General features: G+C 33.8%; 1 protein-coding gene across 3 annotated transcripts; it reads right to left on the bottom strand.

Annotated features, from left to right (window-relative positions):
- Nucleotides 1-60,961: 60,961 nt before the first annotated feature.
- LOC113506205 (sex peptide receptor-like) lies at nucleotides 60,962-108,924 on the bottom strand. Of its 3 annotated transcripts, none has more exons than XR_003401707.1 (6): nucleotides 108,644-108,923; nucleotides 88,473-89,340; nucleotides 79,057-79,240; nucleotides 73,628-73,794; nucleotides 71,622-71,699; nucleotides 60,962-61,595 (listed from the first exon to the last, which is right to left on the bottom strand). XR_003401707.1 is itself a non-coding variant. In XM_026889059.1 (6 exons), the coding sequence occupies exons 2-6, from the start codon at nucleotides 89,232-89,234 to the stop codon at nucleotides 61,552-61,554; spliced, it is 1,245 nt and encodes a 414-aa protein (XP_026744860.1). In that variant the 5' UTR covers nucleotides 89,235-89,340; nucleotides 108,548-108,924; the 3' UTR covers nucleotides 60,962-61,551. The 3 variants fall into 3 exon arrangements, 2 of the variants coding, with proteins under 2 accessions (XP_026744860.1, XP_026744854.1); XM_026889059.1 differs by having other exon boundaries at nucleotides 73,618-73,794; nucleotides 108,548-108,924; XM_026889053.1 differs by having other exon boundaries at nucleotides 73,618-73,794; nucleotides 108,644-108,924.
- Between the last annotated feature and the right edge of the window lie 35,255 nt (nucleotides 108,925-144,179).

Here is a 144,179-nt window from a genome sequence, read left to right as displayed (position 1 = left end):
TTTGAATCATTTTAGTAAAGAACCTTATTTAAAATAGTATTAAAAACATAACGTAATAATATTAAAAAGAAAAATGTGAGAAACCTTAGGTTCCCTTTAAAAATAAATACCTAATTACCGAGTATGTATGAGTGAGTGAAATAAAAATAGGTCATTTGAGTTTTTATAAATTGAAATCGATTCATCTGTTCGGGAGCTATGATGTCACAGAGACCCTCGACTTATGTATAAAAGATAAGGGTATTTCGTCCGGGTTAAAAAATAAGAGGGATAAATAACGGTTTTTCTCTGAAATGATCTAAAATGAATTCTTTATCAGAATACCTTACTAAATTGTTTTTTTTTACTTATCCATTTACACAATGTCAATAAACAATTAATAAAAAACAGTAGATATGAGGTAGGGTACGACCACACTTTTTCCTTAACAAAGCAATCTTTAAGGAAACGTAAACTTTTTTTATACATGAAAACACTCAGCTGTTTTAATTATGAGGGATCCTTCTCCAATACTTTATTGCTCTACACAGCAATGCTATATGGGCCGCACTGGTAATTAAGTTGTGCAATATGGGCCACTACTCTTAAACCACTGGGCGCTTCATTCTGTGGGTTCGATTCTCCTATGGCAGAAACTGGGGTTCTCAAAATGTCTGGCTAGTATTCTTTGTGTTTGTGTTGAAAGTGTGATAATAGAGGAACTACCCGCGATTTTACAAAGATTAAAATCTTTGTATGAAGCGCGTTATATTTGTAAATAAACTGCATTATGTAACTAGTCAATTAGGTAACTTCCTATGTACTTTAAAGATAATGAAATTGTTATACCATGACGTAATCTATAATGACACCGTTACCGTTAAAGAACAACTGTATATAATTCAATTTAACTTCAACATTTTATTTATAAAAATGTACTTAGATACTCGTATGTACTTACTGATAACAGAGGTCTGATAAGCGGTTACCTACTTGTAAACAATGTTCGGTAGTTATTTGATTGCGGTCTGATACGTTTGCGGAACGGTTATTTTGTGGAGGATACTAAACTGGGTTACGTAAACCGTTCGAACGAGTTTATGTACTTCTGTTTTGCTTTAATAAGCCTAGGTAAACTTTGTTGGGAACTTCCGCATTGTTCGTTTTAAATTAAATATCTTGTTTTGGTTTCTCAACATTTTTCTAAACTACCTATAATTCGGTAGGAAGTTACGGACCATATAAATGTTTAAACAAGCTAGAACAAAAATCGAAATATATAAAAAAAAATCAGAAAATATGACTTTTGATTTAAATAACTAACTAGAATGCTATGTACTGAAATCGGTGTAAGTACAGAAGAGCGTAATGTGGGCACTCAAGGACCGATTGAGTTCGGAAGGCTTACCGCCAGCAATTAATGTTAAATTTTTGTAATTGCGGAAGTGAGACACCGTACCTACTACATGGCATGATGGCAAAAAGCAGTAGGTATCTCTTTTCACAATTGCAATGATATTTCTTCAAAATGTGCGAGTTCTCTAGATTGAGATGTATATAACCCAGGTATTGGTGTTGTGTACTTAGGTAATAATTAACAAGACAGTAACATAGATTAATTATGATAAACTGATGGTTGAATGTTGATATTGGTTTACCAAATTCGCTATTATCTGTGGCAATAATTGGTAAATTAATTGCGCTATAATGAGATATAATTAAATGCAATGTTATTACATTTCATATTGCATATCAATAACTTTAGTAACCTACTTATAGATATGGTTAGTATCTACCTACTTAATCTATGATAGCGATATAAAGAATATACGAGGAATATATACTTAGGTTCTTTCGACAACCTACCGCTTCTGTAAAGTCTCATGCGGGTGGCAGGGAGAGCACCCTATCACTCGATCAGCTGACAGGTCAAGGAGACGGTGCATCGTCCTGCAAATCAGGTCTCATGAGGAGTGAAGGATGGGTTCCTTACATCCATCTTTCGAGTAGGAGTCCAAAGGATTAGAGCCAGCCAGAGTCGCGCAGAGCTGAAAACAAAAAAAGCAAATCGGTACCTTCGACAGCAAGCATTACCCGTTAAAACTTTAAAGTTAAGTAGGTACCTAATAGTTGTATAAAGCACAGGATGTCATGATAACGAGTTGAAATTTTACCTTTCTACACAAATATTGACCAGACTTACCTACTTCGTAAATAATATTGAGTAGAGTCGAGACAATACTTAAATCCCATCATTAAAACTTCGGTAAGGATTTTAAGGATCTGAATTTGTTTAAAGGTTTACCGCTCATTCTACGGACTCAAAAGGGCCTGAAGTTGTAAAAAGGAGCTTTACGAGATTAAAGTACACCTGCCAACTTGAATCTTGTAAAGGTTTTATGTACCTTTGGTTATCTATCACAATTTTCTAAAGAAATTGGAGTACCCGTTCCGAGTATTGATGGTTCTTATTAATGGATGATTGCTTCGGATAAGGACGTTTCGTAAGAAATACTCCGCGAATTTGCTTGATTACTATATCAGTATTGAAAAAGCTATAGATATATTAGCCGATTCATTCTTCATTAAAAAGGTAAGTAGAAAGACATTTATTGGTAAGTAAACAAAAATGGCCTTTGCTCTCCAGGGACAAATTAAGTCAGGTCAAGCTTCCTACATAGCTACTAACTCACATAATTTCTCTTATAATATTAGTATACCACCATCTCAAAGGGTTCTGGGTGTTTACGCGACGGTTTGTCGGTAGCTTGACCGTTATGGGTGTGTCTGAAAGCGGTTCTATGTGTGATAACAAGTTTACTGCTGATGGATCTAAGCCTAGTTCAATTAAAAGCGGTTCAACCATTTACGACATATGAAAGTCTAGATAAACACCTGAATATTTGGTCCTTGGTATTTGAAGGTTTATTTTTGCCAATCGACCACAGAAACATTTTGCGGTCATATGCCATTCTCTTTGAACTTTAAGAATTCTGCATTTTCAACCGCTGATTGATGACCTGTATGGTATGAAAGCTATGAATTGAAATCCATTTTCTAAAAATCCCGCCTCAACGTCAGATGTCGTCGGCTGTACAAGATGGATTCTGCTTGCCAACACGCTCCATTGTGTGTAACTATTCAATTTTCAGTCTTAAAAATACTAAAGTGATTTGTTAGTGAGTATTACTATGTCAATATCTAACTGTGATGATAATGTAATAAGTATTCATGTTTGATAACGGTAGACAAGATTTTCCGCCATTTGGTGTTTAGTATTTGTGAGTGGTACCTACACGTACTTGTAGGTGAGCACTTACTTGCCTGAGTAAATAACATTCCGTATCGGTATGTATGAAATATATATACAAAAACAGTACAATGCCAACAACGTGCTTGACAGCGTTATGAGACTCATATTTCTCCGCGTGACAATATAAGATTCTTTCAGCCGCCTTTTAGAACATGTATTACCTACAGGAAGTCATAAATAAGTCCTATTTTATATGAAGCTAGTTGATAAGGATAAAACAAACCTTAAATCACAGACTAGAAACAAAAGGTAAACGGAGCGTACACAAATAAAAAGTTTCATTATGTAGGCACACAAAGCGAAATTCGTTAAAACAATATACCAAATTCTTACGTGTGTATTATTTCTTTTATTTGAAAATGGAATGGTAGCTTGGTTGAATTTTGGCGCGTGGAGACCCGTAGCCTATAACTATATCACCTACTTTCTACTTTTAAATAAAAAAAACATAAACCTGTAAATGTGATTTGTCAATGGCACCTGCAAAATGGTTCTTCAATAACCCCTTTGATTACAAAGCCCTTTCACGAAACCAAAATTTTTGCTTACATTAATTGAGCAGTCTCTCAGTTTATTCTTCGTAAGATAATGAGTATTTTAAAGTGAACAAGAGTGCTAATTAGCTGAGTCAATACCTCAACATTTAGCTTAGATCTTTGTAGAGTTGGAAACATTTAATTTAGGTTAAATTCAAATGAATTCGACATTGTCTAAAGTGAAGAAAGTTAAAAGACAACTTTTCGCTCTCTCATGACTGTATGTATGATCATGTGTGAGTTAATATGTAATATTTAAATATATTTAATCTATACAATTGCTACGACTTAATATAAGACTTTAATATGTAGTTAGATGGTACCTTTTTCTAGGCCAGGCAATAAATCTGTTTTACCAAATTTCCTAGAAAATTTCTGCAATGATCGAACGTGGCAATTGAACAGACAGGCATTTTCTTATCTCTTCCAGAATAAAAACTTAAGGAATCGTGGATTGACATTAGCGACAACGGTGACATCTGGTGTTAGATAAGGAGATTACGCTAACTCGCTGCTGCTGTAGTAAAGCCAATGGAAACGAGACGCCACACTACGTCGTGCAGTGTTTTATCTCGCTTCCACAACAGCAAGAATCTTATCTCGAGAGGCGGAGGAACTTTGTAGTACCTAAGCAAATTATAATTAATACTGTAGGTATATTTTGTAACTAAGCTAACACGAACATGCGTTGATAGTTTAAGGTTTATATAGTTCGTTGCTACTTTGTTTGACTATGTAACGTAAACATTAATTAAGTAGAAGAGGGTGCGGTTCACGGCCAAAGGTTCCGCAGTCATTGAATAAAGAATCCGAAGCGATGTTGATCTTCGCAACGAGATCGTAAAACGTATTAAGGAAGACGTTTTAGAATAATTTATTTTTTCTTATGGGATTGGTTGTTGAACTCGTAAATAAGTGGAGATTAATGTCTTTTTTCTTTCTGTTTGTGAATTATTCTGAAGTGATGGCTGGATTTCAATTTGGCAAATTCCCTTTAAGGCAGCTTAGTGGTAAGACCGTTGGAATGCCGCAAAGGTCTTGAGTTCGCAACCAAAGCTCGCACCGACTTATGCTGTGTGTTGTATAAATAATATAATTATAACAGGTAACAAGAATTATTAGTCGAAGATATTAATTATGTCATAAAACAATGGCGTTAATAAACACATGAATATTTTTAGAACTTCAGTTATGAAAATCGTCAAGAAAATTTAGTGACAATAATGAAAAGCGATTAACCTAGCCCCTATATTCCAACTCGCAGTGTTTTAATCAAATTCAAAGTAGCTGCTTAATTTAACTTCAGGTTACTATGCTGAGTCATCAATGGCACTTAACTGGAAAACAAGAAGAAAAATATTTGGATGTGAAAACATTATCATTACACAGTATCGTAAAAGGCGGCATCTAGAGGATTAACCTGGAAAAAGAAAAGAAGGATATCGATGTAAACGTTATAAGAAACATTATTTTTTAACACTGTATTTACGAGTACTAAGTCTCATTGCTGTTATTTTATGGTGGTCAATAAAGAATAGTCTAATCTTATCTAAAGAACAGCATTAGGCAAACAGGGATGCTCATTCTTGGGATCTGATCTAGCCATAAATCAAATAAATGTTCTATCAATTATCTAAGGGTCTAGGTCTAGGGCCTTGACTAAAATACACGTGCTAATTGAAAGGCGTGAGGATGGTCAGGTACGATATGATAGTCTGTGTTATCGGGTTTCTTAATGTTGTCATAATTACATCTTTTACAACCCGCCATAAATATCTACTCCACGATAACGATTTATTAATATTACACGATAAAAGGTCATTTCCCAATTTTACAGAGGGCACTAGAGTTTTATTGTTCTTATTTGAACACCTTAACTTGCATTGTATGAATTAAGCTTTGAATAGGTGACTAGATAGGTACAGTAGCCATCGGTTAGGTATTGTGCAGAGCTTGGACTTTCAGTGAAACAATTTTGCGGTTGAAATGCAGAGCATAGGCAAGGCTTCGCACCTAAAATAGACTGGTATGAAATCTGCCAGATCGTGTGGTTTTAATTATCAACCGAGATTGCATTCCTCAAAGCAATAACTGGAGTTCAACTCAAACTTGTATGTCAGAGAAACAGAGGTTTAATGGCATAGTATCTACACTGCATCAGTGGATCTCGTTTTCATATGTAATATGGTAGAGACCTGTCATACTCAAATAAGCTGATGGCAATTAATAGAGGACAACATTAAATAAAATGTTAAATTGCTTTTTTTATTTTTATTCATTCACCTGCACATACGGTCTTCGAAGAAACACGTATTTTAATTAAATTTTAGCCCTTTCTGTATTAGCAGTATAAAACTATTGGATCCTTAAGCCTCGGAGCTCGCACTTACGGGAGCCGGGCCGGGAGTCATCACGTGTCTTCTGACGGATTGAGCAGCTCCTACACACTGGTGCTACTATTTTTAAAAATATGCTTTCGCTATTAAATAATGTGAATCGTTCGCAATTTAAATTGTATTAAATAACTCTATGATAGATCTAGAGATCACATTACCTATCGGTATTTACCTTCCTCATAGCTGAACTATAAATAAAACTCATTGAAGTAGAACTTTAAGGAAGATATTATTATAATGTTACACTAACAGGTTCAGTTCCTACCGGTTACACTATCAATACATTTGTTGATCTATTGTAAAAATAAAACATTTAACTAAATGAAACTTGCTGAAGGCCTATCCTTGTTTTGAGGCAAATTTTCCACCTGATTAAATGTAACGCCGTTTCTCATGGCCATTTCTCTAGCTATACATTTATAAAATATTCCCGAATTAAAAATTCCGTTGGACCATTTGTGTTTATTTGTTTTTCCTTGTTTCAGTTCCGCTTATCGTACTTCCATGATTATGTTTTTTACTCGGAAACAATATCTAGTGAACAAATATTTGTCTCATGCAGTTGAAGTTGCGACGACGCGGCGACGTGACGCCATTGCAAGTCCTAGTCACTAGATAAATAGAACCACTCTCTTGTCATGCTGGCTTTGAATAATAAATAAGTAGGTAATGGGTGCTTCAAATTGATAACCCACAATTGATTCAGTGTCAGAACTTCCTTTGGCAAAAATAGTTGTCGAAACAGTGTTTACGTACAAAAAAAACAACAGGTACAGCAGATTTACATTACTGAACATTTTTGACAAAGCAAACTGACAACAATTATCTCAAATGCAGTCATATAGCTCAGTCAATTCAGCATATTGGGGTCCATGTTGGACATAACTCTCCCCCAAGTTGCGCCATAACACCCAGCCCTCCATAAAGGTAAGAAACGTAGCTGAGTCGGACTAGATCTCATGTAGCTAATTAGATACAAATATGGATGATCAATTTGAACGACAAATAAAAAACGAATGTAAGTATACTATGTAGGTATTTATTATGCAAACACATTTCTTTTTGAGCAAATTGTGTTATCTGCTTCACACGTCACTGAGCACTTGTTAGCGTTCTTGTCTTTCTTATTTTCCTGGTGTTGATGGAAACACGGAATCTATACCTACCTAAATACTATGCCTATCATCGACCCGGTAGGTTTTGCACTTGTGGAAGCGAGATAGAGAGCTGAGTGGTATAGCGTCCTCTCTTTTCCACAGCTTAGATAGGATCCTTGATAACTTGTTTCTTAATTATTTGATGTTGGTATGGGATGAAGAATACTGTTCAAAGTTTCTAATATTTGTAATAATGAATAGTCGATAGTTTTATAAAACTTCGTCTTGTTATAATTAATGGAGAAAACTTCTCACTTTCAGTAGAGAAAACTTACTTTCTAAGGTTGAAACTTAAGTAACAAAGGATAACAGTTTCTGGTTTAATTTTAATGGCTCCCTTATATAAATACTAGTATTCTTGGTAGGTAATTTTGGAATCATAGCAATAATTAAAAACACGGTTACAGTTTTAATAAATATAGTCATTGACACTTGTGGTGATATAATGATTCTTGAACTTCTACGTACCCAGACACGTTAAGCCTTAAATCGGTTTAGGCGTTCAGTAGTTATGAAGTGATGCACTTGGTTTCAGTCTGTTCACTTTAGTGTGAGCTAAGAGGATGCACTTAAGTAGTAAGTTCTTGCATATTATGCTGACAAAGACATATGCCAGTCAAGCGTCAACTGAAGATTTCCTACAAAATGTTGAAATAAAAACACTTTTTTTTTGTTGTGAAATAATAGACCTATCTCTTTGACAAAAACTTTATTATTAAAAAACGTTAAGAAAATTCAATTTTATTTTTAAAACAGCTTCAGAAATATATCATCTGTGAAAATTTAGTAGTTTTAGAATGGTTGGTGTCAGACGGATGTACAGGTACCGGATATTTAGTAATATGGCTCCCTAAAAACGATGTTCTATGATTAGATCCTCATTTGTGTGAATAACATAAACATTCGATTTTTTATCAGTATTTTAAAGGGAAAAGGGTTGTCGCAAAGAAAACAAAAGACAGCCATTCTATATTCGAACGATATCACAGAATTGTCTTGATGTTTTTCTTTCCTTATTTTAACGGAATTCAATTTGAAGCAAATGGTTTTTCTGTGTAAGTTTATTTTATAGTTTTGGGAATAGAGGCTGTATAAGTTTATGTCGCGAGGTCGTTCCAGGCTTCTAGATTTTGTAGGTCCTATATGTTTATAAGTTAAGTATATTATGCTTATCAATTTTGACAAATAACGTTAATAAATATAATGACCTACCCAGTTGTTTGTTTATGAAACAAGATACCAAAAAAACCGAGACATTTTCACATCATGTTGGTTATTTACCCAAAGTTTTATTAATATTTTATCCTTATTATGACGCAATTAGCAGAAGTACTCCCACAAGAGATGTGTTTTGACAATATTGTCAAAACATCTCAGTACATGTACAGATAGCAAAAAATTTAAATAAACACATTTAGATTTTTAATGCAAAAGAGTTGTTGTTAAATGAAAAACCAAAACAGACTTATCACATACAGTTAAGACAATATTTGTAAAACTATTTTTTTCTATAATATTCACTGAAATTGATACCAAATCTACCTGTATTCACTTTCCTTGCTGACCATACAAGACAGACGCCATGTTGACATGAGCGAACGGTAACCCTTCGCGTTATAGTACAGCGACCCAACTAAACCTACCTACGAAGTATGGTGTATGTAGGTATGTTGTGATGACCTCTCAGACAAATTGACACTTACCAGCCACCAGGGACATCGCTCCCTCAATCATTCTCTCATTGACTATCAAGTCGATCAGGAATTTAAATTTCCCCTGTGTTGTATGTGTTTGAATTTAGAAACTTGTTATGTAAATCCATTCATCTAGTACCTTTGAGATTTTCCGTATTTATTTTGTTTGCATTAAACCTCTTTGAATTAATTAAAAGTCTTTTTTCTAAGGAGGTTCCAGTCTGATTTTAAGTTTATCTATCTGGGTATTTGTTCTGAGTTTTAATTCGATGGTATGACGGTGTTTATCATTTTAGCAATTGAAAAGAACTTGTTTTACCGATTATTCCAAAGCAATGATTATACGTGCCTATACCTTTGTCGACAGTCTGCTGTTTTGGCTTCTTTTCTGTCTTTCTTTCTTTCTATAACATAAATTAAGTATTTTTTAATTTTCCTTTGTGAGTTCTGTAACGACGGCTTGACTTCTCAATGCAATGAGTTTCGTTTAGTCATGGCCCATTTGTTTTTTTTTTAATATCAACACTCCAACACAAAACAACCGTTGATAAAAGTTGGTACTTTCAAAGTTATGTTGAAGTCCAAACTGTGATTATCTACAGATGGCAAATTACGAATTCAGAGTCGTTATTATATGCGAGGGCTACGCATATGTGTTAAAATCTGCTTCCGAAACATGCCTTTACACATTCAACACAATGCGTCTCCTGAGCCGCCTTAGCAGGCATTAAATATGGAGTTACAAGTCACGGTCACGACCAGCGGTCGGTATGCTGCTTAAATCCCCATCTTTATGAGGAATTTACGTAGAGTGTATGGTGGCATACATTTCGTAGAGTATATGAAAGAACACATAATGTTTTTTGGACGTTAATATTTTTAGACGGAACCGAAAACTGCTTGTTTGAAAACAGAATATCAACACTTTTACGATCACTTTTTGTGTAAGGGAACTCCCCTTCCAGAATTTCGAATCATTTACTTTAATTAGAAAAAAAGAACACCATGCTTGTGCCTTGCATTTTAATTATTTTCGTTAAAATGAACTCTACTTTTCATAAAATTTACTCAATTTTTCAGGTTAATTACATTACTTTATTGAATTTTTAGTGTAAAATATGCGTTTAAAACGAGAGAAGGATTTATGATGCCAACTTTGTCAGGCGGCTTGTCTGTAGCGACGTACAAATTAATGACTTTGTAACAAAATTACTTTCATATAAATGTAAATATAGGTAGTTCCCCACTGTTGACAGTGCGTCAACAGTTTGCTGCAATTAATAGAAGTAAAAAAGACACACATGGATTCTTTATTCAGAAAATATCGAGATGACGTGAAGAAAGATACACGAACAAAATGTTTATTTATTTAATTATCACACTAATCTACCATTACAGGTTACTTAACCTAGTGCGGTTGCTAGGACTAAACAAAGGTTTATGTGAACAGGGGTTTCAAAGATTGAATTATTATGCACATAGTTGCAGGTCTAAATTCCAGCAACTGTTTTAATATTTAATTTTCTGATAATTCTGATATGCATAGGCAATAAGTTAGCCTGATACACATGCCCATCAATGCTCCTCCTGGAATTGCTTGTTGCTTCCTCCACTTTTCTCCTAGATATGAAATCCTTACTATTTACGATTCCCATATTTCAAATTTCTGTCATTCCGCGATTTTTTAGAGTTCTCTGAATAAATTGGTTTCCAAGACTTTCAAAATCTTTGATTGATTTGTATCTTCTATAACTTTAAGTCCATTGAATTAGATGCATTTTGTACTTTTATTTTTATTATTTATTTCACATTATTTGGTTTTGTTTATGTTGATCAAATAAGTACGCTTTTTACTACTTATTTGGTCAATATTTTTTGAGCAAAAGTGCTCTTAAAAAGAAAAATAAACGTAAACGTAATATATAAAGATATCAAAAAAACAATAGCCTTAATTACCTATCTGCAGCCTATAAGATTATTGTATTCTCATTATACGTACTTAGTGTGACGTTGTACCAGTGTGACCGTCTAGTTAGAGGTGGATGATCCAACACATATAGCAAGATGCAATCTTCTCTCTTAACACGTGTGGCAGCGGCTTTGCATGTCGTTTGTGGCGTGTTGCATTTGCGGGGGAACCGCACCGGGTCAACGTATCTAAACCTTACATTACAACAACATATTGTTTTAATAATAATCCGACGTCAAAAGCACTGGGATAAACTTGACGAAATTTTTATAGGACTAAGAAAGCATTTTGAAGTTAAATTAAAAAAGGATCAACCAAATCAGTCGAGTTTCTGAAATAAAAAAAATACAGACGAATTGAGAACCTACTCCTTTCAGGAGTCAGTTAAAAATGCGCTGCTTTGAACAATTTTCTTTTGCATTAATGCATTCTGCTTACAGTCATGATAAATCTGTACTATCTAAACAAAACTGAGGGTAAGTTTCCATTGGAGCTGTGTTTGCGATCCGCCCACAATCTACATGGATAGCGTTGACCTTGGAATGTAGCGAAATAACTACCCAAGCTACATCGCTAAATCCAAATACCGGGTTTTGCATCGCAAGCGAAGTAAAGCTAACGTTAGTCGAACCGTCTGATATCAAACTTAGGGCTGACTCGCCATAAATCTAGCCTTTTTGTTTGACTTTCTACCGAAATGTTTTCGGAGAGGCGTGAATACAAAACGTGAGAGTTGAATGGCACGCTTATACGTTTTTAGCTAACTAAACCTTTACAATTATTTATAGACGTCATTCATCTAATTTTCGTTTATTTTTGTTTAATAATTCTCATATTACTTGAATGATGACGTCAGTGTAACGTAGGTGTAGACTTTATTAATTAGTTAATGCATAACTGTCATGTTAAGCTCATAATAATGTTCCGAACTGAAATACAAATACGAGGGAAACTTTGCAATCATACGGCGCTGACAGTTTTTATTTAAGTAACGGTTAGTCATCTGATTAAAAGCTAGGATGACTACTACACCGAACGAATTTTAATTAGTATTTAAATTACAAATTAAAATGCATATCGATTGTAGTCTTGTTTTTATAAGAAAATCACTCTGATTTTATATTACTATTATAATTCTCTATAGCTTTGACTAAGGTCCATAGCAGCAATAGAGGAAATTCTATTTTTTTTTTATTCTAAATAATTATTGGTCATATAGCCAAATGGTTGAGGTCACAACGCCAAACCAACTGAGTGGGAAGTGTTGCGGGTTCGATACAAGCGTAGGACAAGTATTGTGTAATTCGTAATTCACGAATGCTTGTTCTGAGCCTGGCTGTCTTTGTGCATGTGACTTGAATGTTTCTGAAAACCCTCACGACAGGGAATGCCTTAGTGCAGGATTCGTTGTAAAAAAAATCTCTCAAAATCTAAATATATTTCATAATGGAATCCCAATGGTTTAAGAAGTAACAACTGCAACTTCGAACAGTTTAATCACGATAAAGCCGTATAAACTCATAATAAGTTTCACAGAAACAAACGTCGTTTTAGACCAAAGTCTTCAGGTATTGGAGATTTACCTTTGCATCGTGCACGTAATGCCTAAGTCCCGAACAATCTTACATAATCCTTTATTGTTCGCTAACTCTTTTTGAAACACGCTTGACAGTTCATAATCCTGATTTTAACTTAGCTCGCATCGCACAGCTAATTGAAATTATATTATTGTGATAATGAAATTTGTTTGCGAACCAACTTCAGGAAACTTTCACTTTGATGTCGGTTAATTTGTTTTCAAAAGGTACTTCTTTTGAATAACTTTGGCATGTAAAATTTATTTTGTGAGGCACAAAATTGATTTAAAATATGTTTTATGTTTTTTTGAGACAAATCCAGATCAGTAATTTCATTACCTTTATATTCATGTAATTTATTACAACATACAATAGTATGGTCAGTAATCGGAGGCCAACAAGCAGCTTAAACTCTGGGACCAGATTTTTCATCAACAGCGCGATGCTGTTTGAACCAAGGAAAATTGTTGATTCGCGGATTTCCTTTAAATTTAACTATATAACGAGTATGTGCTGGTGTAATAATTTCCTCCATTTATCATTACAGTGATTTACTGCCAACTTTTGAGCTAGCGCGTTGCACGTTTCTAATAGAATTACTAGAAATAAATATGAATAAAAGAATAACAATATTTTAATGTTTTTTCCCTTTTTTTTAAATATGTTTAAATTAGATTTAAAATTCAATATTGGTTAAAGTTATTTAACTAAGTTTATTAATACGAATTATACTACATATTGTTATGTCTAAGTTTATTACAAAATAATTATCTAAGAAAATACAGAAATGATTTTCTCAAATAATGTAATTACAAAGATAAATGAACATTTAGATTTGTAAGTTTTTAATCTTCAATACTAATTTATTACGTCTTGTTAAAATTAATGGAATTCTAATTTAGAATATCGATAAAGCTCTCTTGGTTTGTGAAGTTTAATGCTATCTGTGGCAGTAATTTAGAGAGGCAATCTAACTTGCCTATACAAATTCAAGACCTACTTTATTCGGCGGCTTACAAAGTATCCTGTTGCCTCACTGATCATCGATCTTTGTGGCTTTTCTCTTATGACTATGATTATTGAGACTGTATTTAATCTTCCGATTAACATATTCACAATAAAGTAACTTGTTTCATATAAAAAATAGTATGGAACGCGTTACCTATTAGATGAATGACAATTTATTCCTTATACACGCAGAATAATCAATATTTAGTTAAGGAAGTTAACAATATAATACCAAATTTCGTATACAATGTCATTTTTGGTTGAAAATTATAAATTATTTGAGTAGAGATGTAAATTGTATAGCTGAAAGTCGAATCAACAGTTAACTTTTTAATCAACTTTCTAAGATTGTTTTATAATCAAGTCACTTTATAAAGTAGTCGCTAAATCGATCGGTGAATTTACGAAATAAATCATCGGGAAATTGGTTCTCGATTACGATCTGACACCTTTCGCCTTTGAAGCCCACGCTTTCATCCTGTTAAAATTACTTTATGCCAAGAAAAATGACACATCATTGTATAATGAGCCATCAAGGTTTGATAATAACTCAATCATCTCGTAAGATTCTGCATTTAGAGTACTGCAGTGTTAAAGTTTTGTAGTAACTATCGTGAGACTGATTCATTATTAAATTATGTAGAACTCGACTCGACGTGTAAGGATTTCGGTTGGGTCCGAAACTAGTCGGGCACACCCGATAAATACGCATGAGTAAACCGTTCCATTATTTAATAAGGGTTACATTTTTTCAGTAATAATTAAAAACTACGTTTCTATCGCACTAGTATCAGTTGAATGACGATCGAGCCTCGATTTATTAGTATTGTTTGAGAGATGTAATCATTGGCATGTAGGAAAAGTCATTTAGGTACCAATAAATAAGCCATTTTACCGAAACGGTCTATCAGAATTAAATGAAGGATATAAACGGGTAAAATCCTGCTCGTAATTTTTAACCCTCAATTGAGTATCGGAGCCTCGAAACGAGCTATTTAGAGGCAGAAATAAATCCGAGCACATGAGGCCTACTACCGGCTATTAAAGAAGTTGACATTTTGTTTCGATAAGTCACATGACTTTGACCTTTCATCCGCATATATTCAAGTTGTTTTTTGTTTACGTTAACGATTGCAGAATTGTCACCTGAATGAAGGGGCTGATTTATAGGGTAAGTTTCATTCTCAAATGGTCTTTTATGAAAATAAATGTCAGATTGCTCAATTGATGGTATAATTTTACTGAAAAAAATATGCCATTGAAATTTTTTGGCAATCCTGCAATTCAGCTATTGCACGATATCCAAAATATCCCTTCAAATATCATATTGCCATTCAGAAAAAGTTTCAATAAAAACAGATTTACACTTTTGAAGTTTTTAGATTTGGACACATGAAGAAATAAAAGAGCAGATAAATTCAAACCAGTTGCAACAAAGCTAGCAGTCAAATAGCTTGCATCTGTTGCCACTTCAGAGTAGCAATCTCCAAACCGTTGGAGAACAAAAGCCATAGAAGTGAAAATATCTTTTTTTATTTCCTATTTATCATCATTGAAATTGAAAAGTAAATAAATTATTGTTTTACAAATATATACAAGTTGTGTATTTAACTTCATATAAATAAAATTAAACAATATAAATAATATGCAGAGCTTCAAAAAAAATATCTTCCTCCCCGCCAAAGTCGAGAAACGTGCTTAGAAGACTGGCTGCTTTACCACGTCTAATGGAAATGCTCATTTTTTTAACAAAAATCGCACAAGCCTTCTGATCATAGCTAGAGTCGACCAAAAGCTTAAATAGTTCTTTAAAAATAACTCGTGCACCTGGTCGTGAAAAAACAATAAAGAAATTATTAACTAATTAATTAAGTTGAATATTGAAATTAAATTGAACTAAACAATTTTTTGCCAGCGAAATGTAACCAGTCCTGATCCAGTAAAATCATTTTTCCAATGTATCGTTAATATTAGAACCACGCTAAAGATAACGAATAGAATTGAATAAAAAAATAAATTTAATTGACAAAATAAATAACGTGATTTAAATAAAATAAATACTGTCCTCCTTACATCTGAGGACACTGAATTAGTATTCAAAACACTTGTTTTACTTTTTCAGTTTTTACTTCTAATAATCTTTTATTAGCACTCATCTGAATTGCTGAATAAAATATTCCTGTCTTTACACTTCAGTGTTTGTTCACTTTGCAAAGACAAAATGGCTGAAAAGTTTTGAACTCGGACAACCAAGAACTCCGATTATTTAAAATGTTTTCCTTCATAACGGCGTGTTGGTTTAGTAAAGAACAACGATCGAGTGAACAGTCGAAAGCAAACAAAATACTTTTCCTTCATTTCTTTTCTCATAACTTGATGAGTTTCATAATGTTGGTATACATTCTTTCGAAGAAAATACTTAAATGTAATACACGGTGATATTTTAGTCGTCTTACAAAAGTAGCCTAGTTCATGTATCCGACGTAAAATACCCCTAGGCGCGATTAATATTTTTTTATCATCATATAAGATAATAAGTATGAAGAAAAATTAAACAAGAGAAATCTGAAATATACTCTTTAAAATGATAAAAACGCCGCCGCCCGCGACCTTCACCATTGTTACAAGGCTCGGACCGCGAACAGAGCTGTGTTTCTAAAAAACGACGAATTGCATCATAATATTGAATTAAATTACATTTTAAATTTATTCAAATATCATAAAAACCTATTTTTTTATCATGAACGTGTTCTAGTCATTGGTTGCATGAACTGGGCTGCTTTTGTAAGACGACTAAAACATCACGGTGTATAGATACTTCAAAAGAACTTGAGTGTGAGGTGTTTATATATTTCAGCATGAAATCTGCCTAAGGCCAAAACGTGAAGTGTAGCGTCAATATCAAGTTGGTACGAGGGCTGTCGACTTAAGATCCCTCTTCCAAAATTTCAACTTGTACCGTGAGATGCGGCACGTTTCTTTCTCGGTTCGTATTTCGTTATTTATTACTTTTTCATAACTCCACCGAGACTCTCGACGTTCCTGTCAACAGATTGTTATGTCGAAGGGTACGTCGCCGCTGATGGCTCTCGAACTGTGAACGGTTCAATGAAACTGCGTTCACAGCTACTGTGAAAGCCACGATGCTTCAGACCTTTTTAAGTGCCTTTTTAGTAGTCGTTTTTTTAATGTCACCATCTTTTGTATCGTTCCACGTTTCGAAAGTCCTGTAGTGTGCATGCGAATTTGAGCACCTGTTGTTATTGTCACGGAATTGGCCTTTTACTGGAAATTGAAAATTCGCACTTATTGGAGAAATGATAAAGAATGTATTCAAGAGCTGTCCCTACTCTTTTCGAGAGGTATAACATCGAATCCATTTATCGAAAAGTGTGCGCATAATCCTTATTCATTCAATACATTTTTTAGCACTTAACCCAACATCAATATGATATGTGTTCCAACAATGATTCCTACTACATACCATCACACTAAACCCAGATTTTATTTCAGCTTCGGGAATAAAAATGTATGAAGAGAATTTCCTTCTGAGGGAATTTATTGAGTTCAACTCGTAAAGGTCCAAGCTCCGGTACTTCATGCCATTATGACGGATAGTAGTGACGCTGTTCAACTGTTACACGTTATGTTCATTCCATTGAATGCAATGGGGAAGAATGGAATTAATTTAAACGTTAACATAGATACAGACGCAAGTACTTAAACGAGAATGAGTAGAGACTGAAAATTGTGCTCATGAACGATATTTGAAGACGAACGTGAATGTGAATGACATGACATTTATGCAGCTTTTTAGCAAGACTTAATTACATGTTAATGAAATTAACATCGATACACATACCAGTTTCGTTTTTATATGCATTGTTCTTTGGGGTCATATTGGCGATAGCATAAATTTGCATTTCAAAAACAACAAAGAGCTATTGGCAGTAGATAGTAACTTATTGTTTTACATTAAAATGAAAAAGCTCGGGTAGGGGGAGGGACATTCTTTAAAATAAACATTATGAGCATAGATCAGATATATTAGCATTCCCGAAGGTGTTAAAATCCTGTCACCTTATCTCGTTAGAGGGGCGAAATATTAAAGATGATATAAGTTCATGCTTGGCATACTGCGTGATTACGGAGTCGACGGCAATATAAGTTGCAAGCGAGAATCTAACCGAGATAGCAGAATGTAGCTCTCAGGCTATAAATTATTATAAATATATGGCACGTGAATCTTGCTGCGTTGAGAATTTATGTATAATATGGAGATTTCAGATTTTAGAAACACCTTACGATTACGACCTCATTACGATGGACTAAGGTCTATTTTGGAATTGAATTCGTTTTTCTATTATGTTATCACTTAGGGATATGAAAAATAGATAGAGTCGAATCTCAGACCTAGTGAATATGCGTATAATTCCATAAAAGCTGGTCAAGCCGTTTTGAAGGAGTATGGTAACTAACACTGTGCCACGAGACTAATATGTCCCTAACCTTTTCTTGTTGAACACACTTTTTGACACAGAAATTAATTATTGTCTTGGTTCCTGCTTGTTTTTGTTTTGGTGTCTCTTCATTCTATTACAGACACAATAAATAATGAATTATTAACCGCTGTTACAATATTGGGCTTATAATCCAATACCGGCAACCTCTCCCGGGAGCCAAATATAAACAAGGCTAACTTTCAAGTTGCTCCCAAAGTTACAGTATCAAGCATCTTTCGTTATTCTATTACAGATCCGGTATTTTAGAGGGTTTTGTTTTCCGTTAAATTACAATACACAAGCAAGGTTCAATAAGAAGCTGGTCCGAAAGACCAAAAACATTTGGCGATAGACTTACTAGAGCTAGAAACGCATGCTTGTACGTATACTTATATTTTAGAACATCTTGTTTTGGGTTTTATTAATTAAGTTAGTTAATTGCTAAACCAATTATTTAATGAATAATAGTAATAGGTTTTGTTTCTTCTTTCCCTTGAAATAAACGTTATAATTTTTTTTTTTAATATTTTTTTTTTGTTTCTGCAAAAAAATAATAAGGACTAATTATATTATTTACGTACACAGTAGAAGGGTCCTCATTATTAGATACTTGAAAACCTAACAAGCGATTATGTACTCTATTTGCAGGGTTCTTGGGCATAATTATAATTATATTGTAGGTAATATTAAAACTTAAGGCTAAGATATAAGAAGCAAGACTCTAAGCGTGGTTTTCCCTCTGACCTCAATTTACCCCCGTGTGACCGAAAATACCTACCAGACAGTTTGACAATATTAAGTATTCTCGTGCAGCCTACGTACCTAAGCCCGCAACCCTAAAATAAAGCCAGACCTGAGATAGGATTAAATAACGGTAAACAATTGAAAGTATAAATTTTTTTACTTAGGTTGACTTTGGAAGCACTTGTGCAATAATAAAAAAAATACTGAAAGACAAAAAAAAGAGTGATTGAGTTTTTGGGTGAATTACTGGATATAATTTTGGTATTGATTAATTTCTAATTAAAAATTAAACCAAAAATAAAATTCGGCCTATCGCCGTCGATTGGTGACTTGTTCAAAGTTATGTGTAATTTCTTAAATATTCTAAGAAACCACTGACAAATGATGATGGAAAACATCATGGGGAAACCTGGATTTCATGTATTGGAATCTGAAATCACAAACCTGCAGTGAGCTAGCGTAGCGATCCATCCCTTTACGGAAGAGAAGAAGAGACGGATCTTCTTTTGGGAAGAAGCCTGTACTTAGCACTGGGATGTAAATAGGCTAGGCTATAAAATACAGGCCAGCGGACAGCAATCAAGCTGTCAAAGCTAGCAGAACACAGTCCTTCCGTATTTCAATAAATTATTTTCCTTTACCCAATTATAATGAAAGGAAATAATATAATACCCTTATTTACTTTTAAGACTCCTGTTTAAAAGTTCGCGCCCCACTCCGTAATGTTTTTGAGGCTTCTTTAAACGTGTTACCAAGTTCTTATACCAACTTCATTTTGGTTTTAGAAGTGGAAACTTGGTTTTATCGAATTATATAGCGCTCTGGTAAAGATTTGAATCCTAACAAGTTTTGGGACACAAGAAACCCAATTTTATACGCATTAATGTTATTCTTCTATGTCGTTTTGACTAAAATAATCTAAGTAGTCTGTCAGACACGTTTCCCAAAAATAATTTTATTTTTATTTGACCACATCACTAAAAAGTTAGGAAGATTAAAAGTATTTAAGATGACGAAATGTATGGTAGTGGGGGCTAGTGGGATTAGTAACATCACTTGCTATTAAAAAACATATTGTTAAGTGTCGTCAGGCGAGATTTAATTTAACAGTATCCCCTTCTTTTTTAGTCAAATACCCGATTTAAAACATTAAAAAACCTCAGTCTCACCTCGGCTACCTGATCAGTAAGTTGCAATTTATGATAAAAAAGGGGACAAAATAATTACCTACATAATATATTACACCCATACTTTCTTCATAATATCGTAAAAACCCAGAGATAAGCCAAGCACGATTTGGTAATTGTTGCTAACTTACTTATTAATCAGCGGTACCACGAAATCATTACATAGATATTGTGTGGCTAGAGATCAATACATTGCTAACTCGATACTAAATACAGATATTCATTCAAGCGAGTCGAGTCAAGTGGAGGCTATTACAACTTGTGTGAACTCTCAAGCATTCTGTATCTCCACTGAATGTTGGTATCGGAAAACCAGTGTACTACAAACTACAAATTCTATTTCCGAGGCACTGAATTTACAATACTACCAACACAGGAAAGGCGGGGTTTTAATTAAACGATCTAATTGCTAAATTGAACAACGAACATTATTAAATATTAACTAAGCATAGATAGCAAGACTAGATTTAGTGAAGTCTGTTCTATTGGCTAGTGATCAATTATTTATGAACCAATCAATGCGCTAACTGTGAGGTCTTGAAGTAGGACTGTTATTGTGAAAGCGAGATGTCACTATACGCAATGTATATTGCCGTCTTGCTTCAACAACGGTATCAGTCCCGCTGTATTAGAGCTCCCGGTACGGCCACAGGTATCGTACTTCGTTGTCTTTTTAATGTTCATTCAATTATGAACTTTGGACGTCTAACACTAATGAACTTGGTGTTTTACTTTCGTGGAGAATCTAGTTCATAGAATTAGTTTCAGAATAGAAGACTAATTGGTAAGTCTCCAAAGTTTTCTTATAAAATGGTTACGTAAAATACAACTTTATAAATGTTTAATATATTTTTATCTTGTGTAGTACTTTGGGCTGAATGACAAAAAAACCTGGTAAGTCCGTCTGACAGATTTCTAAAAAATACGCATGGTTTTCTTTTATCTCGTAAACAAAAAATGAAGGTTTTATAGTGATTTAAAATCTCGTGTGACGTCACTTACCAGTGCGTAAACACTAAGATTGGGAAATAGACATAGGATGCAAGTGTATTACGTGAATGTGTCGTAAGATGGCGATTGAAGCTGGAGACGTTCATTAAGTGATATAGGAGATGAAAGCACGTTGTGGTCACGTGCAGTCACATACCTCTGGGACGTTGAGCATCATCCAATTGGTTCGCAAACGTTTTACTCATGTGAATAACTTGCGGGTCATTTTGCTAGTTTTGAATCCTATGGCAAAATTAATTCATGTCTAAAACAAATAGCTTTAAAGGGTTAAAAAGTCGGCAATGCGTACTTGTGTACCTATTACAGCAAATAAATTGTAAAAAAATGAACATTTTGTTACTTTCTGAAACAACATATTATTTTTAATTATTGTGAGAAAGTATATACATATTTATTCATTACTTGTAAGATATTACTTCGAACACAAACAGTTTCTGAAATAAAATAATCTTTTTAGGAATTAACAGGAGACAGAATAAACTTCATTTAAAAATTCACCCAAGACCGTTTTTTCCTTGTAGATTAATTAAACTTGAACTAAATTATCTTTAGAAAAATTTATAAATTATTAATAAAAAAAGATAGAGCTGTAGTACCTATTACAAAAGTAATAGATTTCTTTGTTAATTGTCGCAGACGGAGGTATCCCATTTTCCGGGGATCGAATACTAATTGATTTCAGTCCAGTCTGTCAGTTTAGTTTTTCATTTTGTTTCAGTTTCGCTATGTCGCCTGACCTCCTTTTCAATATATTGGCAAAGCGCTAACTATTCCTATGGAAGTGTGTTTATTCATAAGAGAAATAGCAGTTTTCCTAGAACTGAAGTTTTATAAGTTTATTGAATTTTGTTAGAATTGATCACGTGTTTGTCATCATAATTGGTGTAATTATCAACACCGAGATAAAAGTCTTTTTAATCTAGTATTTAAACGATATTTTTTTGGAAACGTATTCGGAGCACGGGGCACCGGTTTGCCCTAAGGGACTAAAGAAAAATTATGCATCAGAGAAAAATAATCTTAATTCTATATTTTTTCTTGGATTCATTAAATGGAGAATAATAATTTATAAGCTACCCACTGAGTTATTTTATTTGATCTACTTCCACTTCAATTATTATGCGATATCTGTACGTATCGATTACAAGATTTGAAAAATAATTAAAAAAAATAACAGACTAGAGAATATTTTGATAATTATTTCGTTTTTATCCCATTATATTTTTTGCTACAAATAAAAACATAGGTTTTAAAAAAGATCTGTATTACAAAGGCAGTAGAATATTAATCCCTCTCACAGTAGATGAGGAAACTTCAAACGAATATAGACATACATTGGGTGCTAAACAAAAGTGCCGTCATTCTTTGAGCTAATACCTATTTGCAATTACGAGATCGTACAGTTATCAATTGAAGGCGAGTAATGCACCTTTGATTATATTATCTTCTATGTTCAAACATCTACCTCCTTAGGAAACGTTTCACAGGTGAGACGCCGTGAAATGTTATGACGCTACCAAAACTACAATAATATTTCTTAGTGATGAAGCGGTAAGTACCCAGATATTTTAATCATAAGCAGATTTATTTCACCTAATGGCTTAGGGAAAGCATTTGTGGTCGCGACAGATGACAGACAAAAGAAAAAGGACCTTTTATGACTTAATTATAAAAGAGTTTTTAGTTAGGCAGAACTTTATGTTAGGACTAAAAAGTTGAGCCTTAGCTCTTGGGTGAAGTTTTTACTTCTTTTTTATTTACTTTTTATTATGTACTTAGTTTAGACCAATTTCGCAAGATTTTAATTTAGGAGCTAGTTTTTATTTTTCTTTTAAATATTCTCTCAAGTTTTGTTTGATTTGTAGACTCAGTATGTACGTATATTTATGTAGACCAAGCGGGTTTCCAAGGTTGATTTCATGGAGGCTCACAAAAGAGTACGCCGCAAGCCTCGACAGTTTCTTTGAACCCTTTTCAATGAATTCCGCTACCCGGAAGGCATATATTAATATTATCATTTAGGAACATATTCTATCTAGGGTTGGGCAAGTATTGATAAAATGACGACGGATATTTAGCCTACATATCACTGTTTTTTTTCGGTCAAATTTATAACGTCCCTACCTAAAAGCATTCATGATCTTGAAATGGCTGGACCGAACTTGACAAAACATATCTAAGAACTATCGGTAGAAAACCCTCTTTCCAATAAAACAGATGCATCTAAATCGGTTTACCTATTTAAGTGTTACGGTATCATTGACAGATACAAACAAAGCGGCCAAACTTTTGTCACCATAAGTGAAGCTAGATCATGATTAAGAATTAAAGGTTATCTCACCGATGGCACATCGGTGTAGGATGGTATCTCTACTTAAAAAGGAAGGCACTTGGTTCAGTACTAGAGACTTACCTTAAACTACTTTTAATTAAAATTTAATAAATAGGTTTCAAATACACAAATACATAGCTTTGATGGAGTTCGTGCTAAAGCTTCTGTTTGCTCGCAGTTTTTGTGGATTATACCTGTTCTCGTTTCATTGAGATCATTATTATTCTATTTTTGCTTAAATAAATAGGTGTTTCTGGTTTCAAAATAAATATTGAGATGTATTTCGTTGGTCGATGTATTTATACTCTTTAACAAATAAAGCTACTTAGCTTATTTCAATAGTGCACACTATGCTCGTTCTAGCTTTAGAAATCACACCTAATCGATAATTTAGAACTAAATAAATTACTATTAGCCGTAAAAAATAAAAAGGAATATAAGTACTTACACTACTTCTTTAATGAAAAAAACTATTAATCAAATTTAATAAACTATAACAAAATATATATTTAGAGTGTAAATACTTCACACAAATCCTAAAAACAAAAGCGTGACGAAATTAAGTTTATTCTCCTCCTAACTCCTGATAAAATTAAATAACTTTGTTGAAGTACTGTAAACACATCCCATCTCACGGCAGCTAAGTAACTGAGGATTTTAGACTCACGAAATTTCTGTAAACTTTACGATATCATATCTTGTTTAGTCATACCGGCGTAAATTGTTTCTCGGATTGGATTAAACAAGGCAGACTACTGCTGTAATACAATTACTACTGGCAATAGCGACTGCCTCTTGCTTCCTATGTGTTTCATTTTCTCTGACATTTGTGTCTTTTCGATCGTTGTCCTGGTAAAACTGCCTGTAACATTATTGTCTCCTTTAGTTTTTGTTTGTGACATATATGTAGAAGAATACCTTTGTTAAACCTAAGATCTGTGCTAATAAAGTTAGTATAATTAAGCTCGCATGCTTGTGCTAGCTCTAAATGTTTTTGTTTATAGCTAGCTTTTTTTTGTTTATACTAAGCTAAACTTAGTTTAGCTAGCGGTGCCGGTGGACAATTTACTATTTTGTCTCATACTCACGAATGACTATAAACCATTGAATTTTTCTAAAAGGAGCATAGAACATATTTTCATTGTTCAAATCAACCATAAATAGGAATCACGTATGTCGCAATCGCGTTCAACTTGTGCAGTGATTTAACGAAGCCCAGTTTAAAAATAGGAGCGATAAAAATGGTATGGAGAAAATGCAGGCTTGAATTATTGATTGTTCCGGGTGGATAGCGTCGGTTGGTAAGTTACTGCCACTTAATAAGCCGGGCCCGAGAGTCCACAGATAGATGACCTGTCTTTGTAGCCGTTAAAAGATACCTTTTTATATTGGTTGAGAGCGGCCGCGGAGGTACGACGCAAATATACGTATTGCTGTTGTAGTACGTAGGTACCTGCAAAAAAGGACAAAAGATATTAATTAACAAGGAATTTCTTGTTAAATTGAGTTTATTTTCTTAATTCTATAAAAGAGCTGGTTTTGTTAAATGTTGAGATGAAATTTGTCTTTTCAACGAAAAACCTTCTTTGGGGCTCCGTGCCCTAAGGATAAGAACATAATCCTGTTACTAAGGCCCCACTGTCTGTCCGTTGGTGCGTCCGTCTGTCACCTGGATGTACCATTATGAACAGTGATAGATAGATATATGACATTTTTACAGATGGTAAATTTAAATAGCTGCTAAAACAACACAAACCAGAAATAAAAATCATGGTCGAAAACGGTTAGGACAGTCTTAAATGTTAAGTGGCCATTTTTTCCAAATTTGCTCTCTGTGACGCTTTACATGACTCGCACTTGACCAGTTCTTTGTTCCTCTTTGTATATAAATGTAATTTAAATTTAAAAATATAATTTTAAATACGTGCCTACTGCCTCCAGGAGAATAGCTCTTTTTGGTACGAGTATAACAAAAGACTTTTGAAACAAATGACTACACGCTCACATATTTTGTTTTGTATGTCTGGGTCGTGTTGGATGTTTTTTTTATAAATGTCACTGAGGGCCATTAGTCAACGTTATGAAGACAAGTATAATATAGACCAGACTTCAGCTTAATTCAAGTTTGAAATGGATGTACTTTTTCTGTGCTTTTTTAAATGTTTCTTGCCTTTCATTTAGAAATTGCGTCTCTGCGTTCAGATTTTCAAAGTTAAAAGACCAGTAAATTGATAGACGCCCTTGCGTTCAATATCTCACAAAGTTGGACCTTTAAACTTTTTGCTTCACCGACAAGTTATGGTGAGGGAGAAAGGCGATAAAACCCGAGCTTAATGGTTAAAAATTGCCAACACGCTGTAAGCGAGCGGTGATTAATCCTGCTTTTCAATGGGACAGGCGCGAGTTAGTTTCATATTTCGTGTTTGCGTGTCAAATTAAGCTGGCTTTGTTAGGCCTTTTGAATATTCGCCGTATTACTGGTGGAGTCAAAAAGTGGCTCGAAATACGCGATAAAGGCTTTCGTTCAATTTCAGGCGCTTTTGCGTGCTCAGAATCGTTGTAGTTTGAGGTTTTCGTTAAGCTCGGATACTGAGTGCAGAATTTTTCGAGTTTTTAGTACTCTTGGTTATGCAAGAGTTGCTTCCCAATTAGTTCGTGCCACAGTTCTTGATATAAAAAGTGACTTTTATTTCACTTTTCAGTTGACTTTTATGGAATAATGTCGCCTGGTCTTTAAATATTATATAATGATCGTCCATTGTTTTCGTTTGTCGTGCACGAACATGTATGAAAAAGTGTTTCAACTATGCAAGCATAAAACTAAACTAATGTAGTTAAACTGGGCTGTGGGCGATCCGCTTTACCTTAGCGTCTATCTAGTTTTATCGGTGTGACCGTTGTTGCTAAGTAAACATCAATTTATTCCGCAATTTTCTAACCTGGGTCTAGACTAGCTACATTTTGCCGATCTCTCTAGTTTTTTAATTGCGAATTGAAGTGACTAGTCAAAGTCATTTTTGAATGTTTTTTGAAATCTATTTCTTTTCTATTCTAATGCGATGAAGCATTGACTAGGTTATTTGAATGAGAACAGAAAAGCTAACCTACAATTTTCACTTTTACAATAGAGACGAAAATAGGCGTTGAATCAGGTGTAGGTACCTATTCGCTTGTTCCATTTAATAGTTCTGCTGTTGGCATCAAATTGCTCCTCATTCATGCATACTGCCCGTACTGCTCTCGTATTGTGACGTATTGATTTCAGATCAAATAAGGTAAGGAGCTCGACAAAGCTAATATTTTTTGTATACCAGGTAGTTTTTAAACTTTGCTTTAAACAAATAGAACGAAAAACTGAATGGCTTTGTCCAGATGTTGAAGCATGTTGAGAAAGTCCTCAATTACGTTTTATTAAAATACTTCCATAACCATGTTCGCCATACATTTCGTCATAATTGACATAGAAAAAACAATCAATGTTATTGCAAACAAAAATCCTATGTTTAGTAAAACACTTCGAAAGTAACTTACAATGTAACTTTGTAAAGCACTTAAGGTTCACGATAATGGTGTAGGTACTTACATTGTTAAAGCCATTATGACATATACCCTGTTATACCGTTTATACAACTTTGTTCGCTAAACTTCTACTCGGGACAGGCGTCTTCCTAATCCTGTTTTCAAAAGAACGAATCGAATGTAATGTTACCTTAATAACGGTCTGGTCTTAATGAGATTTGACGTAGTGTTATTCTAGATACTAAAGGAATGAGAAAAAATCGGTCAAGTGCGAGTTGGACTGGATTTCGTACAAATATTTGAACGGAACCCCGTTCTGCCAGAAAAAACAATTTTCAAGAGTAAAAACACACAAAACAGAATTATATGATCTGTAAAATATTCAATTGTCTAACTGAAATGGTTCGTGAGATACAGGTGGTGAAAGATGGACTAACAGATCGCCAGCCAGCCATCCTAGCTCCTCATTTTTACTTAAAACTACCTATGTACATTGTATGACAATAACTGAAATTGAATTCTAAAAAAATAAAGCCTTTAAGTCTTAAAGATTTATTAGAAATCAAAAAATAAACCTTTGTCTATTTTTTGGCCTTATTAGAATAATAAATCTATTTAAAAAAACTGTGACATTTAAATCATTTGATAAACATGACCTACTTATCTCCAAACCCTTATCCCAATCTATTTGGTATCAAAGGAACAGCTTAAAGAATAGTCTAAAGGTTAAGTTATCCTTAACTGGATACATAAACTCAAAAACACATCGAAATGAAATATTCATTGAATATACGCCCCCTTAAATGTGCCGTCTTAAAAGCCTTATAATACAAGCCAATTTACGTCCTACGGCTGGCCTCTGCTCGTACAGGGAAGGTTTTAAGAATGTATCACCTTACTCTAAAGGGCCCTATTATTCCATAATACAAATCATAACTTGTGCCTATGAACTTAGTTATGGGAGTCTGACCCAACTGGCTGGTTTGATCTTTTTTTTCTGATTTATATTTTAAAAAAGTCCGTTGTTGTTTTAGAGTCATCTAATATTTGTTATGAGCTTTCTAAAATATCAGGCCTTAATGAGATTCAGCCTAGCAACAGGGGGACAGAGGAATACGATCCAGGTTTACCCTTCGCGTATGGAACCCCAAAGACATTATTAAAGGCCGAAAAAAGTTCACTGAAGTAACATGCCTCATTCTATAAACGGTAAAGTTTTTACCTTAAATTTTTAAAGAATAAAGTCTTTACGAAGGTCTTTTATCTGTCCCGTGAAAATTAATTTAAAAATTTTGGAAGTTTTTCTTTCCTTTCAAACTGTTTTAAAGACAAGTTTTGTTCAATGTTTTATTGGACTCTATGTCATAAGTTAAGTAAGTATCACATATTCTTTTATTACATATTTTCTATATTGTAGTAATTTATTGCAAAAAAATATCAAAACAAAACGTCTACTTTTTTAGGACATTATTCATCTGAATTGTAAATTGTCCTTATTACAAAAACAAAAGAATTATCTGGTCTTCCAGTACACTAACTCTTAAACAAAAACTTCGCTTACATCTCCACATTTTCCATGGCCGTTATTTCTTGAGTAACGTAATAATGTATAGCACGTGACAGAAGGTTACCTATCAAGTATTAACAAGGATGCTAGCTTCCTCGTTACGTGTGCCAATATCAGCCCAACTTGTATTCAAACGTGATTGCTTCAACCCTCACCGAACAATTACTATTTAGAATACTATCAAACAAACCACTATGTTCAGACTCAAGTTATTAATGTTTGACTAGGTCTTGAGTAATCCATGTGATAAAATACAAGATGATTCCAAGATGTCAATATGGAGAAGAACTGACAAGAAAGCTCTAAAATTACTGTTTAAAAACAAATACTACATATTAGTATTCCATAATTTGAAAAGATCGAATCTAAAAGTATTTTATCACAAATTGTAAAATAAACAGCAATATACAACATTCAGTTATAAATTACGAGGTATCCTGCCTAAGTATTAAAGTGTTTCCTGAATGACTGCAGCAGAAACTCCAGTTATAAATGTATGAATAGACATTGTTAATGAAACCTCGCCTCTAGAAACGTGTTCAATTTGAAACTTTTTTGCATACGTCAGTACTCTCAATAGCACTCCGTCCTAATTTTTTAAACCGCAGTATGTAAACATTGATGGTCGACATGTCTCGTAAAAAGTCCATTCCATGACTCTCTTTTATTCGGGTCAATACCTTAAAAGTGTCCAAATTCGGGATACTTACGGATTAAGGCATACTTAAAGTATATGCTTATGGCGGTGTGACGACTATGTGAATAGACGGAGAAATTCTTACTCCTTGGATTACTACCTCCTTGCCCACATATATGATAATGTGGATATCTATGTGTGCGTAGCCTAATATCGCGGTTTTAATCTCCATATTGTGGAGACAAATATGAATATTTGCAAGCAGCTGCGTGTTTCCGCGTCGCAAGGATTTATAAGCCAGATTATTGTAACAATAGGGCTTTGGGAAGTTACAGATTAAAGACGATAAATTAACACAGAATGTTAACAGGTACATTAACAATTATTTAAATTTAATTATACCTATATCTTGTTAAAATTGTTCATTTATTTATATTATGATATTGTAAGGGTTGCCTGTCGCAAGACAATCGCAAACTTAACAGATTTTTCTTTTAGATCACGCTTGTTTTGAAGGGGAAGAATGTGTTTTAGGTTTATATTGAGATCGTTAGAGAGGTGAGGTTCACAGGAAACGCGTAAGTCAGATCTTTAAAGTCTACGGCGTAAATAATTGAAATAAAGGACATGAGAGCTTAAGTACAATATAAATATAGACGTGCCTGAATATCATAATATATTCCAGTATCCAATATGAACATCAAGGGTTTACAATAACGATAACATAATAGGACGGGTGGGTTTTTCATCAATAACTTATTTTGTATAGAGGCCTCAATACCTTTTCCTAATAATAATTGAAAGGGTCATTAGAGATACAAAACAGAATATCATTGATCCTTATTTCGTTCATGCCTACCACACGGTGATAACCAATTTCTCAACGACCGTAATTCACTTAACGAGTTGTCTAGTCGTCAGCAGTTAAACTTCAAGTAAACATTAATTAATTAAAAGGAGAGAAAACAAATGTCAATTGAACCAATTTGCTAGGTACTCACAAAATGCAAACACCTTTGTCCCTAAGGTGCACAGACAGACGGATAACACATGTTTTATTTACCTTAAGACAGACCGCTCGTTTACAAAATGTTCTGGGAAGTCTCCTACTCCAATATTGTCTCCAACTAAATATTTGTCTTCATTAACGAAGACGTCATTTATATAAATGTCCGCTAGAATTGCTACGATGTAACACGAAGCTCAGACCTTTAAATTTTAACTTATCTTTGTCTTTAACAGAGCCTTCCGTTGAGTTTTAGAATATTCATGAAAGGGGAAAAATGCCAATGTTGCGGAAAGAAGCGCTTTCTCGAAAATTTTAATTCTAAGTACCTACGCGTTGAGATCATTTCAACTACTTTTAAGTGCAAATAGTTGCAGACCATGATTAAAAAGTTTGGTTAGGTTTTCATTTGTTAAGTGCCTGTGTTTAGTCAGGGTGGCTGAATAATGTTTGGTTAGAATTAAAGTGATATAATTCTTCATGTATCACAAATTATAAGTAGTTTATACAAAACTGTAAGGCCTCGGTTACCGACTCGCCTTGCTTCCGTAATAAAAAAATCTATTTCATTTTCTTATAAATGTTTTTTTTTTTGGTATTTTTCATGTCAAAGGGCAGAATATGAATACACAAAGCTCCGAACTTCAAAGGCGTATTTAAATTAGTTTTGTTGTTTTGTTCATTATGTCCCCTAGTCACAATGTTATTTTGATAACATTACCTGGGCAGCACGAAATTAATATGTCCTCGGTAATGTTATGCATTGCTAAAATTATTACTGAATTGTTTCGAATGTCACGTAATCCAATAACCCGCTATTAAGTTAATTCTGATTTAAGTAATGAACTTAGCATCAATCAGTTTTGATTATTTGATATATTATTGTTAACTATTTTTTTCTTAATATCGCTTTCAGGGTGCTTTCCTGAATCGAATGAAATAGGTAAATATTTTTTTTAAGTCCGCAGAAAAGATATTCGAGATTTTCTTTGCTCTAATCGACTTATGTAGCACGATATATAATTTTTACGCTTAGTGCCCTAGGTACCAGCTGAAGCTATATTTTCATTCAGCGACTACGTGACTTCGTAAAAAGTTAGATTTCAGTGTCTCGGACTGTAAAAGGTACACTTGGTTTCTTTCAACAAATATTTTTAGATTTAGAACTTCGTGGGGTTTTACTGTGGGTACTAAAGATATATTAAGTGAGAGCAATATTTTAAATGTCTTTTCTGTTCTTGCTTTAGTCTCGGAGGAAATCTATGTTCACCTAACCTCGTTTGCGTGATAGAGAGCCACACTATGGGGAGTGGCGCGTCTCGGCTGTGCAGTCCCCACACTATTATATCGCGCCTGACAATTTTATAGATTATTTTTATAATTGTAGACAATATATTCTAGGAAAAAACTAAGGGTTCCGTACAGAAAGGGTCAAATGAATCCCCATTACTTAAGCTCTAGATCCATGTTAGCAAGGCAGCTGAAATTTGCACAGATGATGAATTTATGTTGCCGGTATAATAAATAATGAAGTATTAATAGAGGTTGCATATAAGTTTCTATGGTCATATTGTACGGGGTTCCATATCGCAGATCAGACTCAAACTAAAAATATTTTTTATTTTATATCGCACTAGTGTTTTAGTGTGAAATGTGTCTTAGATTTATATCAAGTTCGTTAGAGAGGTGTGGTATCACAGAAAACGAGTTAAAGCATGCGGCGTAAATAGTTGAAACAAAGCAAATAAAACTAGCAATGCCAATTATAGAACAAGAAATAAAAATTTCAGAAAAATAAATAACATATAATTAAAAATACAAAGAAGATAATAAAGACAATATTAAAGTTGAAAAACACTTTTTCCTTAATGAGCGTTCTATTCTTAATTAAAATACTATGTAACTGGCTTGAAGCATAAAAATCAATGTTAATTAAGGATTCATAATTACTTCGTTGAGGGAAAAAGAAAGGTTATCCATCTGGCAGCCGATTATTTCATTACCTTCCTAATAGCCAGTGTACCTAAGGTTAATTAAATTTGCTTTCATCATGAACTTCTGTCCGTTTATTTTGTGGTGGAAGGATCTTTTCATGTATTTTTAATAAATTTCCTCACAGCGCATTCGAAAGCGAGTTGCCGTTATTATTAAAGCCCTGTGAATAATTAAAGGTATTTCATGTTTCACCCAAATCTTGCTGTCTTTTGTTGTTTTGTTTATTGAATTGCATACGATTCTTCGACTTAATGGTTGCACAATAAAAGAAAGTGGACAGTCCTTAAAAGCAAACTTCGATATCCTACTAAACGCGAATGTTTGTATGTATGGATCCATGGATGTGTGGATGATTGTTCTTCTTTCACGCAAAAACCACAGGATTATCACAGGATGGATTTTTTTTGTCTTGATTTTGTATTCTTGTGGGATCATTTGAGACTTGAAATGGGCGGGCAGGGTAACAGCTAGTAAAGGTTATAACTTAAAAGTCTGCAGAAGACACTAAACTCTGGGACGTTGGTATATCAAGTATGAGAATGTCATGCAGCTCTATAATATTGTTGTGCAGTGAAGCATACCCGTGTAAGTGTATGCTATAGGATTTGCATTTTTGAAATAGAAAATTAAATACGTGCCTGATGTAACTGAAACACCCTGCATGAATCAAGTAGGTAGCGTTATTGAAAAAGGAACCTTAAGTTCAAAAAAATAAATCTGAAGCACTCGACTACAATCATAAACAATGTAATTTTTAAACTTTTCAAAGGGATTTATTCAGCGGCTGCTTTCTTTTGATTTCAGTTTATTTTTCAATTAGATCATCCAAACATTTTCAACGGTTAGGATAAACACAAACACTCAGTATAAAATTTCAAGGTACATTACCGAAAATTCTTTAAAAAGCGTGCAAAACCTTTCAAGGAAAATTGGGCCGGCGGACGTCTTAGACGGGCTTTTTTCTCGTCCCCTCTTTAATATGGAACATTATGATCCGCTGAGGACCGAATATTGATTTCGTGACCCACAACGGCTCGCAAATTTGAATGAGAAGCCAGTTAATAAATATTACGTCGTAATAGTGAATCGCATAAAGTTTTAACACGCGAACATGTTATCGCGTTGTCATTTATCAACCTTTTTCATGTAACCTATTCGGTTACGGTTCTTTAAGGCTTTTCATCGTTAATCTCCGATACGCGAGTACTTTATCCTCTGTGGACATGTGCTTGTATGTATAGCTCTATGAATTTGAGTGGCGGTAATCGTTTGGAGCAAAGACTTCTTTTCAGGGAATACTTAGTATTTTTTTCAAATTTATGTAAGTTTGAGAAATAAAGAAACATCCAGGCGTAGAGTTAGTTCAGAAGTTTACATAATACTTATTTGTTATATGGTAGGAACATGTTTTGGATTTTAGCTTTAATAACGGCTACTAACATGAGACGAATAAAACAAATAAACTTTGGATACACGTAAACTCCTAAACTTTTATGCCTATCAGAGAACTAAAACTTCATAAAAGAACTTCGAGTCTTACCTATATAAGACTTTTTACGCAGAACTTCATAATTGTCACGAACTTGAACTCCCTTAAACCATGTGTCGAGTTATAAAGCACAAAAAAACTACGGGAGAAAGTAATCGCGCGGCAATCTCGATAACTTTCCACCGAGTCAGATATTACTCTGCTAACTTGTTACTACAGAGAAAAATTACCAGATGGATTTATTGCCTGGCAGGAAAAATTGCTGCTATATTTACTCGATTCTTCCTCTATTTTCTTAAGCACGAAACAATTTCGACTCGATTTCATTTTAGCCTTTCTTACGTCTCGCAGGAATTCATTACTTAGGAATAATGTTGTAGACTGTCTTAAGTACATAAATTATAACCACATACAATTTAGTTCATCGATTATGTTCAATAACTCTCGTCGTTTTTCTTAGGTAATTAGATTAATGTCTAGTGTAATGAAGGAGAAAGCAGTGTATGTGTAGGGTTTAGTACTTCTTAACTTCGAACTTCCAGGACCAATTTCAATTACATCTTGTCCTGCCGAACAGGGCCGGATCTAGGGGCCTAGGGGCCCCGAGGCAACAAAGGAGTGGGGGCCCCCTTGGTTCAAGTTCTACCGTGGTTTCATTTTTTTTATTTCATCCGGAGTGCTGGGCCCCTAGTCATTGTGGTGGGCCCCTGGTCTTAGTGGGCCCCTAGGCACTGGCTTAAAGTGCCTTATGGATAATACGGCACTGCTGCCGAAACTTGACACCGATGATTAGCGGATAGATTAAATTTGCAGTTATAACTAACATAACCGTGGGCGAAGTCTCGGGTATAAACTAGTTAACATGAGGGAATTTCCCCGAAGGGGATTTATCCCAGCTGATTGTACCAATCCATTTTACTGTAATTCAGTCATATCTCTGTAACGTAGGTTGACAATAAAGACGAGATAACGTCACAATTTAATATGATGACATAAATTCGGAATAATTCAAACATAACTCAAACATTGCATTTATTTTTAATTGTTAATTTATTTGTAACTTTGCAAGGTTCACAAGTTTCTCTGTGTTTGACAAGTTTAAGTCTTTATACAAGAAGAAATGGTGATTAACTACTTTACTAAGTCGACTTAAGATTATAATTCTAGGTGTATGTATATATATTATAGTATATAGAATAGTATGTAGTATATATTTCATATCTGCTGAAGCTAGGCTATGGACAAGGGTAGTTTTGTTTGATGGTTTAACGCATCTGTTGCTGATCATCTTGTCGAGAGTTCAACGAATTAACAAGCTTGTCACAATCAAAACGGGATAAACAAAGACTTTAACTGGATGCCTTAAGTTTGTAGTGACCAGTCTCTGGTCAACAACCTTGATTAATTTGAACAACTATTTTCAGTGCTCTGAATACAAGATTAGAACGAAATGTAGGCAAACAAAAGGACTTTCTCAGGGTACAGTTGTATTTTTTACACTTTTTAATTTATGTATAATTTTGTATATATACATAAAATGAGTATCTACAAGTAATGGGCAATCATCGACGTAATTGACTCATTCCACGGCAAAGGAGGCTTTTGCTGAGTGAATTATGTCGATATTCATTATCAGTACTATAATTGTATACTATTCTATATTGCTTGATTCAAAATTTCATATGAATTGCCTATTAAGTAGACAGCACAAACCAATTACTGTGCGAACAGTATGTTTAGCGAGTCATCTAAAGCGTAACAATTGTCATTACGTATTCGGATAGACCCTGTTCGTTTGTCAAACATGCTTTTCGAGGGACAAAGAGGTCTCTGTTTACGGAGGGCTTGTTGATCAAACGTTCTCAAGTCAGCCCTTATTAATTCAGCATGATACAAAGACTATATAAGCACATAGGATTGAATATAAAAGTGCTATAATAACAAACACAAAACGGATAAAAGAAAATTTATTCTAATAATAAGCAGGATAAACGAGATAACGAGAGCGAAATGTTTGTAAATATTGTTATAAAAAGAATAGTAACAGATTTGTTTGATAATCCTGTTGGTTGTTTTATTTTTTTGGATGGGTAAACATCGGTGAAACATCGCGAATCGTGGTTGACAGCACAAAAACTTGCCGGCCTATGTAATAGGCCTATAAGTGACTTTGAACTTTTTTCTTTTTCTTTGTTTTTTTGGGTCCTCGTAAAAGAGGGACGGATTGTGCGGTATAAAAACTAAAAGAAAAGAAACCGGTTTTGCGGAAACCATTTATTTCTTAGCGGGAACTTAAATAAGTAGCTTTGTTTGCCTATTTATATTCTGAATCTATGATTATATTACAAAAGGAATCAAGTATGAATATTACTTTCTTAGATTAATTTTCTTGACGTTTATTTAAATTAGCAGACGTAATTTGAAAAATTGCTTCTTGAAATAAGGCTTACTCTGTTATTAAAATACGAAATCCTGCAAAAAACATTTAAGTACGTTTGTGACCGCTTTATCTAAATGGAATTGCTTTTTCTTAAAAGGTTACAAGAACACTTACTTATCTAATAACTATATTACAAAAAAGGTCGGAATACGCGCGTGGAGTTGTTATAACGACGGTTTCCATTATAACGTTATAATGGTTTGTTCTGCACTCTCATTATTTATCTGACAAAGATATTCGGAGGCAAAAATACACTAGCTGGCAGGAATTGATATACATAATACATGATTCTAGTATATTATAATCCCTATCTTCTTAATATGACGAGTATATGTATTATTATTATCCTTTGTATCCGTATGAGTCATAAGACTATAAGGTAAAAGAGGATCTTATAAAAAAAATATACATTTTGCACACAGGTCGGTGACAACGTTGTTTTTTCTTCTTTTTCTCGGCTTATATGCACTTTTAAAGATTGAGACAGTTGAAATTGAGACAAGGCAAAATACAACACTTCTCAAAGCATGTTTCTCAACGCTTGTTTCTCTATTTCCAGCTTTAGGCATTTCTTATCTATTTATCGTAAAAAAATCAAGTTTATAACAAAGATTGTAACGAGTGATTGTGTAGCATAAAGATGTCTCAAGTAAATAAGGAAAATAATTAGTGTCTCTTAAAAGAAATGTCTCGTGATTTTTTCTTCGTATTTAATTTGAATAAATGCGTCTAATATCTCGTCCTTAATTAAGAGTCGTTTAAATATAATGAGTCAGGGATTACTTTCAATTCGTATTATTAGAGCTTTGATTTTGAATAGATTGAACCTTTTGAATTGATGGAATAAATTATGTAGATGCTGAAGTACCACCACATATCTAAGAGAATATATTGCACGCGTGGTAGCGCATTAGGCTGCGATTCTACCAGAGCTGTGCGAGGTTGCGTAGCGAGGGATGTGTTTGTAAATAACCAATAGAATTTTAGGAGTACTTCATTTACCTCGCCGCGTTCGGCAAAGTTCTGGTGGAAACGGCGTAACGGACATCCTCGCTAGATACATTTCCATCGCACATCTTTGGTGTAAACACAGCCTTACACTTTGTGGAGCGGGTTTTCTTTCAGATCTGGAAAAATATGACTACTTATAGTATAGTAATACTATTATTACTTTGAGGGATGTTAACCTACCTGTTGACGTCATTTAATGTCTATAAGACGAACCTTCACTCATTCTGTAGGTATAAGCCATAAAAATGCAGATTGTTTTCGTATGATAAGGGTTTATCTGTCCTGGCAACGATATGACGCAGCGTTTTCGGTAAAGATTTCCCCGTAATCGGTATGGCGAGCACATCCTGCTGGTTTCGAAATAATACGCTATTTATAATGGAAAGTAAGACTTCGTCGACTGCTGCAGAAAAAGTATTAAAATGAAAATTAGTTGCTCGATACTCAACTACATTCATAATTTACTACTACGCTTACATACAAATGAATTTAAATCCAGACAGTCCTCCTGCCATATATGGAAGGTTTAAACACTAATCGGTATCTCACTATCTCTCTGCGGGTAGGCGATTGTGAATTTCAATAATTGGAATCTCGATTCCCACACAGTGTTTAGCCAAGTACATTTATTAGATAAACTTATCGACGGGTAATTGAACATAACAAATCAGCAAATTTCCTGATTTAGACGAAACTTGGGACACAGATCGTTTATAACCTGGATTCTATGTGTTAACATAAAATAGTTTTTACCTGCGGGATCGTTTTAGATTTGTAGTGGGTGGGCAACAGCTGGTACATCTATGCAGGGCAATTGACCTAGAGACATGAAAAAATTGCTATAATATGACCTTTAAACCATAATAACGTGTGAAATAACATCCTTACATGTAATTATAATAAAAACATCCTTTTAAGAAAACTCAAGATGTTTATGTAACCAAATATGATGTATGGAGCTCACATGTGTTAGATCTGATTAGGTTATGAAATTCCAAGAATTGTATCTACAAAAAACGTGCGAAATTATTTTTTACGTATTACGTGATCATTTGTACTGACAAAAGTTATTTAAATATGAGGAGGAATTCCTAATGGTGTTCATTTCGTTTTAAACAATAGACATGTATAATGTTTATGAATATAGAAACCGTACACTGGAGCGTTGAATCTGAAGTCGTAGGTTCGAATCCTGTGCGAGGTTTGAAATTCTTTTTTTTAACTGCAAATTGTTTGACTGACATATTTAACTTTAAAATATAGAACATTTTAGTTATAAAACATGTTTTTTAGAGTTCGGACTCCAAAATTGAGCAAACGAATTTCTAACAAAATAACTATTTTTCAGTTTTTATCTTTCAATTCTCAAGATTAATGTTCACAAAATTTGCGAATAACGTCGTATCTATTATTTAATAAACAGTGGACTTGAGTGTACTAGGAAATAATATATAAGGGCTTATTGTAGAACTTTGTGAATAGACAGCATCAGTGATTGAACCGGAATTGCAACCGCACAGACATTTAAGTACCGAGGACGTGATCGGGGGAGTTGCGTTGACCTACTTCAGCCTAGTTGTCGCCATTTAGTAGTGGCCTATTAATAACCAGACAACGCTTTTGGTAATAGATGTATCACTTGTTTATAATTTTTGTATGATCTTAGAATGCGTTTCCTGAGTCTTGCTAGACATTAAATTTACAAAGGCAACTTGTGAATTTAATGTTTGTGAAACTCCCCTCGACACGAGAATCAAATTCCTTAATGCGGGAATTCTTAAATTTACTGTTTTAAGCTTATTATCTGAGCGGAACAAGTTCTCTAAATTGCCTTTGGATTTAGCATAAGGAAGCTTTACAGCATCCATTACAGCACCCAACAAAAATATTTTTTGCAATATTGACATCGTGCGTCGAGCCTTAAAGGGGAAATAAAATTGTCACTCATCTCTTTTTTTTTCGTTTTAAAGTAAAATTTTTCGTCGAACTTCTTTGTTCCCGAACAATTCTGGACTTGGATGCAAAAATCTGTTGAGAATGTTGAGAATGCGAACAAGCGGAGATTTTGCTCTTGCGATGTCTTGACATGATCGTCTTCAATAACGACAGCGCATAGCTAAATGCAAATAACTATTTTTCCGATCGGTTTTTAGCTGAAAATTGCAAGGAATTTAATATGTCATAATCTAAATGAATGTAACAATGTGGAAGTTTACAAGCATTATGAGAATTAATGTTACATAATTATTTATTTTATATTATAAGATACCATCATATTTTCAGATACCTATAGTAAATGTATGTTAACTATTGAGGAAGATTCTAGATAGAACAAGTTTAAACCTCAGTGGCTTTTGGTTGCAATTCTTAATTAATATTGATTTTAATGAAAAAAGGAAAACAATAAAGATTAAAGACAAGACATTCGTGCTGCTGTAATATAGAATAGTCTAGAAAAACGTGACTTAACTTGTAGTTTATCCAGTAATGTTGGTAACACCACCTAAGTCTGTCGTGATGATATTAACACTATGCAAGCTTGCAGCTTAGCTTCCAGCAAGATGCGACTTTTGAAACTAAAACCTTATTATCATAAGCGATTTTAAATTTCGAAAGTGTTAAAAGAGGTTCAAGTTTGAAATTGTCAGTTTATCGCTTGATGCAAGAACTAAGAAGCAAGTTTTAACTGAAAGAATTTAAGTTAAAAAACCTATATTTATAAAGTATTTTCCTTTATAGAAAAAAATCCGTATTCAAATGAAGGTAGCCGTTTCCTACATTTTCAAGTTAGATCCAAATTTTATGTAATTATTTTTTTATATTGGCTCAAACAGTGATTGGTGGCGATACTTACAGGGTACTTCTATTAATGGACTTTTTGGCGTTCAAAAATCTCTGTAGTCTGACTTTTAGGAATTTCATCCAAATTCATTATCACATACCGTAGTATGGGAAGCAGTAAAAATGCGTGGCTGAGCTATGTAATAATTTTCTTTCAATTGGTTTCATGTCTAAAATAATAAAAACTCAATATTTTATGTCGCATCGGAGTTCAGTCATAATGTTGTAAAAAGCTTGTTCTTTACGGTTTCCGTAAAAATTGTTTTCAATCAGCAGAAACAGCAGATTATGCTAGTCTTAAGGAGCTTTGCAGATTTAATTTTATAGCCCGATGAAACAGTCAAAGCTTGCAGTTAGACCAACTGGGTTCTAGGATATATTTCTAAATATATACATAACAAATACAAAATTGCAGCCTGACATGAAACAAATGATCTTGTTCATCACATAAACATTGTCCTGGATGGGTATCGTACCCATGACCACTGATTTTGCAGTCAGGGCATCTTACCACTACACCAACAGGCCAGTATACAGAACAAGATTAGTTTACGACTTACGAACGAATTGTACATAAATAAATAAAAAGAAAAAGCTATTTTTTTTATAAAATCGACTTCTATATCATCGTATCCATAGATTAGGCGGAAAAAAATAATAATTTTGATATTATAATATGATCTAATGCTAATAGTTGGGGTCTACTTAATTAGTAATCTAGTGCCAGGGCCTTCATCCACATTGGTACTACATAAATTGTCTGTAACAGACGCGATGGCAAATTATGATGATAAATGTATTCAGTTTTCCCAGCCAAGTGCACAGTATCCATAAATTAAAAGCAGTTCATACTTACTGTCATTGGTAGAAGGTGCAAGTAAAAAACATTGTTAGCAGCTCTGCGTGCTAAACCGAAGTTATGGTAGGGTCATCTTACAACACTCTTGTGAGTTTTGAAAAATAAATTATATTATAATAAAATGGTTTGATGCGAGCAAGACTGGCGACACTGCGAGTTCTGTACAAATAGACTATACTAGATTTTATTTTTATTGTAGTTGCAACAGAACAACATCATTACTTAAAATCTTGGAAGAAACGGTCGAACAGACTGATAAACGGCCATAGTCATACCGCAATGAAGTACAAATCAAACCCTATTATTAAATTTCAGTCTCAATGAAAATGGAAAAGGCAATGCAAGTAAAAATAAATTGCTTTAAAAAGCTTTTATGGACATTAAACTTTTAAGTCTTGCTAATTACTTGCTAAATGTGACACTATAATTTTTATTTTTATTTAAGTTAGTGTTAGCTTAATACACTTATGTATGTCAAAATGCTTTTAACCAAATAAGGCTTCTTTCACGGCAATGCGACACACTTTATTGGATGTGAACCACTTAAAGCATGCACTTAAAAATTTATAATGTCGCTACTTTGCTATACTGCAAGCGTAAAGCCTTTATAACTGTATCACTTAAGTTTTTAGGTAGTAAAATGTTTTTTTTAACTTGTATACTATGTACATTAAATATGTTTAATCAGTGGCCTAAGCTTACTTTTAAATAGGCACCAGTATGGGCACTTCAATGTTGTGTATTCTTATACCTGGAAAAAAATAACTCGTCATTAATACATTCTCTATCTAAGTATAAAAAACGAATATTTGAACAGGTATTTTAACAATAATATTAAAGTATTGTATACACTGTGATTTTTTAGTCGTCTTACAAAAGCAGCCCAGTTCATGTATCCAATGACTAGAACGTTCATGATAAAAAATTGGTATTTATGAGATTTGATTAAATTTAAAATGAAATTTTTATTCAATATTATGATGCAATTCGTAGTTTTTTTGAAACACAGCTCTGTTGCGAGCGTCCGAACCTTGTAACAATGGTGAGGGGCGCGGGCGTATATTTCAGATTTCTCTTGTTTAATTTTTCTTCGTACTTATTATCTTAGTTGATGATAAAAAAAAAAAAATCGCGCCTAGGGGTATTTTACGTCGGATACATGAACTGGGCTGCTTTTGTATATCGCAATACAGAACAACTAACTTTACCACAGCAACCGCGTTGGAACGCTGAAATTTAGAACCGTTGTTGCCACTGTTCGAACTAAACCTCATGCATTTTATGGCATATAAGCTCATGTAGGTCACCGCTAATGTTCATTGATTAGCCATTTTGTGGATTATCAACATTTAATCGTACTAATACCGTAGAATTATGGTACAATATATGTATGCACTTATGATAAGCAAACGAAAATTGAATATAATTTTCATAATGATGGACCAAATGTTAGTATATTTTTTTCGAGAAAATATGGAGAAAAGATCCATTCTCCACTGCAACTTATACATTACATTTGTGTAGGTACTTAAAAATTAAACAATCTTACTGTGTCTTTGAAAGAGGAAAGGAAGAATGTAGAGAATACATTGACATTCTTCCTTTAAGTTCTTTCAAACATTAACCGTCAGATCATATTGCACAGTCATAGGGTTAACGTATTTCAAGGTGCTTCCTTTAAGTTTAAATTAGACTCCTGTCAAAATAACTCAACTGATCTTAATGCACATAGATTTGAGATTCCTGAGGAACATGCTGATCTAAGGTGAGGTAAACGAGAATGCTGCATTTGAATAGCGAGTAAATTTAGTAAGCGCATAGTTAATCTCGCTTGCTCCGCGGTAACAAGGATGGATTGTATAAGTGAACTGCAGAATAGCAGGCAAATTGGACAGTAATGGAATTTTGGATACCTTTACCGGTTACATAATAATGAAATTCGAAGTTAAGGATAATCCTTGGTTATAACTATGTTGAAACAGTGTGGTAATTTTAGGAATTTTAGGAGAGGTATGCAAAAGTTTAATACTAACATTTGTGCGTAACTTAGAGGTTAAGTTGTTTTTTTTTAATCAGAATTTAGAATTTTAGTTCAAAGAAACAAAAAAACAAACTCTTCATAACGCTTTACGAAGGAAGAGGATTACTTGTATGTAAGATTCCAGGAAAATCACAATAACTAAAACTTTGAAAGGATTAACTTTTTTAGAAAAACTTGTCGTGGTACAAAACTCACCAGGAATGATCCAGTATAGCGTTTGTAACTGATCTGATGATCTAGAAAAAGAAACATCTCAATAGAATAAAAAAAATAGGTCTTCAGGAACGACATTCTTTCATCACATGATTTTGACGTTACAATTCAATATAGTTAGTCGATTTCTCAGCATCAATGCTCAAATACATGTTACTTGTCTACAGGCTGCTCTTGAACAAAGGCTTTCAATTTGAGTGACGTAGTCAAAATATTTCTGAGTCAATGGCAGAAGTTGCTAAATCTTGATTTACGTAGTAAAAGAAATTTTCGCATCAGAAAATTGGATTTGGCAGATGTCAGCGAATAAAGCTAATTTACAATTTAAATCCATCGTGTTTCCGATTGCCGAGCGCGAAGAGAAAATGCTTAAATGTCAACTTAATAAACATTTACTGAAGACAATTTGTGAACTGACAATAATTTATAAAGAAAATGATTTTTTTTGTTGATATTCGCAAGTAATTAAAAAATATGTGAAAACCTGTCAGTGATAATTTATCAGCTATTGTCAAAGGGTTTACCTATATTCTTTAAAAATAATTAAATATGGCGGGGTTGATTAGGAAGTTAATACTAGTATCCTTGTCTTATCTTCTACCCTTCGTAAAGAATTATAGAAGATACAACCACTCTCTTAGAAGTTACTTAGGTAAAGGCGCTTAACACTATCGCACCTTTAAAGATAGGCACCAAAATTATTTAAATTTTTCACGTTTCGTAGTATAGGGTCGGTTATATCACGTTTCCAAGAGAACTCTCCAAAAATCCGGGATAAAAACTATCCTATGTTCTTTCTTAAGGTCAACTCTATCTCTGTACCAAATTTCATTAAAATCAGTTCAGTGGTTTAGACGTGAAAGCGTAACAGACAGACAGACAGATAGACAGCCAGACAGAGTTACTTTCGCATTTATAATATTAGTAGGTATTATTATCATAATTAAAACTGAAAGAAAATACAGATGATATTAAATAATTAATACAATATATACTCGTAATTCAGTAGCAAACTTGCAGCAATGACAACGGCACCAGACAGCAAAACACCCAGACACAGACACCCACAACGCTTGCCAGTACGTTTTAATTAAACCTTTTTGTTCAATGTTGTGGGTATACATAACATTATTATCGTGTCTATATGTACTGAATGTGCTTATATATTGACAGTCCACCGTTATTGCCCCAAAATGAAGACTTTATTAGCTCTCAGTGAAATGGATAGACCAGACGCGTAAATATTTTGTGACTACGTTTCATTTTCCCGAAACCAATATAAAAAACTGTTTCCAACTGGCCGAACCACGCTGCCGGTGGTTAGGGCTCCAGAGAGAGGAACCTCCTTACGATTCACACTTATCATCAGAATAGTAACCTCATATTTAAGGGTTTCAATTAGGGATCAAAACCATACATACTTTTTCTCGACTGTATTTGACAATATTTACTGGAAAGAGTTGGCAAGAACGAAATAATAAACTTATACAATACTACTTCAGCATAAGCGCCTCTACCTAGACCAAAGAGAATTTGTCGATGTGGGAGCGAGAGAACGTATATCACTGCGACAGTGCCATCTCGCTTCTACGATTTCACTAGTCGTGCTTCACGTTTATTTTGCTCTATTTGAACACTAGTGCTGAAATGGAATTGCATCATTTATAACAAATATTGTAGAAAACACAGATGTTACAATAATATTATTTTACATATTTGGCTGTTACCCAGTTTGCAAGAATATATGGAATTGGCGGGTTTCTAAGTAACGTGGCTCTTCTTGCCATGTAGGTACGAAATGTTGTACAGAAAAGATAAACGAAACAGGCGCAATAAAATAGGTTTAGTTACATGATTTAAGGGTTTATTATTGTTCGGTTTAGGTATTGCCAGAATAACTTTACGAAAGTTTAAGAAAGCTAGGTGGAAGACAGAAAAGATTTTTATTACTCAGTAAATAATCAAACTCAAAACGGCTTCTAGAGTCATTAAAAGCAAGGCTACTGGATATAAGTTACATACTTGCTTACTTAATATATCTAATTTTCTTATGAAATTACGTCAAATATGCCTAGTTATTTCAATAAGGCAACGATTATAACAGCACTCCCCTAACCAATTTAAACCCTTACCTAACCTTGTCCGGGGCTAAGCTATTCCACAACCTAAAAAGGTTATCATTCAAACATTTTAAGGTCATCAGTCCTTGATGATAAAAAGTTCCCATAACGCCTTATTAGCAGTGAACAAATTAAGAACGGAACTTACTCCAATGTAAATGTTTGCATTCATTTGTTCTGACTTCTGCTGTAACTAAACTTTTCCAGTGATTAATAACTGTTAGTACAAGTTGTCAGGTGGATAAAGCTATCTTAAATGAAATTGTGTGAACATAAGCTTGCAGCGGATTAAGCGGCTGACACATTGATGCGTCGCGGCGTGCCGTGACGTGTCGTGACGCGCTAGTCAGCCACCACGCGTTAAAGCAAGATTATTGTAGTAATTGAAGAGATGCACTGGATTAAGGCTTGTAGTTTACTGTCAGGTTTCCAAAGCTGTATAAATAATATTCCTCAAGCACAATTATTTCTAACTCAACAAAAACATACACTGTACATATATATGACTAGAAATAGAAACTGCTAAGCCAAACTTGATTACATAAATTATATAGGACCAAATGACAGTTATTTCACAATGAATTATAAAATATCTGCAAAAGGTTCATTCAGTTCTAAGGTAACAAACAAAAATAAACGAATTGAGAACATTTTCCTTTTTAAGTCGCTTGACAAGAGACGGCAATAGACCCAAACGCCAAACGTAGCGCGCTATTTGATGGCCGCAAGACGATGCAATCCACAAATGTGATTCAAACCATGTCAAATGTATAAAAATATATTTCCTCTCGCAGCACGACACAGCAGTATGTCTCCGGCATTACAACTTGCGCTCCATGGCTCAGCTCACACGATTAACGACTAATTAGTAAAGAGATTATGTTTTGTAGCGTGTTAACCGATATAAGTATAGTAAGTTTGAGTTGTTAGGTATATTTATCCCCTCCCATCCCACTAATAAGCACAAAATGATAAATTACAATTTTAAAATTGAATGGTGCTTTGTCTTCATCAAGCCATTGACTCTAATTGATTAAGTAATTTTTGCCAACACAATGTCTTTTACCTAAGAAGAAAAATTGCGATCGAAAATCCTGGTCCTTATTAATGGTATCTAATTATATTTTTAAGTGGACGGAAACTTATAATTATGAGATCAAGTTTTTTGATCCCTGTTAAGTACACTAGACAACATAAAACAAAAATAACATATGAGGTCACTATCAGCTGTGCTAAAAATACACCAACATTTATAAAAAAGAACAAACAAAGACTATTCCAATTAGTATTTGTCGGATTCGACAGTTCAGCTTTCATTACTTAGTTGTCGGACTGCATCACACGCATGGCCTCACCGCGTAATGACGATGTTCACAACACCCCCGAATAGATCTATTACATACTTACATAGTACCTACCGTATATCAAAATTCCTTTTCCCACCCACTCCCTGTAGCACCTACCTACCATAGAGTTTTTAGTCATTTTCCTCTCAGCCTTAATAATTTTCCCGTATAGTTACGTTGGAGTACTTTTTTACTTGGGAAATGAACGTAGGTTTTTAATTATTTCATTTGAGTTCGCAGGCAGCCTGCTTAGGTATGTATGTGGGCTATAGCACTAGTCTTTTTGTAAGTATTCACTACAAAGACGTTTGCTTTTGCGTTTCTAAGAAAACCCCAAAGTCAACATTTAGTAAGTATAAGATAAAAAATAATGAAGTTATTCATTTTATTGTTTTTTTATACTTATGGTGACTTCTTAGATTTAAATTGATATCGAATTTGCCACCTCAAATAAATTAAAAAAACGTAACTTTTAACTTTTTTATACGTTTTCCGCACTAAGTCATTGAATTCTTGTTTACCAAACGTTCAAGTCACATGCACAAACCACCCAGACACAGGAAAAGCCTTTGAGGACCGAGCTTAGACATGCCGCGTAGTGGGTTTTACGTGGTGACCTCAACGTAAAACCCACCGAATCCGTGCACTCAAAGTGCTTAAAATTTTATAATTAAATGAGTGATCATCCTAGTGAGCATCGTAGTGCATCCAGAAACGCTGCCGTAAACATGATTAAATTGAGTTAAACTAAACGTAATCATGAACTTAATGACATAGGAGTTTCTGCTCCCGAATCGAATTCAAGTAAATTCCAAAATACAGGGAGAATTTATCTGGTTGAAACGATATATAGCAATCTAGCGACACTCTTAATATTTCAAAGTCTAAGTTAAAAAGAACTCGATTACCGTAGACAGCCATTAATAAAATATACCTAGTCTCAAAAGAAATTAAAGAAAAAACTTTGTAATTACAGTTAGACTACTGGAAAAAGTAAAATTCCTACTGAAACGTTGTCAAACGTAAATGGAGTAAGTACATTAAGGTCTGACAATATTTCGGTACGAATTTGTTTTTGTTATCCTTGAAAAATGAAATTGTTTGACAAATGAAATAGTCCTTTTCTTGACAGAACAATTTTGTTTAGTTATTATGTTGTTTAGGAACTAAGCTAAAAAGAAAATTAATTCAATAATATAGAACGTTTTTTTTCGGTTTAACCGTTAGGCGGGTAGTTTATCAAAGAAATGATAACTTGTCATGGAACTATAACTAAGGTTGCCTGTTTATACATATTATCCAATCTATACTAATATATAAAGCTGAAGAGTTTGTTTACCATAGACCATTAATCGAGGAAGGTTTTAGGCTATATAACGTCACGCTGCAACTAATAAGAGCGAAGATACAATTGAAAATGTGGCACTTGGACTAATTTGAATATTGCCGATGATCGCTTTCTCCAATTATTAATTGAAAATTCATTGTATTGACAGTGAGTGTGCCCGGAACTGAATTTCCAATAATAGTGTTTACAAAATGCTTAGGAGACTACGAATAGTGTCTGATTTAGTTCAATTTCCATTCATTCATCGACTATTGTAAATAGTGGAATTGGAGCCCTGTACATTCACTAATGCAACATTGTATACACGGTTTTGAGAGATGCCATAACATTATTAAATGATGTAACGGTTTACTCACGCGTATTTATCGGGGTAGCCCGACTAGTTTCGGACCCAACCGGAGTCCTTAATCATGAGCAGACGCGGCGGGATCGCGAGTCGAACTCACGGTTCGACTCGCGGTTCGACTCGCGATCCCGCCGCGTCTGCTCATGATTAAGGACTCCGGTTGGGTCCGAAACTAGTCGGGCTACCCCGATAAATACGCGTGAGTAAACCGTTACATCATTTAATAATGAATCAGTCTCACGATAGTTATTATAAAAATGCCATAACATGTGGTTTGCACTGAAAATTTGAAACTACGTGGAGGCAGAAGGCACGCGGATAATTGAAAAGCTTGTCTGCTTCGGTCACACAATGCATATTGTGTTCTGAATATATCTCACGAGACATTTTTACCATTTTCTCTTTTCTAAAGCGTGCTTCGGGCGTTGTGCCCTTTTTGTTACAGTTCAGCAAAATGTACACGTTTCGTTGATTTTTAATTTTTTATTCTACTTGGTTGACTTGATTTCATAATAAAATTGCTTGCTTAAAAAATACTATGTAAAAAAGTAATAATAATAATCTTAAATATAAAGTAAAGAGGTTTGTATTAGAGGTAGTTGCCTATAGAAAAGCACATATGTCGAAACCTTAGCTATACATAAGTTCTCTTCATTCATTATGCAATGAGGAAATAAACAAAGGAGTTAATCACGTCTGAAGCTTATAAAGTACGTACCATATGTGTTATGTTGAAACTTTTTGGTTCTGAATAATTTGCTTATTATTACAAATGATACATCATTTGTATACAAAAAATTCCGATTACCCTTTTATGTTGTTACAGATGGAGTCGACGTTCGCAAAATATTTGATGTTTCTTCAAGAACACGTGTGTTCTTTGTCGAGTTAATTCAAGGTTCTTATCGACAAATGCTTTTGTTTACGACGTATTTTTGGATTTAATTTAAATGATGTTTAAGAAGCAATTACGTGCGGGAGATCGATGATAACCTTTTTGTGGAGAAATTTCAGACTGAGTGCATTATGAACATAATTCATGTGCCTATGTAGTTAAAATTGAAGGGTCTGTTTGTAATATTGAAGTAACCGTTTTTCACAACATAAACATGTGATGTAATATCCTGGTGTAATAAGGCTTACGCTACTTCTATTTTAGAAAAAAAAATTGAATAAACTAAGTAATGGTGAGAAATGAAAAAAAACGAAATATATTAATTATTTTTTTTGTCACTGTGGACAATATTATTTTAATATAAGTATATTTTATTGTTTGAATAATGTTTTCATAGCATTTGTTACATTTCACTGGGGTTTCGAACTCTTGAAGCGAGACAGTAACCATCACAAAAGGGAGATAACGCTATACATTGCTTTGAACCGTCTTGCTTTCACAATAGAAACACTGAATTCATTAATTGGAGGTAAGCCCCTGATTTTAAAGTTAACTGGTTCTCCTATGACCGTTGAAATTAAAGGTTGAAACTGGGAAAACAATTACTCCGCGGTATAATTTATATTTTATTAATTCAGTGTACGTGGCCCACATTTATATAATATTAACTAGGCTGGAACACGATTACGTAACTTTAGCTTTGTGAAAATTATTTAAATACTAGCTGTAGCCCGCGACTTCGTCCCCGTGGGTAGAAGATATAAGTTATGATTTATACCTGCCCTGTGTTTTTCACATTTTCCATTGTATCTTCGCTCCTATTAGTCGCAGCGTGATGGTTTATAGCCTAAAGCCTTCCTCGATGATTAATGAATGGTCTATTCAACACAAAAATATTTTTTCAATTTGGACTAGTAGTTCCTGAGATTAGCGCGTTCAAACAAACAAACACTTCAGCTTTATATATTAGTATAAGTATATATGAATTTAAATTCTAAAATTATTTACTTAAGAACGTTTTGTGTTTCATTTAAAAAGTAAAAATGATCTAAAATTTTTATATTCAAGAGAAAAGATTTTGTTATTTACTTCACAAATTTCATAAATATGTAAGAGCTGCATTTGATGCCAGAGAAAATTTAAACAATAAAGTTCTTCACTAAGACTGAACTTGGTCTTTGCTAAATTTCGCGACTCCAAATACTCACATATTTTTCCGTACCTACAAATACGTATGGAAATTCTCGAACATCATACCTAGTATAATGGAATTTTCTTATAAGTTTCTAGAACTTTCTAACTTTAGAACGTGATGCTGAGCAAAAGTTAACAAACTTCTTAATGCATGAAAATAGTGTTTTCGTGTAGATTATTAAAGATTTTTGGATCCTTTCGAACGTTTTCCCGCTACTTTTACCGGTACTTACATTCTTGACTAAAATTCATCATTAGATCACTGATTCATTTCTACGAATAAATTCAATATTATATATCTTACATTTGCTTAAATCCAAAATACAAATTTTCAGTCATTTATTTCTCTAAATATACCTACTCACATTTAGTTAAACACACATGTATTTACACACAGTTAAAGTCAACATTAAGGTAAATTAAGTTACAGTAAAGTTTATTCATGTTTAATGGCGAGATTCTTAGGTAGAAAGATTTTATCAGCTTTTACTGAGGGCGATGTGACTAATCTGACACACGGACAGACAACATGCTGTAATCACAACAGAAATAGCTCTCATTTAGTGCTAAATGTCCTGAAATTTAACTCATGTAGTTATGTCATAATATTTAAGCCTAAATTTAATATTTTATCGCAAGCTCAAGCTTTTATCAAAGCTATGTAGGTAATTTTTTTGTGAATAATTAAGAAGCCATGTTTTAAAGTATCAAAAACATGCTGATTAAAAATGTATGTCTACGTGTGTACAAAAAACAATAAATTTTCATCAGTTTTTAAATTGCTGGAAAGCCTTTATATTTTATTTTGCTTTTGGAAGCAAAAATTCAATTGTTTTCAATTATTAATTTTGTTTCGTGGAGGTAGCTAAAAATATATGTTTTTTTCGTGATTGGAAAGTAATTTGGATTCGGCATTTCATAAACAATAAAAATAGTCATTTTTACGGCGAAATATATTTTATTTTATTAAAATTTTCTGAAAAGCAATGAAGAACAAAAAATTCTGCTAATAATACCTACATCGAACCATTTTTTAATCTAAAATAACAAAGCAATGATTTAAAATAAATTTCCGAGACAAATCACAAGTTTCTTGTTTTGAGATAGTCGATAAAAACGAAGAACATGAACTTGATAACAAAACCACAATATTTCCTCAGGCTAACACATTGATCTGTTAAAAAGTTAACCCAAAAATGCTTTAGACACGCAATCAAATTTTATATTTCTAGAATATAACGACATTGTTTTAAAAAAGTTTCATTTTGCTATGCCAGCGAATGTTGCTCCCAGCAAACAGATCCCATTCCGTGTTATCGCTGTACCAACTATTTTGCCGCTAAAAGTCTTGTGTAACAGCTACCGATATTATCTAGCTCTCGGGGAATTTTACACTACTTCTCATCCGTTTTGGACTATTCCTTTGACAATTCTGTGGTAAAAACTGAAAGATTTTGTCAAACGTCCTCTTGAATCTTTTACTAAAAAACGACGAAACGACAGAAGTTTGCTTGAGTTGTATAAAGTATAAATTTCTTTTGCCAAATTTAGCTCAATTAATTTGGGCAAAAATTTAACTCTTCAGCAAAAAATCGCTTTAGATTATGAATATTGGCATTTTCTTGAACATTACATAAAACACTCTTTAATACTCCGCGATCTAACAAACAAATGGTTACAAATAAATAAAACATTTTTCATTCATTGTTACGATGTGAAACAGGACAAATAGTCATAAATAATACTGCTCTTTCTCAAGACTACATTTTACAATCAATGAGGCAAAAGCGCTGGTAATACAATATGTAACAATTTGTATCATTCATCAGTACACTGCTATAAGCCTGGCTGCCTCTACTAAGAAACAGTATGTACCTAGTAATGTTTCTTAACCGAGAATCCCCAAAAGGATTGTGAAAAACTAATAAAAGCCTACATCGACGAGCATCGAGAAAAACCAGTATAATTCAAGTTACGATAACTTTTTAATAAATAAACATTAGTGAAAATTATGACGAAACAGTGTTGAATTAAAAAGGTAATAGTTCCTATTGGTATATAAAAAAAAAATTATCTATGGTAGGAAAAAAGTTTTAATATAATATAATGTAATGCCTGAATTGAATGTTATTGTTTCAATAACTTTTGATTTATCCTGAAGAAAATCGACGGCTATAATTGTATGCTCAAAACGTGAATTGATTATATGAATTCAAATCAATATAATCATGTTATGTTATATTTTTCTACGAAAACAGTGGATTTTGAGTGATGTCAAAGACGTGTTATACGCATTTACAAAAAGATTGAAACTGTTCATTCTTGGTATGGAAATCCATATCCATATCTTTTCTTAAAATATGTATTTGTCACTTTTGAAGTGTTACTTCCATAATTTAATGTGAACGCATTTTTAAATACAATTTCTCTTCAAATTTTCTTTTAAATAATTTTAATGGCCGACGTCCCGTGTTGTCACGGCCGCATTACCAAGATCGGTCTCCGCCAGTACCGGAGCGGACTAAGTACGAAACGAGCCGGAAATTGTCGTTGCATGATAATAGCCGGGGACCACTTACTGTTGACCTTTTATGCTGTATAAATGGGCCTGAATTTTGTCGACTGTTTTTTTTGCAAAGGCAGATTAATGTCCTCATCTCGCCCGCAATGCAGATGACTGTATTTCGTATAATACTTAACAATTTTAGCAGACAATCTGGAGGAAGGCCAGGTAACTGCTGAAGTAAAAGAATATGTTAAACAAAAAACTTTGCTTCCCAAAGGGATCCAACCAAGCACTTTAGCAATCTCATGAAAATTATGATTTTCATTTTTTGTTCCCAGAGTATAGTTGTTTTCCAGTCTAGCTATTTTAAGGATATTTTTTATCAAATGTAGCATATCATTTATCCTAAAAAAGACATCGTTTACAAGAAACTCAGAAAAGCATCTGGTATTTCCCAGAACCCAGATTCCATTCGTCTATTCAGAGAATTTCTTCTGAAATTGGAAATGAAAAGGTAAGTTTAAGAATGAACTACTTACTTGGGACATCATTACTAGTGATGTACCGATGTACAGTCGATGGTATTATTGGTTCTTGTAAACAAGATTAAGGGGAATGTTGGGTGTCAAACGCGATATATACTAGCTTATAGATGTCATAAGCGGATATATCCTTATTGAAATGTACGTGATAAGCGTTATACTAAAGGACGTAGGTGGGGTGGATGGAAATTCATGAAATGTTGCAGAGCTGTCGTCGCTTTGTACATGTTCATACGTGCCTTTCATAAGCCCCTTTCTCAGGGTAGGTAGGTACTTAGTCTCAACTGAAATGTTCCGAATGTAGGTTTTTTTTTGTCCTTAAAGGAATGAAGATCTTTGTATTATACAATATTTGTTTGAAGGTATGTGAGTCAGTACTGTTTTAATCATCAAAAGATAACATTAAATATGTAGGCTTCTAGCTGAAATAGATCCATTAAAATGGTCTACAAGTGAAAATTTAAGTCACGTCTAGCATTTTCTCTGATAGGAACATCATAATATCCTTTTGTATAATTATAATTTCTCTAATCCCACAGTTATTCGAAGTTTAACACGTGACGGTTTAATACATGTGCTCGTATAATAATAAATCCTTTACGGAGGCTTATATTGTACGTATTTAATGTGTTAAACGTGATCAGATGTGGTTGCTTTGATATATTTTACGGAGGTACGTCAACTGCCTTAAATTAATATCAACAATATCCAAGATGGCTAAAGCAAATTACGCAATTCAGGTGTTCGCTTTACTGTATTAATTAACTGAAACTGGAACACTTATGTCCGATTTAGCTTTTGCTCTTAAAATTATATGTTACTAACATGTAGGTTTTAATTTACGATCTTAGTATCGAAGTTGAACTAAGACCTACATACTTTGTGGATAATTTTTGCACAGGTACCGTTACTAATCTTCCCCTTCTGACCTGTTTATCTGATTATGATAAACATCATTTATATATTGCAAGTGTATTACCAGAGGCAAAAAAAAAATAAGGTACTTGATGACTTGTCTTGATAGATTGATATACTTACCTAGATTTACGTAGGTGAACACTCAAAAAAGTTGAAATAGCCAGTATTGACATTAAGTTTCTGTTAATCGATGTCTATCGTTTTCAGGCGTCTACTGCCATACAAAACTCAAGAAGTTCGTCTACTGGCAATTAGATAATGTTTGAAGAATGAATACCGGGATGAGAGATCTAAAACTTTATATTTTTGTTACGAAATCGATGTTCAATTGGTTGAAGTTCTATTAAATATAGTAAGTAGGATGGTAAATGCTTACTGATATCTGGCATAAATATAATTATTATTTGAGGACTGGCGTATTTTGTTTTGATCGTGAGTGGGCATTCATAGTAATATTTTTAAACATGAAACAATGAAAAAAGTACTCTATCTCCAGGTGATTAAGATTAATTTTCCAACAAATGATTTGGTCATACTTAATTGAGTTCTTATAAAGATATTTGTTCCGGTACACATGTCTTACCACATACCCATTATGTGTATAATATTTTATTTATTCATGAAAGCGTAATGTGATCTAAGAATAACAATTCAAGATAGGTAATATGATTAGTTGTGTTTGTTCTAATGTATGTAAGTTTAAGTATAATGAAAACCAAAAAAACCTAGTCTATTTAGATTTAATATCATACGTGACTCGCTTTTTAATTATCTGTACAAAATTTGACTCGTTTACACGGTGCGTAGCGGTAAAAACGTAGCAAAACCCGTTTGCTACTGTAATACTACAATGCTACAGTTTACAATTATGTCTAAAAAATTGTATTTAATTACAATATACCAAGTAACACATAATTAAGGCAACAAAGATAATAACATTATTATTCTATATAAGAATTTATCAAGGCGCCTAGATGAAAACAAATTAAACCTGAAGGGTAGCAGATAAAACAACGAATTAAGAACGTAATAATCCTTGATAAAAACCAGAATGGCGCTTGGGAAATGTTGGGTAAATCGTCCTCCAGATTAGACTTTTGTATAACAAAAATAAAGATATCGGAAAAAGTGCTTCTAGACCGTACAGTATAAAATATGTTCCCTGTGTGATATTTTCAGTTAAATGATTTCTAGAATATGCAGAGTAGTACCTTTTTATGGTCATTCAATATGACAGACTTACTGTTACAAATCTTTTTTAATATCTTGAGCCATTCTTCTCGCATTACGGTTCATTATTTTTGTACATATGAATATCACCGCCGCCTTATAGAAAGCACATATAATTTCCTTTTCGTTAAAAAAATCATAACACCCAATACTTTAGCCGAAATCGTATTAATAATGCTTGTGATTATACTCGGTTTGATCTCTTCCGAAGGCATATAGTTTTAGAACGTCATTGCTTGCACTAGCAAGCAATGACTTACTGCACGGCTAGTTGAGTGGCTGACCTCTCACCACGCCAAACCTTCTGAGTGCGACGTGCCGCGGTTTCGATCCCCGCGATTCGAAGCATTAGTGTCACGAATGCTTGTCCTGTGTCTGGGTGTTTTGTGCATGCGACTTGAATGTTTGTGAATCCTCCCAAAAAATATTAAAATTAATTATGCATGAGCCGTTTTTTCATGAAAGAAAAGAGTCGCTACAAATTTAAAGAAAATAGTTGAATGTTTTATTCTATTTCCTATCTAACAAAAAAAACTATTATCTATGAAGCTTCAATTCCACGTACAGTATACGAGTCTTGTAAACCAAATAGTTCGACCCTGCATGTCAGAATAATTTACTTCCAGTACCGTCTAGGTTCGTAATCCTGAAAACTACGAATTTTGTAGCATGCTGACGTGAAACTATAAACAGTCTTATTAAAGTTGAACGTATATTGAACTTGCATGCATGGAATGTAGAGCTATTGCACTATTTAATCTTGTACATAGTTTTAACATACTGCTTTTATGCACGGCATTCCTATGATGTCGTTGAGTTAGTTTCGTTTTTATTGCTGGAAAGCATTTCATTGTGCTGTAGGATTAAGTGCTACTTTCTTTTGCTCAATGTTTTAATATTGTGTCTTTCGCTGTCTTAAGAGTAGGTCTTCACCAAATTAATGTAGGTATATAATTTCACTTTGTGTACACATACCGCACTGCATGAAGGAATCCTCTTTTTTCCTCCATGTCATAAATTTACAAATAAAATTACTTCAGTGCGACTCTTAATTATTTTGATTTACTCAAAAGCTTTTTCTTTGTGTAATAAACATTTTACAATTTTTATGTTGACTGACGGAGTTCCTTTTGTTGACAGACAAATGATTTAAATAGAATGAATTCCATTTTATCTAAATTTATTATTTGCGTGCCGATCGGACTTTGTTTTACAACCGAAAAAACAATTGAGTGCGAAATAATAGGCACGAATATTTTGTTGAACATTTATCCTTTCTTAGAAATTATTATTTTTCTGTTGACAAAATGTTTTTTTACAATAAAGAAAAAGCAAGGTTAAACAAATAAGAGGATATTTAATTAACATAAGTATTATTTGCGTATTTTTATAACATTTTTTATTTGTATCTTCAAATCGGTAATTTTATATCTATATTTGAAAGTCTGTTGAACGAAAATAGCAAACAACATTAGATTTTCATGCAAATAGTTTTATTTGATTGCATGAATCTCAGAAATCATTATATCGAAATGTAGAGCTAACAAAATCACTGGTCCAGATATCGGAGGCGATGTAGAGCATCTTACGTGGTAAACACATTAGCTGTAGTGGAGGTACTTGTGTGCCTACTTGTAGGTCTCCGTGTCGTTAACAAGAGCTTCTAGAGATGCCTTGCGGGGACCTATTACATTGATATAGAATGTCTTTGAAGCGTGCTAAAACGCTGTTCACTTCTGCTCACTTGCATGTTCCTAAATAGAGGTTTATTTATTTATTTATAGGCCTATAACAAGGGCTGTGCACATGCTATACTTAAAATTACGAGCATAACAAAATGCCGAAACAAGTTACTGATTTAAAGACAGTAAAAGGACCCATGTAAATATCAACATGTATACTTATAATTGTGAAACCAGTGAACCGTAGTGCATTTCCCAAATCTAGTTTTAAAGACAACTAATGAATTAATTACCTACATTTTTTGGGCACTGTGAACTCAGATATATAAATGTCTATTATCGTTTGATAAAACCATTGTTTCTCTATTCTGGAGCTAGTCTTTAACACAAAGAGTGATAAAAAATAGAGGAAAAGGGAAACACGATAGAAAGTATCGCTTAATTCATTTATTCTTACCGTAGTTGTGACATTATAGAAAATTTTACTTTTTACATGCTTCGTCTAGTCACTTCGTTCTACATATTCAACATATCTATTCAGAAAACTAGAAAAAAAATAAAGTATATACTTCCAGCTGAGTGGAGGTTTTGCTGAAGCTTAACCGGATGTAATGAGAGGGGTCAGACGCGATAAAGGGGAATTTAAAAGTAGCTGCTTTTTAGAAAAAGTTGGGAGACTTGAGAGCAAAATGCGAATAAGACGTCCTTTTGATATTATATAAGTTCGGTTAAGCTAGCGCTCAGTTTAAATGCACAATCACGTACAAAACATCCTTTTGTCTACAGCGTATGTATGTAAATGAATAATACGGTAGCCTTAAAAATCGTTTAATTAACATGTCTGTTTTATTTATGTCTAAATTGAACAAAGGAATAGGGATAAGGGTCGTCCATTTCGCAAACAGCCCTTTTTTATAAACTGGCCCAATAATTCAAAATTGATTTGGAATTCCGCCTGCTAAATCTGTCACAATTGTAAACCTCATTTTGGGTTTTTGATTTCTTATTTTCCGTGGTATTTATTATCAGTCGTATTATTTAAATTGATGCCTTGAAACGAAATTTTTAACGATATCTTAAAATTTTCGAGCTTTTTTTTATTTTCTTCCTTAATGCATATTAAACAAAACCTTGTGATTAAATAACTGCACTAATAAGTACAATTTAAGTGATAGATTGAACTCATAAATGTCCTATTAACATAACCAATACATTGGCTTAATATAATACACTATACGCACATGAGCAAATGACATCCAGTCATGCGTGAATTCTCCGAAGCTATAATTTCCCACGATCCGGACAGAAATATGTCCAGGGTATTATTGTCACAGAGTATATTAGGTTGTGGCGAATATTATATTTGTATACTAGCTGTGGCCCAGCTTCGTCCGTGTCTACTTGGCTTTAATACTCATAAAAATACATACTGGATGTTTTTATTTGCCTTATTTTATGTCCATTCAGAATTTAAAATGAAAACTGTTAAAGTAACGGAAGTTTGGCAAGTCACATTATATATGCTTACAAAAAAGACAAGCTTAAATATAAAAAGTCATTTTTGTTTTACAAATTTATAGTTGTAATTTATAGAAAAGCAGCTTCTCGACTTGGCACACTCATAGCGGTAAACAAAACTTCTTATTATTTATCATATTCAGGACGACAGCTTAATTCGATAACGGAATATGAGATAATCTGATAAATACGAATCCCCGATGGAAAAAAAACTTAACACGTCGTTGGACCCCGTTTTGGGACTGACAGAACAATTATCGCCGACATTGGAGCGAAACTGTGATCAAAGTGAATCGAATCCCTCAATCGCTTTCACAGTTCTATTGATGAATTACAGACAACACTATGGTGGTTACATATTCCTTTGTCAAAGAGCCTCAGAAACAAATGAACTAATGGATTAGATTGGCCACTGCTTAAAATTGATTGTGGAGTCTATAAGTCCTATGTTTCGATAGGAAGGCTTGTTAATCATGTTGCTTGCTAATCATTAATGTGTTATTACTTATTTACATTTAAAGAGTACTTTCACGTCAAATATATAAAATAACATTACTAGTTTTATAAACTAATGCAGAAAAATAAGTCTTAATGTCAAAAGCATTGCTGTAAAGATACTTACCTTTTCCGACGACCATTTTACACGAAGCACATCCGTTTGGCATTTGAGGCCAAAATAACATTATTTTGAGTATCTTTAAATTACGTTTTCAACCACATGGAGTAACGACGCTGTTAAAACCGCATTCCTTGATGATATACCTGACGAGGTTCCCTTTACTCACCTTTTTTTCGTTTACTCACCTGGGTACGGTTTTGTGTTTTCGTGTAATGATTTTCCTATATAACCACCTAATAGATTCATATGAGTATAAATGCATTTGCACTGTACAATGCAGTACTCAGATAGATTCCTTTAATACGACAGTAATGTGAAATATAACCTAGAAATCCTATTGCACTTGCACTCCTCACGCTACCCGTGCCCTCCTCAAAACTTGGTGAACTCGAACAAGATCAACAGTCTATTTGATCTATTATATCTGATTTCCTATATGAGGAATTGAATTCTACAATCCTTTATGTCCGTGTTAACGCTGTTCTATAAAATGGTATTTTTTTTGAACTGTCTTTAACACCTGTTCTCTTTGTCTCCCATCGAATCTAAATAGTTTTTCACGATACTCACATTACCATCATTATCATCATTTCTGGAGTTTCTTGCCGGTTCTTCTCCATTAGAGTGATCAACACTTTGGAACCGCGCAACTACAGCCATCACCTCAACGTTTTGAAAGTGCCTGGAAAACGGAATACTTGAAATAAAAACTTTTGATTTGACATCCTGTCCTCAATGCGAGACACACAATTTCAGGGGGGGGGGGTAATTATTTAAATACCTACCTGTAGATTGTAGAAAGCAGTACCTACTATAAATGTGTGTATGTATAGTTAATTTATTTTGACAGGTGACTGACAATGACATTAACTTGTCTTAGAATTGTGTTAATTTCCATTTCAAAGTTTCACTTTGTTTTACAAAGTTTGCTTGGTAAAAGTTTTTCCGTTTGAAAGTTCATTTCACTCACTGCGTAAAGTTCTGGCGTCGATTGTGAGATATCTCTGTCTTGTTCATATTCGAAATCATTTGATAACGTATCTTCGTTAATTAATTTCATTGGAATATTAATAATATTTATTTTGATAATAATGACACAATGGTTACGAAATTTTCCCATTTACCCATATCTGAGTATTTAACTAACATTAATATTATGTGAAACGTTTGGGATTGTTGAGGTAGATATGTGATTGCGCCCGACATAACCATTCTATGCTGTCTGTCTATCTGTCTGTCAGACTACTATTCTGTTATATGTGAACCGTAATTGCTAGGCTGAAATTAAGCTGAAATTTTCATGGATGGCGTAATCTGTAGCCGCTACAACAAAAAAACTAAATCAACGTAAATATTAAACAACGGTAGGATTGGATGAGTGATCGTATTTTTTTTTTAATGTGTAGGTATTTTTTACCTATTTGGACCTGTTTTTACTTACCTTTCAGACATACAAACCTCTTCTTAGTAGATACAGTGGAAATCCTTATTTATGATTAGGTATCTCGAGTCTCATTCTCCTTCCATGTGTCCTTCTTTACAAGATTAGGGAAAGATTTTCGGCCAGTTTTTGAGCCACACATTTTACGCCGAGTCTGTAAACCATTCTGTGTGATATCTTTTCTTTGTTTAAAGTTAATGAGGGAGATTAAAGTTATGAATAAAACATCAAGACGCAATTATAAATAATTCTGTTTTTAATGTGACGATAATAGTGCAAACAATGAACACGTAGGTATTATCATACACGTATTTATAACTTTGGTACACGATTTAGTGCCTAAGCAATTACTTCGACATATCCTAATACAGTATATCAACGTACAGCAAGAAATTATTATCTTAAGATAAGTATAAAATTATATAAAATGCATTTTGACAATGATATAAATTCGTTTACAATATTTTCACTAAGTCTAGTAAGAGAAATCTTATGTAAATGCAAAAGTTCACAAATTAATTAAATATTTACATTTAACAATAATAATTATTTTATTATTGGACCCTAAGTAAATCTACATTATTAACTTACTCCTAAAATTATAAGACTATACTAGAAGATATATTTACATTTTAAAAGACAATTATAGTTGATAGTTTTTGCGTCACGGCTCATAAGACGCAAAAACTACAAAAACAAATATTGTGCATTAATATTAAAACCTTATTTTAAACTTTGGCTTACAGTAATTACATAGCTAATAACGGTTGACTAATTACGACTCTAGAATATTAACTACACTATATTTTACAACGACAGCTATTTATTTGTGAACTATAGTTTCGAAGTTATAGAGAGCGTTGATACCTGGAAAAGAAAAAGAATAATTAATGTGGGTTATAAATATATTTTTTCCTTTTTTATAAAAAAAAGGGCACACGAGATAAACTTCTTGCGGTTTGTTGCGGTTTGGCAAGGAGTGAAGTAGATTTTAATCAATTGTCTTTATTTACTAGTAGTTTTTTAATGCTAGGTATAAGCCACCATTTTTAGATTTAAATGGACAAAGGAGTAGGATTTTCATTAAGTAAAAAACCAAGTACAATTTACACGTCCCTAATACTATAAAAGAAGTTTCAGATAAAAATAAATGAAATTTTGATAAAGCTTTCGTAAGGCAGATTCATAATTATGTACCTATCGATTCACGATAAAGTCAGGTTATCCCGATAAATATGCGTTAGTAAGCCGTTGTATTTTTTTGGCACACCTAAAATGTTACATTCCTATGTATAGATTTGTAGCATTATCTCAAAATAATAAGTAATTATATACTACGCTTGTTGGTTACTGACCTGTGTATCGTTAAATTAAAAACCAGGTTCTTATTTAAGTAAAAAAATCCTTTGTTACTCTGTTTTGTGAAATGGCTGAAGTTTCATTTTGCATTTTCGCTCACCATTCGTAAATCGTCCACGTATTACTCTACGCTATTTTAATTGGTTTACACAAATTAACGTTCACGATTCTCTTGTGTATTTTCAATTTCATGTCGTAAAAACTGTGTAGCTTATCCCTTTGAATAAAAACACAGATTTTATTTTCCCTACACGAAAAGCTCTCCATTCGGGCTCGTAAACGTTCATTGTCAGGATAACAAGCAAAATACTTATAATTTTTAGGTTATGTTTTATACTTGTATGAAGTTTGTTAGTAAAAAACCTCATTTTGGAACAAACCTCTTTACTTCACATCAGTCGCTTGTTTGAACTATGAAAAGCGTTTGCAACTGTTTATTTTTCTGCAGCTTAATGTGTCAAAGAAATTCAAAAAGGGACTTTAATTTCGTTTTAATTTGGGGAATTTCCTAGTCGTAGCTTTTGTAATACCAAATACTGATGTGAATTATATATACGTATAAATAAGCCCAACTCGCGCTCGAGTACATTATTCTCTTCAGAGGCTTTGTTAACTCAACCCTATATCCAATAATACGGGAAGGACATTCAGTCGTGTGCCCATCGCTGGGATAATAGCGAGCTATGAAAAAGTCCCCTCGTACCACTAATAAGTATTGTAATTGTATTATCAAGATTGAATTATACGGTAGAGGTAGATCTGATAAGTACTGCCGACCTACATAGGTAAATAGTTAGCCAGTTTTTGGAATAAGTAGTATATATTTTATTAAGACTGGTATTAGGCTACAGTAGGTATTTATAATGACAGTGCACAATAATAAACTGCAAAATTTATTTGTATCTTGGAGTCACCAATATAAAGACTCAATCATCCAGGATAAAGCCTAAAACTCGTGAAATCTAAAAGTTCGAGATTTCAAATTTATTAATGTTCATAATTCAATTACATATCCGTCAATATCACGACGAAATATCGAAGATAAATATGGATTTAACACAAACAAAACACCATTCATCTTTGTCACCAAAATTTATATTATACGCAAAGATATAAGAGTGGATTTTTTTTATCTTAACAAATCCGCTGATCGAGTGGCACCTATATAGCACTTCAGGGTATTTTTTTATTCTAAATGTATATTTTTTGTTGTTATAAGTCGCGTTGTCCCTTGGGTGTCAGTCGGCTTCGCTTGTGTTATTATGACTTATATTTATTTTCAAAATGGCGGACATTATTGTTCTACACCTTACTTTTACACAAATTCTATATGCAGAGTTTTAATTTAATTAATTTAACTTTGTTAACATTAATGTTTATAAAAGTTCGCTTATAAATAAGTAACATTTTGTTGGTTATAAAATGTAAATGGAACTAACTCGAACACGTCATGTCAGCTAGTGTCCAACTAATACCGTAATTCACGTCCTCTGTGGCTAATCAACGCACGTATTCGCTAAAACTAATTGCGATGGAATTACACCCTCTAGAGTTATTATTCGTTTACATAAGTTTATTGTTGAAACATAAAGAGAAAACTTTATTAACAAACTCCTTTGTCACGTAATTCTGTTGAGACCAGTTATTCGTCTTTATTAATGTGTAAAAACTTAGAATACAAAATAAAAGGACTAATGGCTAGCAGAGAAAATAATAGAAAATACTATGATCATGATGATAGTGTTTTGTTTTATTCATTTTCCGTTGTCAAAAAGGGAATTTCATCACTTCCAAATATAGCGATTTAAGGCTTAAAACTTTAAAGATACCATCTTCACTCGCCCAACCGTTGTAAGCAAGCGTAATGATCAATGCTAAACTTAGCCAAGGGAAGAGTTAACTATGGGTATTTTACCGGGTGATATTACTGAAAGCAGGGACTATACTACGTTATGATATTCTTCCATTCAATAACAGTGAAGATCTTTTCAACGACAACAGACAGTAAATCTGGTTTTCGATTTAAACTTCGCTTTAATTTCTATCAAACATTATGCGCAATAAAATAGAAAATATATTTACGAGTTCGTGTTGTGAGTTCAACTTGTTTATATCATGTTTGCAGGCATTGAAGTTCGAAGTGCAATATTTTACGATACTGTAAGTTTATATTGCAGTACACGCAAGTTCACTTTATACTAGTGTACTGGGTTAGAAGTTTCAGGATGTATTGCAGCATAAAGCGCGATTACTGTTTTTCAGTTGGAGGACGCAGAACCGGATTCGAAAGCCGTAAATCTTAACAATGTCTACCTAAATAAAGAGTTTCGATTTACGGCTTTTTGGATAGGATGTTTTAAACGTCATAAATTATGTGTATCTATAATCTAAACGAGAGTATTCTTATGTGTGTATGATACAAAAGTAAGTGAATCTTAAAAATTAATTCAAAAAAGCAAACAGCTTTATTTGATGATAGAAAACTCACAGAGTATTGAAAGCATGTAGATAGATATTTGAATTTTCACATTATTTTTATATTTGGAAAATCTATTGATTCGTGGAAAGTCATACTTGGACTATGTCGCTTTCTCCTTAAATTTGATTCATACCGCATATTTCCGGCCTATTATCAGCTTAAGCAACCGGGAAGTTTGAAACAACAGAAGTTTTATCGAACAAGTGTATATAATTCAATCATTGACCCTCTGTTAATTTCGAACTATAAATTCCAGTTATGGATATTAGTTTCCCGAACTGAATGGCGAAATAGCTTTGGACGGCCTTCGTTTAGGGTTACAAACGAGGTTAGGCTTCCAATCATGGAATGGAACTTTCAGTTTTATATACTTTTAGCTGACTATTATAGTAATGGATATTAATGTTCCAAAGAAAACCGATTTCTAGAACGATCTCTGATCTTTTATAGGTATTTAATATCTTAAACACAGTCTAATAGACCTATATTTATGTAAGTTCTTCGTATTGTTTTTGTTCGGATTTTTAAAATAATTGCAAATCAAAATTTAAAAAATGATAACAGGTCTTAACATTTCAATGAAAATTTTTCATAAAAATATTTCTTTGGAACGTTAAATGACTCTACTAAAGTATTAAAATGGCATTCCAATGAACGGCAAAAAATGTGGATTCATTTTAAGTACTTTCAAAAGTAAAGAGCTGAATAAAATACACTGTAATCTGTATGTCTAGATTTTGTAGACTTTACTCTAAAATTATATGATCCTGTTTAGTATATTTCAACCCCAATAAAGATATAATCAGCTAGAGTCACGCCTGTCACGTACATCGGAATTACGTTGCAAATCTCCTAGACGACAGCAGACAGTTTTTATGATGAGACAGTATTTTATACATATCTTTCGAATATTCTACGCTTTTAGGCAGCTGTCTTGAAATTCTCATGTAGGTGTAGTCAGCAAGCTCGAAATATAATATAATAGTATGAGTTAATTTTCCACAACTATTACACGCTGTTTAGTCTATTAACAACCTTATACATATACAGAACTTAAAATACTTTTGTACAATGGTGACATTAATGATGTCATCATTGTAGCGCCACGTGTATTTCTAAATATATGATGAATTACTCCCAGACGCAGTGCAGTAAACTTTTCTCATGAAAAAAAAATATTTGTTGCATAGGTAAGAATCGAACCCACGACCTATGGTATAGCAGTTAGGGCCACTAACCACCAGACTACCAAGAAACTTAATACCATTAATAAACTGAAATAAGTGGTTTTGATTAGAAATTCTCGAAATATTGATATGCAAGTTTACTTTGAGATCGCAAAGCTTTAAATTTATTGAACTGACAAGTCAAAGTAACGCCACCTAATAGAAAAGTCTTGAAGATTTCCATTCGCTTCTGGAATATCAACTATTCGTAGCTATCCAACGATTCAAAAGTGAATGACGTTTCTTCAAATAGTTTTCGCTATGAAATCTAAATAAATATAACGTGATCCGAGAGTATAATCTTAAAAAGATTTTTTTTAATAACAATTTTGTATTTTGACAAATTGTTTTCTTTGCCTTGGTTTTCAATACCTATTATTAAGCGGTTATTCACCATCTTGAAATTGGTTTGTTAACGAGATAACGCTGGATGGATCTCGTTACATGACCCTTATCTCTAATGACACCTAAAGCCGAGACCTTCGCTGGACTAATCTCCGACTGTCCTACCAAACAGATTCCAAATTAGGACTCTTCAGCCAAGGTTTAATTTTGGCAGTTATCAAGATCAGATTGTTTTTACTTTGTTTACCTTTTAAATATGGCCCTTTTTGGCACGCGTAAACTTAAAGCAAAACATATATTGTGTAAATACACCGTGATTTTTTAGTCGTCTTACAAAAGCAGCCCAGTTCATGTATCCAATGACTAGAACACGTTCATGATAAAAAAATACCTATTTATGAGATTTGAATACATATAAAATGCAATTTTAATTCAATATTATGGTGCAATTCGTAGTTTTTTAGAAACACAGCTCTGTTGCGAGCGCGGTCCGAGCCTTGTAACAATGGTGAGGGGCGCGGGCGGCGGTGTTTTTATCATTTTTAAGACAATATTTCAGATTTCTCTTGTTAATTTTTCTTCGTACTTATAATCTTAGTTGATGATAAAATAAAAAAATCGCGCCTAGGGGTATTTTACGTCGGATACATGAACTGGGCTGCTTTTGTAAGACGACTAAAAAATCACCGTGTATTTAACCTACACAGGAATAAGAAAAGAAGGAAATTTGAGAACTAGGTACCTATTTCTCACGTACACGTACATATATGTATCGAAGTAGAGTTCGATTCGTAAACCCGCCGCGTCAGCTCAGGATTAAGGACTCCGGTTGGGTCCGAAACTAGTCGTTTGCAAATGATGCAAAACGTTGCATCATTTAATAATAGAACTAACTACTTAGTTTTCCTCGATTTTATTAATCGATAAACTAGATGTTGTCTATCTCAGTATGTCACTGAACTCCTCCTAAACGGCTAAACCGATTATAATAACAAATCAGCCAAGCAAAACAAATTTCACCAGATCGTCTAGTATTTTATAAACAACAGGGCTATTTTATTTGTTTGTTTCCCGAATAAAATTTGACTTTTTTAACAAACTTCTACATATTACCACCCTAGACTATTAGCATCTGCAAAGAAACTCTTATCAAACTCACAAACCTTTTCATTTTGACAAAGTATTGCCAGCGATACCTAATTTATGTTTCCTATCGAGCTATATCTCACTTTTGCAAAGGATTGCAAGCTATTGCCACACATGTCACGTAACCCGGAATCATGTTTGATGTCCTATGTATAAAGTATAGACCCGTTGTCAAAGTGAAGCAGTGTTTTTTATGTTTTCACGTAGATGCGTCATTTGATGGGAACATTTCCTGCATAATTTTGGGGTAAAGCCTTCATACTTTGAAGGGGGTAAGTTACTGCCTTGTGTTATCGGAAGGTATATTATTGCGGTTCCGTGCCGAAAGAGTAAAAAAAAAAAAAAATGTTCTTTAGCCTAGCCATTTGTACGGAATCCTTAGAGCTGCATGACCGATTCGAACCTGACCAGTTTCTTGGGTATTAGACGGTGGTGTTATAAGGTGTGTTATTCGGTTACCAATGTGTTCAGTCGAATGAAAAGATTTATAATGTAATGAGTACCTAGCATAACCATAAAACATTCAACTTAATGAAGAAGGTTATAAAATCTCATCTTTATAAAATCCCAACGCTTTTTATCGTGCCAAAGTAAAGCTTTCAACCATTAATAAGTTTCTACAAACGAATAGATGAACGTTTCAGTCAATTTCTAAATCAATTAAACTTTTAATCAGTTTGTCCGAATCAGTCGAGGAACCACTTGATATTGATGGATATGCTTTAAACTAGACCAATCAAACGAAACAGGGGTATTCAACCTTTTTAATTCCACATAATATTCCAATGGTCGTATCGTCGTAGGCTGCGTGCAATGCAAATGACAAGCATTTACATCTCTTTTGTTTTCTAGACATTAACAGTTCATTAAAATGAATAATAAAACCCATTGACCCAGTTTTGTTAAATTAATAAACTGATGGTCTACAACTGGAAAATCATCAGGGTTTGGCGAACATCCAAGCGTCATTAGTCTAGTCAATATAAGATGTCCAGACAATAGAGCTTGGATCGCAGCCATCAAGAGCATCTCGTTTGACCTCATTTTTTAGACACTACCAAATAACCATTAATAACATTTAATCCTAAAATTCTCAGGAACCGCTCAAGGATTAAGCCGGGGATCTATTTAAGCATCCTTTCAGCTAAATTCCATAGCCCCTAATATAATCGAGAAGGGAAAGACGAAAATAGATCGACCTTTTATTATTACTTATAGCAAGTATTCATAACTTGTATAACGCCTACCTTTGCAAAAACTATACAAAACAACCTAAAACGATGTACTAAAATGAGTCAAGCCTGAAACCACAACGCCGGGTAAACTGCCACTGAAAGTAGAGAATAATAAAACAAAAAGTCAACATGTGCTTAGTTTTAAAACTCGACCTTTGAAACTTTAAGTAAAGCTATTATTTAGATTACATTAAATAGGGAACTGACTCCACAGTTTAACCTCACAAATAGATCAAAACAAATAAAAGCTTTTTGAATAAAAGTTTGCATTTTCCTTGAAATTTTACAATGCGAGGCCTACAAAGTTAGCCTTGTCCCATTTAAATATGTCCCGAAGCTAATAAGTCTTCCTCATGGGGTCAGGATTCATTAAAATAAATTGATTAAATACGGCCGGTCCATACGCAGCAAATTGATGAAGACATTACGATAGCTAACAAATGTCTTACGATTAAACCTATTTCTCTTATAAATCGGGGGGTATTTGCTTGACAGGCTTGTTTAGTATTCAGGTAATTTTCCTTAAGAGGGGTCTCTTAAGCCTTATTCGATCGGGCTTTAGGTTGAGTAATCGTATTTATAAACAATTCTTAAACAATAAACAATTGTATTCTTACCCAGGACCCACCACTGCCCCTTAAAGGAGGATTGATCATCGTGGAAGGAAGACGCAGCTATGCATGTAGAGCGTCGTCTCGTTTCTGCCACGATAGTTGACCTTCTTTAAGAAGTGGAGGAAAGTTCCCAGTGCCTGTTGCTCGTGACAATGGGGAAACTGCAGCTGCGTAATTTTAATCCCAGTCTAAGAGGCTCTTTGTCTCCGGCAGTACATTAACGTCCACTTAACTAGTAATGCCCAGTAAACCAATCAGAGCCTCCAGGTCAATTAAAAACGTTTTAAGACCATCATTTGTGTGTGGAATACGCCTGATAAGGGTAATTATAACCTAATAGGCGTTGATTTAAATTTAAGTTTTTTCAGGGTCTATTTGAACTTTTAATGTTATAACATCGACCCTTACTGTAATTGTACCAGATATTTCCAAATTTGAATTTATATCATCAGTATGAAACAAAATTGCAATTTTAGGTAGGTAGAATTTTCCAAAATCCCCTTGAAGTTGTATGAGCACATTAAAAACAATATTCTAGTTGCCAACTATTTTCATTTAACGAAGTCCGCCATATTTATTCAGGGGCTTTTAGAAACACATACTATGTTCCAGTTGTTGCTAACCTCGTTTAAAACAGCGACGGATGTTCTAGGAGCCGAACCCCTTAATTATGATTTAGTCCGGTCGCGCCCCAAATTACTTTCGGTTTTCCGTAAATAACACATGTGAGTGATATTCCGCATTCAACGCGTCGTTTTAAGTTTCCTCATTGGAATCTTATGAATCATTGATTTGAGTAATTAGTTTAGAATTATCACGACAAACTACTGTGTCGTTAAGATTTAAATTAGCTTGAAGGCTCATTCTGTCTCTTTTTATGGTGTTGAGAATAACAGAGATAACCGCCTAAAAGATTCCGTACAAAAAACAACTTACGAACGAATCAAACATCATGCATTTGCACTGATATATTACGGCAACCAGATTGACGCCCATCGTATGTCACGGGTATTGCAACGTGACCTTGAGCCAACCAATCAAATTTAACTTGTTGCTCCCATGCTTCCCGAAACCTCAAAACTTGCTACAAAATTTTTGAAATCCGTAATCTACAAAGGTTTATCTAAGTAGCATAGGATTGGGACGTTTTAAAATTAATTGCGTTTCAGCATTCTTGATATTCAAGTGTTTCCCACGTGATTCTGCATTAAATATCAAACTTATGAGTACCAGTCAGTAACAGATGGCGACTGAATAGCGATGTTGTAAGCAATCTGCGTCACTCAATCACGCTGTTGTTGCAATAAAGCAATCCCTGTAATACTTCGTAAAACTTATTCACATATGTGAAGGTGACGTTAATCATATAACGATATCGTTCATAATAATGTTGGCGTCGACGCGGGTTCTTCACACAATGTTATATGCGAATATTTTTATTCTTTTGAAATTGCGTGCGTTTTGCCTTTGCTTTGTACGGCAATGGAAAGAGGTGAAGCTTTATTAATACTTTGAAAAAACAGCATTCAAGATTTCCCTGTTTTCCTAGTACTCGGTATTGACATCTAAATCTACATATATATGCACATAACCAAGCCTTGTATATATATCTGTTTCAACAGGAAGCGGTTCCGTCAACAAACAGCCACGCAACGCCTACTTACAAACAATAACAGTACGGCAACGAAAACTTAATTATCACAAACAGTTCAGATAGCATATCTCTGAATAACAATATGTTACTCGTAACTGTTGCTTACAAACATTTCCACCACAATCCGGATACACGGCACTTGTTAATTAATACTTTTAATCTGTGTGTCATCCATCAATCAGACTTATTGGCACTTCAACTTTTCAACTCCGCATTTCCAATTATAACGCGCCACCTTTAGCTATAGGTATGGATTAATAATAAATCCATTTTTTTAATATGCGATTTAGATATCCGGATTTACAGTATGTGCAGCGTGCCTATCTGCTGATTTGGGGAAGATAAATTCGTGTAAAGTATGCTAATCAAGCCCAGACTTGTGACATTTAACATAACGGTTATCAATCATTCGATCAATTCAGCCTACTTATCTAAGTCTTCTGTTAGACATAGGCTTCCTAAAACTTGCGCCACATAACGTTTTGACCGGTCAAATTAATGTAAATTCCAAGTCAAAGAAAGTGCCGTGACTTTGACTTGTCTCTTCAATACTTTTGTCGAAAGCGATCAACGTTGGTGTTTGAGAAAATGTCACTGCATTATACGGGCGGCTGTAAGTTATTTTTTTTTTAAACTAAGAAAATTCGGTATCATCGACGACAGTTTAAACTTCTGCAGATAAAATTTTGACGAAAGTTTCAAGTCTTTCGAAGTTCCGTTTTCTTTATCTTGGATAACTGCTGCAAAGCTTTTCCAACAACAAACTGTAGTACGAAAAACGACAACTTCAGCTCCGAGCTTTGTTAGGTAAAAAAAATAATGATGCTATGCTTACCTGTATAGTTATTTATATAATACTCTCTTCGACCACCCTGATGAGGGCGGGGATTTGGCGCTATAGCGGCCCGGTGACCTGCGAACCAACCGATCATTCAATTAACACACACTTCAAATGTTACTGGCTATCCTGACTGTCATACACTAATCCCAAAGATGGATGCCACTAATTGTCAAGTCTATCATGTAGAGAATAATGGATTAGATGAGGACTACTGATACGGAATCTATCTTCGGTGGACTAGTGAATGTTGAACTATTCAAGCGTGTGTATCCACGTCAATTAAACAAATGATGGTATAACAATGTGCGTACTGTGTGTATAGATACAATATTTAAATTAATCAAAGTGAGTGTGGTTCTTTGTGTGTATATTCCTTGGTATTTACATCGAATGAAGAGGCAATTTTTCAGATGAGGTTTAAGTAATTAATCAGACATTTTTGATAAGGTAAGATTGGATACCGGTTGTAAAAGCCACTAATGAATAAAATATTTCCGGGAATTTTCCTTTTCTGTAGGTTAAAGAGTCTTTAGTGCTATAGACTGTATAATATAATAATAGTTATTTTCTTTATAAGAGCCATGATTTTCTTTGAGACGCATGCATTGTTTTTCAGCCTTGGCTAGTTCGAGGCAAACCATACTACATAGTTAAGAATATTTACGATGCACCTGCTGCAAGATTTATCTATCCTCTCATCAAACACTCACTTCTAAAGAGAGCTAATCTTGATATTTTATGATGATAACAGATATTTTTCATCTTTTATTACTTTCCTTATAAAATATCTTCAAAAGTTTATAATTTGTTTTTAACATAAATGTTTGTGTAGCTATTGAAGATTTGGATCCGCTTCTGGTAACTTGTTTAATGTTTTATTACAAACACAATAGAAATTTGCGAAAAAATGTTTTGTTCATTCACCGTGACTGGCCTTTGTAATGAACATTAATAATTCTTAAAAAGTTATGAATTGAAAAAGTTTCAGCTTTGAGTAATTATCAATAGAAATAAAAATACGGACTTATTTCACTTGAGACATTTATTTTTATAAGATGAAAATAACTTGTTTTTGAGTGGGTGTTTTGATTTGCCCGTTTTAATGTGTTTTATTATGAAGATAAATAGATAATAATAATCTAACATACCATTTAATGCAAAGCTATGGATACATATTATAGATAATGATACTGACTAAGTCTAAAACGATTATAACATATGCATGTATATTTACCGGCTACAATAACATCGTATTTCATAATGCTCATATACTTAAATATATCAATCGCGAAGCCTAAGGCTGCAATGTTCAAAGGCTCTTGCTTATCGCAAGATACGAAACGATTTCCTTATTGAAAAAGTTTTTGCCACAATCATCTTTGATAGTCAACAAAAATTATTGTAGGACATTTTTCCGCTTTATTTCCTTATTTTTAAACGTAAAAACTTTCGTTCTAAGTTTCGTTGACTCAAATATTCGCCATTCTGGGAAGGGATTCAAAGCGTGTTTTTCAAAGCAAAATCTAAATTTATAGTTTGTGAAATCCATGTCTCTTTATATAAAGGACGGCGCTATACACGTGGCTTAGTCTAGAAGATGTATATTTTTATATAGTGTGTGGTGTTATTGTGTGAGAAAATATTTGAGCTATCAATCACCTTAGTTGTGGACAGGCTATTTCAGTAAACAGATTTTTGGTGCTTCACTTTTCCTATTAAATGGTACAGAAGTTGAATGTTGTAGTTCGTATCTATATTTTAACTTAAAATGTTTAAAAACATCCATAATAGTGATGTGCAAGAAGTTTGCTGTTAAAGTTACTTGTTGCCAGGCTCAATACCAAGTGGTTGTAATGAGGAAATTTGCTAATCTCAAGGTGTTCATCCTAAAACCAACTATAGGTACTAACTTATCCGCTGTTCCCTTATCAAAAAGAGATATTAAGATTACAAGAGTAGGTATATTTTTTAGAAGATAAAATTCCCTAACTTTGTGATACCTGCGTAGTCGGTTCTAATTTATTGGCGAACTTGGCTGGTTCCTCCGGTGCGGAGAGCATCCGTCGTGCCAGCCTGGCGAAGGTGCATCGGAACTGACGGCTCATGCTGCAGTAGAGCACGAAGTTCACCGATGAAGTGAACAGTGCCAGCACATCCATCAGGTCACCTGAGGAAAAAGAAAGCTTGTCAAATCGTTACCGTACCAAATCTGCCAAATTCTCATCAAACGAGAGACGACGCTATATAACTATAAGTAATTTATTTTAACAGTTAAGTTCATTGTAGTTAGGAATCTCCTCTAGATTCATAACTATAATCAACTTTTTTTCATAGATTACATACAACATTTATTATCATTGCCTATGTTTTGATTCTAATTAATATCTAAAGCTAAGCATATAGTAGTACTACAGTTAAGTTCAAGAGCTCATATGTAATGCCTATGTCAGTCTGTTGGCACAAATAAAGCCGCTGCTGGACCGGTCGTAAAAGTGTTTTTGAACAAACAGCTCTCCGTACGGTCATTTTCTGTCGACCGTAATCAATAACGAAAATAAACTGCTTTGAAATAATAAAGCTGTCATTCTGATTTATTTACGAAGGCTGGTAAATTGTAAATCTCTCCGAATTTTGTCACATCTTTAATAGGAAATAAAATTTCCGCTGTTTGTATTACCTATTTATTTACCAATAATATTTACTGAAGAGTTAGACATTATGATAATTATAAGCCATTTGTCACTCACTGCAAGTCAAAGGCCTCTATTTCCTCCTTCAATTGTCTTGTTGTATAGCTAACAATGCTTGGATTTGCGTAAAGGAATCAAGCTCGTCCCTTCATCTCTTTTTCGGCCTACCACGGGATTACTTTCTGTTATTTGCCATCCAATGTGTTTTGGCCTTAGCCCAAAAGTCAGTTGATACCCGGCAGATGTGACCAGCCCAATTCATTGATTGGGATGTAATATTTTATAATGGTTCAATTATATACCGCATAATAAAAGAATATATTTCACTAATGCTCAATTATCTTTCTAAACACAGCTGCCATCTGACATGTTATGAGAAGATCTTCAAACATCGAGCTAATTGTGAATTAACAGGTGTTGTTTTTTATTCGGCTGTGTATATTTCCATTCCGAACCCAATCATAAATCCAAGGTTGACATATCATATGTCTTAAAACGAAGCAGCAGGTGTCTTGGTTTAAATTCTCCCACGATGAATGATGATAGACATTATATCATTTACGAAATACGGTTCAGTGTTTCGCCTATAAATGTGAGCACAAGGTGAAGAAAACACTGTGATTTTCCACACTCGTATTCACTGTTAGTGCGTAACGTGACGCAATCATTAAGTTGAAGGACATACCTTCTCCAATGGAGTCACATCATTAAAAAAGCCGGATTATGACGTTTCGAGACATTGTATAACATTTCTCGCTCCACGTGCCCGACAATAACTTTATTGACTTCTCGACATCGACAAAGCTCTCGGAAATGTTATGTAAGTAATTCTTAATTAACTCGGAAAAGTTCTAATTGACCCAGATTCGAGATACTTTGTTCAAAATTGAAAGTACTTGACGATAACTGCATTTTAATACGTCCTTTGATGTATGTACTTTCAGCCAACCGAGTTTAATTGAAGAGAATTCTAGGGAATTCATGTTTTTCTTACATACTTACCTAGGTATACTGGAATAATTTAATTGAATGTAACTTGGAATAATTGTCTGGTGTTTTAATACACAAGGACCATAATATGGGTTGTTACATATTAAGATTAATATTCATAGTCTCTTGGTTAACTATAATTTCCCTTTGTAGAAATGCTCTGTGTAAATAATAAAGCCTTCTGAGTTACAGGACGAAAGCGGCCATGTTTTGAGCACAAAGTTCTTTGTTATGTCTTTGAGTAAAGTCTGCTTTGTAAGAAGATTTTCAGTATTATGGCTAAGATAAATAGTGGACTTTGTTTTTTACGGCGCTATATAAGCTACGCTTGATAATTCGGTACGTAGATGGGTAAATATTGAATATGCATCTAGTAATAAGTTCCTCCGTGTTTCGGTAGGCATCTTAAATTGTGAAATTTAAAGACGGGAGTTTCTAGATATTTTTAATTTATTATATTTTTTAAGTTAACTTGGTTATCCTTTTAAACCTTTTACTTCTAGTAAAATAAATAGTTTCTAATGCCTACTCAATATTATTGATTGAGTCAAACCCGAAATATACTCAAATACACAATAGCGGGATTGCTTACTAAATATTATGATATTAGTTCGTTAATCAGCGTGGGATGATAATAATAATTGATTGTGATTAAATCCTCGTAAAACAAGTAGATTTGAAATACACCTATGAAAATGATTTTGCAACGTGCCTCACGTGTGTTTGTTAGCTCAGTATTCAGTCTAGATTACCAGTATTGCTTTTGCAGACGGCTTCGCTCGCTTCGCGTGGATAGCCGATATCGCGGACAGAATTACTTTTTAGGGTTCTTAACCAAAGGTTAAAAACAGGATCCTATTATAGTGGTTCTGTTATCTGTCTATATGTCCATCATTCTAACTAATTAGGTGTTTTTTTACAGATATTGTACTTCTGTTGCCGCTATAACATCGAAAATAAACATCGAGGTCGTTGTTTTTTTAGCATAGAACCTATAGCCTATTATAACCTATAGCCTATTTGTATAGAACTCTCAGTGAAGTGAGTCTGACTCGTACTTGACCAGAGGTTTACATTTATTACATCAGTATATCCAATTATTATAAACATTACAGGTATTTTCATTGTTCTTGGTCAATTTCATAGTTAATTCAGACGCAAGTTGCATGCAGCGTCGAACACCATGATCCTTTCTTTATCACGGGTGTCACGAAGCACCTCTTTATTCAAGCTGGTGTCGTATAAATTTAAATACAAATTCTAGTTTAGGGGCCTTCAGCTTCAAGAAAGACTTGCATTTGTGGAAGCGTGACAGCGCACCACACTTTATAGAGCGTCCTCTCTTTCGCACAATTGCAATAGTGTTACTGTTGAATAGATCGGTATTCGATGGCTCAGAAAGCAATTTATTGTTATTGGCTCATGTCAAAATAACATGTAGAAAAGAAAACACTTAGAATTCGATACACGATCACGATAGAGATCCCATGGGCGTTATGTTCTAACCCATCTTGATGTCGAAATAAGCATCACGTATTCTCCCAATTTCCATTATGATGTTAATGTTAATATTACTGTAGTATTAAGATATTAAACCCCAATAAAAGTAAGCTTAATCGTAAATTAAAAAGAAAACCAAATTGTAAAAAACTCTGAGCATTGATCACCGCGTTAGCTTACTGCGGATAGGCGATTGTAGATTCAAATAAATAAATCATTCGGCAGTTGGGCAGTCACTTAACAAAAGGTTGAAAAAAAATTGTCAAGTTTATGATGTTTATTAAAACTGCTTTATTTATATGTTCAACACATTTTAATTCATTTAACCCAGCATTCTGTATTGATTCTCATTAGTGTCAGAGCAAAACAAACATTATTGTGTCTGTCAAATAATTTTATCTACTTTAATTAAAACAACTACGAACTACTTTGAAGTGATATTCAGTCAGTACTGTTATTCTGATAAACAATACGAAGGCTATGATACTAGTGTAAATATTCATTTATCGGTCTTTGTTCGGCTTCGAGCCCTTTGATTGCCAACAACATATGGAAATTAGTGTGCTATCAGCATACCAAAGAGTAAACAGCGTTATTCGTTTAATTAAACTGCCTTTTGGAACTTGCGAAACGCCGCAGGTGACTATCAAAATACTTTCTTGCAGGACTTCAGAATTGACTGAAAAAGTGATTGCAATATTAAGGCTGATGTTATTGATTGGAAACATCCAGAAGAGACCAGATATTACCTTAAATAATTGATATAAAAGTCAGTACAGATGAGCTACCCATTGAAGTCTAAGTCTAAATTTGAGTTCATTATCATAACACTAGGTTCACTATTCTATAGATTGATTGTATTGATCATATGTTAAACACACAATAATTAAGTTGTTAAACTCGAGTAATGTTACATTTCTGCGAAATTAAGAGTTACGATCTCATGCTTTCCAATTATTATTATATCTATAAATTACAGAAACCGAGGCTTATTACATAAATCTCGTGGGTAATCATTTAAGGTGGTGGATTATTTTTCCTCCCAATATTTTATATTTGAGAACGATATTTTGTAGTTATTTGTACAGAAATAATGAAGGAAACTATGCTTAGGTACGGCAGGTTTTAAATAAGAGTAACTAGGTAATAAACTTGTTTACTGGAAATATATTTTTATTTGTGGCTTGTAATATTAACGAGTCTTTTTTTATTTTTATATATGGCCTTCTCGCTCACATCCAACTATTTGATCAGAAAAATATTGTGGCACACACATCGGAACTAAAACAACGTGTGTCAGTTACTATTTAAACTCTGCTAAACCCTGCATTTTTACATTTGTTAGCGACTGTAGAAATCGCTCAAATGTATAGACATGACAAGTCTTAGCCATGTGATTAAAAGGAAATGTCATTTCCCTGCGTTTTCTAATACCGCTAAAGATTGTGCAAATATATAAAGCATTTCTCTCCCTTCTCACTTAAGCATTAGAAAAATAAATGAATAATTCACACTTGAGTAGGTTTTGGGTATATTATTTTTACCTAATCTAATCTTGGCCCTCATTTGTTTCTCGGTCAAGTAATGTCACGTCTCTATTACGAGTAAGAGATATGAAGTCGCTTCGTTAATTTTGTATTGGCCCTAATTTCATTTAGGATGCTTAATTAATGACGTTCAAATGGCGGGATTACTTTGACAAGCTTTTATCATTATCTTCCTAAGTGTTTAGGTTCACATTATTTTGCATACATTTATTTTGTAAGGTTATTTGTTTACAATTAAAGTATCCTTTTGGAATCATTTCTAAAGCTATTTGTTATGATTCTTATTGTTTAATATTTTTCATTCTGTCTACTCAAATTACACGGTATATTTAATGTTACTCCGCGAACCCTAAACCCAATGAACCACAAAATTGGTTTTAAGACTATCTATTTATGATAATGCCTGCTAGCTGACAACAAAATGGTTTCAGGAGAGATTAGGTCAGGAAAAAACGGTAATGTACTTAAAAGTATAACAAACTTGAGATGGTCCTTATAAAAGATTTTTATTATAAGAGATCAATGATGTTCATTCTCAGATTGGTAAAGTATACTAGAGCTTACTTAAAGGTTATGCTAAGCCATTTACCATCATCATCCTTGTGATGTAAACTGATGCTAATAAATACTGATCCCTCGTTCAGGTGGAAAAAATCATGTACTGATTTCCTTAAGCTCAAATAATGTAAAGGTTCTACTTACCAAACATACTATAGCAGCTTTTGAAGAAGTTGGGGGCAAGGGCGCTGGCTAGGCCCAGCAGCCCCTGCGGCACCTCCGTGGACAAGAACAGCCCCAGCACGGCGAGGAGCATGCGCGTCGTGCGATCCGTGCGACTGGACCGACGAGCGAACGCCTCCTCTGTAGCTAGGCACTGCTTTTCGGGCTAGAAAGAGAGGAAATGTTTGTAATTAACATAGAAAGTAGTAAGATATGAGTGGATGGAGCTGGATGATTGTAATTACCAAGTCTAAATCACAATGTGCTCTAAGGACAAGCTTTTGTGCGATCCACGAATGCTTGTGCAAGGGTATGTGGCTTGAATGTTTGTTAAACCTCCTACAAGACATAGGCTAAGGGCAGGAGTAGTTATTAAAAAATGAAACAGATTTATGTTATGCCATTTGCCAAAAACGCAGCACGGCGTATTGCTCATCAATATACAATATTAAACGATTTAATTAATATTATATTCATCCTAAATCTGACAAAATGCATCATGAAAATATTTATAGTTTTAAATTTCTACTACGAAAACAATTACTTAAATTTCTTAATCACCAACAAGCCAAAGTTTGGAATTCCACTTCTGAGCACTTCGTTTTCAAACAGTTTTCAAGAACTATTGCAAATGAACAAGTTTTCAGATCTACTTTGAATTCGGAACTTTTCTAGTTTAAACTAAAGAAGAAAACTCCAGGTAAATTGTCCTGAAGTAATGATGCCATTTGTTACTTAGTTCTTTGTTTGTGTTCGTCTAAAACTCAAGATGTCTCAGATCGTTTAATATAGGAGTTGTAAGCTAAGGTAAACTTTAAATATTTCAGAAACCCCAACTAATATTTTCTGACTACATTTTTCGTACTGGCATGGAATAGTTATTTTGAAGATTCCATAACCAAATGGTAAAAATGGAACCCCAATACTCTAGCTCCGCTGTCCGTCTGTGCTTCTGTCTGCCAACAGGCTGCATCTCATGAAACATTATAGCTAGCAGAATGATGTATTTTGTTGCTGCTATGCCAACAAATAATAAAATCAAAATTTCGGTTAAACTGCGGTTGGTACAGTATTTGTATTTTTTTTTTTTCATTTGCTTTGTGTGAGGAATAACACATTTACAATATTTCCGTAAAAGTTCTCGAAAAGATATAAATCAGCATTTGAAATAGAGCCACTCTGCTTTTCAGTCGCAGTGCCATGTAGAACAAAAGAAAAAAACCTTCGAGCCCTGCCACTAGTCAAGTAGGTACCTACGTACGTCGGTACGTACGATCTAACCCTCAGCTCACCACAATACGCCCTGAGGAATATTGCTGTTAAAAAGACCTTGTATGTGTTTTTTCCTCACGAGGGTTAGCAACGCTTGTAATTATGCCCTCCGGTAGAAAGGACTTTATACGATTTATTATTATATTTCCTCAGTTGTCCCTCGAGCTCTTATTAATTTAATTTTCATCGTAGACCGGTTACTTATTAAATTAAATATTACTAGTATAGTGAAAAAAAAAAGAAAATTGTTTTTTTTCCACTTAGGGACTAGGTTTACTTCTTATTAACATAACTACATCTTTACTTGTTTAATATTTGAGCAATTTACTCTATCTAACGGAGCTTATCTGACTTATGTAATACATATTACACTATAATCTGGGATTTTCAAAGTTTAATAAAGCTATTAGCAGCAGTTCCTAGCGGCTCAATGTATTAATGTTTGCGTACTTAATGCAGACTTATGTAGTACATGTATAATCCCGTGTAATCGTAAAACTATTGGTTCGACCGATTAGACGGCGATCTCACTAATGGTTCGTCCATGGGTCGTGATGGAAATATGCGTTGCCATTAGCCCAGAAAGTTAGTGGGATTAGAAGCTATTTGGTAGAGGCGCACGAGTGAACATTGAATTAGAAGGGACGTGTAATTTGGTCAGTTTTATTGTCCGAAAATCATTTTACTAGATGCATGTAATACTGTATGTAAAAAAGTAGTCACTCTAGTAACTCTATTCTCGTATGACGTTAATATAAACCCATTTGTAACCATTTGAATTTCAAATTACTTTATTGTATAAGTACTAAATGTAAAATATCTAGGTACCCGTTCGGTAGACGTCCCAATATTTTGTACACTTTCATTGCGAGCTACGAGAACTTCTACCTGCCTATTTGACCCAATATTTTGACAATTTGTTTAGTAAACTTGTTCCAGGCGACTTCATTTATTTCTTATTCTATAGACCCCACTCATTTAGTTTTTTTTTATGAATACAACAGGAACTTTCTTTGGTGTAATTTTGTGAAGTTGAATTTGTGGTGCAAGACCTCTTGTTCTAGTGGTTAGTAAAACTGACTGCTATACCGGAGGTGGAGTTCGATTGCCACTCAGTGAAACAGCGTTTGTGTGACGAGCACGATTTTATCAGTTTTGCACAAGTACGATGTGTATTTAGAAATACCTGTGTTTATAAGTTGTCTAGTGAAATTAAATGAAATGAAATCATTTATTGTGAACGCTGGAGTCAACATTTCCTATCTGACTACCCTGTGAAGAAATGTCGAAACATACTCACGGGTAGTACCTAATACCTACAAGCATTGTTAGATTTTAGCTGGTGTTGTGAAAAAGTTGTACTGCTAATATAAGATTAGATTATAAGATTATTTGTGACGACATGTTGATTACTTTATTTGGGCAATATTGTTCAGCTTGATTATTCATTAAGAGTTAGTTTCAATTTATATTAACGCGCTATTTCTATTTAGGTTTATAGACAAACAAATTTATTTGTTGTGATGAACTTGTCTGGCTTTCGTTCAATGGCCAGTGTCAAAGCGTATAGATATCTTCTATAGTATCTGTTGTTAGAAAACAATAACATTATTACTTGTAGACTATATTGTCTTTTTACCTGTAGGCGGTGCTATACCTAGGTATCTATGTGTACGTTTTTTGACAGTAATTGAGACCTACTAATGTAATGTTTGATATACTGACATTTAATATCATTTTTTATACCAAGCCAAGATAATTTACAAAATAATATATTTATACCTGTATCCAGCTTCGATACAAGAACAACCATCTAATACATTAGACACATAGTAACGAAATGTGAAAATAAAATATCGGATTTACCCGCCTAATATCAGTTATCTGTTGTGTATTCAGCAAAACCAAGCGATGATCTCATCGCTAGAAGCTAACCATATTCAAACTTATGGAATACATTTAAACATGAAAAAAACATGAACATTTATAATTGAAATTCAAAGAACCATTTTCTACTATATATTGCTTTCGTTTTTTATGCAGTCTGCTTTGTACATAGTAAGTTTTTTTTAATAAAAAGCGACGTAGTTTGTTATTAATCTATTAGATACTTCTATACTAATATATAAAGCTGAAGAGTTTGTTTGTTGGTTTGAACGAGCTAATCTCAGGAACTACTGGTGCAAATTGTGTGCTGAATAGACCATTAATCGAGGAAGGCTTTAGGCTATAAACCATCATGCTGCGACTAACAGGAGCGAAGATACAATGGAAAATGTGGAAAAAACAGGGCAGTTTTAAATCATAACTTATATCTTCTAACCACGCGGACGAAGTCGCGGAGAGCAGCTAGTTTAGGATAAACCCGAAGCGACGCTTATGCAAATCGTTTCTTTTCCCTCTAGCCAGGATCTATATCGATAACTAGCGAATACCACTGAGATACTAAAGCACGGCGTGTCCCAGATGCGGGTTCGATATCACGCAGCTATTGATTTAATTAGAACTAGAATATGGCATGAATATGAAAATTCATTTTGCTTCCCTTGCAGTGGACGAAGGGGACAATCCACGTGGGTATTTAATAAGACTTCATTATGCAGATTGAGTAAATACCTACTCAATAAGTTTTCTTCAAGTAAAAAGACGCATTATGTTCTGTGTTTTTTCCTTCATTAATTCGGGGTTTTTATCAACGGACAAGATAGTAGGTAATATTTATAGTTTTTTTTGCATATCATTTTTATATCATAAAGCAATGATTTAAAATTATTATAGGTGCACAGCATTCACAATTTCAGGTAGTTACCTTGTAGTTATATATTTATTTTAGATTTTTATCCCTTGCCGACGTATGTACCTTTATAATTTGTATTGTTCTAGCTCCTGTAATAAATGTGAGCAAATAACCGGATCGTTCGATCTGGAATGATTCAGGAACAAATTTTCATCCGTCAGTCAATTCCTAATTTCCGAAAAATCAACACAGCAATGCATGTTAACCAACACTACTGATTAAATGCTTTACCACTTAAATAAATAGAAATTAATGATCATAACTTAATTTGTTTGTATTCAGTTAATTTCTGATTTACACACTTCCTGGATCAGGCAAATGGAAAAGCCGGATACGTTGGTTAACCATATTTTCAAAATGAAATAAAGCGTGTTTTTGTTAAATTTGAATACTTATATGTTTGTACACATCACTGCTAAATTAACCAACCATTTAAAAAAAATGCCGAGTGAATTCAGACAATACCTAGTATCATTTTACATTAGAATGAACGGCTTACGCAAATTCAAAAAGTATTTTTATCACATATTGTCCTCTTTTCATCTACCTATTGCCTAAACTCATTGAAGCGCTTTATTATGCCAAAGTTTTAGATTAGGTGATAAAGTAGATAAATGCTTCAAACGTTACACCGAAACCACGCCAAGCCCGCCCTAAGCCCGGGATCTAACGTCACGTTACTGTATTACGTCACGTCACGTCATCTCATTATCCAATTACCGAACTGCGCTGCAACTCATATTAAATACAGAATTTTGATGAGTGTACGTTATATAACTGTTTTATTTAGGAGATTTAAAAAGTTTTCTATGGAGATCAGCTTTTACACAGTACATTAAAATGTAGAGCAACAATTCTCAGACTCACAAAGTTGTCACTATCCAGCACTCAAGATTGAAATGGTCTTTTTGCGGATGATAGCGTGAGAGCCATCGCTGTGAGCTTGTATAAACATTTCCGAGGCGCAGCAAAAACGGGGACCTCTCAAGCCGCCAGTGTAATGTATAAAGGAGCTGACACAAATGTATTTGGTTACCAAGAATCTAACGCAATAAGAAGTTTCTAGCTGAATTTGTAGGTTTTATTGTAAAACTTGCTTGAACAGAACCCAAAGATATAGATAGTATTTTGCGTGACAATAAACTTCTGCTATCAAACGACTTCTTAAAGGAGGTTTTAACTGTGGCTGTACTGTGCTGTTTTTTTTGGCATTACTTAATTCTAAAACAAATTTCTGTCAGCCCTTCAAAATCTTGTGTAGAAACCATCTTTTTTAGGTACCTATGTCTTTTTTCCTTGGAACAAACCTTTTCCACTACTGTTGGAACCATACATGTCATTATACCTATTCCACATTGACGACGACCCATACGATAGTCGCCTTTGTGCAGTTATTCTGGTTTGGCAGGCGGTGGCTAGCGTAGCGTTAAATACCCTTTGAATGGGGGTGATACTGTCCTCGCGTCGTTGAGTATGTGCCTCTGACAGCGTCGTTTCGTTATATTACAGCAGTTGATGATAGCATTAGAGATAAAGTGCTATTTAAAAAAGTTACCACGGAATTATTTTTACTTTTAGCGTTTCAGAAAAATGAATCAAAGGTTTATTTTGACTGGGCATCTATTCAATCTATTTAAAAAATATATATATAACGTAGATTCATGCTGCAGTGAATTCAAATAAAGTAATTTATTCATTTACTCATGTAACTCCAACATTGAAGTGTCAACGAACTCTTTTATATTCTGATGGCAATAAATTGGTTCCGTTTATTAAAATCCAAATGATGTCTGGGTCTACAAGTGTACATTGATTCAACATCATACTCGTACACAAACTGTACATAGGTTATTTGAATGATTATTTTTTCTAATAAATTGAGTATTTCTGTAATTATTTTCAATTATATTAAAACTGAAATTTAAATCCAAATTAGTGTACATTTGTATTAATGAAGAACATTCTGTCTACAGAGTTCAGAAATAATTAAATATCAGTATAAACTTGAAATCAAACACAATAATATTAAAATATGTTCTTTTCATGCTTTTATAATTCATAGATATCAGAGGTTTTATTTTCTGCTACGATACTCTTGGTTTAATGATAATATTCTTTTCATTTATTAATTAATACGGGACTGAATTTTATACGGGTTTTTTGACGAAATTCCGCCAACAAAAGAGAAATCCATCTATGTCCATCCTCTCCTCCATTTGGATTATAACACTCCAGTACAGAATACGCGCTACTAGGGAAATATGCCCAAAACAAGAGTATGAATTAAGTCGAGTTCATTCGAATTCGGGTTTTGAGGTAAATTCAAAATGAACATGGGTAGTCATGTGAGTGCACCAGCATTAACGGGCACTCGTTTACTAGCGCACCTATTTCCTACGTATTAGGCTGGTTTCCGCTGAAATTGCCCGCTGCGACCGAAATTTGGTTAGGTTATGAACCTAACCGAGATTGACAGGGCAAAGTTGTGACGCTGACACAATAGCTACCATAAAGGTCTTTGTGATCCGTTTTCATATACTTTCTACTTGTCTTTAGAATTGTCAAAAGCTTTTGGGAAACAATTATTCAGTGTTCATGCATGACGGCTAAATCTTAAATCCAATATTAGTTTATTACGTTTATGTTGTTGAGCTATAAAAACGACTCCCGCTTTCCTAAGGAAAATCAGCACTCACGGACTATTCACAAACACCCACACTCAGGACCAGTATTCGTGGTTCAGCAACACGTCGCGCACTATTTCTAGCACGCGTTTTTAACGGATTTTCTATCAAAATAAAGGTCAACAGGGAATTGTGGAAAATGACGCGCTTTTTAAACAAAAGGAATAACGTGGGAACAACCAAGACCTCGTTATCCCTTGATGAGGAAGTACGTCCGTAATTTAAAAGGATAAACGACTTTATTTTAGTTATGATCATAAGGATAAGTAAATGATTACCACCAGCTGATACCAACTGTAAAATGAGACGACGTAGGAGATAAATACTTTTCAATTTAAACTCACTTTAAATCCTTTGACCCATTACCATTAAGGCTCGGTGAACAAAGGGTAACTTAATTACTTTAATTCGATTTTATGACATTTAATATTGACTTCGTAAATGCAAAGGAACCGTTTGTACCCTAATTTATAGGCTAATTGAATTTGCGCCTTCGCCGCGTCCCGAGCACCGGTAATAATCAGAAGTACTATTGTAAAATGAGAAGAAAATTAGAAACTTCCGTGCTTTCAATGAGGAATTCTCTGAATAGATCTCTTTATAGAATAACTCGAAATTCTTTGGCCGTGTTAAAAAAAACTTTAAAGTACTTTTAGGGAATAAAAGCACCTAAGTTTGGTGAATACATAATATGATTGTTTCTGAAAGAGAGTTAAAACAAGATACATAATACAAGTTTTCACATCTGTTTCATTCGTTCGTATAAGTAGCCTCCATTGACCGAAGTCGATGATCGCCCGTGACCAAAGTGGAAAAGGCAAAATAAATCTGAATCAGATTTATGTTTAGCAGCTCAGTCAGAACTCTTGACTTTCAGATGTGCTATTTACATTTATAACAAATTGATCGATGTATTCAATTGCAAAAGTTTACGACGCAAAAACGTTTTATATTTTTTGGCATGAGCTCAATCTGACTAATCACGCGCCATTGTATTTAATTTTATCAAAAATTCTGATTTTCATTTGAGAGCAGAAAATCATTCACAAAATTTGTTTGATGCTTTCCTTTTTTGATAAAAATGTCAGTAATGAACTAGCAGCCTTTATTTAATGTTTACTTTGTTTTGTCGTTTGTTCATTTACTATCTACGTCAGCGAAACACTGTGTTAAACGTTTTTAGTTGTTTTTATATAAGTTTTTGGCTTAAGCTATGTTCATTTTAAATAAATATTTATTTATTTGTGAGTAGTTTAACTGAAGTATTTGAGTTTTATTTAGTAGTAAATCTACTGGCAGCAGATTCGTTTTGTTTGTATTTTGTAGAATCGATCTCTTCTCATCATGCTTGTCAACACACTATCAATCATTTTTCTTTTGGATATCGCATTTTTTTTCATTCTCGTTAGATAAAGTGTTTGTTTGTATGGCACATTGAGACTTCCGTTCCAAAACTATTAATAATCTAACGTTCAAAAGCTACCGAATTTAAAAGATTATAATTATTATTTAGTTGTTGTGCTTTACAAAAACCATTTTTTCTAGAAATTGTTTACGAAACAATTATTCCTAAAGATTTTCGAGGACTCTTAAGACATTTATTTTTGCGCAATGAGAAAGATTCAAGACAGTTGCACAAATAGAATAAAGGGCAGGTGTGAAACATTTTCGAAAGAGAAACGTAAACTTCGACAAAGTTAGAGTTGTGAGAGTAACAAATCACCAAATACGGTATCAAATAAGGGTGAATCTATTGCGATCAATCGCTGTCGAGATGAAACTGTGAACAGTGTTGGTTTATAATACAAAATGTATGTATCGCCTAGAGATGTTTGTTTTTGTCTAGATCTTAACTCTCAAGCTTCAAATTTACCGTACCAACACCCGAAGCGAGTGACTAGAATGAAGAGAATTTTAATAAAAACAATACCTTGATTTTTAAGCTTTCGTACCCAAAGTTACCGAGCTATATCTCATAATCTGAGATAGCTAGATAATTGTCATTTTTTAGGGTGTAGTTCTGTTTCAGAAAGTATTTTTCGATATGTAATAAACTAAAAAGTGTGGCGTTTACATATTACACCAAAATACCCAAATTCCAGTTTATTTGTTAACCAACCGTTTTGTATTCTTTAGCCTTTTCGTAAGAAAACCCTCAGTGTCGCAAGTCTGACTCGCAATTGGCTAGTTATTGACATACTTATCAACTTCAAAAGTAATTGTTTACTCTAGAAAATGTTAGTGAACATTGATATTTACTGTTTCAATGATAACTTTCGAAGTAGTCCCTATAGGATGTTAACGAAACACTCCCGCCCTATAACGAGTCTCCGAGCGAAAATAAAGTAAAACAACGAGGTCAAGTGTCGTCGCTAAAGTATTCTAGTGTTTTCGAGAACCACTCCTTATTACTGACATTCATTATAATATGTTAACAAAGCGCTTCTCTCTACCTACTAGAGTTTGCTGTGAAAAGACTTGCTTGTTCAGCAGTTGCCTTGATGGCTCTTGGAGTTTTTTAAACAAACAGAACATTACAAGTACCTTCTTGCCAATCAAGGTTATACGAGGAACTAGTAAACCAACATCAAACAAAAGCCAAGCCATACAATTTCAATACGTTCTCCATTCTCATTAGAACTTACCTCATTCGGGCCGATTGTTGAACGCTTCAGAAGTTTCTGCCTCTTTCTCTCCGTCGTTGTTAACTTTGATATCAAACAAGTACTTAATATTGACAACGCTATACTCGGTACAAGTTTTAATATAACACTGTAAATCCACATTATTGCTGTAACTAATTGTACGTTTTTTGACATTTCTAAAACATAAACGGTCCGATTGTCCGGCAGAGAGAGATCCTCTGCAAACTCTGAATTGTTTAAAGCAGTCACTTCACTGGGCACTATATTCATTGCAAAATAAATCGGAAGACACAAAAACGGGCATATCACATACGCACTAACTATAGCAAGAGTCGTATTCTTTTTATTGCACCATGTACTGTTTCTCTGTGGAAACGCGATGGCAACGTATCTCCACACGGCCAAAGTGACCGCTAACCATATGGAAATCGTATGAAACGTCTGGCTGAATATTGAATGGAAATAAACAAAGACGGTCCATGCGTAGGTATTCTTGTTAACTTGAGGTCCTATCTTGATGTTCATGTGTAAGGCGTAGGGTATGTATTCCAGCATGACTAGGAGATCTGCGACGGCGAGGCCGGTGAGGATAGAGTTGGTGGAGCTGGTCATCTCGCGGCGGCTGAGCACCGCGATGTTGATGGAGTTGGTGGCCGAGCCGACGATGCATATCACCAGCGCGATGTAGCCGTGCAGGCGGCTGTACGCCTTGTTGAAGTTGGTGGCGCCGGGCACGCAGTACGCGTCGGTCGCGTTTAACATGCTCGCGTTCCACTCGCGACCTGCCACACCTTGTCATCGGCACTGCAGTCACGAGACACGCCACGAACAACTTCAACTACCGCGTTGTATGATGCGATGTCATAACCTGAAACAAATGAACGAACTGTTAAACATTTTGTATTCGTTGAGTATTTTAAAATCGGTCGTTTTCGTCATGCTCAAACTGTATAATTTAAATAATGTTTTCGTTTATAAGTATCAACAAATACGAGTGTCTGATATCGTGCGTAAAAGCATTTTAAGGGCTACGTATTGAGTTTATATAAAATAGGTGTCGTAAAATAAAATTTTCGCGGTGTCGATATATAGTTTACAAGGTTCCAGGGTCATGGATCATGCTGAAGCCGAATTTATGCGAATAGTTTAGTAGGCAATCTTATGTAGTCACACGTATAAGAAAATTGATCACGTTTTGGCATTTTACTTTTTATTGAAAAATGTCTAAAACTGCCTGTGTGTTTATTTTAATACTCATTATGTATTTTCACTTGCCAGTTTATTTAGAAATTCTGATACCATTCCGTATTATGTAGTTCGCAGTTTACAGATTTTATCTAATATAACGTTGCACTGTCACCAATTTAATGCCTGCCTTACTAACTTTAATTTAATTTGGTTAAATTGAAATTTGGTAAATGGAATTCAAATTTACATACCAATACCATAAACAAAATAAATATACCTCAATATTTAACAATATGCTGTTATGAGCAAAAAGTTTCGAACCACTCATAGTAATGCAAACGAAATGGACAAAATTTAAAAGTAAAACCTTTTTGACGAACCTTGAAACTTTTCGGTATTGTCCCTTAATGCGTAAAATATTTTAACAATGTTTGTCACTTAGTAGTCCATCATCATCAAATTGCTACTCGTCAAATATTGTGACACTCTCACTGGCTGTTAAAATAAATAAATATAGCCTTTACGGTCCATAAGAGTAAATGAGTAGAATATACACATATAGAAAACACAGAAGATATAAGGTTAAAACTCTTTATTATATTTATGACACGTAGGTATTTCGCTTTTACATTTTTGTTTTTTAATTACAAGCTGTGTCTAATAGGACTTTCTATACATGAATCAATCATTGCTCTATGTACCTAAATCTAAGTTCATTAGGGGTAGCTTAAGGCTGATACACACAAACCTGTTACGGCGACATAACGTGATAAGTCCCGGCAATGGATGTAGAAATCCTACTCCTATATGATGTAATAGATTTTCATATCACGCTGAAATGACGCGTGACGTTATATGTAACGTATTCATGTGTAACAGGCCTTAGTTGGGAACATGAACTAAATGTTACTGCTGTTAAAATTCTGCGCTGCACAGAATTATTGCAGTGATTTTGTAATTTATCTTATGTAAGTTGCGGACAGTTCGGTCGTTTTTGATTACTAATATGCAACATTTATTTGTATGGTACGCAATGCGTACTATTGAGTCGTTAAACGTCATCAGTCAGCTTACGATTTTTTTTGTAATCTAAAACAATAACCAAATACAATTATTTGTTTTGCATTTGCAGGAATATGTAGTAGAGTAGGTTATAGAAAAAAAACGTAAGAAAATAATATTGCGACTATAAATTGAGATGTTCTTTGAAGTTGAATCAACCTGCACGCGGTGTGCAGGTTGATTCGATTCGATTTAAATCGATTTAATCGCGGACAAACAACGTCACACTTTATTATTAAAAATAATTTGATTTAATGCTTCAAGAATTACGAAAAAAAAACTTTAAAATTGAACATTTCGTACTTCCGAAACTCGTTATTTGTACTCGTTATGCGTGTTCTAAAATTAATTATACTATAACTAATGTATTACACGGTTATACAACGAGACACGTGAGAGAACAATATGTTTTCAGTCATTCTAAATATATTTTCTTCATAAAAACAGTTCTGTCTTTCGTAGATATATTAAATATATTACTTTTTGTTTCCGTTGCTATGGTTGAACTAAATCACTCAGTCGACATCATGTTTAAATAACATTCAAATAAACGTCTGCCAAGTGCGAATCAGACCCTTTTACGAATGATTAGCTAATTTACATAAAAAAAAAACATTTTTTTCTTAAAGTGGCACCTGAAATACTGTATCTGTAAAGGTTAAATAATCTAATTATCTATTACGGTTCTTGAGATACAACCTGGTGGCAGACATACAGCGTAGTCATACTGAAAGTAGGGAATCCTGATAATTATCCGTTATTACCCTAATATTACTATAGTTAGTTGTGAGCAGAATGCCGTCTGTGTAAAGCTAGATAAACGATTTTGATGCACATAGTTTGGGCGTTAGCTAACGACCTTCAGTCAAACTTTGTGACGTATGGACGGACCGGAATGTTTTATTTGTATGGTATTTTTGGTTTAGCTTGTTATTGTAACTCGATTTTTCGGGCCAGTTTACTTTGGAAACGTGTAAATGTAGAAAGGCTTGACGCACAGTGAAAGGTAAACATAGGTTATGTTGCAGGCAGAGTTCAGCATCAGTGTTCTTTGTGAATTCTTTTAAAACTTTAACAAAACGAAGCCGCAGTGAAGTGTCCAGAATACAAACTTAGTCATAAGAGACCCATAAAAACGGGGACGAAAATAAATGGTCCACTCTCCAAGCATTTCATCATAACCAAGATGGCTCTCTAATATGGGCAGTGCACTGTATAAGTTGCTACTGAAACCCGCATAATACAAAAGAGGCAGCCATACTGCTCGTGAACTAGTTTTTAGCTGTAACCTGACCTGACTCCATTAGCTTTAAAACGTGTTACGAAGTAAAAGTAACATTGCGGGTAGGAGCTTCCGTCAAAATTAAAATCATGTCAAGTCCAAGTCGGATACAAAAAATAAATAGGTTTGAAAAATCCCTATTTAAACGAAACCTTAAAATTCTATAATTATTGTAGGTGGCTGGATGTTTATTTCAGTTCTGACTGTTTTTTTTTTATTAAAACGGCAAAAGCGTAAGACATCTTTGACGAAATTAGTATAGATAAAAAAAAAACACACGAATAGGTGTCATCAAGCTTACATTACTTTATGGTGGCAATATTTGATTTAGGAAGCACCTTTTACAATCACGTTTTTTTTCACCGTCAGCCTGTGGACAAAGGTTTCACAACTTAATAGAGACTAACCTTTTTGTCTACCTTGGACATTTAACAAAGAATAGCACCCACACACTTTTCTAAGATATCGTTAATACAGGCGACTAATGGAAATATTACCTTAATGACAACCTGAAAGGTGAAATAAAATATATCGTCAATGTTTTGTTCCATGTCGCTGTATCGTTAGTTTTATCAAACTTGTTGCTAGGTAATTTATCAAATACATTTTGCAAGTTTCAGTAATAATATTTTTTAACAACCAGGCTTAAATTACAAATAGGGGAAGGTGGGGTAAGACGGGGACCTTAAGGTATTTCATAAATAAAACCCATCTTTTTTAATTGCACAACGTAGGAACTTTTATTAATTAAATAATCAGTCTTTCTTCTTTTAATAACAATCAGTCAAAACAAAAAAAAATAAGTTCTTCTCATAAAAATATAAACTTTTAAAAAATAACTGAATCACCCCATCTTACCCCACCCATAGGGTAAGATGGGGTATACCCCTGGGGTAAGATGGGGTATAGACTATTTAAGCGCCGTCATCTTCACAAACCGGGCAGATATGTTCAGCTTCGTCATCGCTGTCTTCCACTCCTGCACAGACACAATGCGCTCACTTGCCTCAAGTACGATAAGTGATACAAGTATGATAATCGGAATACAAGCCGCGACAGTATAGACATTCTGTATCTTCTTCTTCTGTGCCTTTTCGCTTTTTCGGTTTTTCAAGTTCTCTTTATTGTTATTTTTGTCATTTACTTTTTGTTTGTTACATGTGGTTTTAGTTTCTACCTATTTTAGTTTTCCTCTCATTCTTTTTTATATAGAAAAGCAGTAATAATAGCTGCTTTTCCCCTTCTTCGAACTTGTCTTGGTCTTTTTTCGGCGAATCGCGAATAAGGCATTAACTTTTTCGGGCTAACCAGATGGAATGCATCATTATCTATATAATCATTTACTGTTGCCTGCTTGAGACATGAGGTTGAAGCAGTTGGTGGAGGTGGAGAGTTTGCTAAATGATTTACGGCGGTGTAGCCATTTAAGCATCAGGAAATGACAACATTACTGTTTTTGGAACTGTACTATAAAAAAATAGTTAATGTTGAATGCAATCTCAATACAAACTGAATAACAACTCAGCGGATAAGATCGGGTACCTACCCCGTCTTGCCCCACATAAGTGTCCCATCTTTCCCAAACTGGACTTAAAAGTTGTATTGAATTTTTAGAGGTTATAAATCAAAAGAAACCGGCATGAATTAATGAGTTTACAATAGTAAAATAAATACAAATTAACAAAAAAAATATGTCACACATTATGTTTATCATACATTATAACAGTCATGCACTTTATATGCTTCAATAATTAGATAAAACCACTTCAAATTTTAAAAATGTACTTACCATGAAGAATCGTGCGCTCCTTCGAACAAACTTTTTGCGACTCTAACAAGTACTGATAAATACGACTAGATGGCGTCAAAATAACTTTTCAATTAATACTGTATTATATATTTTTGGAGGGTCCCCATCTTACCTCGCTACCCCGTCTTACCCCACCTTCCCATACTTGTTTATAATTTTTCAGTTTCATAAACACTGCGTGTATTCAAAATATTTTCATCAGATTTACTCGAATTAATTTTACTTAACTGATAATCTCTTTCATTTAAATATTACAACGCGTGCCGCTTTTCAGTTAAAACTAATTATATCTCTTTAATGAGAAACTTGAGCAGTTAGATCAACTTGACAGAAACAATTGAATTCGTTTAATGATTTCACTTCGCGCTCAACACATTACATCTACTTGATCTGTGTGACGGCTTGTTTTTCTTTTCTCATTCTGATGAATGAGACCCATTGTCTTATTTTCTCATTAAGATACTCAGATGCTACAATGATAGCGTAAAGGTCAACCCCTCTACTCAGATGAAGTTAAAACAAATACTGAGGGACTTGGTAGTTGGGATCTAATACGTCTACAGGCACGTACAACATTGTGAAAAAAATGTGTACTGAAAATAATTATTTATTTGAAATAATTTTATGACATAACTTTGTGGGAGTTGGATCGTTAGTTGTATATTTTGCATGTTCTAATGCTACAACAGCTGCAAAATAAGATTTACCGACTTTCGCACTATACAAGTATTATCCACGTAAATGTATGCAGGGACGCACAATTTTATTATTTGTATTTCCCGAATTCAGTTTCAAACAGTACACCGCTTAATGTTATGCGTAATAAGCTATCTTCCACGCCAAAGGCGCTTTCGTTTCAACGTCTTACTCTTATCAATTTATTTTCGAATGAAAACGACTTTATCATTATATAACGTGATGAACCGTATAAGAGATTGGGACGAAATGCTAAGAATGAGAAAACCAAGTGGATCGATCACTGAATTACCTTTTGAGATAAATTGGTTTGACAGATCTTCCGGATGGGTAGGCTTATTTAGATATTCCTACGTACCAAGAACATTTTTTATCTTTATTTTTCAGTCAAGGGAATTTGGAACCGTGCTCTCCTTAAGACTGAGGACTCCGGTCAAATTCACGAAGCCATTTCATTTGTTTCGCAGATACGCCTAATTTGTAAAGATGTAAAGGTAATATTTTAGATGCTGTATATTAAATTATGTCTTTATTTGTGTATGGAAGTTGGTGAACGCTGCCCAGTTTACTTCTAGTTATACTAAAAGTACAAGTTAAAAACTTTGAAGAATATTCACAGTAGAGTTGAAAACTTACATCACAACACAAATACGACAACATTTTAAAGTGTTTTCATGTTAACAAGTCAAGTGCCAGGAAATAAAACAAGTTGAAAATAAACTTTTTAATTGCGTTCCTTGAGTAGTGTCCTGTGTAATTGATGCTTTCAGTGAAACGGACCCTTAAGTGAAAACTTCAAAGTTTCCCTTAATAGTATCGCACTAAATACTAACAATGAGTAACCCAATACCGTGTAAACCTTTCGGCGTCAACAGTATCGACTTGTATCCACAAGGTACTTATATAAAATGATCCGATGATCCCTAGATCAGGTTAAATTTGAATTATTAAATGATGTAACGGTTTATTCACGCGTATTTATGGGCACTCCCCACTGATATTACTTTTCGACCAGTTATTTCAATGCATCTGAGAATGTTAATTTAGATTAGCTCTCGGAGATAATATTGCGCTTCTACAAATCAAGAACAAAAAATCATCAAAAGAGTAAGACCTGTGTAAGACACTGAGCTATTTTTAGGGATTTCAAAACAGTGTGATCGAACTTTATACGTTAAATTAACATATTAAGAGACTGCGCAATATTGCAGAAATATACTCAGTTGCAGTATCCTGCTTTTATTCAAACTTAAATCTTTTCATCGTTGAATTTAAATCATTTAAACTTGTAATTATCCTTCCGAAGTTTAAATGTGCATATTTTACGTCTCTTGGGATGTGTAATCAGCACAATTTACTTACAGCCCGCATTGCGAAGTTTTTGCTCTAGGGATGCAATTTCGAAGTTAATTTCCTGTAGCACTCAACAATTTGAATGTGTACGTGAGAGGGGCGATCAAAGTGCTAAAGAACTTAATCAGTGCTGCGCTTCTACGTTTATCGCGACGCTAAAACTTGCTAAAATAGGGAGAATTACTCCGTAGTTTGGTTAAACTGTTCGCATCAGTAGTATCTAACTCTTACACGCTTTCTGAATACCTGATTAATGTAATCTGTAGTCAAATATAGCTACTAAACACAATTTTGATAAGTTGAGGCAAACTATAACCCATCTAACAACTAAAGAGAGACATTGGTAGCGCTTTTATTTTCTATTTATATATTTGAATTCGGATAAATAATAAATGCAATTTTAAATTACTTTTCCGCTGGCTTTCATTGTCGCGGTTACCATTTGTCAACATTGGCGGAAGGAAATCGTTTTCACGAGCAAATAAATGGTTAACAACAAGTTTATCTCTCGTTTTTTATTTGCTTGCTTGAGAAATGAAAAATATCAGCCGTCCCACACTCATGACGTGATTGGAGCGGCAATACAAAGAACATTTCGCAGTACCGTCGTAACCGAACAATAAATCATCCACGGTTAAAATCGTATCAATCATGACGATAGTTCGTGCTCTGTTTGTTATTCAAGCCATTAGCTTCAATAGATGTCGTTTACTGTACAAATAGAAAATTATAGCTATTCATCTATCGACTTTGGTGACATTCGCCGCCATTTTATTTGCCTGAAGTATTGACCGCGGACGGTGACACTTCGTTTTGGATTACACACGATAAGTGGATTATATTTGATCAAACTTAACGCGGCGAACCTTTTTTCTATGTAATCCCGTCTAGGTTTTATGATAAATATTTTCGTAACAGTCATATTTTTCGGATACGTTTATTGGAGCGTAAAACGAATTGCGTGTTGATTTACTCTAGTTGATTTATAAAGGTACCTGAAAAGGTTTTTAAAAAATCGTATTTTTAATAAACTTGATCGTAAAACATAATGAGGGATACCTATTGGGCATTTACCTGGAATGTCTGTAAATTCCTCTTTAGATATTCATAAAATTATGGCCCATTTTGGTCCGGAAAACCGCGGCGGCCTGTTATGCATTTATTACTTTAGTAGCGCTGGCGGTAAAGTGTACAAATAAATTACTTTTAGTGCATATTTTTATTAATGTTGCCGTAATAATTATAGGACTTCATGTTGTATACTTGCGTGCATTTAAGCAATGTGTCGTGAAATTTATTGCAGGTGACGTTGAGAACGGAAATTAGATTTGCATACATTGGCTTGACATTATAACATATTGTACTACTAAACTATGTCTCCTAGATCTGATAGAGCCGTTATTAGATGCCCTGCTATTATGTGTGTTAGTATTTACTGGCTTCTGCTTCTCAGTTATTTCAGTTTTTCTGTGGAGTCTTAGGAAAAGAAGGGAGTGAACTAAGTTGTTACACTGTAATGAAGATTGATATGCCCCAAGTTCTATGACGAACAAGCGTAAGTTTGGACAAAGAGAGTGCCATGTTAGCACGGTACCTAATATAACAACGTAATTCGCCGCTAACTAACTTCATTAATGTCAAAGCAAAAATAGTTTGAAGCATGTAACTTCACTAAATGTAGGCATTGCGGACGCACGGAGTTGTATGGACCAGGTTTCAGGTTCGATCCAAAAGCAGGCAAGGAACAATGTGATTTTTTTTTTATAATTATATGCAATGTTGAGATATTTGTGCCCAACGGTGAGATATTTTTAGTCTGGTATAACTCTTATAAAATAGGTAAAGTTAAAACACTTATGAGGCGATGAATGAAGACTTTATTTCTTTTGTAACTCCAATAAATCTTTTTGATATTGAGTTTTATTTTATGAAACATGCGATATGATGAAATCAATTCCTAATTAATTTTAAGTGGAAATATGTAAATTATTTTTGTTGTTAAATTCCTTTTTATTTACTTTGATAAAATGTCTTCTGCCTTTTACGATTCGTTTTAAATAATAGTAATTCTTTTTCAGACAATTATTTGCTGGTGATTTACTGCTCCTATGTCGGCAAAGTCTTATGACATAGATCTGTACTACCAAACATGATTCAATTCAACAGGAAACTTGGAATTAAAGCCCGTATCTACAACGCGACACTTCAATATAAGTGCGTTTACTATGATCCGGAATGTTACTGTTTTAGGAGCGAGAGACCGCTATACTAAGTACCTATAGTATTCAGTCTCGCTCAAACGGTCATCGTTTTACTTAAGCCACAGTAAAGACACAGGTATGTATAACGTTTCTCCGATAGTTTCTAAGCCATCTAGCTCAATGGTCTAATGACTCTAATGAGACATGGTTGTTGGTCGCTACGATACTACGATAGGTACGAAACTTGAATACTGCACGCTGCACGTGATGAGAACAGCACATTAATCGTAATCTATTTCTTGATTCTAACGTAGGAGTTAATATCCGATTTTTTCAGTAAAATGGCGACAATTGGTGGACTTATTTCAATCAGCTATTCATTTCAATATAAAACTAATTAACTTTAGAAGATTTTAGAGTTTAAGAAACAAAAAACATCAGTTATACTCGTATGTAATAGAAAATAACAAGCTGTGTCACACCAAAATTTCAACTCAGGCCTTAATTTACTGAACAAAATTACTACTCAGCACCATTTCCCCTAAGGATTGGCAATCTGTTGCGCATATTTATAAAAAAGAAACCATTCTGAAAATTGTAAACCACTTAGCGTAATTCATAAATAATAACGCTTTCTAGTTTGTATCGTATTGTAAAAATAAATGCCATTAACAGGTTGACTTGCAAAATACGTTGCTTCAACAATCAGACCCTCATTCCTACAAAAAGGTTAAAGAAAGGAGTCTTGTCACGTCACAAACAAATTATGTACTTTGAGTTACGTAAAAAAGTAGGAAATTAATGTGAATAGAAGTTAGTAGAGTAATTGTTTCATATATTCTTGAAACGGAATCTAAACAGAATAGAAAAGAGAGAGAAATTACATGACGCCGAATAGCTGTGTCTCACATAACCACATCAATGAGTAGAGAGCCCGTAGCTCAAAATGAAAAACAATTCTGTTTACACATAAGACCCTCGTTAGTCGAGACACACGATCTTCTTCAAGTAATTCTCCAATGCCTTACAAGTTTACACCCAAATGCACTTCTTGATAACAAACAAATTATTCATCGATACCCTTTACATTGGCTGTATTTCATCTTGTTTTTGTGTTTCAATACCAATAACCGCTTCGTCTTATTCAGATCGCATTCGTGCGTCATTTGTTTTTAATATTTATTTTAGTCAGTTTTTAGATTGATTTAAATGTCAGTCAGATGCATCGCGTCGTGGATGTTAAGTACCCCTTTGTTTATGTATATTGCATGTCAGTGCATGTACATGAATAACGTAGTTTGGCGGACTTCATGCCCAAGGCATCGTCTACCAGTGTTTCATAGGATAATACAGAGATAACGAGGAGGGATAAAAATACGTACCTATGTGTATACACCTAATGCGTATCTACAGAGCTACAGTTTTTCGTAATATATGACATAATAGCCTTTGTTGAGTGCGGCAAACAGTAGTAACAGAAATCTCTTAGTATATAAAAAGCTAAAGGCTAACCTGCCTTTGATACAATCAGGTTCATATTCTATACTTCTTTACACTTTAATGTTTACCACACACAATACTGGAAGTATAATAAGTGCTTGGTGAAATTTAATACATCTTGCGCTGAAAAATATGTAGGTATAGACAGATATTATCACGTCACAGATAAGCGAGAGTCTCCTTGATATTAGCATGTATGAGCGCTTTTTACTATTGAATATCATAACCGAATACGTGCTTACCTGTCATTGTGTGTTCGTAGAGGTTAAACAAAATATTGAATACGTTTCAGGCATAATTTAGTAGTCTTATAAGGTCAAAATAAAGTAACTAGTAGGTAGGTAAAGGTTTTCATTATAAATGTATTGAAAAAAATACTTTTTTACTAATTTAATTATGGGTCCTGTCGATTATATTTTGGTGCTTAAAAACAAATATATAGTAGCACAATTTGAACTAGCTTTATTTTCCTCATTAAAAGTTCACTTTTCAAGCAAACCAAGTGTTTAGCGTTATCCGTTCAGAATCTTACATCATTCGATATTATGTGTCTTAATTGGACAACTGAAATTACTCGTATTTTTAAAAAGAACCTCCCACTTTCATTTCCTACATCAAGATTTTCCTTAACTTTAGCAGGCGTTTAGAAAACCATGATTACCATGAACCACAAAATACATTTTACTTTATTTGAATATTGTGTTTTTATTTTCATACTCTGAAGTTCTATGTGGGATTTTGTAGGTCAACAAGATTTGAGGCTCAAGTGCGGATTTTGTTAAGTGTATTTTTTCTTTGTTCTTTATGCCCGGCCATATTACAACTTTCAAAGGTACTAGGGCAGATTGTGTAGACCCTCGGATTCGGCCTTTTGATGAAAATTGTAAATTACGATATCAATATTTCAGATCCTTACCGATTTACTAAAAATGCTAATGGGAAGGTATATAATGTATAGTCGAAGACAATGTCATACAATATCTTAAATGCGGTAAGTTTTTTTTAATAATCTCTGTTTTGTATACCTATATCAAAACAAAAAATAAAAATATAGAAGCTACTTTTTGAACGGTATAAAATTGACGGGAAAACATTTATTTTCCGGCTTATTTGACTTTAACTTATTTGTACGTTTTTGTATAACCTATTGTAGTCACTAGAAAGAGGCAATTCGACTGTCTTATATTTTATGATAATTTAGCAATGATTCTGATTTTAAGATACCTCGTACCTTTAACCTGGCATCTCGCCAATTGTAAAATCAAAGTAGAATTACTTCTAAAATAACAAAGAACACTTTGTTTAATTTTTTAAGGCCCTGGAAGCAATAAAAGTTCTGCATTGTTATTCCTTAAAGAATGTAGATATTAAATTTTAATTTACAAAATTGGACATGCATGCAAAACAAAGTAGCACTGTACTTGTAATAGCCTTCGATCCTTCACAACCTGCACTTAAAATCCATTAATTAAAACCTGCTAACAAAATCACAATATTTTGGGAGTCGGGCTCTTTTAAGTTCAAGTAATTTAATAACGTTAATGTACACTGATCACATATTTGTTAGGACTTTTAGCTTCCAGCTCTCAACTTTTAACGAAATTGCTTTGAAACTAAATCAATTAATTTTGTCGACGCATAAATTAAAACTTATAGTGATGGCATGCGGGTTTAGTGATGGTATAGGGTTTTTGTGTCAGGGGCTGACCTTGAATTACAAAATACTTTTGAACTATATTTGATCCCTCAGTCGCTTAATAAGTTTTACAGTTTAATCAATTGAGTATTCGTTGCTGGACTTATTGTTGACGATTTTAAGCCTTTTCTCGCTCCATTAATATAACTTTGTTATCATGTGTTTTTTTCACTATTTGTAAATCATTAGAAGTGTTTATTTAAGAAAACATTATAGACTGCTTTTCTCATTTTGTTTTAAGAATAACAGAAAGGCAAACGAAAGTGACAAATTCACGTATGTTGTAACCTACACGAATGAACTTGCCTTTACTGAAATAATTAAATACAATCCAAAATCAGACGGATATTGGTCATGTTTAATTTTAATTGGCAATGATCATTCGAATATTAATGGCCAATAATTATTTATTAATCAATCCATATCGGTATTCAGAAATCTGAGATTAAAATCCTGAATATAAAAAGGAATTTGCTTTTCCAATCATCCGACTTGTTTTAAATAAAAATTCCATTATCAAATTTTAACGTCGAAAAGGTTTTTTCGGATAACTTTCCTGTAATATAGGTTTCTAATAAAAATATTGAAAATACAAATCCCTTGTTAACAAAACCGACGAATAGCGAAACATTAGTAAGGTACCTAAGGAATTTGTTTGAAGTTTATAATTACACAGCATTGAAGTAATTAAAAAGGCTAATTAAATTAAGATCGCTTCGACGGTTTTGCAGGAAAATGTGACGTGGGATTAAGAGTGCGACTGGCATGCTGGTAAAACATAATAGGTTATTGAAATGCAAGTAAAATTACCAAAGAGGTTTAGTTTTTTTATTCGATTTTTGACAATTATTGTCCTGCATGGAACATTTAAAGACCTCGTAACCACTTTATAGGGAAGATATTATATGAGAGGTATTTCATTTATTATTTATGATATCATTCATGTTTCGTGCACATTTTTTATCAGCTTAACAATTGTATTTCAAGTATTGTATAGCGACTCGATGCACGGAGTTCATGTTCCCGCCGACATACGTAAATAAAATAAAAAACATTAAACTGACAATGTAACTTGAAATGGGTGGAAGAATGATTAAAATTTGTTTACTGCTCTAAACGCGAATGTGTGACAAACAAACAATCAAACTCACATGATCATTTATAACCCACGTTAAGACGACGAAGGTCCAATAACGTGTTATTTTAATTACAGAATAATTTTGAAATTTGTAACGATTTAGAAGAAGAAACTACTTTTGGTGATTTTGGTATACAATTAAAATGACACATACTATTAGTATATTTGAACAAGTTCGACATAGACATTGTTAATTCTAGTCAACATATTTCCTTTATATATTACACTAGCTCATAACGCAACCAACTCATCCATATATCCTATCAATCTCGTATATACGTATTACACTATAGTACAGTAGATAGTGGCTACAGTGTGCTTTAGACTATCCCAAACTGTCCTAATCCCGGTAATATTCGAACTTCCAGTTGTATACGATGTTTCACAAACATAACCTACGTAGCTTTACGACGATTACTCTAAGCTGAGGGCTGGGCATGTCAATCACGAGTTTAAGGGACTTTAAGGGACGAACTCATTGTATGAAGAACCCTACAAAGCTTTAAGGCACTTAAGGCGAAGTAATCCTGCAGACATCTAGAGAACAATAGCGGCGAAATATGGATTTGTGTTTAAATTGAACTGTTTTTAAGGTTTCGAACAAAAAGGGATCCTTGTTATTGAGCCTCACTGTCTGTCTGTCTATCACCAGGCCAACTCTTGTGGACCTTGGTAGATTAGTTGACGGAAAAAGCTGAACCGATTTGCAATATTAGACGGAAAAATGTACCGTATGTACAGAAAAGTAGACTGTTACTATGAAACTGTTTAAGTGAGTTTTATGTCATGGTTTTCTATGTTCCGTATGTTAGGTAATATTTCGATTTTAGTTTCCGACGTCATGCGTCACGTTAGGATTAAAGTTGTGTCCCATAGTACCCCTAACTAACCATGATTATCTAAAAATAGTAAAAATTCACCTAAAATCTCCCGGTGACAAGTTTAATTTAGTCGCTAGGGACGTGTTCACACTGTTTTGTTTGTTGAAGTAACCTTGTATTAAGATTTCTCTACATCGAGTTTACGATTTTTTTTTATTACTGTTACCATTTAATGATATCAGAGATGGGTTTTCAAGTATAACGAGGTTTAGTTTGACTAAGTATGTAGGGTAAAACTGAGATGGCTGTAGTTTTGCAAATGAATCGCATGTAATTTCAATTATCATTAATTAGTTTGATCATGACAAATTCTCTGTGTGAAGGAAAAAATCGATCATAGTTTTTAGACGATAGTTGTTCCATTTAAAGCGAGGGGATATATCTTATATGACATCAATCAACGAATTGACGCTAAAATAGTTAAGTCAATAAAAATATTTTTCTTTTTTTATAAAATGCATTTTACTTTTCTACCACGAGATATGGAGTGACTTAAAAGAGTGTAGAAACTATACTTTTTAGGAAAAATATGTGTGAATGTTTACTGTATTTTTAACAATAAACTTATGAATCTGTGAGCCCAATGACGGTTATGACATGTGGTACATGAACGACACCAGCGTCGGTTAATTACAGTTGTTACGAATAAATTAGGGTTTATTAAAGAGTACCTCAAAATCAGTAATATTTTACTGGCCTAATAATTAAGTTAAAACAAGTAATAATAAACTGTTTTTATTCGTGTAATAAATAATCTTGTAGATAATTTTGTGGTTAATTAGTTTTACTCAATTAAAACAAAAAATAGTGTTCTTTTTCATGTAGGTACATTTTCTGAACATTATTAAAGGTTCAAATTGTTAGGTACATAATTAATAGCTTAAAAGATTTTTTTTTTTATCACATTCAATAAATATTGAGAATATGATTAAATATCTATTTTATCACGTTTTAAATGCTAGAAGAAAATCTGAATGTAACATAAGTGTTTTCAATAGTTTCACACAATCGTATTTCATTTTACCACAACCATAAGCCTACATAAACGAGTCTAACAGGGTGACCGTCTCGCTTAGAGCGACCTCTATAACATTTTTTTACATCCGGTTCTTATTCCCGACATAAAGTATGGGGTCAAGACGATCAAATAGCATATGAAATATCAATATTAGTCTGGCCTGTTTTCCTGATTTGTTTCAGCCGACATTGCCACAATTCAATAATACATTGGGTAAATGAAGCATAAACAATGGGATTATGAAGGTATGTAGAAACTTTTGTTTTACCCCCCCCCTCCCCCCAGGGGGGGGGCAGACTGGAAACAAAACTAATCCGATATAATAAAGAATAAATGTAAAGTATTGTACACTTGTGGCTTTAAGCTATAATGCGGTTGTATTAAAGCTGTTTAGGTTTTACTGTACCCACACAGTGTTGTCCTGCCTTCTATCCTGAATATTTTTTCATGTTAGATGCAGTCTGATTTTAAAACAGAAAAATTGATAGCTCATAGGTCGAACCACTTTAGAGAGGCCAATGTCCAGCACAGGACTCAGAAGGGCTCAACTCTAAATAGAAAGATAGAAACACGATAAGTATATCTCCATCCATCCTACCTAAATCTTGTTAACGGTATTATTTTCATAAATTTCAACGTTGACAGTTAACAAATGTCATTCACTATTTATATATAGCCTATAATCTGCTTACAGAGCATATAAAGAGTCAACAAACAAAAACTTATAAATCTACTTTCTTTATAATTGGCTCTACAATTTATAGAGAAAATATTTACGTCAAAAACAGACTCGACTTGGTCTAACGAACTTTATAACTACATACATACTCGTGAATGTGTGTTGAAGAAGTCGACAAGCTACATACAATTTATATAAGTAAGTATACAATCTCTATTGTATTCACCAATCGCAATATTTTCCACGTTCTTTTAATGTTTAGTGGAGTCGAAACGAAGCCGAGTGTTGACAAAGCAAATGAACCAGATGTTTAAAAATGCGTGCATAAAACAAGATTTCAGGTTAACAGACATAATGTGTTTTAGTTACTTTGTGATATTTATGCGCATTCTGATGTAAGACAGGGAAACAGTAAAGGAATTTTGTTTATGGAAAGTGTTTAAATCACCGATGTGGATTTAGACGATTACTGACTGGTAATGACTCTCATTTGTTTTAAACAGTTTTTTTTTCAAATATGTTGCTGAAGAAAACAGGACCCATAGTCATTGTTTTTTGATTCCGAACGTAATAAGAAAAAAGAAACCCTATATCGATGTTCCCACTGTCTATCCGTCTGACTATCACTAAGCTGTATCTTATAAGCTCATAATAGGTCGGCTCGTATATCGTATATGTATATGTACTTGCTGTTGCCCGCAACTTCGTCTGCGTGGTTAGAAGATAAAAGGTATGACTTTTTCTTCGCTCCCATTAGTCGCCGGGTGATGGTATGTAGCCCAAAATCTTCCTCGATTAATGGTCTATTCAACACAAAAATAATTTATAATTTTCAATTTGATCGAGTAGTTCCTGAGATTAGCGCGTTCAAACAAACAAACAAACTCTTCAGCTTTATATATTATATAGATTAGTATAGATAATGCAACTAAATATTACGATATACGAATACCACTGCCGTCTACCTGTACCACATTATGATAGCTCCCTGCTCCCAATAATTGTAGGTAGGTACATCGAATAGATGGCCTAAATATTCAAATTCTACGTTAAGCAAACACTATCTATAAAATAGGTTTAACGTGACTTCATTTTACTGTCGCCGTATTGTCAGTATTTTATTAGGCGACAGGTGCCTTTAACGAGATCGTAAGTACCATTTTGTAAGTACTGCCACCTACTTTATTGCACTTAACCTGTAAATAAGCACTCCCAAGAGTGGTATATTAAGTTAGCAATTAATGAGGTTAATTCCTTCAACATACCTATCGGTGTTTCAATTGAATTTCGTATGAGAATAATAAAATTGTGAATATAGTGTGCACACGTTTGTGTAAAGGAAGTAGAGACAGATTCATGATCAGGTAATCATAGGGAAGGTCATGATCGTAATTGTGTAGGCACAATATTTTAATTTTACAAAGATTGACTGTTTTATGTTTTTGTTTTTATGGTTTTAGTGACTCTTGTTCAGTTGTGAACTTCAACCATGGAGGGTTGGATGCATTGAAGCAACTTTTTATCCCATAATTTTGTTGACGTTGTTATTAACATATTTCATCCCAATATTCAAGCATTTAATCATAACCTAGATGATCTCAAAAGCTTCTATAACAAAATTGGCCAAACCGGTGATGCTGTTTTCGTGTTTTTGTGAGACTATTGCAATTCATATTTACGAACAGAAGAAAAATGTTATTTTATATTTCTTTGTCTACTAGAATTGTTTTACATTTATACATCGTAACGCATATTATACTAAGTAAACCAATTTGCACGTTTCCATATTAATTACTTTTTCATTAACTCCACGTTGTCATATGTTTTGATTAATACGAACGGAACCAAACACAACAATGGCGTGTGATTATGTTGAACTACATTGCGTCATCAAGGCCGTACCTGCGTGAAATTTCGTGTTGGAAAACTAGACTAAAATAAATTATGTTATCCACATTTTTAGTTGTAGAAATGTTGTTCATAAATGATTATGAATGCTTCGCACAATTTCCGTTATTGTTGAGTGAATTAATTAAAAAGTACAAAACTCGTTGTTAATCAACCATTTCCATGTAAATACTCATTATTAAAGTAGTTTAGAGCCGTCTGCAAATTTTGTGCGTTTTAACCAAAGATGGTATATGCTCTGTTATGTGGGTGATCCTGAAAAACCACAAAATCAATAGAAACCAGTAATATTTATAAGTTTTAGATCACTTAACATGCTAAAGAATTAATAAAATACTACCAGACTATAACCTTTTTCAGGGCTGAAAAGCTAATTACTTCAACCTACGCCGAGGGCACTACGTGGGGATATGTTGGACTCTCGCCGACTAAAAACACCCCTGGTCTCTACATTTGTCCACACCAGAGTCACAGGATTTCCCACGCATGCTCTGCGCGACTTTGGCAAGCAGACTATAATACCACCCACAGCTGGGCACTTCCCATTTTCGCAAATTTTGAGTCCAGGTTTCTCACAATGTTTTGCTTCGGAGAGGATTGAGAATTTAACACCTCTTAAAGTGTAAAGTACATTTTAGTTTTGTACATACCGACAGTTCGATATCTAAATTACGTTTCGATACGCATGTTTTTTTAACTCTACAAAATATTTGGACAGCAATGTTTGTTTCTATACGATTCATTAAATGTAAATTTATTTTGGAATGTTTTATCAAAAATATAAATTACCAATTCATAACAACATTTGTGACCAGATAGTGCGTAGCTGTTTATAGAAATATTTATTCCTTCTATTTTAATAGTCACAAATATTGTCATTTATTTATTTTAATAGTTTATTTATATACACATATGCAGCTCCTACCGAATAAACACGTGAATTTCGGACCGAGTATTTTGCTTCGTAATATTTGTCGACCAGATTAATGTTATCTTAATATATCCAGCCATTTGACCGTATTAGCTACAATAGGACTAGTAACGTTACCTAAATCATACCCATAGATATATTTCCTCTGCTATCTTCCTTCATTGACAGCTCTTAGTAAATGTAACCCAATATAACATCTGTGGACTCTACCGTGAAAGACGATTCTTTTACGACAAATAAAAGGAAAAATTGTGGCAATCTACGTGACCATTTTTACCGGAGTTCTTTAGAAAATAAGTCTATATTCAAGCTAACAATTATTCATTTATCTGTGGTTAAAAAAACCCCATCAATGAAGGTTTATATAAACACAGTTTATTAATTTCATTAATGTAAGCAGTCATTCGTTCGGTCCCCAAACGGTCAATTACTTACGTCGTTTCAATCAATTATCTTAATTGGTTTACTACTTACATACGATTAAAAAGTTAACGTAAACAGCCTATAATTAAACCGTATTTAATCATACACATTATAGTGACGTATCAATGCATTCACGCTATTGTGAGAAAAATGTTACTGCATTAATTACATGCTTTACCAGAGTAGGTACAGACATTTATGTAATAATTAAATACTTATAAAATGACAAGAAAATCAACTTAACTAACTTAACCACTATAAAAAATCCCATAAAAAATTAAAAGCGTATATTTAAAACGAATTACTTACAAAATAAGTCGACAATATCCAATAACTCAGTTGAAGCACGAATAAAAACAAACCAAATCTTCACGCTCAACAAGTTAGTTAAAATAAACGACTTACCGAGTGATGTACTCGATAATACACATTAACATGGTTCGTAGTAATCGTAGTTCATACAGTTTTTGTCTTGGTTTTGGTGGGTAAGCGTTAAACCGTCGCGATCCGTGGAACGTGGAACGTGGGACTGTGTTACGCGCGGGGCGTCAGACGACAACGGCTACAGAAATCGCACTGCTGTGTGGATCGCCGTCTGCCGTCCGCGTGGGTGTGCGACCTATCCTTCCAACACTTAACTCAAGAAAATCCCATTAAACACCTCCCGGTATTGCTCTTGAAAACTATTTTACATACTGAGACACAACACAAACAGATGACAAACTAAATGCAGGCTGTAGAATAAGATACGTCGATGTGTAGATTTCGAACTTGAAGAGTTAACATGTTTTCCAAATTTTCTTTTTGAACATTGTTATCTGCTGTTCGTTTATTATATTGATATGACCTATTAAGTTGAATGGTAAACGCGGAACATTAAGAGATATGCGCATAAAAATGACAGTTAATGAAATACGTAATGTGTGACCTTGTATCTTGAATTAATTGAATCAAATCCACATCAAAATGAATGTTTATGTTGAATCTAATTCAAATTTATATACTTTAAAAAGATGATGATGAGGAGCATAGATACTTTAAAAAATATATACCGATTGTTATTTTTTAATTTACTTTTTACCAATATTATTATTGGAAATACCAGCTTAAAACTTCGGTTCACTTATGAAAAAAAAGTATCGCTTGCAAAAATTATAAGGTTGAAAATAGTTTATCACATTCGACCTTCGAAAAATTAAAATACACAGAATACCTGAACAAATAGCAACCACGGTTAATTGACGACAATTGTTATCTCTCGAGGCAAAGCAAATATATAAAGAGATGACAGATCTCTTAAAATGTGGCAACACGTGTATAGCAGCATCTATATCTAAACTAGATCGGTGATATGGCCTTTTTCGATAGAAGATTTACTGAATTGATCTAATACCGAAAAAATAATAATTACAATGTTGAGCGTATAAAAAATTTGAAAGTAAACACATATCTGAAGCACGAGCTTAACACATGGCTTTTATAAAAAAGAACCACATAAAACTGCACTTAGTGACATCAATGATAATAAGGGAGAAAAAATTATCCACAGTACTTAAGTTATTCAAAAATCGAAATGACTCTTGTAATCACGCATCGATCATGCTCGCAACTAAAAACTCGATTTGACATCGATTAATCTAATCAGGGATAATGCAAATTTTATGCCTCTAATACTCAATAGTTAAATATAACGTAATCCATTTTATACTATATCGACACGATACATCGATCAATATCCATATCAATTTTGAAATAAAGATGATTTTAATACAAGCAAATAAATTACGATAATTACGAGGTTCGGTCACGAAATCATTCTAAATACAAAATTAGAATTATTATTACCTAACTAAATGAAAGCTGAAATAAACAATTGCACATCTGAAAATGTGAGCGAACAGTGGTATTTGTGATTTGTTTTGAAATTGCTACAAGCGGCAGCCGCTAATCGCCTCCTATCAATCACATGCTTTCCCGCAGAAACGTTAGTATTAATCAAATACAGGTGTGAAGTTATTTTATACTTCTTGGTTTGATGCATTTTCTAAACCAGTTAGATAGTATATCTGATATATATATTCTATCATCTGAAGAAATGAATTAGAAGCTTTTCCGCCGGCGACTCCCGACTCCCTAAGGTGCCGTCTGACAAATTAGTATGTCTGCAACAGCTGCTTAAAGGTCATCTACACCGTTATTTGTGAGGTTCCGTACCCAAAAGTTAAGATCGGTAGCCTATTAGGTACTATTGAACTCCTTCGTTCTAGTGTTTATCTGTCCGTCTGAGACCAGGCTTTATCTTATAAACTGTGATAACGTTTGAACATAATACGAAATCGAGGCTAGGCAAGGATTTTTATGGCAATAAATTTGATGCGTTATCATTTTTTTATGGAAACTTTTGTAGGCATTAAACTATGTACCAGCAAGCGCAGCGTGGGATGGCCACCTGACCAGCCAGATGGACCGACGACCTGGTGAAAACCGCTGGTTCCCGTTGGATGCAGGTGGCAATGAACCGGTCCCCTGGAGAAATTATGGAGAGGCCTATGTCCAGCAGTGGACTGCTATAGGCTGAGATGATGATGATAATGATGAAACTATGTATACGGGAACCTCGTCGTCGCGAGTCCAATTCACGCTTGACCGTTTTCTATTAATATCACAGCAGTGAATTCTTAAATAAAAGATCATTAACTACACATATTCGGTGTCCCACGCAACGCTGGTTGGAGTTTTTGACGCCATAGCGAATTATAATATTACTAAAAATAATTTGGACAAACTCTTTCATTTCGTGCCAAGAGTTTGATAACGCTACTTTGTTATTGGACACTCGTTCAAAACGAGCTATTAGATGTTATTAACATGGTAACAATAGAGTTGTGACGTAAATGTAAAGAAAATTGTTTTGTTATCAGAAACTTAGATTTTTTACTTTTTTTAGGTAGGATTTTTGTACTAAGCCTATCTAATAGGTATCCCTTTACTTGAATTTAGTAAATAATTAACTGTTTAGAAATGTTTTTGAATTTATAAAGATCAAAGGCCGGTTGATATCATGAGGTCTTTTGTTTTGTTTTCTAAAAAATATGTACAAAAAACATTGGGTTAAAATATTCGGGTTAAGAACAAATCATGCAGTATTCTAACCATAATTCGACTTTCACAGGTTGTTAACTTTAATCAAATTAATTTTAAAGAAACTCTTTAAGCTTTTATATTATTAATCTTTTTTAAAGAGCTCGTAATTTGACTTGAAATCTCTCAAAGCTCACCAAAAGACACAGTATGTTAAATGCAGGAAAATTTATACTAGACCTAGCTTACCCGGCTAACATTGTTTTGCCATAAAACATATTTCTAGAGAATTTTAAGAATGTAAAAAGGAATAACAAAATTGCTCTTTATTGCTGAATAGCCTGCATTGAAAAAGGGGTAGACATTTGGGCAGCCTTTATCACTTAGAGGCATGAAAAAAGAAAAAAAAAAACGATTCTCCGACCTACTAAATATGCATCGCAATTTCATAGAATTAGAAACGCAATGTGGTGTCACAAGAATTCTAAGTAAGTTCTTAAGATACAAACAGTCATTTTGTATTAAGTCCAAATAATACTCGAACGAACAAAATATATACGAAACCCTCAGGTTTAATTAAGAATCCATCAGGTGGTATCGCTGTTTCACTTATAATATGACGTTGTGACGTTGGTAAATGATCAGGCAGTGACTACGACGACTGGTTTATTGATTGCAATCATGATTTGGCCACACGAGGACATCCATCAGCGCAACAAATGTTAGTGATGGAAGCAATATTTTTACCAATTTGTTTTCAACCGATCATCGCTACTCATTAGTATTTACTACTAGTTTTTGCACCCGGCTTTGCTCATCTATCTCCACTTAAAAAAACACTTCAGTTCATCGCTCCGTTTTGCTGTGAAAGATTGACAAGAAAATCAACCAGTGATCCCGCCCGTTAGAAATCGAAAATGATCCCATGAAAACTGGGTGGTTAATCCTGGTTATCAACTATCTGTGTACTAAGTTTTGTCTCAATCAGCTCTGTGATTTTTGCGTGAGAGACATCCATACATACAAACTTTTGCGTGTATAATATTCGTAGGATTTCTTTTTATGATCGGACCCAATGATTTTAACGTGTCACGAATAAAAAAATAAGGAACTAAAGCGCAAAAGAAGTTCTTATGGTTTCATAAATAGACTAAAATTACAGTGGCTAGCAACATTTTGCAAGTATAACTTACCCTTAATCGCTTAGCGCAAACTATAATGTACGTGCCTAATTACACTCTAAGCAAAATATACATCGTCACGCGATGCATACATAAGCTGAAAGTTCAGCGAATTTTTTGAGCCTTGAGTTGCACTAGCGACGTCTCGCGGTTTTACTTTCATAGTTCTCGTCTTTAGCAATATGCATATACAATAATAAACTCTGAGTATAAGTACAAAACAGTTCACGATATGAAAATCAATTATAATGAAGCATTTCTTTGGTTAATGATTGTCAAAATTGGTAAAACAAACAAACTGATTCAGCTCTGTTCATATATAGTTATCATATTTGTTACGATTAGTATACAAAAAGCTTTGGGCTTGTAAACGTCCAGACGTAATTAAACTCGCATAATACTAATCGCTACACCTAACAAACAGTTATTACCAATTTAGATCCAAGTTCCGAAAAATATAACATTATTATGCTATTAGCATAAATTTTGTTTGATTTATATCTGCGTTAAACTGTGGCGTTTATAGTTTGTTTATAAACATTAAGAATTAGTTTCAATAGCAACCTCAATTTTTATGATAAACGATTATTTAACACAGTTTTAGGGATATCTATAATGCGTACACAGTTTGATGAATAACATACTTACTTGTAAAGCTCTATTCGTCTTATGTTTTGCCGCAAAATATAAGAGCCCTGTGTTATGTGATTGGTTTAAATAATGTGTTGAAAAATCATTACACTTTATGTTTTCTTCAAAAAACGTTTAAAAGCGGATACTAAAACAAGTGAATCATTATTTGATCATTTCTTAATTTAAAGCAGGGTTCAGTAAAGTTTTAACGATCGATATAGACTTTATGACTTCTGAAAGAAGACGCAAAATAGATTTTGTGAATATTGCTACATTATTATTATGTAGATTTTTAACTTTGGAAAATTGTGCATTACACTAAATATTTAATTAGAATGTCATAAGGTCCGTCATAACTTTTACTAAATCTATAAAACATGACAAAGGATTACGGATCATAGATTATTAAACCTATGGAAGTGCGGTCTAATAAACGAAAGACATTTTTAAACTTTCAAAATTTTTCAAATCTTTATTTATATATATAATAGAAAAATATTATCTGTCATTATTTAGAATTCCATCTGACGAACTAAATATATTCCTTCTCCTTACCCTTCTCTTTCACACTATCCCGTCTCACTCAGTTCACCAGCTTGACGCCTTGCCCTTTCATCCCCACATATATATTTTTAGTCAAACACGTAAATCAATAAAAACATTGACTTTGCATTAACACTTCCAAAATATATTGTCTTTTAAATGATCAATAGCATAATATATTATGCGTAGTGAGATGACAAATACCAGCTAATTGAGACACACACCTACCTATCAATTCACAGACTATTAACAGGCTAAGACCAGTCCTCGATAATTATAATCGAAGGTTACGGCTTTATTGATAATGTTAATGTGTTCATTAGCAATCGAATATTATTGGATATAATTTAGTTTGATCTGCACAGAGGCTTCTGATCATTAAATACAAATAGTAACATTAATAGTAACATTAATAGTCGTCATAAATAGGATCTAATTTAGTAAAGTTAATGTAGTTTATGAAATAGTAGCTGTTGCCCGAGGTTCACTATAAAGCATAAACCATTCAGTATTAGTGTGATTTTTTGTGTGAGTTTACGGGTAGCTTTGCAGGGCGTGCTAGTCAACCCTACAAATAACTGATCTCCATGCAACCATTCATCCCCTTTTTAGGGGTCTACCGCGTTAGGGGTGAAATGCACTTTAATGTGACATGTTAATTGCACAAGCTATCGTAACCTAGCATTATCGACAGTGAAGTTTTTATTGCTTTTGGCAGCGGTGACGAAAAACGAACCTAAATAAATACCTATGTGCCTGAAAAGCCTATGTGTTAATTTAGATCATGAACTACATATTGCAAACAACATACTTACATGGAGTGCAACCTTTTGTCTTTATAATATTAATGTGTTAAGGGTAGATCAAAAAATATAATAGTAAGAATAAGTATTATACATAAATCTCTTTACGTATAATACAAAGTCGGGTTTGTAACAACATTTGTGTCCCAGGAACTGCTGAACTGATACGCATGGCAATGACAATTAAATAACTGGAAATTTCCTCAACAAAAAAAATCTCTTTCCTTTAATCCTTGAATGTAGTTCAATATTTAGGCAATTGTGAACTCTTGTTTAACATTGCATCCGTTACCTAAGGGGAAGTTTTTCCAATCGGCAAGGGCAAGCTTTGCAACTGTTGATTACTAAACAAGAATCTCTAGCCGGATTTTGTAGTTGTATACTGTTGTCTGTAGTTGTATACTTAAATCTTGAACCCCAAATACTAGTCCCGCAACCATTCCTATACCGATATTTGCCATATTTGTTTAGAAGCGAAATCAAACCTTCATGCACAGCGTTAAAAAAAGTAGATCTAAGAGTTGTTTCAACATTATATTAATTTTTACTTTCTAGTAGTTTTATATTCAAAGAACATCGGTAGGTTTTTGTTGAAGTAGGTATCAACTAACTGATCATAATATAGAGACTCTCAAATCAGTTTCATGGTTAATGACATCATGAGCTTATCCTTAGCAGTAATTTGCATTTTATATAGTTTTAAGGTTTTTTTTAATGGTAAAATTATCGTTTGTAATATTTCTGATTAGGTAAGTAGACTACTGGCTAATGCTACCAATTATTTGATACTTATAAAGAAAAAAAGGTTATTATCCATTGCATTGTCCTTCATACTAGGTTCAAAGTGCATGTTTAAGACACGTTCCAAATATAATAACAATCCTTTTGTCTATGATAACACTAATATTGAATGTTATTAAATAGTTAATATAAACATTAACATTATATTAACAGTTTACATTAGAATAAACCTGTATCTCGCCTAAACAATAAACTATTAAACGGTGGAAGGCATCTAAAACGGTTGTTGATTTTATTTCATAGTATATTTTAACAATGATTTCGTTTGTGTAAGTGAAACATGAGATAGCGCGACGAACTGGATGCGTACCACAAACAGTGGATGGCAAAAGCAGTAGACCGGACAGAGTGGAAGAATCTAAGGGAGGCCTTTGCCCTGCAGTGGGAAAGTAACGGCTGAAAAAAAAGTTAAACATTCAGGCAGAATGTGGACATGTTTTTTCGTATAGAACTAGCTGTTGCCTGCGACTTCGTCCGCGTGGTTAGAAGACATAAGTTAAGATTTATATCTGCCCTGTTTTTTTTTTCACATTTTCCGTTCTATCTTTGCTCCTATTAGTCGCAGCGAGCCTAAAACCTTCCTCAAAAGTTCCTAAGATTAGCGCGTTCAAACAAGCAAACAAGCTCTTCAGCTTTATAGACACGGTGATTTTTTAGTCGTCTTACAAAAGCAGTCCAGTTCATGTATCCGACGTAAAATACTGAAGGCGAGATTATTATTTTTTTATCATCAACTAAGATAATAAGTACGAAGAAAAATTAAACAAGAGAAATCTGAAATATACTCTTGAAAATGTATGTGCAGAGGTGTATTTCTAAAAAAAATCTGTGTTTAAAATTGCATTTTAAATTTATTCAAATCTAATAAGTACCTATCTTTTTTATCATGAACGTGTTCTAATCATTGGATACATGAATTGGGCTGCTTTTGTAAGACGACTAAAAATCACGGTGTATTAGTATAGATAAATAATACTACGACCTACAAACTAACCGGCACATAGAAATACGTAAAGATAGGTCACCTTTCACCCAGATTAAAATAAAAAGTAATTAGATACGTGTCATTTTATATTAAACGTAAGAGTTGCTGGCACCTTAGCAGGTCGAAATGCAAAACGGTGCCAAATTGTTTGCATGTGATATAAGTGTACCTAAGTGTCACTTATATTATTACAAAATATATATTTTTCAGCTTTCTGAGATATTATATCTACATATAAATCGTTTCTTAGCCTCGATTTTTATTTCGATTTGTAGTTTTCACGGTAACAAAAAAAAACGTGACCGGTGTAGCCTGGCGACAGACAGACAGACAAACAGCGAAGAATTAGAGATAGGTTTAGAATTCCTGAAATGAAAACATTATTCACACCTTAAACTTGCTTTAATTAAGGTAACAGGTCAGTTGTGTTTTAATGTGACTAATGTATTGACGAGTAGTCCAAAGCCAATAAAAAATAAATAGCTCCCTTATAAGCCATCCTCATTGTAATTAAAGTTGTTTGACCTCAGAATTCGGAAACAAAAGAATGCTGAGACAATCAACCCTATATCTATTTTCAAAAAAAAAATAATAAATGTCAAAACTATCGGAATTTTTGCACGAGACATAGATCCAATAGTATGCAAATTTGTGTCAAAACTATCGGAATTTTTGCACGAGACATAGATCCAATAGTATGCAAATTTGTGGCTTATCCATCACACCGGCTCCAGGAAAAATGGCTCGAACAGACAGACAGACGCAAGATGAATGTTCTATCTCTAGTCTCGAATACCTTGAATAGTTTTCTAAAGGCAAGGAAAAACCTAAAAAACTATAGTAGATACCTACATGTAAGGAACGTAGGTAATGACTATAAGGGTACAATGAATAGAATTTATGTATATTTAATGTGTAGACAAAGACCGTCTGGTGCAGTTTCGGACGGTCGAAGCAAACTTCGTGCAAATTCTATTGAGTCCAGACTTAAGAACAAACTCTGAGTAGATTAACACAGGTAAACTTGAATGCTATTATGATATGATCATATGAAGATAATTACTCAAGTTCATTGTTGTTTCCTTGGTCAATAGTGTTCACAGATTCAGTACTCAAATGTTTTAGATAATTGTGATCAAGCATAAGTTCGCTCTTGATTCTTATACCTAGTCCGGTTAACAAGGCTTACTGGAGAGATGAGTTATTAAAATTAGCGTCGACATCAATATAAATAACTAGCAGTTGCCCGCGACTTCGTCCGCGTGGTTAGAAGATAGATATTAAAAAGGTCTACAAACCCGTAGTACATCATTTTGTTCTATTGACAATTTTTTTTTAATAAATTATTGCCTATGTTCAGCGGGACTAATATAGCTGTTCAATAGTGAAAGAATTTTTTAAATCGGACCAGTAGTTTCAAAGCCTATTCGTGTCAAAACAACAATCATATCTTTCCTCTTTATAATATTATAGTATAGAGTATAGACAATGTAGCTTTGAAGGAGGCTCTGCAGCCATTTATCGACGCTGGTACTGCAGAAGTAAACAAACACAAGTATGTAACTACTTATACCAAAACGACGACTAATTCATTGACCTCATAATTCTGATGAAATTTTAAGATAAATGCACAGATTACAAAGTTTAATTGATTGCTCATGAACAACAGCTGCGAGCACCGTATAAATTGCATATCGGCTTAAACGATAAGCGATGAGTTTATTGTTTGGGCACAAGTTTAATGAAAGCTATTGTTGGACGAATAAAAATCAATATTGAATGAGATTTTTAAACTACGATGAAGTAGATACATAATTGGTGAACCGGTTACACGTAACATGGCCCTACATGGTTGTTAAACCTTGTAAGTACGAATATGTATTTTCAATGTTACGCGGAAGTATATTTTAGTTTTATTTGACAATTTTTAGGGTTCCGTACCTCAAAAGGAAAAAACGGAACCCTTATAGGATCACTTTGTTGTCCGTCTGTCCGTCCGTCTGTCCGTCCGTCCGTCCGTCCGTCTGTCAAGACCCTTTTTCTCGGGAACGCGTGGAGGTATGAAGCTGAAATTTATATCAATTACTCAGGTCTACTGTCCCTTGAAGCTGTGAAAAAATCAAACTTCTAAGGCAACGCAATCAAAAGATACAGCCGTTTATGCCGCAAATTTTCGACACTTGCAAGGGAATCAAAACCTACAGGGTGCTTCCTGTGAACTCAGAATCTTGAAATTTGGTACGAAGCAACGTCTTATACCATAGATAAAGGAAAAATTACAAAAACCATAAATTTTTAGTTACATCACATAATATTTTTTTTTTTAATAATTTTAAACTTACTACCTATTTCCTCATAAACGCGTAGAGGTATTAAATTGAAATTCATACCAAATACTCAGGTCTATAATACCTTTAAGCTGTAACAAAATTAAACTTCTATGTCAACGCAATCAAAAGAAACAGCAATTTAAGCTGCATATTTTGAAACTCGCAAGTACTCGCAAGGGAATCAAAACCTAAAGGGTACTTCCAGTCGACCTAGAATCTTGAAATTTGGCACGAAGCAACGTTTTATAGCACACATAAAGGAAAAATTCCGAATACCTTAAATTTTTAGTTACATCACATAATAATTTTTTTTTTAATAATTTTAAACTTACTACCTATTTCCTCATAAACGCGTAGAGGTATTAAATTGAAATTCATACCAAATACTCAGGTCTATAATACCTTTAAGCTGTAACAAAATCAAACTTCTATGTCAACGCAATCAAAAGAAACAGCAATTTAAGCTGCATATTTTGAAACGCGCGAGTACTCGCAAGGGAATCAAAACCTAAAGGGTACTTCCAGTCGACCTAGAATCTTGAAATTTGGCATGAAGCAACGTTTTACAATCGAGTCATATATATTTATATGACTCGATTGTCGTAATGTACGAACTTTGTAAACCTTGCAGGTTTGTACGGAACCCTCGGTGCGCGAGTCCGACTCGCACTTGGCCGGTTTTTTTTTTGGTGTAGGTCAATATTAATACTTTAAACCAAATTTAAGTATTGTTTTGGCAAAAAATATATCATCATTCTGTAAACAAAAAGAAGTTTAAACCATTTTAGTATCACGTAGTCAAGAACTCTACCTTAAACGAAGGAATACAATTTTCCAGATATAGGATTTACTATCGTGCCTTAGCCGAAATTTCCATCAGAATTTCAGTGCCATATATTCCACATCCACAGATCAATCCGCTGAATCTAGCAGCTGACGTGGGAATACGAGCACCTGACAGATTATTCGTACAATATCTGCGGAAAACCAAATACCAAACTGTTAAACTCTGCGAAAATCCAATCGGAATATTTTACACATTTACATAACGGTAATACAAGTCGATGTCGATATGGACTTATTACATTTGTGTTTAACACAATATTGATTAGTTTCTCGATATGTTTGTGTGCTCATTTAATTTAAGGGAGGATCAGTTGTTGTGCATGTGACTTGAAGGTTTATGAAAAGACTGCACTTAAAAAAAGCCTCCACTGCTTAAAGACTTTACAGCAAAAAAGCAACATAGACACAATAACATGATAGTATATTCCTTAAGGTCACAACACGATACGACAGATATACCATCTGATTAAATAGACAAGTTTAATTTAAGGTAAATAGAAATAGTTAATGATAAAATACGAATATGATAATGTCCCATTATTTTTTTATGGAATTATTTTTAACAATTAAATACGTTAAAAAAAACACGCAATTATTTATGAATCTTGATAACATTAATAATCACGTGAATCTGTAAACTTTGAATGAAAACAAAAGGTCTCTAGAAATGTATTTTTAATCGACGTGATCTTGATCGCCTACGTGGCGCACGTGTAAGGGCGATATAAATATTTTGTTGACATACGTGGGTTGCTAAACATTAAGCTTTAATTAGAAAAATATCGTTTAATAAGACAGGCTGCTAAGGGAGGTAAACGATAAGCAATCACGAACACGGTTTCTCAGTTTATTTTTTGATAAATATTTTTTCGGATTTCGGATTGTGGTTACCTTTTTTGTTAAGTATTCTTGTAGGGTCTTCGTAGTCACGTTAGTGCAATTAATGCCGAATAATAATATACGTATGTTCCTTTCCTCTAGTCAAGTGAAACTTCCTCAACGTTAAGTCACCATATACGCATAATTCTATTTAATCGCAATGATACGATTATAAAAATGTCACTTGCTAGAAAGCCCCATCTAGTTATCGTTAGCGCCTCAACGCCTTAGACAGATTTCCATTATTTCACAATAATAAGTAAATTTATCCAATAACTCGTAATATAAATAGCTCTCAAATAAATCTACTACAATAAATTTACAATGATAAATAGACACGCTCGAGGATCGTTCATCACATTCCATTTACTAAGTTAAAAATAATTTATTCAATGTAAACCGTGTAAGAACTTCAGCTATAAATTTCATCATGAAGTAGGTTATATAACAGCGAAATTTAATTTCATACATAATAAATCACTCAACGTATGAAACAGTTTTTGTTGTATGGAAACTAAACATACGCAGTGTCTACGTTGAAAGCTCTAAGGCTATTCGTATTAGAGGCAACGCAAGTCTAACACACGAAAGGCCGTAACATCTTAAAGTTCTAGTATTGGAGTTGTGATAGAGAACTGCGCTATGCAATAGCGCAATAACCCCAGTTATACTTCGAGACATGTCAGAGGACTTTTAGGACTTTCTACTATTACGGATTTTATTGCGGTTTAATTTAAGATTTTAGTTCCCGACGTTTCAAAACCTTTTCAGGTATCATGGTCACAGGCAGACCGTTTTAAATTTCGATAAAATCCGTAAAAGTAGTTTCATTTCAATGTCTAATATTCGCGTAAACCTAAAAAACCACTACCGACTTATGAACTTGTTTACTTTAGAAGTATGTACTGCCATAGATGCTTGGAAACTAAAATTGCAGTATAGAGGGAAAATACATAAAATATGATTAGAAGTTTTTTTATTCGCGTGGCCGCGTGTATGGGCAACCTAATCTCATGAAGTTTTTTGCCCGCTTTTTGTAAAAATACAGATTTTTTGCCTCTCGCTTTTACTTTTATATCCCTTCTTCTGAAAGATATTTTCGTAGACGCTTATTAAGATGAAGGTGAAAGTAGGTACGTTAACTTTTATCTGATTGTTATTATCTAAATAAAATCAGGTTCAGCACAAAATAACCTTAAGAAGCATATTATATTTTTCTGTCTAGGAATAGTTAACAAAGCATTTGTCAGTTGATTTAAAAAACAGTTTTCTTTTCAATTCGAATATTTATTTTGCTGCAAGTAAAAAACTGCTGTAAATAAAGCTGCAATGGACATCTAAAATGTAATCGTATTTTGTCGCTTCAATCACCTGCAGGCATAAATTTTGCATGGACAAACACTAACACGGAATTCATTCATAATTTAGGCTGTACACATACTAAATCTAACCGAAATCGAACATACAACAACAACAGTCTCTTAATTGTTGAAATTAATCGCATAATATTCAAAATATTTATTTTAATGATAATGTCCTCACACTTATTCATTATACATATGAATACTCATTACACACACAAAAAAGAAGTCTACCACAATCTTCTGACGTAATACTAGCAGTTTTGAAAGCGAGACAGCTCTACATAGCATAGAGTGCCATCTCACTTCCACTATTACAAAATCTTACTTTAAATGAGGTGTTGGTTCACCTAAATGCTTGTTTTATCGCGTTAGACGATAAGCCTGAATGCGCCTCATCAGTCGGGGAAATCGCTTGTAGTATTAAGCACAAGTATGCGTGTAGCCATTAAAGTACCAAGGTTTACAAGGTAGCGACGTAGTTACGTGAAATGGCTTGTGGAACAAATGTAACGTTGTAAAAAAATATTCACGCGCTTTATAGATACAACAACGGTATGGAACCTTTTTGGAATCGATTATTATACTTAATTTATCGCCATCTTTAAAGCTATTGTAAGTAGCAATTTTTCATGAAAATTCCTATATTTTCATTTTATTTTAATGTAAAGTTTTAAAAAAGTTTGTGAAGTCGCTATTGGTTGCTTGAAAGTACAAATGTGGCTTCTAGGCCCTATTTTATTTGTGAATCAAACGAATGTTTATTTTTCCAATAATCTAGTAGTTGTCACCGTTCAGACAACACATGTCTGAGGACCGCAGAATAACTTCGCTTCGATATTGTACCGAGAGAGTGACGGGTGTCATTGATTCCGCAGACCTCCATTTCACACGAAGATTTTTTGTACGTGATGTTGTCTGCAATACAAGTTTTCTTATATTACCATTGTATATAACACAAAAGGCTTCCACTTGTCCCCAATCCTTTCCACAAAAATCCTCTTCTTCCGTACATATTCTCATTTGGCCAATTATATGAAGAATGTATTTGAAATGACTCCAAAAATTATCGTATCAGCATTAATTGTAGTGTTCGGAAAAAAATGGCAGGTATGTGAGATACATAAAAACAATCTGAATTTTTGGGAGCATATTTATTGATTTTATAATTTAAAATTCTTTAATATATATTCAATAACATAGCACTTTATTTTGAATTTAAATCATTCAGAGTTTATGGAAATATCATTCAATTTTAGGATGGTTTTTTTAACTTTTCTGCCAAAACATTTTACTTAAGCATATAAAAAACTTTCTGTACTGCTTTGTCCTCTTAAGTACTAAACTAAGTTACCGCTAAGCATCTGACATTAATACATTACAGGGTGATTAGAAATGCGTGGGTGTGCCAGGAGTCACGCGGCATGTGGGGGATGCAGAGGTATGATCATTAAAACGATTGCTCTAAATAGCTCATATCGGATATAAGATTGTATTAAAACACGTGTAGATAACAAAAGAGACGTTTTTTCAGACGACAACGATGGTTACACGTTCCTTTGAAGTTAATGTCAAAAGTCAATATCTTGAACTTATTTTCTTTTGTATTAAGCATGGTGTCTGTAATTTTATCATACGATTTTCTTATGATAAAGAGCAAGGAGTATCAATACAGTTGATCTAGAGGTTATATTACTCTAATTGAATATGACAGTGCATTCGATATTTTGGAAGAGGCAGCAGAAGGCACGTGAACTTCAACAATATTACCTGCAGCTAAATCGTTTGGTAAATAAAGTTTGCCTACAGTTACAAGATAAACAAATAAAATGTACGAAAACTTAAACAGAACTGAAGCCAATCACTAAGAGAACCTATACGTAATGCAATTTTTGGAACTGTGCCACGGTCGCTTTTTGCTTTACTTTTCATAGCAATTAAAAAAGCGATTTGTTAAGCAAAGCTTTTAAAAATTAAACTCTTTTGTCTGGATTGTCTGAATTTTAAATTTTAGTGCGGCATACTGAAATATAATGCAGATTGTTTTTTAACGTTATTAGGTACTACAGTATAAAACAATGAAAAACGAATATGAATGGAGAATCCTATTTGCTGTCATAAATATCAAAGAAAAATCTAGGTTCAGTAAATAAATTCTTCGATTAACTTGCCTTTTTTATTTCTTTTACAACTTTGCAGAAAACATCAAGTGTTGTCAAGCAATCTTGAGATAGCTAACTATTAATGCAGGTAATACTAAAGATGCTGCAAGGTTGTTGCGGATTCCAATTGTTGGAAATTCTTTTTTCCAGAAGTGTCTTCGAACAACTAGCAAGTGCAAAAGAGCTCAGTTAAGCACCACGAAATAAATTAACAAATTAATGAGTCCTATAATTTAAGAGTCGTTATTTTGACTATATTCTTCAAGACCATTGCGACATAATGAAATGAGAAAATGTATTCCGTAAAAAGAAAATACCTACAGGATTAGACCTACTGATTACAATTCCGAAACATCGGTGGCCACGAAATAATTTAGTATGGGTACCTAATCTTGAGCTTGATACGGACCATTAGTCCAGCATGCCAATTGAATTGTTCGTGATGGTATGAACAATTGAGTTCGGGCCCCCATACCTAATGCTGTAGCCTACCACTACGTATTCAGGTAGCATTATAGCGGTTGTGGGAGAGTGACAGCATCACACGATGTAGAGCACCGTCTCTCTTCCACACTTCAATGATATTACTATAAAACTATCGGTAGGCTCCCTGGTCTATTTCGGTTGTCCTCTCCCGCCCGTATTCATACAAATAGATCGATAAAATATTGGTCAAGTGCGCGTTCAAGCGACATAGAGGCCGTGAAATTTTATTTCATCCAGTTTATTTTTATTAGATTATCCGTAAACAATAGGTGTGGGTTTTACAACGTTACATCTAGGAATGGACTTTTCGATATCAGTGTCAATTGTTTTTATTAATCGTGATTTTTATCGAGAGACTCGCAATTGTTTTCTCGAGACTATGATATACAAATTATTTTAACTTACACATAGTTTGAATGCTTCATAAAGTGTTCCAAAGAGGATTTATGTTCGATATCAGCATCACCAGGCATGACGCATGAGGGCTACATTTTGCGACATACCTTTAACTTACCTAAAGGCTAACGCGGTCAACGAAGCGTGAAAAACAGCGATCCATCAATCAATTACTTCAGGCCGCTTTTTGTATTGATTGCTTTACTCAACAACCTTTTTGAACCTTTACAAATTCGTTTTTCTCAAGAATACATGTTTCTTTAACCATGGGCTGGTTTTTGTTTTAACTCTATTCCCTAATGGATAATACTGCTGATCTTTTCAGATGTAAAAACGGAGTTTTACGCACCAAACACAGATTAAAGTTTCTAAATTAATTTGATTGTTTCAATACAAAGTTAAAGAAATAAAAGACGTTTGGAAAAAAACTTGCGAAAATTTGTCACTATAACAACGCTGTTACCGAAATAAGCTGATGAATAACTAATTCATAAAATGTCGGTTAAAGTTGATGAAACTTATCTTAATTACTTAGGAAGGTTTTCACTTCTTGCAACTTATTCAAAATTCAACTGAAACGCTTCAGGCTAAAACTGTAAAGTTGAAGACAAACCAGACAACATCTTGCATATTAAATTTGTCTCGACCTTGTTTTTCCATTCATCGGTTTTAACCGGCTCTACGTCAAACATAACAATTTCTTTTTTACCTATTAGGTAATACAAAGTCATGACTGTGGTTTTGTTAACAAGGGAGAAACAACCCAAAACTGCAGTGCCTTTTTGGTATCACGATATTTTCAACAACAGTTTATTTTTTTACTAAGTTCGATACATAATATATTGTTTAAGCCTTAAGAATGTTTCAAGGGCCGCATACATTTTATTTAAAATTAATGTCCCATGCTTATACCTATGCTAGCAGCAGACTTAGATAAAGACTAGCTGTCGCCTGCGACTTGGTCCGCGTGGCTAGAAGATATAAGTTGGAATTTTCGAACGGAAGCCCTCGAAGATGAATATTTGTCCCCGTTTTTGCCACGTTTTCCATTGATTAGTCACAGCGTGATGATATATAGAATAAAATCTTCCTTAATGAATTTTCTATTAAACCCTTCCTAATTCCTAAGATAAGAGTGTTCAAACAAACAAACAATCAAACAAACTCTTCAGCTTTACTTTCAGTATAGATATTTGTTTGTTTGTCTGATACATTGAAACTTTTCTTAATATCAAACTTTTATTTTTAAGAGCTTAATTAGTCTATAAAGCAGCTAAAACAGCAAATAGCAATCTTTTCGCCAATTTACCGTTACGACTATAATAAATGTAGCGATAGCAATTTCGAGTGAAATGATAGTAATAGCAGTAATAGAACCAAATAGAGTTCAGATGAGTTTTCAATATAATACTTTGCTGATATTTCGTCTCGCCTTTCTATTATTTTCATCTTCTCATAATAAGGTTCAGAACGGTATTTTGCTCATTGTAATGTGTAGCTTTAATATACATCAAATACTTTTGATACATAACACGTAATATCTTTAGTTCTTCGCTACACGTCAGATGCATTATCTTATTGTTTGATAACCTTTTATATATCTAATACTTATCACAATAATTAGTCAAGTTCGAAAGCCTTCGAAGAATCTTAATCAATTTCTCCTCATAGGTACGATGAACTCCAAGAGTGTAAGTACCTGCCCACGACTGAATTGGTTCTTTAAAAGTCGGGTACAATCGAAACAAATAGCGGTGCATTTCAATGTTAATAGAAAATCCCTACTAATATTATAATTGCGAAAGTAACTCTGTCTGTCTGTCTGTTACGCTTTCACGTCTAAACCACTGAACTGATTTTAATGAAATTTGGTACAGAGATAGAGTTGACCTTGAGAAAGAACATAGGATAGTTTTTATCCCGGAATTTTGAAGAGTTCCCTTGGCAACACGATATAACCGACCTCGACGCGGGCGAAGACGCGTGCGAAAAGCTAGTATATTATAAGACCTTCGGTTGCTTACTCTCTATTCTAGCGATAGAAATACTTTATTTCTGAGAATTACTTCTGTGCATAAATTAAATTCTATTTTTATGAAGAAAATCTTGCGTGTTATTAAGTAATTGTGTACAGTCTAGAATTGTATATACATAGTAAGCCTTTTAAATTTTTCATGTAATATGTTAAAGCTATAATTAGTTGCAAGAAAGAAATAAAGTACCTACTTTGAAATCGACTTTTATAAAATAAATCGAAGACTTTATTATATTTGAATAAGCTAAATATATCTTACATCATTATTTTTAACGAAACATCAAATAATACAGAATACAGAATCTAAATCCAAGTAATTACCTATTATAATAATTTGATATGCCAACGATAGCTAACGATATATTACATTAGATATTAGATAACGAAAGACAATAAAAACCACGTGTTCAAAATTTACAGCCAGTGGACTTAGTTACATGTTATTTCAGTGAATAATACAGATAACAACTCTCGTATTTACCGAGGCCGGTATTTGATAAATGTTTGGTCGCGAAATTGCTCTGGCCGTGATACGAAAGGGCTACACAATGATTACTTTATTCTGTTCCTATGGATCTGGCTATACGGTATTTCAGATTAGACATTATTAACTCTCGACGGCCAACCATTTGACCAGTATGTACCTATAGGTACCTGTGGAGAAGTTGTAATGTGTTTCACAAAACACGTTACGCTCATTCTAATGTATTGGGTGTTTTCTTTCTCTTCGTTCAAATCCAGATGAAGAATGAGCCTTTTACAAGGTAACGGGGCAAAATAGGTGGCAAAAGATTTTTAAATTATCTCGTAGTTGTATTATTTTGTAAAAGTAACATTTCTTAAATAAATAGGTAAACTATTGTTAAAAGAATTTATTTTAACGGTGTTTTTTTAGTAATACTTCTTTTCATATTGACTTTCCTTTTATCTAACCAACATTCAAATTCAACAAGAACTCAAATAACTATAAAAAAATAAAAACAAATTTACGTATCCCGCGAACTTGTTTGAATTTAATTAACAGCAAAACGTTAACTACTTGTTATGTATCGTTTGTGTTTCGAATTCAATTAAAGCTTTCAGGATCTGCTGTTAAATGTACTTACCGACAGGTTTGTTCCTAACGAAATATAATAAAATGGCTTTACGAAGGATATAATATGTATTTGATAACCTGTAAGTAACGAATATTGTAAATAAATTCATCAGAAAAATTCGTGGACTGAACTGTATTCCTATATAGTGAATGTAAAAACTAAAATCTAAAAAGTTTTTCTATGTTTTCAGTTTCCAATACCGAATGCTGAAAAGGTTTATTAAAAACGGTACAGACAGACTAGCCTGATAGACAATTAGTCGAAACCAAAAACATCGCGTGTACCTTTAACAGTTTTGATATGAATGACTTTGTAGTTAATATTATACTTTTTTAATTATAAAGTCGTGTCTTAATCAATTAGTTACATTTTTAGTTCATTAGATAATTTGAGTTTAACTATGGTAATCAGCAACAAATACTTGGATTATAATCATAGAATATTATGTTGAAAGCAATTTTACCAATACATTTATTTAACTACAAATAACTGGGTATAAAAATAATAGAAGACTACTAAAAAAGAAGAGTCCTAAACCCGTTCCCAAATATCTTTGCAGAACAATATTTAATATGCAACATTTACAGAGGTCGCTTCGTAAAACTGTCACTGTGTTTTGCAATCTCTCACAATCGCCCAAAAATGTCAACTGTCGCAGCTGGTATAGACATGACGGGGGACAGTTGGGGTCTACCATTACTCCTTAAAGTGTGAATGTTGCTGGTATTGAAAAGAGATACTGCTCTATACCGTGTATCGTTTCGTCTCTTTTCTACATCAGTCTCCCTTACACAGACAGATGATGGTGACCCTAGAGTACTCTAGTACTATCAAATGAAACTGTTAGACGTTTCGATATATGTGTCGATATTTGGAGAGCGAAGTGTTTAGGGAAAATATGCAAGAATTGCAAAGCTTCACAATCAGCTTGAAGTGGATACTATTGTAGTACCACTTGAGTTAAATTGAAGAGACTCTTGAGCGGGAGGTGTAAAGTATTTCCGGTTATTGATTTATATTACTCATTAAATCTTTTATTGAAAAGTCTAAAGCTACTCTCTAAAATAATACACCAAAAAAAGGCATTAAGGCGCAAAAAGGCTCCATCTTTCTTCCATTGACTTGACACAAATAGGAACCTACGAAACGATTCATTTGCAATTATAATTAGACGTAAAAATTTATATTGTGTAAACAAACATCCATTTAGACGCTAGCGCATCTATTTTTGATTCAATGTCAGGATTATTAACAGCCTATAAATAGTCCAAAAGGATTAACAAGATTTTATTAGAAGGGGATTTTTGTATACATTCTAAAAAAGGTTTTGTGTAGGGTTAGAATAAAAACTAAAAATGTTATAACAAACTAAGTCATAATGGGGAATTCACAACATTCAGTCATAATGGGGAAACAGGCTCATTGCAAGCCATAATAATTTCTAAGGCTCTTTTTAGTTGTAGAACGACGGCAACCGAAGTAATTATTTCTTGTTTAATTGTCACTACTGTATACTATGCCTAACTAATTGGGACAGTTCTAAGAAGTTCGTGACATGCACAAGACCAGACGACGCAGGACGCATACGAAATTAGTCTCAAGTTAAACTAATTGTAGAGTTTCTTGGGAAGTATACGTTAGGGTAGTCTGAAAATCAACCACATGGGATCACTTAACATCAAGTACTATTATTAGATAGCTTTAATTTGACAGTTGCCTGGATGAAATGGGAAAGTTTTTATACAAAACCTATGGTAAACATTTGCCTAAAATTTTATACTGCTAGGCATCTACATCTTCCCTATATCAAAAGGTTTGCGGATTTGGTAACCACGCTAGCTCACTGCGAATTGGAAGTTTTTCAGCTTCCAATATTTGAAATTAATTTTCTTCACCGCTTTTCAGTGTTATTTTAGAATAAAATAAATAACTATATATAGCTTTTAACAGTACTATTTGCCTACGTTTTTTATCGAATCTGCAACTTCTGCATAAAACACTTGCAGCAAATCCTATTATCAAATCAGAAGAACGTTTTAGAGAAGAACCAAACACAAACAACGTAATCAATACATCTTATAATTAGGTAAACAAATGAAGTGTCATCTTTAGTACAAGATCTTTACACAAAACAAAAATAAACAAATAGAAAAATGTTTACGTCCTGTGCAATGTTTCCAGTGAAGGCATTTAAATACTGGTGAATCCGTCCGGGGGTCGTTTTGTTCGAGTGCCACGAGCCCGACTTTCTTTGGAATTCCAAAGTCGGTACCAACAGTTTTCAATCTGCTCAACTGAGCAGTAAAGAATTCCTCTTAATCACTTAGTAATTGCGCTATACTTTGTAACGCCGTCCTTGCTTCATACTTTGTAAGTTGAAACCTTGAGCATATTGTGTTGTTAGAACCTCTTTAGTAAATATGGATATTGTTTATAAATTGACCGAATCCAAGTTGTTTTTGTATTTAAATTGAATTCTTTACTTTTCAACATGGCTTAATTCAGTATTTCATTATCCTCATCTTTCCAAAGTACTTTTTTTAGTAATAAATAAACGAGGCAAAGTTTGCTCACAATATTATCATCATAAACACAATTCTAACACCAAAAACCTTTTTATTCATATTTAACTCCAATTAGTCGCGAGTTATTATAGCATTTCCTTGATTATCTCGCGGTAATTAAAAGACCATTACGAGTATGATGTTATGCGATGAGCCGCGAGTTTTGGCATCTACACCTCATTAAATCCCGCGAATACAAAAAGGCGGGTAAAAATAAAAACATAACTTACATTTTTCACAAATTATTTCGAAAATAAAATAAAAGAAAATGTAATTTATTTGTTTATACACGCAAATTATTAAAAAGAAACACAATTTTACGAATTTATCGCAAAATTAAGAATACTTACTGAATGTTTCCCATAATTTGGTCACATACGTAGCATACATCACAAGACTTGTTAAATTACTTCCATTAAAACAGACGCATAGTATGCGGTTATATCATAATTTTCATACGCGCTCTGAATTATAAAGGCTCGGCATTGTTATTTTTCCTTGCTTTCTGAATAGACACTTTTATTATGACAATCTTATCTCAATTCATTAAAAAAAATATTTGTGCCACTTGCCATTCAAGAAAATAGACGTATAGTATAACTTTACAAATAAAAAAAGCCTTAACTTGGTAACAATAATCAGTAACTCATTCCAGGATCTATTCATTACTACTACTATAAGTTTTTATTTTATTTCATTTGTAGGCTTAAGCAGGCACAAAGGTTGTTAAGTACAAAGTATACCTATTACCGTTTCGAAAGTAGTAAATGCCAGTTTTCGAAGATAAAACGTAACGAACCTCAATAGGCTTTGTTCACCTTGTGAAAGCAATTTCAGGCCTTTAGGACTTAAGGCTGATTCTCTAAATGAAATGGAAACTTCAGATAAGTATACACATAAGTCTTTCATACAGGTAAACGTTACTGTAAAACCTCGAATACGGCTAATCTTCATTTTTACAAGTAAATCTTAGGGCACACTAATACGAGTCGATACCTTCATGTAAAAATATTCAAGATGGTGTGGTTAAATATAGAAAAAAGCACGAGAAAAGGTTTATTTTCTTAAAAGAAACAGTTGTTTAATCTAAGATTTATTGGGAAAACGAAGGTTTCGCCGCAGTTCGGGGTATAACAGAAACTAATTCAGACTAGACACGTATTATGTGCGGGGCCCTACAAAGGTACGCAAATTCTTTCAAATATTGGACCTTCATAAACTACGCTTATTGCCTACAGATAGGTAAGGTAAAAAAGGTGTTCGTTTCATTTTATGTAAAGTAGTGTGAGAAAGTGAAAATGAAAAACAGAAAATTGTCATCATAAAATACACTTCATTTTCCTTCCTTAAAATGATTTGCTCACACTTTAAAACCTTTTCTCCAATTCCAACTCTTCTTTAGATAATCTTCTTCCGAACTCGAAACGGCTAATACGAGTCACATGGAAATTACGTCTACTTTACAAACTGAGACGAACTTGGTTGACGCGCGAACAGTTTCTTGTCAATCTATATCTATACTAATATATAAAGCTGAAGAGTTTGTTTGTTTGTTTGTTTGAACGCGCTAATCTCAGGAATTACTGGTCCAAATTGAAAAATTCTTTTTGTGTTGAATAGACCGATCATCGAGGAAGGTTATAGGCTATATACCATCACGCTGCGACTAATAGGAGCGAAGATACAATGGAAAATGTGTACAAATTAGGGCAGGTATAAATCATAACTTATATCTTCTACCCACAGGGACGAAGTCGCGGGCAACAGCTAGTTTAACTATAATGCGGGTATTAGAGGGGTGTCTTTATATCGGTCTACTTAAATGAATAGGTTTACAAACAGCATATTGGTGAAAACTTTCCGGCATGATGTAGAAATGAGACAATTGTAGGAAATCATCATTCTCCTAAAAAATCATACATTTAGTTCACAATGACAAAAAATAGTGCCATCTCAAACAAGTGAACTCGCCTCGGGTACTTTGAGCACATTTTAATCCATAATCCAAAGATGCAACAAAAGTTGTTCTTTGAATAAAAATGCTGTAAATATTTGGACATGAGTATATTTTATTATTTTAGTAAAATATTTATTCTGTACAAAAATATCCTACACTTGTGATTGATTTGATTGATATTTTCCGACTTCCCGAAAGGAAACATCGCTCGCATATTGAATCAAACGGAAGCTATTCAAATAAATTTACGGAACTGCCAGTTACATATTTAAGTAATAGATGATCCCCATATGTCCTGTCCCTACCCCTATGATTATATGTAATGGAAAGACATTTTCAAATGATTATGTAACGCAACTTTTCTATTTTATGTTACAAATGGCCAGGTATATGGAATTATTTATTGAAACGATGGATACGTACCTACGTACAAGAGATCCACTTAATTTTACGTTCAGGTTAGGTATTATTCATAAAAATTACAACGTAAGGACAATTCTTAGGATTCGGTACCCAAATTTAGCACAAAATGAACTGCAAACAATGCTAAACAGCAACAGTTAAGATGGCGAATTTAAAAAATGAGCATCAAAACTAAGGATCATAGTAGACTTTAATTATCTTTTTAAGAAAAACAAAATAGGTACTTACCTTTTTATAAATAAACAATTCCTAACTCATTTTACGACAAAATCAATAAGACCAGCGAGTGATGAACTCTCATTACTTGAAGATTACAATTGCCGAGAATACTTTCCTCGAGGTCGTTTTACCGGTTGGCCATTGACTTTTCTATTAAAAAGGTTTCAATAGCTTAGTTTTTGTATTCATTTAATGATAAACTATATTCCAAGAAAATTTTACTTAGGTACTTACGAGTTTCGTTATTCACTCATTAAAAGGTTTTTTGACAAGCTAGAGCAAAAAATGTGATACGTATTAGTTAAATAATTGAATAGTTTGACGTCTGAATTTTCGATAAATTTGCTGATTTCTTAATAAATCAAAGACTTTAATAAAGATTTGCATTCGAAATGGAAGCCAAATCCGGTTCGCTGTCGATTAGTGAAGTATTTGCTAATTTCTCAAATATATTCATTGGAAATGATAGGAAATCGATCGTAAAACTTGTATTAAACTTGCTTTTCTGACTGAAGATTACATTTGGACAATTTATTTGCATCTATCTTTTTTGACCTACACCAAAATAATGCGATTTTTTTCTTTATATCATATGTATATTTATCAGTTTATTTATTGAGCAAATGCTGTCTAAAAAGATCTTTTTGTTTTAACGACACGATGGAAACTAAATATCATTGTAATCCTTCATATCTTCAAACAGCTGAAGAAAGTCACCAGTCGCGTAAAGCCTTTATAATTACCAGGTTCCTAACTTTAACTGAGAAACTGTTGGACACGGTAACTCATTAATTTTGTCAAGTAACCGACTTGAATTTAAAGAACGGGAGACTAACAGTCTTTGTTTAAGAGAACAATTCAGATAGAATGTACAGTCAGAAACAATTTCGGTTTACACATCCGATTTTCAAAGTGCCAGTACTTTTAGTTACATTACAACCTATCTGAGGTTGCAGTCACCAGACCCTCTGAGCGCGACGTATCGTTGCACGTTGTTTCGATTCCCGCATAGGACAAGGGTTTGTGTGAACCAAGAATAGTTTCCCTGAGTCTTTTTCAAATCTCATTTATAATTACATTTAAAAAAACCTACTTCCTCACTAAGGCATTTTCTCCATGTGTCGGGCTCACACAATAATTCAAGTGAGATGCACAAAGACACCCTAATTAAACAGCGACTTCAGTAGCTGACCGTACTTATCTATAGAATGTGAGTAATGTGAGAAGCAGAGCCATTCATTAGCATTGTGAGACAGTTTTAAAAGGGTTCTGAATGTAATGTTGTATAACTCCCGTATGTATTTAAATGGGTTTATTTTCACCTAAAAATTTTGCATTTTAGAAGTATGTACCTAAATTCTTTTCCACCTTAACGATGAGTAACATACAACTGATAAATATACTTTTATATGTATTTCTGTTTACACGCATACTACGTGCATAATATATAATGTAACCTATTTTTAACGTAAGGTTGTTACAGTTGTGTCATGGGAGTTGCCTAGTGCGCTGTCGCAGTATTTTTTAAGAAAATAACACTAAGAGATGGCGGTTTCTGCCGACACCAGCTAACCGAAGGTTAGCTAAAAAACATGAATAAAAAAACAACTCTTGATACCCAAGTGTTCATCCGTTTAGATATCGTTATTTTTTGTCAATTACACAATGCTCATGAGTTTATTGTATCTAAACACACAAAGGGTTTCGTCGGAATTTCTCTGACCAAAACCATTCACACGTGAACACACATGGATGGGCTCTTTGAATGTCGGTAGCATAGCATCATGTATGAACAATAACCACAAAACAATATTAACAATGCAATATTAGTTGTTGTATTACTAATTACTCACTTTAATTACGTGAAGAAATGTATGATTGCAATTTCAAATGAAACACTTCATTGCCTGGACTTAAAATAGGCGATGACCCCTGATTTTGTTTTGACGTTTCTTCTAAGGTAGCCAGTTAAGATGTCGACTTCGTAGACTTTTTTCCATTTATCCTGTTTGCGGTAAGTTTTATTTTAATTTCAAATTTCATTTTATTCATGTTTTAATACGTATAAAACGTCAGGAACTTCTTCTCTAATTAGAACTGTTGTACAGAGACGCCTGTTTATTCAGTTTATCCTCTTCCAACTGCAAGTCTTACCTCGAGACGTGATGGTGGCCCGCTAGTGGTGAGCTGCCCTTTCGTCTAATGTAGACCAAAAGAATAATCAATGGTTTTTGTAGTTACATATATATAACAAGTTAGTAACAATCAAAATTCTTCTGTAATCTAATAACATGAAAATCAATAAATTGAAATCTGGTTGCTCTCTTGTTTTCTGTAATTTCATTTCAAAGCCGCATTTCAACACATGTTCACCAATTTTTTTGAATGCAATAGAGCTATGAAGTACTAGAGCTAAAAGACTATATTCAGTATGTTCTCTAAGTGGCTTACGTAGGACAAGCAACAGTAACGTGAATTATATGTAGGGAATAACACCATAATCGGATTTACGTACAACACATGTTCGTCAGGAAAAAGTATTGCGGTCCATTAACTAATAACATACCCAAAAGGTACAAGTCAACATGTAGTCTAACAAAGCCAACACACAATATTAAAACCATGAATATTAAAATTTTGTTTCCGTACCTACATTCCCCGACGCCGCTATTCCGTCTACCTTAATTTAAAAACACCGCAACAATCTCATAAATTACTCTTGCAAATGAAATTGTATTCAACCATTCGTCATTTTTTCCAATTACATAAAAGGGTTGTGGGTGTTGGCGTTACGACTTATTGAAAGGTCCCTTGACACAAAAAGCACCAACCCATGTACTGCTACCAGCTATTCAACATGAACCCGCATGACTCCTTGCATGCGCGCAAACTTTAATAACTTAGCTACCTACTTATTTTTTCTGCACCAACTACATCTGCGAAATTTTGCACGACTATCAAAGGACAATAAACATAGCTTAAGCAACAAGAAACGGAGAAAAGCCGAAAAACCCTCCCGTAATTATTTCCAAATGTCGCGTAGTGGGTTCGCATCTTACATACGTACATGAGTGTAATGGAACGCCACATGCTTGGTTCTAATAAACGTTAATGGGCCGTAAAATAAAGCTATTAACCGATGAATGGCAAGGCACAACGCCGAAGATTAGCGTGCGGCAAACACGGCGTACAAACCAGTCATTTGTAAACAAAGCGTCTACACGGCGTTTAGACGCGACAAATATTTAATCATTCAGTTTAACCTTAATAACACGCAACGGTTTAGATGAGGATAGGGATTATGCCTTGCTATTCCGTTTTTCCATGCATTACAAACCAGAATAGCTATCTACCTACAAATTTAGTTATTTCCTTACAATCACGCCCTACGCGTTAATCGAACAAAAAAACAAATAGTCAAAAGGCAATTCAATTTAAATATGAAGATACAAAAATATAGTTAATGTCCGTATACGTTTAGTTGATGACTTTGATGACGCAAAATTTAAATTCGTCGTCACGATAGGAGTGGGACCAAAGAGATTCTATAATTTATTCCATTAATAGTGGCTGTAGGTAAATATCTCTGTGATATTGCTTAAAGCAATTAACTTCAGTGTTATCTTAAGGTTGGTTCAAAATGCGTCATTTAACCCCTATCTTATGCTGCCAACTTAATGGTGAAAATTTTATTTTATTTCATGTTGATCTGAAATATAATTGATTAACAGAGTAGTATTCCCATTCGCTACTGTGTGGCATCGCGAATTTTTTCAGAGAATAAAAAAAAAAAAGTTTTTTAGTCTATGGCAACTCACAACTAAACGTCACTTTCTTTTTTCGCGACTTAACGGCATCGTGGTGATTTTGTTAATTACACTTTAATTACGTTATTTAAATAGTTTTTGGCATATTTCAAGTCGAAAAAGTATTGCCAAGTGATACAAAAGCCTTGAAAATACTGGCCAAGATGTTTAAAAGTGATCTTCGAGACTATAAAGGCGCTGCGGAGTTAATGCAGGATGCGTGTACGCAGCCCTTGCCCTAGGTTCATCGCCGTGGGATGGAACCCCAAATTACGGAATATAAACGATGGAACACTGACCCATAACCTCAAAGAGGGGGGCCAACAGGTGAGGTTTTCTCTGATTTTAGGTTCAGCGAACAAGGACGCAAATATGATGTGAGATGATGCGAAATACTAAAAACATGCATGAACCGAGCGGGTCCGAGAGACTTTAGCTCGAAGATCGGGCTCTTCGCGAGACGTCGTAGCTCTGATAAACCCTACTGCAAAGTTCGGGACGCGAGCCCGCAACTTTGATAGTACACAAAACAACATGCATTACGTATAACCGAGCTAGTACGCGATGCTCCACGCTCGATGTTAAATTGTGGGCGCCCCCAAATTACGGAATATAAACGATGGAACACTGACCCATAACCTCAAAGAGGGGGGCCAACAGGTGAGGTTTTCTCTGATTTTAGGTTCAGTGAACAAGGACACAAATATGATGTGAGATGATGCGAAGTACTAAAGACATGCATGAACCGAGCGGGTACGAGAGACTCTAGCTCGAAGATCGGGCTCTTCGCGAGACGTCGTAGCTCTGATAAACCCTACTGCAAAGTTCGGGACGCGAGCCCGCAATTTTGACAGTACACAAACAACATGCATTACTACAAAGTTCGGGACGCGAGCCCGCAACTTTGATGGTACACAAACAACATGCATTACTACAAAGTTCGGGACGCGAGCCCGCAACTTTGATGTTACACAAAGAACATGCATTACTACAAAGTTCGGGACGCGAGCCCGCAACTTTGATAGAACAACATGCATTAAGTATAACCGAGCTTGTACGTGAGACAGCTCGAAGATCAAAACTTCGTACGAGATACGACAGTTTTGATGAAGAACATACTATGTTCACTGGTTCTCACAGTCCACAACAAGAACCAATGGTGACACTCTTCGAGGTGGATTCGAGGCTCAAGATAGAAACAAGACCAATGCACCTATCAAGAATGTATAACAAAAGTTATAACCGAATACCACCTCTAAAGCTAAGCAAGGACTGTGGAAAACATAAGTGGTCCGGCATCAAACCAAAGTGCTAGCACAGCAAGGTGGACCCAAGAGTGGTATGATACAACTGTGACACCCTCGCTGAACAGGACACAGGAAGGGTGGCCCCGAGAGGGTACACCATGCCATGCATCCAGCAGGCAATTGTCAACCAGGTATATGTAATATATCTAACTGTCTTTCATGTTGTGAACATACCACCACTAATGTACCTTAAAATACTTGAACATAACATTGTTTACATAAACAATATACATATAAATGAAATCAACAATATGTGTCAGACCATCAATAACTCATGAGTTAGGGGCTGTACAAATATACACTCACAGTAAAAATTTCTATCTATATACATATATGTCTAAAGATTTAATATTCTTAAGACCACCTAACTCAACGGACAGATCAGATTTGTTCTTAACTGAAAACCAAAAATATATATAGAAAAATATTATAGTTTTCAAATTGTGGATATGGAAACCTTGGACCATCAATATCACATGTCTTGCACAGTCTTAAGATAAAACTGATTCCTTAGGTTCAATAACACCTAAACTCAGAAAAATTAATCCGCTTTGAGTTTAAAAATGTCATATAAATTTACTGCAGTTCCATGTAGTCCATGTACAGCACCCACAGTCCTTACAGACTAGAAATTTAACAAACTGTTGTCTGAATGACCACCCATTGGTTAGAATCAGTATAAATGTCTGGCTGACAGAGGGGCTACACTCACATTTATCTAAATGATTTTCCCTCAATGTTAACTATGATTAAAGTATATTAGTGCAATAAATACTTTAGGTTTACTATGAATAGAGACTAGTTAACATCAGAAATACAGCAAGAATGCAACTCCTATAGAGATACTAAATATCAATGATATTAAACATTGCCCAATCAGCAAATTGGCAAGATTGTTGGGAACCTTCTGTGAACCTGCCCAAGAGGTTATGTTCAAACACACACAAAAAATAATAAAACAAGTTAAGTACTTAGCCTTGTTGCATAACAATAGCAATCTTGATGCTGTCAACTGACCTAAGATGGGGCCCCATTACATAATCCGAAACTATAAGAACATTATAGAAAATGTATACTAGAACTAGTTTCTAAAGCTTTTCTAATAGAATGGTGACACATTGTAATGGCGAAAACAATTGTAGTGTGGTGCCTTGTTTAGAATGATGACTTGCATTTAATACATCAATTAGAACATAATATTAACTGGATTAAACACATTGCAAGATTATACAGCCAGAGTAACATGGCTGCAAATACATAAGTAAGATAAATAGTGCTCAGTTCCACATGTAAGTCAACGAAAAAACCATACTTGTTTCGTTATCAATAGATTTTGGGCCCCACAAGTTTATCTATAGCAATAAAAACAATGTGACACACACATCTCTAAGAAGTGAGGCACCCAATAACATTAATGCTACTAAACACTAAATGTATATGCATCAATACTTAGTGGACATGAATATGTTTTTTAAGCATTCCCAACATTTGTTTACCTTACTAAATGTTTCAGAATATTAATAATGACAAAGCAAAAAGTCACTAAGTTCTTATTCACCCAATTTTGGGATTTTTAACCGACAACACACACTGAGCAGACTAGGTGCCCTGACAAAAAGCATCTCTTAGGGGAAGCAGTTAGAAGCCAACGTTAGATAGCTCATTAACCATCATGTTACCATCTGTGTCAACAAAGCAGTAACCGGGATCCTATTTTGATCTTCACCCTTATTAATTAGGAAACATTAATAGAAAGTTTAGAGAATGGAGCTAGCTTCAAAACCCTAAATTTCCACAAATCAGCATTGACTCTAAAGATGGGAGAGGAATTAGGTATGGATAACAAAGGATTTCTGAGAGGCTTACTCAGATTGAGATTTGCCTGTATTACAGAAAGCCAGAACCCATATTTTGTATTGAACCAGCTAACTCATCTGCTAGCTGCCTCAAAACACAATATTATAAACATATTGCTTATCGGTTAAGAAAGTATTGATGGTTATTAAATAGAACTTGCAACAACTGGTTACAAGCAACATGATGACAAAATAGGCTAGAACATAATTATATGGCACAGGAATAACTCTGTTGACAATAGACACAAACATACATATATTATGTTAATGAAACATACAATACACCTGTATCTGAAGACACAGAATTATTTAGTTATTTATTTGAACCAAGACACAAACATCTTCTAACTCCTAGCTTGGATAGCTGCTCAATGGGTACTAGCCGCCCTCTCATACATTAAACTAAATAACATAGTCCATGTCACACCCTGACAATTAATAAGATGAGAATTGTGATAACCAACCTTACTCTCAGTAAAAAAGGAAAGGAACCATAATGTACTTTTTACTTTTAAGATCATAAATTATGGCTAACTTCTAAGATTTAAAGATCCTTGTAGCCTTAACCAATACCTGAAATAAGTTAACTTTACCATATTAAAAGTTTTACCCTTGGCCTTCAAAACAGTTAATCAGGTATCAAATTTATACCTGCTGACAGCTGTATCCCACACTCCAGCAGTACATCTGCAAGAGCAGCAGGAATGCTCTTGAGTTTAATCAGGGAAAAAGGTGGTTTCGTTGTAGGTTCTACTACCTTTGCAAGGCCTTAAAGCTCATGTCTTAGGAACCGACAACTGCAGTGACAAAAATTTTAATTTAATTTTAATCATAATTGAGTGACTTACAAACTGCAACTGACAGTAAATGGAATATCTCATTATCATCTTGTTATTTCTTATTAATAGCTTATAAATAAGAAATATTTGCAGTACCTTAAATACTCTTATTATTACTGCGCTAAAAAAGAGCAAAAATTAGTAACTAATTATCTAATTTTATGGCAAAATTAAAACAATATGAAGAAAATCTGTATTACTAAAAAAATCATAATTACATTGTAAATAATTAAAAATAATTATCAAATTGTTTGACACAATTAACACAATGTGTAGAAAATTTGTTACTAAAAATTTATTGTTACATTGTTAATAATGAATAATTAATTATCAAACTGTACACAATATCACTATGTATTGGAAATGTGTCTTACTCAAAATCCATAGTTACATTGTTAAAAGCTAATGGTTAAGTATCAAATTGCACAAGGTGCAGGAAATTTGTATGACTTAAAAAAAGTCATAGTTACATTGATGTCAAAAAGAGCACAAATTGGTAATTAATAGTCAATCATGAAATTGGTGGACACAGTCTCCACAATATGTGGAACAATTGATAAAGATATATTTATTTGCATAAACATGTGTAACATAACATAAAATTTGTTCATTGTTCCACTTAAAAACTCATATTACATTAATCTCAGTAATAGAACAAAGATAAAGAAGTATTTATTTGCCTAAAACATGTATTAAACATTTTTTGATGTGGTGAAAATATAAGGACAATATATGCATCAACATGTTCTGCCCTTTTGGCTTACAAATTTGGCATTTAGAAAAATTTGTTAATTACTACAGACTAATTTTATAAAAAATGAAAATTAATAGTTGATCAATAATCAATGTGTATGACAGAATATATGTATTAAACATTTTTTGATGTGGTGAAAATATAAGGACAATATATGCATCAACATGTTCTGCCCTTTTGGCTTACAAATTTGGCATTTAGAAAAAATTGTTAATTACTACAGACTAATTTTATAAAAAATGAAAATTAATAGTTGATCAATAATCAATGTGTATGACAGAATATATGTATTAAACATTTTTTGATGTGGTGAAAATATAAGGACAATATATGCATCAACATGTTCTGCCCTTTTGGCTTACAAATTTGGCATTTAGAAAAATTTGTAAATTACTACAGACTAATTTTATAAAAAATGAAAATTAATAGTTGATCAATAATCAATGTGTATGACAGAATATATGGATAAAAACAAACATAGATACTAATATTAGGATAATATGCCACTATAAATAGATATCTTAATAATTATAAAGCCTTAACCGTTATTCATCATATCCAGGCTTATAAGATGTACCCATTATGCCTCAATCTCTGAACAACTACTCTGTTAATCAATTATATTTCAGATCAACATGAAATAAAATTGAGGATTGGATTAACTTACCTAAGTGACATCCAATCGTAATTTTATGAAGGTTGATCTGAAATATAATCACCCACCCCAACCCCAGCATCAATAGCTGAACCCTGGCATAATGGGACCCACAAAATCATGGTTAGCTCTAAATCAGTGACGTTTAGTTGTGAGTTGCCATAGACTAAAAAACTTTTTTTTTTTTTATTCTCTGAAAAAATTCGCGATGCCACACAGTAGCGAATGGGAATACTACTCTGTTAATCAATTATATTTCAGATCAACCTTCATAAAATTACGATTGGATGTCACTTAGGTAAGTTAATCCAATCCTCAATTATAATTAAATTAATGATATGAATATAATAAATAGAATGAATATTATATACAATGGCTTTTCAGTGAACTTTATTATGAGATGCATTAATTACGTTCCCTGATTTCGAATTAGTTTTCAATAATAACAAAATGGTTGGATGCAATGGTCATAATTATTATTTCGCGGAAACTATATTAGGTTTTCTAAGTTATAAGCCCGTTATTGTGCAGCTAATATTGAAATCGTTTGACGAACATCATTATTAGTATTGTCAGGTTAATACCAGAAATCCATTGTTTCAATTACATAATGTGATTTGTTTGAAATATGAATGAAACTGGTAGAAGCTAACACATGCTAATAGAAACGTTTATTATGTTTGTACTAAATTAATAATTCTGAGCAAAAATTATTTATTAGAAGCTCGAAACTAAAAGCTCAATTTTTATTAATAACTTATTTTATTCCTTCGACTTATGACAGTGACCTAGGTATAATGCAATAAGCATATATTATATTATTGCAATTAAAATGTTCGTCATTTATCCTAAGACTTCAATATCTCCTGACAGGATCCTACATGGGTCTGGCCTTAGACTTTTAGCTTAATAACATTACGTAATTAACTTACATAGTTTATCCAATTCAGCTCCAAATATTATATCTGGTGTCTTACTATATTTGTCAGTCTTCTCTATAGGAATTTTCAACCCTTCAAGAATAATTACTACTAACGCCTTGATGTAACAAGGTCTTTTTAAATTTTAAATCTTTTCAACACATCAACATCAAGTTTTTCAGTTGGTTAGTCACTCTCCCACATTAGGGAAATTGCCTCCCGAAGCTGCCATTCATTTTGGTCTTCTATCTAGTTCCTGAGAACGCGTTGTCTCACCATTTCTTTCAGTCTTATTCTTATAGCGCTATACTAAGCCGTACGAGCCAATTCCAGCCCATTCCCTCAGCTACACTTTAGGTGCCAGTCTTTTTAAGCTACGACCATTATTTCGTATTTTAGAGCGCAGTAGAGTATAGTGCCTTTTAAGAATGGCACCACAGAGCATCTTAAACGAAGAGTAATTATTGTCATTAACGAACTGGAGAATCAAAAGAATTTCTTAGAATAAGTACCAATTCAAACAATAAAATCTGGCTTCGCATCGCCCGATTGCCGAAATCCAAATTTCCGTAAACATTGATTTCGACAGATGAAAGAAAAATCGTCTGTATTTTTAAGATCAATCAACGAAACTCTTTTGAATAACAAACCTCTGTGGAATACGTAATTCTTTGTTTTGTCATTGGATACATCAAATATTGTGATCATACACCGGCAAGATGTGATATTACATTAGTGTGTTTATTGTTTATGACGTCATAAAATTAATATTGTTTAATGGAGAGAAGTAACAGTACTTACCTGTACATATAAATCAAATCACAAAATTAACATACGAAATGTTTGCGTATTCATGTATTGCATATGTTAGGCTATATAATCACACAATGTAGTTTTATAACGCGTGTAAAACTGCTTTTAAAACTACAGAATCTATAAACAGTGCAGCGCGTGGGCGCGAACACATTGATTAAAGCTCGTAAATGTATTACATTACGTATCTAGAAATACTCACTCACAAG

The sequence above is a fragment of the Trichoplusia ni genome, chromosome 2, assembly GCF_003590095.1.
Source record: "Trichoplusia ni isolate ovarian cell line Hi5 chromosome 2, tn1, whole genome shotgun sequence".
Taxonomy (NCBI): Eukaryota; Metazoa; Arthropoda; class Insecta; order Lepidoptera; family Noctuidae; genus Trichoplusia; species Trichoplusia ni.
The sequence above is the reverse complement of the archived record's forward strand: the minus strand, read 5'-3'. Positions and strand labels throughout refer to the sequence as shown.

Excerpts from the sequence above, each read along its gene's own strand:
- LOC113506205 (XM_026889059.1), bottom strand. The coding sequence starts at position 89,234 with ATGTTAAACGCGACCGACGCGTACTGCGTGCCCGGCGCCACCAACTTC. Across the intron at positions 79,241-88,472 it reads CAACAATCGGCCCGAATGAG|CCCGAAAAGCAGTGCCTAGC; the intron begins GTAAGTTCTAAT and ends CTCTCTTTCTAG. Across the intron at positions 71,700-73,617 it reads GACTACGCAGGTATCACAAA|GTCACCGGGCCGCTATAGCG; the intron begins GTTAGGGAATTT and ends GTTGGTTCGCAG.